This window comes from Carcharodon carcharias, chromosome 5 (assembly GCF_017639515.1).
Source record: "Carcharodon carcharias isolate sCarCar2 chromosome 5, sCarCar2.pri, whole genome shotgun sequence".
NCBI classification, from domain to species: domain Eukaryota; kingdom Metazoa; phylum Chordata; class Chondrichthyes; order Lamniformes; family Lamnidae; genus Carcharodon; species Carcharodon carcharias.
In genome coordinates, this window is record NC_054471.1 from 127,760,985 (window position 1) to 127,905,163 (window position 144,179).

Sequence of the window (144,179 nt, forward strand, 5' to 3'; positions counted from 1 at the left end):
GAGATCAAAGCTGGGAACTAAATATTCAGGGCTATGTGACTTTTTGAAAGGACAGGCAGGAAGGAAAGGGCGGTGGCGTAGCTTTGTTAGTACCTGGAGATAGAATAAGTGTGATAGCAAGAAAGGATCTTGAATCAGAAGATGTAGAGTCCATTTGGGTTGAGGTAAGAGATAACAAGGGGAAGAAGACACTGGTGGGAGTAGTCTACAGGCCTCCGGAGAGTAGCTATACTGTAGGACAGAGAATAAATCAGGAGATAATGATGGCATATAAAAAAGGCAGCACACTAATCATGGGTGACTTTAATCTTCATGAAGATTGGGAAAAGCAAATTGGCAGAGATATTCACGAGCAAGAATTCATAGTGTATTAGGGACAGTTTCATAGAACAATGCGTTGTGAATCCAACCAGGGATCAGGCTATTTTGGATCTGGTAATGTGCAATGAGGCAGGTTTAATAAATGATCTCGGAGTAAAGGATCCCCTAGGAAACAGTGGCCATAATATGGTAGAATTTAGCATTCAGTTTGAGACTGAGAAACTTAGGTCGGAAACAACTGTGCTAAGCTTTAATAAGGGTCATTACGACGGAATGAGGGCAGAGTTGGCTGGAGTAGACTGGGAAAGGAGTTTAGCAGAAAAAAACGGTTAATGAGCAATAGCAGACATTAAAGAAAACAGTTCATGGCTCTCAACAAAGGTGCACCCCAGGAAGAAAAATTCAAGGAAGGGGATAAACCAACCATGGTTAACCAAGGAAGTTAAGGGCAGCATCAAATTGAAAGAAAAAAACATACAATGTGGCAAAGATTAGTGGTAAGCCAGGGAAAGTTTTTAAAACCAACAAAAGGTGACGAAAAAAATAATAAACTTTGAGGGTAAACTAGCAAATAACATAAAAACAAACAGTAAGAGCTTATTTAAATATATAAAAAGGAAGAGAGAGGCCAAAGTGAACATAGGGCCCTTAGAGAATGAGGTTGGGGAAATAATAATGGGGAACCAGGAAATGGCAGAGGAGTTGAATAAATACTTTGCATCAGTCTTCACGGTAGAAGATACTAATAGCATTCCAAAAATACTAAATAATCAAGGGGAAAAAGTTAGGGGGAGGAAATAAATACAATAACTATCACTAAAGAAAAAGTGCTAGAGAAACTAATGGGGCTAAAGGCCGTTAAGTCCCCTGGACCTAATGGGTTGCATCCTAGGATATTAAAGGAAGTAGCTGCAGAAAAACTGAATGCACTGGTAGTAATCTTCCAAGAATCCTTAAATTCTATAATGGAGAAAGAGAATGAATGGTCTCACCTATGCTGCATCCATCCCATCACTCCAAACTCACACAGTCAAGCCCATCACACATTCACTGGCATCTCACTTGCTGCCAGCTCAAGAGACGTCACCACTCACTCTCTCACACACACCCTCACATCTCCATCTGGCCTCATCTCCTCTGGAGACTGCCTCCTCAGCCCTCACAATCTTGAGGCCACTTGCACAGATCAACATGTGCCCCACACACACCCAGGGATACTGCCCTTCCCCAGTACAGCCCTCACCCTGCAGCCTCTTCCCTTGCCTTAGGCCACTTCTCCCCCTTCCCCAAGTAAGCCCTAGTCCTGCAGCTGTTGAAAAGCCATCCCCACATTATGGCTGGTCTGGTGGGTAGGGACCTGCCTGTGAGTACCCCTGAAAGTGATGTGGTGTTGCCTGTGAAGCCTGATCCCCAATATGACTCCACCCAAGATCACCATTACTGAGATTAGTTTTGAATTCCAGATTTTATGAATTGAATTTAAATTCTGCATGCTAAAGTGGTGGGATTTGAATCCATGTCACCATAGCATTAGCCTCAGTTTCTGGATTACTAGCCCAGTGACATTACCACTATGCTACCATCACCCCCTTCCTAGCAGCCTCTTTATATGGATATCATTCCTTCCTTCATTACTGATGACTGTGAGTGTTGCCCGAAGCAAGTAGTCGAAGTAGTCAAACAGACCTTGAAGTCCCGAGCAAAGTGCGGGTGCATGTCGTTTATGTACAGTTGCAAAACATTTTGGCGTGCAATCACACTGACGTGCTTGGAAAATCCAGTGTGGGGGGATAATTCCGGCAAAACGGGTTTATAATGATATGCAGATCTATTACAATGAAGTTCCTGACGTCCGATGGCAGGAAACGCAGTCCGCCATTGACAACATGAAACCGATTTTTGGCCATCTGGCAATATTGTCTGCTCATGCCCAAGCATGCCCACTGCCAACAGGCATGAAATATTCTGCCCATTATCTATTTGGGAGACTGGAGAATTATCAAGATTGTGGTGCATACTCTGTGGAAGGAAGTGGCTTGGATACTAACTGCTAAATCTTTCAACTCAGAATTCATTTGCAATGTAGGAAATCTAACACCTCACCATAGCAGAAAATGTAAGCTACCTGCTTCTCCAGCTCTTCTTTTTCTTTATTCTTTCACAGGTAGGTATTTTTCCTGCAGCAGCCATAGCCTCCCCTGTGGCAATGCTGAGTACAAGAGCTGCTGGCCTCTGATCAGCTGGCAGCTCTCAGTAAGTGAGACTTCTGTCCCTCCAGGCGAAGGCCTGCTGCGGCCTCACCATGACAGTGGTTTGGCCTTCCCAAAAGGGAGGTAGTGGGGGTCTCTTCCTGGTTCTCCAGATGACAGGTGAGACCCCCAATATGATTCCACCCATGATCACCATTACTGAGATTAGCTTTGAATTCCAGATTTTATGAATTGAATTTAGATTCTACCTGCTAAAGTGGTGGGATTTGAACCCATGTCACCACAGCATTAGCCTCAGTTTCTGGATTACTAGCTCAGTGATATTATCACTATGCTCCCATCACCCCCTTCCTAGCTGCCTCTTTATATGGATATCATTCCTTCCTTCATTACCCTCCAAGTAAGATCTGATAACAGAAGGGGTCATGGCAAAGGCCCCTTTCTCAGTGCCAACACCTGAGAAAGCTTTTGATAAGGTGCATGGCTATCTAGGCTGAGTTTTGACACAATCTGCACCACCTAATAGAAAAACTTTCAGATCAGTTCGTGCATCCAGAGATTTGATTGCTGGAATTTAGGTCATCTGTTTGGAGACAAAGATGGCAGATTCCAAGAGCTCTGAGGCATCAGCTATCAGTCTTTGCAGGCTGCAACTGATATTTATAAAGCCTGGAATCATAGATGGGTTAAAGCATTGAAGGAAGTTGTCCAGCCTGTCAATACCTCACCAGTCCCCGATTGCTCCCTCTTCCCTACTAGTTCCCAATCTCTCCCTACCCCAAGTCCAATCATCTTTACCCCAACTCAAGGTCCTGAACTCTTCACCCCAAGGCCCCAATCAGAATCCTCACAAGAATTACCTACTCACCAGTGGCCCAAACTTGCAGTCCTTAACTCTGTGGCCTCCACCCGCAGTGCTTCTTCAGCCTAATGAAGCTCAAGGCTGAATATCCAGGCTTCCCAGACCTCACCATTTTGTTCGCAGGATAATTATCCAATGTGAGGTGGTGGAATGGGGACCAAAAATCAGCAGTCCTGAATTGTTCCCACTGTGAAAATTCAAGTTAAATTTTAGAAACATTCAGCTAATTTGCGTGGCATGCTGTCAAAATACCCTGAAAATTGGTAAGCACTCCAGATTAGTTACAGGCCTGAAAGATCCTGCTGCAACCCCCAACACTACCCCCCATCAGTGATCTATTGATGTGCCCCTACTAAGAGTTCCTTTGCTAATCCTCCAATCTGAAATTGTTGGCTGCAACCTTTAAGGCTCACTTAACTCCAGGTTAACTTTTCGGAGAACTGCCAGGTGAAAACTCAGGGAAACAATGCTTGAGGTATTGCTGCTTCAGCCCAAAGTCATTATCATATAATTAATATGCCTCTGACTGTTTTAGGCAAGACCCTTACCCTCTACAATAGAGAAGAGTAATTAGGTATAGTACCAAAAGTGACACTTTGTGATGAATTATAAGGCTATTTAAATATATAGAGATGCATTTATTTTCAAAGAGTAGGACGTACAGAAACATTTTACATTTTCCAACCAAAAATAGTGAGTATTACTCCAAAGGATTGAATCTCAACAGACCTGGGCCTCCTGGGGTGAAGTTCAACACCATAATACAAACAGCTTATACATAGCATGGCATTTTAATGAAAGCTTTTACATTATGTCAGAGTTACATTTTCACAGTTACCTTACATGAAAATATTGTATAACAATAGTTTACATTTCCCATAATTTCATGAAAATAACCCATTGTGCAAATTTAAATGTTCCAGGTACAGGAATTATATTAAATAGGCAGGTAAATGCTTGCAGCAAGCTGACCAGTACCATTTATCTACAACTAACAAGAGCAATATGACAGTAACCTTCTCGAGCTTGAGCAAGTAGTGAGGTAACTAACTTGCTGCTTTTGGGTATGGAACATTGCGAGCTACAGCGGTGAGGGTCCTTGTCACTGGTGCAGAATGGTTAAATGTAGTCCTCTACCCTTGTGAGTGAAAGCGATGGCCCCAGAAATCCTTCAGCCTGCTTTACCAGTATAAGTGTGGTGGTGAGGCTAAATCCGCCAGAGCATCTGGGGTGAGGAAGCATTATCTTATTTCTCTATTTTCAGACGGCTCCTGCAGCAGTATGGCTGCATTTTCTGCACCCATTGGAGGGAGAAAAGGGGGAGGAAACAATGCTGCCAAACTGCTTACAGGCCATGGCTGGTACCACTGTCTCAAAAATTTTTATTCAATACTCTCATTCAGTCTCCTTTATAAGGAGAATGATATGCCCAAGCACAATGGCATTATTCAGATAGAACTTACTTCTGCCACAATAACCTGAATACCTGGCTTTTCCTGGTTTTCAGATTGCTATTTGAAAACATGCTCACCCTGCCCTAGATCCTACCAGAAAGTCTTTCTGGCTCCTCTCAGAAGTGACTTAGTATTTCCAGGCTTTGTCCACTTCTCCCCCTGCTCCAATGTTGTCTTTCCCATTTCATCTTACTCCATCCTACTGCATGCCACCCCAGGACCTGAAGAAATTAGGACCAGTATCTTTTGGATTTAAATAGATATTTAGAAGGTAGTTTAAGAGTGAAAAAGAGAGGCTAAATGTGGTTCTGTGAAAGTGTAAATTGGAAGGTGTTATTGATGAAAGTTACATATCTAAAGTAACCAATACTTAAGGTGGAACTTTACAGGCACTTGCAGGTGGGTTTGCAGACGGGGGAGCTTGAAAAATTCCATAGGTCCTTTCCTGCTGCCTACCCACCACCCCCAACCAGGCCACAATTCAACAGGCTGCTGGCGAGGCCTCAGGCAGCCCACCAACCCTTGTGCCTATTGAGACCCTTTAGTGGACAATTAAGAGATACTTCTTGCTCGGTCACAATCTTTTGGCCAGCAAGTTGAAGTCAGCGATGGAGGGGAAGTCCAGCAGGTAAGTCTGCTTGGACCTCGGGGAGGAAAGTGGGGGCTGTCTCCTTCAGAGGCTCCCTTTTCCATTCGGAGGCATGCCCTGCAAGATCTGCTCCCCCCAACTCCAGATGTCCCCTCTTCATCAGCCTGTGCAACTCACCATCCTTGCGCCCTTACCCAAAGCCTCTATTCCTGGCCAAGAACTCTCCAATTTACCTGTCATCCGGCTCTTGGCTCTTCTTCTTTGGGACTGAATGTCCCAGAAGTGGCCGCCACTCCCAGTGTAGCTGCTGGGACTAGAGAGCTGCTAGCCAATCTGCATGACCGGCTCTTGGAGACAAATCTTCCTCCTCAGATGGGTGGGGGGGGGGGGGGTGGAAGGCCCATCTCAAATCATAAAGCCTTAAATGGCTGTGGGCCTATTGGAGCAGGAGTGAGTTTTATGTCAACATCTTCGGTGATGGGGAGGAACCTGTGCCACCTGTAAAAGCCTGCCCTTAGTGTTAAGTATATGCAGCATAGTTTTAACAAAGTACAAATGAATCACATAATGAGGGTAATTTTTGTGAAATTATGGTGCACACTAATACATGTAAATAAATTAACATAGTAACATAAAATTGGATTCAATGAGGTAAGTTATGCTAATTCCAATTTTTACATTTGTCTAGTGTATTTTGCATCTTTCTGCAGTTCATAAAATATATACAGCATGTATGAAAATGGTGCACACAATACTAGTAAAACTTGCAACATTATGTAAAATAGATATAAGTCATCAGTATCAGTTCCATGTCTTATTTGAATCTGAATTTTATAGTCTGAACAATATCATTGTCATGGAGAGGGAACAAAAATGGCACAGCTCCAAGAAACAATCACTCCTTAAAAAGGCATCACCTATAACTGTTACTTGAATAGAAAACATGAAAGATGGATTTTTTTTCAAACAGTAAAACAAATATTGGCAGAGTGAGCAGCAACCATATTATAGTTACCATAACAACAAGCTCCCAACTTTATTTTTATGGATCAGTAGTTAGCAAAAGATCAGAAAAATATTTTTAAAAGTGGCTGAAAGAAAAGAAAAATAAAACAGTGCAATTTTTTTTATTTCACTGAAGAAGGTTTTATTTGTGGTATTAAAACAATAACATTTTAACACTTTCCCATCAACAGGAGCCTTTTTCACTCAAGGGATCAATCAATGTGCATCAAAGGGATTTTTTTTTAAATAAGAGAATGAGTTAAGTAGTGGTGCATCTTGAAAAACATGATAATAAGCTTTGCCTGCTGCCTGTGTCAAAATTTGTATTTTACTTAATTATTTTAGATACAGAACCATCCCCCAGGACTTAAAGCAAAGCTGAGTTAATTAATGTACATCCCCTCTAAAGTCTCACATTTTTATGTAACTAGTCTTAATTTTTCCTTCAATGCATCATAGTTCAGAGGAAAAAAAATATAATTCATCTGAATTTTCCAGTTTTCAAACTTTAAAAGTGACTGCATGTTATAGAGGGCAAGTCTATTCAACACATTAAAGGTTTATGTATCTGCAAACTTTGCTTCAGTTATAAGCAATGTTTAAAGGGGGCCAACAGCCATTTAGTAAAAGAGGAATAAATGCAGTTAACGAAATACAGAATGTTATCTTTACTTTCCTTTTTCCCAATTTCATAACTTAAAGATAGAGGACATTGTTTTAAATGGGAAATTCAATTTCCATCAGCATAATAATAGGCATTATTTGAAATGTTTAAACTATACTTTGGATGCCAATGCATTGTGAATTTTTGGGATTCATATAAATATTTAAATTGATGCATAATAGACTTCTTGCTTGATCCCATTTTAAACTGCCATAGCACTATGAAAAACAAAATCTCTCATCCATGTCCCTCCATTAAATCAGGAGCTAGAAAGCTCCAGGGTTTAAAGAAATGGAAAGCTGTCCTCAAACAGAAGGCATACATTCAGTTTCAGTCCCTTGCTAACCTTTAGAAAGCACATAACCCATGCTTATTAAGAGCCTTATTTATATATAGTCGTGGTATTTCAGAGTTTAATTTTTATTATTGTACACAATATCAACACAAACTCATTGTCCCAGTGAATGAGAAAGGTCCTTTTGGTCCATCCAAAATAAAACAAACAGAAAAATGATGAATGGCTGATAATCTACTTTAAATGCAATTCAAATAGATGATGTATGCACTCTCATCACATTAAAAATATTTAGATAGTGCATTAAAGTCGACAAATTGGCAAAATGGACTATTTGGAGTGCAAGTGAGCATAATCTCAGAAAAATGGAATACACTCTTGCATAAAATAAATGTCTTTCAGTGCATACATATGACAGCTGAACCCATTTACTTTTAGGAAAGTACTTTGACAGATTGATTATGAATCTCATGAGGCATTTGAACTATATAAAATTACATTGAAAAATGAACACCAACACTGTGAGGAAATTGCAGCCACAGCTCAAACAGTCAAACTCCCAGCTTTCCCATTCCTAATGAACAATGTGATGTGTCCACTGGTTTTTATGTCGGCACAGCAAATTGAAAGGAGATTTCTGTACCTTCGCCTTAATTGAGGCACATTTCAAATAAAACCTGACACCTAGTGCTCCAAATGTTTAAAGTTTATTTCCAGGTCAGTGCCAGAGATCAGATATTAGTACAAATTAATGGGATAGAGGATGAATTGCTCCATAGCCCTCTACATGTATAAATCTGGAGCCCAAGGGCTCAATATAGCAGGTGTCAAATGCAGCCATTCTGTATTTTAAATTCACATATTGGTTAGGGCAGCTCAGTAGGCATCCAGGGCATGTACCTCTAACTTATATATTCCCATTCAAGGGGTAGGGTGAGGGGCCTAATGCCCAGTTTAGCCCCCTTTGCCAAACTGCACAGTGAATACTGCAGTCAGTTTCTGCAGATGCTCAGCAGCCAAACCAGCAGTCCAGAAAAGAAATGCTCAAGGCTACCATCCTAAAGGTAAGTTGAAATATTTCATTTACATTATCGTGGAACAAGGAGTGCTCCTCGTAACTTCATGCAAAAATGATGGGCCCATGCTGGCCACTGCTTTCCCTACCACCCCCAAACCCCCATCCCGACTGCCTCTTCCTCTGTACCTGCCACGGACACGCTTGAGAGCCTTGGCCGGTGACTGCGCTGGCTGATTTTACTGCTGCCACCCAAGTATGACTGCCAAGTTTCCTCTGGGCCAAAATGGCACCCGCAACTACCCTAATGGGGCCAATGAATTAATTCACCATGGTTACGTCGGCAGCCTAATCAGGCATGTGTAATGTGTGACACACTGGCATGATCCAAATTCTAGGCCAAGTCTTTCCAATTACTCCTACTTAATAATTTCAAAGTTCAGAAAAGTCATTAAGGAAGAATTATAGTCTACTGAACTGACAAAATTTTAGTTAGAAAAGATTGTATTATTCTAACTTGCTATTTTTAGTAAAAAGGTGTGATTAGGAAATATTAATTAATTTTAATGAATTAGTATACAAGAGTATAAATGAGTGGAGGAAAATATGCTCCAAAGTGAGTTTTCATGCTTAGTCTGTTTTTCCCTCATTTTTTACTGTTTTATCCCTGACATTATGTTAGAAGTAGCTTTGAAGTCTTTTCTAATGACCTTTTCATCACCTTTTCCTTCAACAGCACCTTCCAAGCCTGTGAGATCCACCACCTATGGGGACAAGGGCAGCAGATACATGCGAACACCATCAACTGCAAGTTCCCCTCCATCTTGACTTGGAAATATATCGTCGTTCCTTCACTGTCACTGGATCAAAATACTGGAACTCTTTTCCTAACAGCACTATGAGTGTATCTACAATACATAGACTGCGGCAGTTCAAGAAGGGGGCTCATCACCACCTTCTCAAGGGCAATTAGGGATGGGCAATAAATCTTGGCCTAGCCAGTGATGCTTCCATTCCATGAACAAACAAAAAAAAAATGAAGTGCCATTCTTTCTGATACCCCAAAAGAAGACAATGGACTGAAATTCTGAGCAGGGCATATTGCTCACTCCTCCAGAGGGAGTCTGACTAATATTTAGTCAAGGCCGCCCCGCAAGTCTGGCCCTCAAGAGCTGCCAGCCGATCAATGGTCCCAGGAGCACCAGAACTCAGTAGTGGGCACTGCTAGGACCGCAAGGAGGCCCTGGAATAAGGAGGGATGAGGAGGACATGGATCCTGGAGTGAGTTAAGTTGGGAGTAATGGATGGCAAAGGATCAGGGAAGCTAGGGACTGAGGTAAGGAGGTTGGGGGTGTGGGATCGAGTTAACATCTTGGCACAGAGCAACCTCCCTCCCCCCGACCCTGCAACCAAAGAACATATCTCTCTTCCTTTCCACCTTTCAAGCAGTTTCTTGAAAAAAATGGCAAAACCACCCCTGCCCTCTTGGTAACAAACTTAATTGCCTGTTAATTATTTATTTAAAAATGGCCGGCAGGCTGCCAATTCTGGCACCCACCCATCTACTAGATTATAGGGACTGGGTCAGGTGTGGGTGAGAATGTGGTGGGCTAGCTCTCCGCCATATTTAAATGCCCTTCTGTCGCAAACATGCTTGGCGCGGTTCTGTAAATTCCGGCTCAATAGATTCCTCATTCATATGTTACTAAACAGAATCTCATAGTAATATAAAAGTCAGAAAGGGAGGCCATGAAGGTTATCAAAATTCAGCCCTGTTAATGGACTGTAAGGGTGATCATTGATGGTCTTTTTCCAGGGACAACATGATAGGGGATTACTGCCATTCAGGAGTTCAGGACAGTAGGTTGGTGGCCAGAGTGAGAAGAAATGGGATGCGCACCAGTCTTCGGGGTGGGTGACACTCTCTCAAACTGGTACTCAGCTTTGGAGTATGCGAGGAGTGACGACATCTTGAAAGAGTGCAATTTAGCCCAAGGTACCAATGGACAAGGGAATGCACGGTGGGGAGCAGTGAAGATTAGAAATGCAGTCATTATAGAAGAATCTGTTGTCAGGGTAACGGACAGGTGTTTCTGCAAATGTCACTGTGAGTCTCGCACGTTGTGTTGCCTTCTTGGTGTCCGGGTAAAGGACATCACAGCAAGGGTATGAATATTCTGCTGGAGGGAGTAATGCAGAAATTGTGGTACGCATCGGTACCAACAGAATAGAGTTGCTAGGTATTGGGGTCCTATAGTCAGATTTTCATGAGCTAGGGAGGAAGTTAAAAAGTAGGACCTTGAAGGCAGTAATCTCTGCATTACTCCCAGCATCAAGTGCTAGTTAAAGTAGAAATCAGAAGATATTGCGGGCCATTGCATGGCTTGAAGCAATGGCGCAGGAGGGAGGGCTTCAGGTTCTCAGGGAATTTGGACGGGGTCTGTGGCAGGAGGTATCTATTCAAAAGGGATGTGTAGCACCTCAGCAGGACTGGGACCAATGTCCTCATGGCAAGGTTCACTGGTGCAGATGGGGAGCATTTAAATTAAAGTGACAGTGGGATGGGAACCAACATTTAGTAGAAAAAACGAATAAGATGCATAAAGGACTGAGAGTATTCAATAGTACTAGAGAAGCAGTAGTACCATGTTACTTAGGAGCAGGCAAAGAAGTGCTACAAAAAATACATAATGATAGTGCATTTACATGGTGAACAAAGTTGGTGAGCTATAAGTACAAGTGGACTTGTGCCACTTGTTATTGGTTAATTATATGATGTAGCAGCAATAATAGAATATGGCTTAAAAATAGTGAGAATAAGGCATTTAATATTCACGTATACAAAGTATAAAGAAAAGATAGGAAAGGGGAAGGAAAGGGTGGTCAGGTAGGAGGAGCACTGATTAGGGAGGACATTATAGTGTTGAAAAGAGAGGACATCCTGGGGGCAAAGACAGAATCCATTTAGTTAAAGAGTTGAGAAGCAAAAAGGGTATGATTGCACTATTGGGAGTATTCTATAGGCCTTCAAGTAATGTGAGTGAGAGATAGAGGAGCAAATCTGCAGAGTTGTGCAAGTGATGATAATATTAGAGTAAAACGTAAGGAGGGGGAAGAATGTCTGAAATTTGTTCTGGAGCATTCCTTGACCAGTATGTTCTTGGTCCAACTAGGAGGGAGGCATTGCTGGATGTGGTGCTGGGAATGAAGTGAACCAAGTGGACTAAGTGAATGTGGGGGGACACTTGGATAAAAGTGATCATTGGATCACAAGGTTTAGAATAGCAATGGAGAAGAGCAAGGAACAATCAAGAGTAGAGTCTTTAAATTGGAAAAGGGCTAAATTCAATGAGCTGAGAAGGGATCTAGCCAGGATAAAAAGAAAATAAAGGTTGACAGGAATGGAGCAATGGGTGATCCTTAAGGAGATGATATTTCAGGTAAAGGCTAGGTACATTTCAACAAGGGTGAAATGTAAGGGAACCAAAGCCTTGGATGATGAGTGAGAAAGAGAATATGATGCAACAAAAAAAAGAGGTGCACGTCAGATGAATTCTTCGAGTGAGAACATGCCAGATATAGTACAGGGGAAGTGAAGAGGAAAATACAAGTGGTAAAGAGAGTATAAGAATAGGATAGAAGTTCACATAAAATATCTTCTACCAAACATTTTATACCAGCATTTAAACAAAAAATGGGTAGTAAGAGGTGTGGTGGGGGTTATTAGCGACAAAGAGGGTGATATATGCTTGGAGGCACAGGGCAAGGCTCAATGAGTACTTTGTATCAGTGTTTACTAAGGAAGAGTTTGCTGACAAAATATCAATTGTAGTGGAGATTGTAGAGGTAATGGATAGGGTGAAAATTGATAAGAAGGAGGTGCTAGAAAAGCTGGCTATGCTTCGAGTGGATAATTCATCTGGTTTGAATAGCCTGCATCTCCGGTTGCTAAAGAAAGTGGGAGTGGAGATAGCAAAAGGGCTTGCTTTAATCTTCCAATCTTCCCGAGATATGGGGGAGGTCCAGAGGACTGGAGAGTGACAAATGTGACATCTTTATTCAAGAAAGGGTGCAAGGAAATTACTAGTAACTACAAGTCAGTCAGTTTAACATCAGTCGTGGATAGGGTTATGAGGGAGTTGGTAGCAACATGGTAATGTCACTGGGCTGGTATTCTGGAGAACCAGGCTAATACTCTGGGACATGGGTTCAAATCCCACTATGCCAGATTTTAATAAAATCTGGAATTGAAAGCTATAAGTAATGATGACCCTGAAACTATCATTGATTGTTGTAAAAACCACTCTGGTTCACTAATACCCTTTAAGGGAGCAAACAGCCATCCTTACCTTGTCTGGTCTACATGTGACTCCAGGCCCAGAGCAAAGTGATTGACTCCTAATTGCCCTCTGAAATGGCTTTGCAAGCCATTCAGTTTAAGGACAATTAGAGATGGGCAAAAAATGCTGACTTGCCAACAATGCCCACATCCCATGAAAGAATTTTTAAAAAATCAATAGATACTTGAAGAGATTTGAATTAATTAAGGAGAGTCCACACAAATTTGTAAAAGGCAAATTGTGATTTACTAATCTAATCTAATTGATGAAGTAATGGATAAGGTTTTTGGAGAGAAAACAATGGATTTTGTTTATATAAGTTTTAATAATGCTTTTGACAAAGTACCACATAAAAGTCTGGTTAAAAAAATGACACTCATGGAATAAAAGGATCAGCATCAACTTGGATAAGAAATTGGCTTAAAGAGAGAAAACAGTGAGATATGGTAAATGGTTGTTTTTCAGACTGGGGAATGGTAGACAGTGTTCCCCAAAGATCATTATGTTGAACCTGTATAAAGCTCTGGTTAGGCCACAACTAGAATATTGCACCCAATTCTGGTCACCACACTTTAGGAATGATATGAGGGTCCTTGAAAGGGTGCAGTGGAGATTTACCAGAATGGCTCCAGTTATGATGGATTTTTGCAAAAGGTTATGGTGGAGATGCTGGGATTGTTCCCCTTGGAACAAAGGAGATTGAGGAGAGATTTAAGAACCACTGTGTTTTTTGATATACAGAAATGACTTGGATATTGGAATACAAAGTTAAACTTCAAAATTTGCCAATGATCCCAAACTTGGAGTTGCAGATGACAGTCAGGATGATACCAATTGACTGCAAAAGGACATAAATAAGCTAGCAGAATGGGCAGACAAGTGGCAGATGGAAATTAATACAGAGAAGTGTGAGATATTGCATTTTAGCATAAGGAATGGAGAAAGGCAAAATAAGCTAAACAACACAGTTCTAAAAAGTGTGCAGCAGCAGAGGGACCTGGGGATTCATGTGCATAGCTCTTTGAAGGCAGCGGAATATATTGAGAGAGCAGTTTGCAAAGCATATGGGATCTTGGGCTTCATAAATAGAGACACTGAATGCAAAAGCAGGGACATTATGGTGAACCTATATAAAGCTCTGGTTAGGCCACAACTAGAATATTGCATCCAATTCTGGTCACCACACTTTAGGAATGATATGAGGGTTCTTGAAAGGGTGCAGTGGAGATTTACCAGAATGGCTGCAGGTATGATGAATTTTAGCCAAAGGTTATGGTGGAGATGCTGGAATTGTTCTCCTTGGAACAAAGGACATTGAGGAGAGATTTGATGGAGCTGTACAAGATTATGACAGTTTAGATAAGGTAGACTTAGAAAAGCTGATCCCATCAGCTGATGGTACAAGAACCAGGGGACATAGATTTCAGGTTTTGGGCAAAAGATGCAGGGGTGCATGAAAGGAAGAAAATTTTTACGCAGTAAATTTAAAGACCTGGAACTCACCTCCCATGAGGGTAGAGATAGCGGAGATGATGAATGATTATGTAAGGAAATTGGATTGGACATGAGAAAATTTACCTTACAGGGCTATGGGCATAGAACGGGGGAATGGGGCTGGTTTAATTGCTCTACAAAGTGTTGGCTTGGACTCGATGAGCTGAACAGCCTCCTCTGTGCCATAATGGCTCTATGACAATGCACTACTTTGATGAAGAAAAGGTTGTCTAATTTGACTTCACCTCAATGATTTTCTTCCTTGAAAAGAATGCTAGCTTCGGTGTCCATTTCAAAGGCTATACAGGGTATTTGCATATTATTTATATTGTGCCACATGTTACTGCTCAGCATCAAATAGCAATTGATTTTAAAAAGTATATTTTGAAGTGTAAGTGCAATCTCAGTACAAATAGTTGCTTGGCAGCACAAAACTTAAGTACTGCTGAAAAAGGAGTCATCCTGTCAAAGCTTTCTGTCTTGCACTCCTAAGACAGATGCAAGCATAGCAAATCTCAAAGGGAACAACAACTATACTGCATGAGAAGAGAGTGCTGATTGGTTGGTAAGTGGGTGAATCCATTTGATTTGACATCATGTCTCTTTTTTCAGAAAATCTCAGTACAGTGAATGCTGCTGGCATAATAAAATCCTGACATCAGTTTCATGTTGTTCCTCTAACTTTGTTTCTCCTAATATCCAATGTTCACAGTAATAATCGTGTACACAGTAAAATCCAGGGGATTGTAAGTGTCAAAGGTAGAACTGGGCAAAAATTTTAAAAACTCTAATAAGTAAAATATAGCAAATGTACACTATGGTTCTATCCTTTTACAAGATCTGTATTATCTGATATCTAACTCAACTGACAAATTATATGCATCTCATTGAAAGAGATTCAAACCATGTTTTCATTGCTTCAAATGCTACAATTACATTGTTAATTGTGGAAGAGAAAACACGTCTCTCATATGTTGAAAAATGTTCATAAATACAGGAAATGGGAATTCACAAAAAATGGAGAAACCTTTTGAGAATTGTACACTCTTTAGAAAATTCTAATATACTGCACCTCACATCAATAGTCCCCAAATTAACTCAACAGTTTTAGTGCAAATTAACCATGTTGGGAAATGTAAGAATACACCTTTCTGTAGTTTCTTTACTGATGTATACTTTCAGATTATTTTGTCTTACATGGCTTATATTGACATTATTTGGTAAATGTATACTATACTGATTAAAGAAAACTTATCTTTCATTAGCATGGTGAAAGTTGTCTAAATCAATAATGACATATAATTTTCCAAATAATACTGCAATAATAACTAACTATCGCTGAGGAGCAAAACGAAGCCCACAATTTTACCTGATAGCTTTTAGCTGCAGTTGATTATTTCAGTAACCTCATAGTTGCCATATTTCAAAAAAAGACACTTTTGTTTAAACTCAGTCAGGACTTCACATTCCAGTCATTGCATGAAGATGGCTTATGAACAAATTAGAACAGTGGAAGACAGAGGAACAAAGTTAATATAAAATCAACAGACCAATGGACATCCTTACTTTAAAATAAATGACAGCATGGAGAACACAATTTGCCATTACTTGTATGGCAATACATCAGGTTTTCAACCCACCTGAGGAACTGAACATACATCAAAGTTTTATCAGAAAGAGTTGAATTATACATGGAAAATGTGCATTTCAAGAGTTTGTTCATCAGCATAGCAATGTAATAAAACATATTTTAAGAAATGTGCAATAATTAAATAACATGGCCTGGCAGAAAACATTATAGGCTTCTGTAAAGAACATGCAACATTCAATAGTTTTGATAGAAATAATTAAATTTATCAAAACTATTTGTTGAATGTTATTTACTGACATTTTAAGCATTTAAATAAGGAATCTATTGGCTGGGACTTACAGCTTCAACAGGGCATAAAATAGGTGGTAGCCTATTGGCCAATTTACCCTGACAAATTTTCCTTTCCATTGAAGTCAAAGTTGAAAACTGTCCTGAAACACCCCCCTCTCCCTCCACCCATGGTGTTTCCTTCCATCAGTCTGGCTTAGCTTTGGCTTTGTATGCTATGTATCCCTAAACTGGATTGATAATTTTGTCTTAAATCTCAATCAGGTTTGTTTTTCCAAATTCAACAAAGCACCCTTGGAGCTAATTTCCTACAGGAAGTATACTGCAGTTTATATTTCCGTTGGTTCGGACATAGCAGATTCTACTAAATTGAAATGATCTATTCATATAATCAAATTCAAGAACAGAGTTTTCTAATTACATCTGTGCTCTGCCTGAGCTGTCTCTGCACATCACTTTGTGAACTACTGAAGTATCTATGAACTTTAATGAAAAACCCCTTTAGCATGTGTTCCTGGTGTTACTCTTCATTGCATGTTTCAGTTTATTCCTGCTCTTGGTGACAGTCTTAGTTACAAAATATGTTGGAAATGTAAAATTAAGAGCATAAACATAAACATTTATAGAATATTTATGCTTTTTATGTCAACCTTGGATCAATGATAACCGTCATTGAGTGTGAAAGTTATGTGTTCAAACCCTACTCCTGTCACTTGAGCACAGAATCCAGATTGTAATATTGAGGATTGATGTACAATCACAGATCCTGTATTTTGAATGAAACATTACATTGAAGCTGGGTTTGCCCTTTTCTTGTGGATATAAAAGATTCCATGGCAAGAACCACAGAGGAGATTTTGATGTCCTGGGCTAAATTTATCACTTAACTAACAACACTAAAACAGACTATCTGGACATTTATCTCATTGATTTTTATGGGACTTTGCTGTGTAAAAATTGGCTACCACACTAAGTTATTTACTGGCTGTGAAGGCCTTTGGGATGCTTTGAGGTCAGGAAATGCATTATATAAATGTCAAGTTCTTGCTCTTATGTCTTGTACTTGGTAAATGAGAATTGTATAATGTCTAGAACCCTCACAAAATACTAATGGGTGAGACACAATCTTAGCCACTATATCATCACTGACACCTACAATTAGTGTATAGTGGTAAATTCCCAATCACAAGTTTTACACTTATTCTAAAGTATGTCCTAATTCCTGTCACAATATTATATTCATCCTCTGTTCATCACAAGTTAAAAGCATAAAAGGAAAAAGAGACTTAATGGAAAATATTCTTAAATTGTTAGAACTGGAGTAGTCAGAGAAAAGACAATCAGAATCTTGGAATGTATTGCTTAAGGGGCAGAGCATAAATCTCAAGAAGAGATCATTTGCTTTTACAAAATACTAGTCTTTGAAAATTATGTACAGTTCTGCGCCCATGTGTAAGAGTGAGAACCTGATATAATAGGGAGTACAAAGAAAGACAACTAAGTTGAAAAACAGGATTAAATATGTGTTCTTTGAAGAAAGTCTTGAGATGTTTGCATTCAAAATAAGGGTGATCTAAGTGTGATTACATTTAAATATAAGAGAACCACAAAATAAATAAACTGGGATCTCAGGGCAATGCTCAATATTAACACAATCTCTAGGACAAGGGAACATAGACTGATGGAGAGTGTAGGGAACATAATTTAGATAAGAAAATGTGAACACAAATAAAATACAACTTATTCATATTGAAAATCAATATGTGAAAGGACCTACCTCGGGGTAGGCGGCGGGGGGGAAAATACAAGAGGTAAATAATAAACATTTAAGGAGATTGATGGATATATTTTTGTCAGACAGGACTATTGAAGGGAAAGAAAGAAAATGGATAGGAAGCTTGTGGTTTTTGAGATGAGCCAAATAGTTGGAAATTGTCTTCTTCCTCCAACTTTGGCATGTCCAAAACCGAAGGCCATAACAATCACTAATCAATCCAATAATAAATTTAGGAGTGAAAGTGGAATTCACTACCACATGGGAGTGGGTTGAAGTGATCAGTATAGATGTATTTAATATTTTTTTTTATGAGGGAAAAGGATAGATTGATTGGGTGAGATGAAACAAAATGGGAGGAGACTTAGGCAGACCATAAACACTGGCTTAGATCTGTTGGGCCGAATGGCCTTTTTCTGTGTTGTAAAAATGTACTTTTATGTAAAAGGGGATGTTATTATAATTGTAAGGCAGTGTAAATCTATTTCTTATATAATGCCATTACAATCAAAGTTGAAGAGACCCAAATCTTGGTCTGGATTCTCTTCCTGTCTATTATTTATCATGGAGAAACCTGTCTGCTTCTGAGGGCACTGTGTGCCAGAAAATAATGATTCTTGATGGAGTGCTTGAGGCATTCTCATTGTGATAAAGCGCTATACAAATGCACGTATTATTCTTATAGTGTTGCCCATAAAACAATCAAACCGACAAGAAATATTTAACCCTTTACTTGGGCAAAGCTACTTTTCTCCTACCAAAATATAACCTTTTTGAAGGAAAAGGCTGTTGGTGAGAGCAAAAGATTAAGCAGACAGCATTTAATACAGGCTGCACAACATGTAAACTTGGCTCAGAAAATATTTTTCACTGTTATTTTACATTGAACTCTGGCTAATCTTGTGGATTTTGAATACTTTCCAATGATGATAAGAAAAGGTATTTACAGTAAAGTTGGCACTTCCACTTTTCGAATACCGATATTTACCATCCGAACAGGCTGGCAAGGATGGATCTGCAAATATTACAGCCTATTTCTAATTTGTAATGTTCATACCAAGTGACATGTTACCATCGTAGTTTACACAGAATCTTCTGTGTTAAGTACACTACTCCTGAAGAAGTGCTTTTCTCTTTCATGAACAATGTGTGGCCTGGAATCTGTCAGTCCAGGGAAAGTAATGGTTGGGTATTCTCGTCATCTTTATCTATGTGTTTCAGAACTCCAGCTTCAACCACAGACTGAGACCTGCAAGTAAAATGAAAGTGTATTCAGCATGAGGACTAGGCCACAAATATGTTATGAGCTATGCTTTTATGATTTCATTTTTCCCAAAACCTGCCGTGCTTCAGCCAACATTCACTGTCTAGGCTCAAAAGATATAGAACAGTCACTTGGGCAAGGCACTGAAGGACAACTGGTTGTCATGGAACTGTACCCAGCATGAGTCAGCATCTTCCGGACAGCAAGGTAGAAAACTGGGAGGGAAAAAAAATCAAAACAAGCAGAATATTATGATCTCGCCTGGGAACAATTAACTTTTGAGTTGATTCTGCAATCAATAACTGCACAAAGCTTGTCAAATGTAATTAATGTTGAATGCCTAAGGCTCAGGCGGGTCAGATTCTCAGAATTTATCACAGTATCCTGTTTCTTTCTCTTTTCTTGCAAATGTAGAATTTTAAATTTTAAAAATGGACATGTAATTTCTGTTCTACTGTGCGCATAGTCTTTTCCTAAGATTTCAGGTAGGATTTTTCCCCCCATCAGGGGCGAAGTTGAAGGGCAGGCATGCTTCCGATCGGCGTCCCCAATCGGGGGCATGGTGCCATTTTACAAGGATGGGCCAATTAAAGCCTGCCCAGCGTGATGTCTGCACAGAAGCGCTGTGTGTTCCCTGTGCGGGCAGGGGGATTCCCAAAATCGAGAGTGCAGTCTTTCGCTCACGTGCACAAAAGAGCACACTCATCTCCCTGAGGCTAAGTGCAGCCTCAGGGAGATCAGCTATAAATGTAAAAAAGCTAAAAAGAGAAAAATAAAATATTCCTAACGTGTCCCCTCAAGTGACACTGTCGCATGAGTTGGGACATGTCCGTAATTTTTACAAAAACTTTATTAAAATTTTTTAAAACCTACATGAAACCTCATCCCGGCCGTGGATGAGGTTTCATGCTTTTTCTAATTCGCGCCAGGGCTCCTGGCCTGCCTGCCAACCTTAAGGTTGGACGGGCAGGTCCTTTAATTACTTAATTGACTCTCTCAATGACCTCAATTGGCCATTGACAGATTGGCGGGCACACAGCTGATTTTGCTGAGCCCCCGCCTACCGGAACATTTAAATGGGGCGCGGTGACATCGGGAGTTCTGCCCTGCCCCCGCCCCTGGCCCCTGCTCGCCAACGCATAAAATCCTGCCCTTCAAGTGTGAGGCAATTTTTTACTCCTATTTCACCATTGATGCTGCAGTAACCTTGATTCAATTATGAATATTTTGTCCTTCAAATGTCTCATAGTTTTGAAATCTACCAACAAGAATTGAGATTTCTACAGGCTGGGCAGAAATACAACTCCTGTCCATCTGTTTTGCATGTAAAAAATGGGTTGCGATCAGAAGAGCACCTTTGCCTAAGGGACAGAAAGCTGTGAGTAATGATGAAGTTTTTTTTCAGACTAGAAGGAAGTTGTTAGGAAGTCTTCAGGGGATGACATTAGGAGCACTGCACTTTTTAATATATATTACTGATCTGGACTTGGGTATACAGGACATAATTTCAAAGTATGCAGGTGACATGAAACTTAGAATTATACTGACTGTGAGGAGGATGTTGGAAGACTTCAGGAAAGCTTAGATTGATGAAATGGACAGACACACAAGGCAGATAAAATCTAATGCAGAGAAGTGTGAAATGTTACATTTTGGTATGAAGAACGAGGAGAAGCAATATGAACTAAATCAGGCTTCTCCAACCTTTTTGTGTTGGGTGGGGGCGGGGCACATTTCCATTTTTTTCTCACTCAAGGGACCGATGAGCAGATTTCAGAAAGATACATGAATTTCAAGAAAAAGTTGAGTATGAAGAAAGAAACAACTTACTGAGCATAAATAAATCAATCAAAGCAATAAATTATTTTTTTTAAAAGAGTAATTCATAAAAATGATCATTAGAGTGTACGAGGGTGTGTTTTTGTTTGTGTGTGTGTGTGTTTACAGCTCACTTCTAGTCTCAGAATTCTCACTCGCCCTCATCGGCTATGAAAGTGGATGAGAGAATGTGTTGGTGTGTGGGGATGAAACTGGGAGTAAGCCAGTCACACACACTCTCCCTCTCTAACACACACACACATATGCACACACTCACTCCCTCTCTCTCACACTCACACACATTGTCTTCCCCACTCTCTCACACACACCCCAGGCAATGAGTCTCTACCCCTTCCACACAGGCCCCGTGGCCTCTCTCTCCCCGGGACCCGCTGCGCCTTCTCTCCCCGGGACCCGCAGCACCTTCTCTCCCCGGGACCCGCAGCACTTTCTCTCTCCCGAGCCATGTAGCACCTTCTCTCCCCAGGACCCTCAACACCTTCTCTCCCTGGGATCCGCAGCACTCTCCCTCTTCTGGGCTGTGCAGCACCTTCTCTCCCCAGGCCCACAGCACCTTCTCTCTCTTCTTCTGCCTCTAAAACCCTCTCTCTCTCCTCAGCACACTTACTGCTCTTGGTGGACACTGCTCGTCCAGTCAGAGGTTGTTTCTCTACCACATGTGCTACTGATGATAAGCTCACTAGTGAGCCTTTCAGCAGCAAACGCAAGAGACAGAAGTCTTCACTTACTTGTCTGACAGGCATTTTGAACAGTATCTCCCAGGGCCACATAGAATGGCTTCAAGAGCCACAATCTGGCCTGCAGGCCATGGGTTGGACAAGCATAAATTAAGTAGTACAATTTTAAAGAGGGTATACGAGCAAGGATGCCTTGGGGTCTATGCATACAATATTTGAAGGTGTCAGCACAAGTTGAGAAGGATAATATAAAGGCATGTAGAGATCCTTGGCTTTATTAGTAGGGCATGGAGCATAAAAGCCAGGAATCTTTACAAAACATGGGGTTACATCTCATCTGGAACTTTGTATTCAATTTTACACAGAAAAGGAAGCAGAAGGGATTTAGTTAAATGATACTAGGGATGAGAGGTTTCACTTTTAGAGAAAGACTGGAGAAGCTGAGGATGTTCTCCTTAGGGCAGAGAAGGTTAAGAGGAGATTTGATACAGGTATTCAAAAGCATAGACAGTAATGATAGAGTAAAGAAGGAAAATTGCTTCCAGTGGTAAAAAGTATGGGTCACCAGATTTAAGACATTGGCAAAAGAATTATAGACAATGTGTCGAAGCATTTTTTTTTACATAAGTCTAACACAGTAATATGGGATGCACTGCAGGAAAGGAGGGTAGAAGCAGAGTCAATAGCAATATTCAAGAGGAGTTGGATATATATATTTTAAGGGGAAAAAATTGCAGGGCTATAGTGAAAAAGCAGGCATTGGGACTATTGGGTAGCTCTTTCAAAGAGCTGGCACAGGCACAATGGGTCACTGGGCTCCTTCAGTGCTGTATCCTCCTAGGAATCAATAATTCCAACTGAAAATGGTTTAGCAACTTGTGATAAAGGTCTAAACAGCAATGAGAATTAAATAGAATTAATAACTGCTTCTTGCAGCTTCATCCGTTTTGTGGCAAATAATCCCAACTGTCGGTATTTTATGATTTTAATGAACTTTACGAAGCAAAATTGCAGTTGGCTATGCAGCTATCAAATTGTTGATAACAAATTGCATGCTCCCAAGTACAGATTTAAATTTTGCATTGAAATTGTAATTAGGAAAACAAGCATGGTGCCCAACTATGGTTCCATTCCAGAAAAATCAGAGTACATCAATGATTGCAATATGAAATTTAACCAAGAATAGGCCTTTTTTTTTAATGTGCTCACTGCATTTGAACTTTCTCAGGTCTCTTCCTTTTTTTCCAATTTAAATTCATCCAATCTGTGCTTTATTTTAAATTCAGATTTGGGACCATGTACACTACATATTGATTTGATCAGAAAACAGGGAGTCCTTCTTGTTCATTCCAGAATTCAATCACAACCAACCCAAATAAATCAGGTATTTTAAGGTACAGGTACTACAACTAATTTTTAAATGTATTGTTGCTACTAAGTGTTTTTGTGTTGCACTGGCATTATGGGGTAGAAATTGGAATGCATTGTACCTGTTTTTCAGATGAAAATTGGCAAAATGCTGACCAATTTAGCTATGGGAAAGTTTGTGTCCAATTTGCACAGGCATTTGGCCTGCTACTAAATTTGTCAGACCCATTTTTTAGGCAGCAGCCTAAAGCAGGCATTAAGTCATTTGCATATGTTAAATCTTCCCTACAAGAGTCTTGTGCCAAATGGGGTTGCTCTGAGAGTGCAGACCTGAACAGCCTGTTCTGTTCAGGGTTTCCAGGCACCCATCTAGCTTAACAAAAGGCTGCAACAATAAGTAAAGCATTTTATATTATTATTAATGTTTACTATTAAGGTGGAGCCAGGAGGAGCTGCTGGCTACAATCAATCCCCTCCTGCTATAGTCTCCCCACCGCTACTCATGGGTAGCTTTAGAACAATGTCACAATCAGTCAATGGGGTGAAAGGCACAAATTAAAGAGTTGTTTGGCTTTAGGTTGGGTGCAGCATGAATTTGAGGCCTTCTCCTTTCCACCATACTTACCTTGAAGAAAACAAAGTCTATGGAGGTGCAGGCAAGGGGGTTGTGAGCTCCAGTGCAAGATCAATATTTGGTAATTGTCCTCATAAATGATAAGACAGTCAAATCATCAATACATTATTTCCTGCTCATAGCTATTTTTATTTTATCAAAGCAGCAAGATGTTTCTGGTTCCTTTTACATTTTTGAAATTTATAAGATATGAAAATGTTATTTTTAATGACTACATTTTGAGATTTATATTATTTTTTAATGAAAAATACTTTTAACTTTAAGACCTAAAGGCTGAATACTGTTCAGGCATGAACTGGGCACAAATCAAAAATTTAGCTGCAAAGGTCAGCAGCCTCCTCAGGTTTTTCCATCCAATAAATTAAATTAATGTGTGAAAAACTGCAGAATAATTTTCCATTTGCAGTTGTCTCCAAAAACAAAGCTTGTAATCCTTTCATAGCCAAGTGCCACAATTTCAAAAGAAAAGACACATTCCTAAGAGCTTTGAAGCTGTGTAATGTCTACTTTCTATCCAATCTATCAGTTTACTGTTTTCCTATTTGATGATGATGTTACCTTAACTATGTGTAAATGGTTTGATAAACAGAAGAATACAGACCTCTTCATGGACTTTGGAGAGAGGCTCTTTTCTACATCTTTGAAAGACATATTATAGGAATCACTGACATATTCATTGTCATCATCATACTCATGCTCCAGCAGAGTTCGTGCCCAGGTTCCCATATCATAAGGTGGCAGCATCCCTCCAAATTCTGAAGGCAGGATTTCCGGGTGTATAAGCTGGTGCAGACTGTTTAGGTTATTTCCATGCATAAATATCTAGAAAGATAATGCAGTAAACAGCACATAAACCTAGATACCAGAAACAATAAAACAGTAATATGTCTCAAACTATTTTCTCATTAAAATTAACAACAATGTTATCCAGCAGAATCCTATGTGATCCTTACTTTTTCACAGCAAGTTCTATATCACATCTTGTTTGGAACTAAATAGAGGTGGCTATAATTTCATGTTGGTTTCTTCTGATGAGTGGGACGTTGTGGGGATTTACAAGCAATGATTAACCTACAAAGAACAATTACTCTTTACGTACAAGTGAGCTTCCTGCAGATCTCAGGGCATGTCGACTTACACCTTGACTACACCTTGATGTGCAACTAAACTGCTGCATGAATATAAATGTTCAAATCATTGACTCTTTCTAAACTAAAGAAGATTAACAATTGACTTTTATAAATAAACCAAACACCTTAAGATAAAAACAAAAAAACTGCGGATGCTGGAAATCCAAAACAAAAACAGAATTACCTGGAAATCTGCTGAGTTTTTCCAGGTAATTCTGTTTTTGTTTCAAACACCTTAAGAGTTTTTTATAGCTTGTTTTCTTTTCTCAAAATATTATTGAGTATTGCTTAGGTGGTAGGATGTTGTGCCTCCATCTTGTAGGTTTGGAATTAATAATTTTCAGTGGCAATTAGACATGCAGCACAGGCCATGTTGTGTTTGTTGTTCCTGGTGTTGTAGAGTCATGCTTGATTTTGCTAATGTTGTGTCACTTACTGGTGCCATTGTAGATGTTGCACCCCTTGTTGTTGATGCTGTTGAGCTCATCTCACTAGTTAGTGATGTTATTGGTGTTTTGGTAATATTTCCTGCTTTTTCAGCTCAGGGGTACATTGAATACGGATTTTGTTCCTTCTCATTTTGTTCCTTCTCACCAGTTTTGGTCTCAATGATGTACGACCTTGGAGTCTCAACTTCACCAGCAACTTTTGCTGGGTTCCAGGTTTTCATGATTGGATCCTGTACCTGTACAGTTTATTCTTTTAACAGCTCAGGTGGGGATTGAGCATGTTTGTTGAAGAGCTGACTTCCTGTTACCTGCACATCTGTGAGTTGTTGACTTATTTCCTCCTGGTCACTTGGAAGGAGTATCTTCCTTGGCAGAGATACCTTATATTTTCTTCCATTCAACAATTTTGCAGCTGATTTCATGTCAACCTCAAGAGGTGTAGCTTGGAGTGATAATAAAGCTGAGGTTTGAGTCTTCCTTTCTCTTCTGGCATTTTGTGACGTTTCTCTTGACCACCTGGATGTGTCTTTCTATAAACCTTTGTTTGCTTGGGTAATGCGATGATGAGTGATGTTGAACCCATACTGTTCAAGGAATCCCTTAAATTTTCTGGAGGTGAATTAGGTTCGATTATCACATATCATTCTTTCAGGAATCCCTTGCTCAGCAAACGGAACTCATTCTGCTGAGATGATTGTTATAGCTCTCAAATCTTTCACCTTTCAGATAAAAGGGAACTTTGAATAGTAGTTTGTAACTATGAGATACCATTCTTGATTTTGTCTGAATAAATAAGCTCCCACAGTACGCCATGGTCTTGGTGGTACTTTAGTAGCTATCATCTCCTCTGTCTGCTGTGTATTCTGTACTTCTGGCATACATTGCACGTAGACACCATTCTTTCGATATCTTTTTAGGTGCCTATCCAGGACAGAGCTAAGCTGGCTCTGAGTTTACACTTCTCCATTCCTATGTGGCCTTCATGTACCTTCTGGAGAAGCTCTTCCTGCATTGTTTTGGGTATCAGGATTCTGGATCTGGCCATCAGAGCACCATCTTCTGGTGAGATGTCACCTCTGTTAGACCAGCACTGTTGTACTGCTGGCTCTGCTTGCTGTTTCTTATCAAGCTATCCCTGGATCATCTACTGAGAGAGCATCTGGAACTCTACATTTTTAATGGTCTCATCCCTAATTTGACTCAGTTTCGGTAGTATTATGTTTACTAGGTGATGGATCTTCATACCTAAATTTTTAATCTCATGATTCTCCTGTGGCAACAATGGATAGGGTATCTGCCAGCACCATGTCTCTTCCTGACTTGTATTTCAGGGTGAAATCTGAAGCTTCATACCTGGTCTCAGCTGATGTTAGAGCTTTGGATGCGAATGCTATCAGTTTTCCCTTTTGTACCAGGGCTGCCCCCAGTCCTTCTGTAGAATTATGTACTTGCAAAGTGACAGGTTTCTTTCTGTTTTACTATGACAGACTTGTTTCCTTACATATTACTTCTTTGAGTTTGTTGAATGTCCTCTTGTGTGACTCTGACCACTGATACTCAATATCTTCTTTCATCAGCTCTGATAGGTTTGCTGTCCATTATGACATGGGGGGTATGAAAGAACTCATGTACTGGATCAAGCCAAGGAAACTTCTCAACTCCTTGTCTCTCTGAGCTTCCATCTCAGAGACACCTGTGACATTTTCAGGACTCAGCTTGCGTCCATTGTGTACACCATTTTGAAGAACTGCCATTCTGTCACATTCACAATGCATTTGCCTGTGTTTAGGTTGATCCCAGCTTTCTAGATTCACTCCATGGCTTCATGTCTGTGGTGGTCATGATCTTTATCATCTGCACCACAGGTCTGGATATTTTCAGTTATGTCAACTGCCCTTCTGAATCCTCGCTATGCCTTGTATACATGCTGCTTGAAAACATCCTGGCTCAATTTAAGGCCAAAGGGTAGATGTGGGAATCTGTACCATCCAACAGCAAAGATTCCTCATCAAGCTTCATGTTCTAACAGTCATTTCTTGCACCAAGCTTGCTGAAAACTTTTGGCCCTGCCAGTGCTGGTGTGATCCTTCCCAGTGTTGGACAAGATAGCATTTCCTCTTTATTGTTTGATTAAGATCTTCTGGACCCAGGCAAATTCTTAATGGCCCATTTGGCTTCTCTCTCACTATAACAGAATTTATGCAATCTGTACGCTGTGTGTCTCTGGCGATCACCATCTTTCCTTCCATCTCTTGGAGCCCTCTCCCATGCTTTCCTTTCAGTTCTGGTGGTACTTTACGTAGGGGATGAATCACTGGTTTCATTGCTAGGCAAGTAGTGATGTGATACTCAAAGCCTTAAAAACATCCAATCATCTCATCAAAACACTCTGAGTACATTTGTGCTAGATCTCTTCTGCTTCTGATCAGAAGACGCTTTTCAATGAGTGTATGACCTTCAACACTCAACACCGCCTCCTTCAATTCATGGGCAGAATCATCCCAGATTTGCACTAAGTACGGTAACGGGTGGTTAAAACGATGTTTTGCCCACCAGCTACAAAGGCGGGTTTTCACACTATATTGTCCCAAACCCATCACAATAGTTATGCATTCCTGGGAAACATGCTGCTTCAATGGCAGGCAGGCTCTCATTCACCCGACATACCATCACCTCTCTGCTTCATCACGCCGGGCGCCATATTAAAAGTCCAGGTGTGTGCACACATCTCAGTGCTTCCAGCCCAGGACTACTGCAAGGAAGATGTCCATAAAAGGCAAGAAGACTGCAGCCCCCAGGTTTAGTGACACATTATTGGAATGTCTTTTAGACTCTGTGGAGGCCCACCATGATGTCCTCTGGCTGCAGGATAGGCAGTGGCATGCCCAGGCAAGCTTGGCAGGCAGTGGAAGTGGTGATCAGTGCCAATGCTGCACAGAAGAGGTTGGCCATCCACTGCAGATAAAGGATGAATAATCTCAACCGTGCAGCCAGGATATGGCAACCATCTCATCCCTCTAAACTCACATCCTCACAAGGCCATCACACATTCACTGGCATCTTACTCACTGCCAGCTGAAGAGACATCACCACCCATTCTCACACACAATACCCTCACATGTTCATCTGGCCTCATCTCCTCTGGAGACTGCCTCCTCAGCCTTCACCATCTTGAGGCCACTGGCACAGATCAACATGTGCCCCCACACACACCCTCGGATATCCTCCTTCTCCAATACAGCCCTCGTCCTGCAGACTCTTCCCTTGCCCGAGGCCACTTCTCCCCCTTCCTCAAGCAAGGCCTAGCCATTGAAGAGCCACCCACATATGGCTTTTCTGGTAGGTAGAGACCTGCCCATGTGCCCCCCTAAAAGTGATGTGGTGCTATCTGTGAAGCTTGGCGCTGATGACTGCGAGTGCTGACCGAAGTAAGATAGATAACCAAACTTTGAAGTCTTAAATAAAGTGCTGCCCTCCAGATGCAGGTCACTTATGTGTTGTTGTGAAACATGTCGGTGTGTTTTCTCACCGACATGGGTGCATGATCCATCGGAGGGGGATAATTCCGGTGGGCTGGCCTAATTTGATATGCAGATGTACTACAATAAAGTTCCCGACAGCCGATGGTGGGAAACACGGCCTGCCATCACCGGGCTGAGCGGATGATCGCAAACTGGTTTTGCGCCATCGTGAAACTGACTGCCATATTGTCCACCCACGCCACTGAACATGTCCGACGCTGGCGGGCACTGAAAATCCCAGCCATGGTTTACTGAATTAAACTGCAGCTCTTCGCAACTGCTCAACTCCATGATAGAAGGACCATCTGTTTCAGTGATGCAGAATGACATCTTTTCCTTTGTGTGTCCCTTTGATTCGGGTTGTTCCTAGCTGATGGATCTCAGTTCCTCTATACGCCCTTAGCATGATGTTGCATGGTTTCAGAGCATCTTTCCTTGAGTAACCATTTTCTTTTAAATTTTCATGAAGGATCTTCTGGTATAGTCTGAGTGGAGTGATGTTACTCTGTGATCTGGTCGCAAGCTTCAGCTTCAGAATTATGGTTATGGGCTTATTTCTCACCCTCTTCCTGATCTGAATAATTGTGTGAATTTATTTTTTCTGGGAACTGTCATGCCCAGCCATTTCCTGCAGTTGTTATGTTCCTATTCCTATTGCATCCCCAAACTCATTGTCACCTTCCAGAATATTGATGTTTCTTTTACTTCTCATTCACCCTGTTGCTCTGTCTCTGATACCTCATTCACCATCTTCTTTCCTTGTTCTCACAGACTTTCCCAGTCTTTGGGCTTTCTGCAAGTCCTGCAGTTTGATCTGTATATGGGACATTTCCTTCAGTTGTGAACTCATGTGGTCATCAACAGCTCTTACATATCTTTTTCTCTGTCTGGTGTGCATCCTTTAATTGTGGCTTCACTGCATCAAACCTGCTGCTTTTCTCTTGACTTAACTGAAAGCTAGTCAATTGGGTAGTCAGCATCTTAATCTGCCTACTTATGGCTTCATGTGCTCTGTCAGTGTCGACAGCCTGTGATATTGTGAGCTTGTCCTTTCCAATTAAATATTTTTGGACTTCAGGGTGTGCAGAGCCCCAAATGAGCTAATCTAGCAGCTTTTCATCTGTGCGGTTAACTTTACATTTTCTGGCTTCATTTTTCAATGTTGTTATGAAATTGTCAAAGGGCTCACCTGATTTCTGCCTCAGGCCTTGAAACTTATATTAGTAGATCCAATGATTTGACTTTGGCTGGGGAGGTATGTTGAATTTTTCAAAAGTTTTGTCTGGGTTTCTGCTGTTGTCTTCCTCATCTCCCAGCTATTAAACAAATTTAACCCTTTCTCTCCCACCCACACAAGGACCCTTTCCTCTTCGCTGGTGCTTTTTAGAAAGCAACCGAATGTCAGCCAGCACTTTTGTTTAAACTTCTCAAATGCCTTTATGACATTATCAGTCTCCCAAATCATCATGGGCAAGGGAGGCATGCATTTATTGCTGTGGCAGTGTCCATTTCATTTCCGCATTATTCACCTGATGTTTTTATCTCTCTCCATCATGATTTCAGGTTGTCTTTTCAATCTAATTCAGCACTGATTTAATTTAAAATGTTTGGGTTTTTACTCAGATAACTTGCTGCCACCATGTTAAGCCTTCTCATTCTCATAAGACTCCTTAGACTCAAAATGCTGGAAATTAATTGTTGTTTTCCTTGCTGTGGCTGGTAGACTGATAGACTGAAACATTGTTACAATGCAGCAGTAAAATGTGACACCCCAGATGTATAACCTCATAAGAATTTGTTCCAATTTTGTTACAAATAATATAACAATATAACAAATTATTTTTCATGTGTAGTAAGCTAAGGCACCAACTTATGCATTGCCTCTGTGGGAACTTTCAGGTTGCTGCGCAGTCTAGAGTAAACATTGGTAACATGCTCAAAGTCCTTATAGAACATGGGGAATTTTCTTGTTTTATAAGACCATAAGACATAGGAGCAGAAATTTAGAATATTGTGAGCAATTTTGGGCCCCGTACTTCAGGAAGGATGTTCTGTCCCTGGAGATGGTCCAGAGGAGGTTCACAACACTGATCCCAGGAATGAAAGGCTTAACATATGAGGAACATTTGAGGACTCTGGGTCTATACTCAATGGAGTTTAGAAGGATGAGGGGGGATCTGATTGAAACTTACAGAATCTTATCAGCCATTCAATCATGGCTGATAAGTTTCTCAACCCCATTCTCCCACCTTCTCCCCATAACCTTTGATCCACTTACCAATCAAGAACCTATCTATCTCAGTCTTAAATACACTCAATGACCTGGCCTCCACAGCCAATGGTGGCAATGAATTCCATAGATTCACCACTCTCTGGCTAAAGAAGTTTCTCCTCATCTCTGTTCTAAAAGGTCTTCACTTTACTCTGAGGCTGTGCCCTCGGGTCCTAGTCTCTCCTACTAATGGAAATATCTTCCCTACGTCCACTCTATCCAGGCCTTTCAGTATTCTGTAAGTTTCAATCAGATCTCCCCTCATCCTTCTAAACTCCATCGAGTATAGACCCAGAGTCCTCAAACGTTCCTCATATGTTAAGCCTTTCATTCCTGGGATCATTCTTGTGAACCTCCTCTGGACCATCTCCAGGGACAGAACATCCTTCCTGAAGTACGGGGCCCAAAATTGCTCACAATATTCTAAATGTGGTCTGACCAGAGCCTTATAAAGCCTCAGCAGCACATTCCTGATTTTATATTCTAGTCCTCTCAAAATAAATGCCAACATTGCATTTGCCTTCCTAACTACCAACTCAGCCTGCAAGGTAACCATAAGAGAATCCTGGACTAGGACTCCCAAGTTCCTTTGCACTCCAGATTTCTGAATTCTCTCCCCATTTAGAAAATAGTCCATGCCTCTATTCTTCCTTCCAAAGTGCATGACCTCACACTTCCCCACATTGTATTCCATCTGCCACTTCTTTGCCCATTCTCCTAACCTGTCCAAATCCTTCTGCAGCTTCCCCACCTCCTCAATACTACCTGTCCCTCCACCTATCTTTGTATCATCTGCAAACTTAGCCAGGATGCCCTCAATTCCTTCATCTAGATCATTAATGTATAAAGTGAAAAGTTGTGGTCCCAACACTGACCCCTGCAAAACTCCACTCTAGTCACCAGCCGCCATCCTGAGAAGGACCTCCTTATCCCCACCCTCTGCCTCCTGCCAGACAGCCAATCTTCTATCCATGCTAGTACCTTGCCTCTAACACCATGGGCTCTTATCTTACTGAGCAGCCTCCTGTGCGGCAACTTGGCAAAGGCCTTCTAGAAGTCCAAATAGATAACATCCATTGGCTCTCCTTTGTCTAACCTACTCATTACCTCCTCAAAGAATTCTAACAGATTTGTCAGGCATTACCTCCCCTTGATGAAACCATTCTGACTTTGCCCTATTTTATCATGCACTTCCAAGTATTCTGAAATCTCATCCTTAATAATGGACTCTAAAATCTTACCAACAACCAAGGTCAGGCTAATCGGCCTGTAATTTCCTGTCTTTTGCCTCACTCCCTTCTTAAACAGGGGGGTTACATTAGCAATTTTCCAGTCCTCTGGGACCCTCCCTGACTCCAGTGATTCCTGAAAGATCACCACTAGCGCCTCCACTATCTCTTCAGATCTCCTTCAGAACTCTGGGGTGTAATCCATCTGGTCCAGGTTATTTATCCACCTTCAGACCTTTCAGTTTTCCTAGCACCTTCTACTTGGTAATGGCCACCATACTCACCTCTGCCCCCTGACTCTCTTGAACTTTAGGGATGTTACTCGTGTCTTCCACCATGAAGACTGACACAAAGTACCTATTCAGTTCCTCTGCCATTTCTTTGTTCCCCACTACTACTTCTCCAACGTCATTTTCCAACAGCCCAATGTCCACTTTTGCCTCTCTCTTACCCTTTATTTATCTAAAAAAAACTCTTGCAATCTCCTTTTATATTACTGGCTAGTTTACCCTCATATTTAATCTTCTCCCTCCTTATTTCTTTTTTAGTTGTCCTCTGTTGGTCTTTGTAGGCTTCCCAATCCCCTGGTTTCCCACTGCTCTTCGCCGCATTGTATGCTTTCTCTTTAGCTTTTATGCTGTCCCTGACTTCCCTTGTCAGCCATGGTTGCCTTGTCCTCCCTTTAGTATGCTTCTTCTTCCTAGGAATAAGTTTTTGCTGTGTCTCCCAAATTACTTGCAGAAACTCCTGCCATTGCTGTTCCACTGTCTTTCCTGCTAGGCTCATCTCCCAGTCAATTCTAGCCAGCTCCTCCCTCTTGCCTCTGTAGTTGCCTTTATTCAACTGTAATACCGTTACATCTGATTCCAGCTTTTTCCTCTCAAATTGCAGGGTAAATTCTATCATATTATGGTCACTTCCTCCTAAGGGTTCCTTCACCTTAAGCTCCCTTATCAAAGCTGCCTCTTTACACATCACTAATTATTACCTTTTCAGTGATTTTTGTGTTCCTTAGGTTGTAAGATAGTTTTTTTCTAATTTCCAAAATATATTAAGCATTCCTAGATCAGGTCTATCATGGGGAGGTGCAAGGATCTCTCTCCTAAGCCTACACCTAAACCATAGAAGAGCATCGAGGAAAATCTATCTTAAATCTCAGCATCTTATTAGGAATCTAAAATGAGAACATCAGTTAAAATGGATCCAGTCTGGAAGAATGAAATACTTAGGGCTGAATTTAATGGGCAACCCTTGGGTGAGAAAACTGCTGGGTGAGTCTGTAAAGAAGGACTCTATGCTATTGGCAGCATGCTCACTGTCGGCCTGCCCACCCCTGTTGCTGCCACAATTTTAGGGGGAACCAGGAGGTTTTGGGTGGGCCGCCCAGCCGTGGCCCAATTGAGGCCCTTAAATGGACAATTAATGCCCACTTAAGGGCCTCATCCCACCACTGCTCTGATTTAAGAGTTGTAGGGAGAGGCCTACCTCCAACGCGTAGCCTGGCAGATTTAACCCTGCAGGCTGCTGGTCAATGAAAGGGGGGCCAGAGTGCTCCATTCCCTGGCCCCCCTGTGGATCCTTCCTACAGTTTTGCCTCTTCATGTCCACCCTCAAAGTCATAAACTCACCCTTAACAGCAGAGTGCCATGTCCACTGCCCAGCATGCCCACACACCTCCCCCGAATGGGACCTGCCAACCCGGTCCCGGCAAGATCCTGGATTTACCTGAGTTTGGGAATATCCATAGTTCCTCTTCCTCCTGGGCCCCTTGTAATACTGACAGTGATCCTGGTGTGTTGCAGAGCTGCTGGTCTCCAATTGGCCTGCAGCCCTATGAGGAGGGACTTCTTCCTGGAGACGGACAGAAATCCTGCCTCATTCTAATTAAAGGGCAATCACTTGAAAAATTAAAGCAGGCCGAGTTGGCCAAGCAGAAGCGGGCTCACCCCCAAAACTTACACTGGGATGCGGGGAACCTTCCCTCAGAGTATAGCCTTTCTTTAGTTTCCATGCTTATATCTAACTCCAATGCAGGCAATTATCTGTTAAAATTGCATAACCCCTAATGAATGTCTTTCAATGCTCCATATATATATATATATATATATATATTTATGTAAATATATACTTATAATATACTTATAGAACACAAAAGTGCGAAAAAGGTAATATTCAGTAATGCAATACTTCAATTTAAAGCTATGCTTTCTTGAAGGAAACATTGAAAATGATGAGTTTTCAACTTTGCTTTCCCCATGGTGAGTCTTGCCAGCTGAGAGCACATATTAGAAATGCAAGCATGTATTGTAATGTATACAGAACGCACAAGAGTTTCCAATGTGTGTTATCAGTGAATAAGGCTCCCTATTGAGACCGCAAAGTCATAAACTCATCCTTAACAGCAGAGTGTCATGTTAAACAAGCACCGTTGAACATGACAACTTGTTTGGCAAAGCCTTCTTTGTTTGCTTATGTGGCACAATGAAGTAAATCTGATCAAAATTCATTACAGTGTCTTGTGCATACAAGAAGTTAAATTAACTGATCCTGTACTCCCAGTGGGGAGCTGCACTTGAATAGAGTACAGTTTAGAAAAACTTCATAAAACAGTCCTCTTGAATGATTATAATTGCACCATTGCTGTGAATAACCTGTTACACTTTAGTGAACAGAGAAAATTGCTCATTTTCAGGTCTACAGCATAGATACTGTTAATGTAGGATGCTGATAACAGATTGGGTGTGGCTTTATGTCCCTTAAACATCAATATATTTGTCTTACCCTTTTTCTGGTCTTCTCTTTCAGGAATGGTCTAATGACAGTATAAAGAGCGTGAATGTACCAAGGCTGATTGACAAAATGAATTCCTCCAAAACGAGAGGGAAAGCTATCCTGAAATGAAAGGAATACACTTAGGAGGGAGTGAATCTTTCAACTGTTCCAAATCTGTATTTAATTCAATGGATTCAGTCGTTTACCCCCTTCACGCTACAACGCAACATATGGTGGCCGCTTCAGAGATCACGATCACAAAATTGCAAAGCTGTTGAGTTCAAAATAGAACACTTTATCAAATAACGTATTTAATTAGTCTCCCCACCAGGAACTGTGGCCTCAAATTGCTCTTGAATAGCAGAGGCCTTAATTGCAAAACATAAGAGCCTATAATTTGGTAATGTGATTCTACCAAAAATGGATGTCAGCTGTAATGAAAAATATCAATCAATCACAATGCATCCCAAACAACAATTCTTTTACACTTCTCAAACACCTTATAAGCCAAGTATGTCTAAATCTCACAAACTGGAGTGTGAAATTAAAGGAACAAATGGCTAATTGCCAGCAGAGAAAAGCTTATTTCAATAACAAAGGACTCCAAGCTCTGCTGGATATTATAATGAAGCATCAGGTTAACATATTTGGAGGGGCAAGGAAGGGTCAGAAATAAATAGAAAATGTAATAACAAATGCAGTTTGCAGATTAAACAATCCTGGGAGGAAAGGAGGGAAAAATTCCATTCAGTTTAGAGCATAAGGTTAAGGCAAATATTACTGTAAATCAGTAGGCCAGGAAAATAAGCACCCAAAAGAGGTTTTCTGGCTGAGAAATGTTAACAAGGATGGGACAAGTAAGATAATTATAGCCTAGAAATTGCTGCTGGCGATAGCAGCAGCAAACACTTAACACATGTGTATGATAATCTCTGCATGGTATCATAACACAGGCATTAACCCATTTAAAATAAATGAGTTAATATTTGCCACTGGGCAGATGTTCGTGTTTGGCCATTAATGTTATGAACAGTAAGCACAAACATTATTAAACATGTCATCATGGGAGAATGCAATGTGACTTTCCATGGCTGACATTATCTTTGTCTTCATTCCAATGGGCCTTCCCCATAAAAGGCAAAACAAGCAGGTAGCAAATGGTATGCTTTGCAAAAGGTGATTGCATGCACACAAGAAAGATCTTTAAACACTATCAGAGAAGGCTACAATTGATAAAAACAAAAAAACTGGGGATGCTGGAAATCCAAAACAAAAACAGAATTACCTGGAAAAACTCAGCAGGTCTGGCAGCATCGGCGGAGAAGAAAAGAGTTGACGTTTCGAGTCCTCATGACCCTTCGACCGAACTCGTTCGGTCGAAGGATCATGAGGACTCGAAACGTCAACTCTTTTCTTCTCCGCCGATGCTGCCAGACCTGCTGAGTTTGTGCAGGTAAGGCTACAATTGATTTGTTTAGCAGGGATAGAATGGAAGCTACAGAATCATTGGAGGTTAGTGTAAAATCTTTGGCTTTGCCATATTATTCAGATGTTCAATGGGCCCAGAATTTCTCAACATTGCTCCCCCAATATTATTGTAACTTTGCATGAAGTGGGGTGGATGCAGGTTGCTGCTGCATTGCTGCCCCAGTTACAGCGGTGGAGTGGGAGGAGCTGGAAGGAAATTCATTGTTTGTACTTCCATTGACATAGAGTGATTGTGCACAAGCACATAAGAGAGCATGCTATGTCAATGCATCATCCATTAAAAGAACTGTGCTTAGTTTTCATAAGAACTGATTCTATGATTAGACCAAAAAGTGTTTCTTGATCCTAGCACTCAGTTGCACCCATGCTGATTCTATAATTGACTTACTCTGCTGCATCCATAGGGCTAGCTAATTTGAATTCATTGCTTCAGCTTTCAACTAGTGACCAGTGATTGCTGAGTCATCTGGGCTGTGGATAGTGTAAACTGCAGCAGCTCTCAAAGGGCTGCTGCCCTTAAAGGTGTTCTGCACTGTTTCTTTGGAGACTGAATGTTGCACAAAGAAGATGGCACTGAGTGTGGAAGGAAGTGCCTCCTTCCCTGGGAACAGCCTGGCGGTTGTGCTTGAGGAGAGGAATCATTCAGAGAAGTAGCTATTTTTGGGGCAGGTGGCAAAACTACATTATAGCAGGCAACCGAATAGATGACAAACAGCATGGGCTGAATCTAATGCCAGTGGTGGTGGTCCAGGAAGCGTTCCAGAAAGTCAGTGGCAACCCAAATGTGGCTGTTTCCAGGAGCCCTGATGCAATTCTATGGCAATTATCTGCCTGCCGTCAGGACACCTGTCCTTTAAGAGCAAAAATCCCACCTCCAAGAGCTGCCGACTATGGAGCTTTGGAGGGTGGGGGGGAGGGGGGTCGTTGCTGAGATCAGTGCAAGCGTTTCAGGGGGGGAAGCCCTTGCCATCAGGGCTGGGGAAGGGGCCCTTCATGGGCCACAGAGTGCCCGATCAGGAAGGACCCCCTGCTCCCCCCCACCATGCCCCTCAGCCCCCACTCCAAGCCCGCCAGGAGGCTACCAGCTTTTACTGGGTAGCTTCCCCACTTGGCACAGGGCCACCCCCTACCACTTTCAGGATGCTTGTGACAGCATCAAGGGGTCCTTAATTTATCTCTGTCCCTGACTGGGTCACTGGGAGTTCAGAAGTTCCCTGCCAATTCTATGCTCCCCTGCAACTGACCTCCCAGCATGCTCCCGAAAGCCAGATTAAATTCTGTCCACGAAGTGCAGTCTCCCACATTTAAGTCTTATTTCAGCAACTGCACACAACAAACTTCAGGACTAAGGAACAGTGCTAAGAAAGACTTCAGCAAAGGATACCTATTGCAAGGAAGGGAAGGGGATGTTTTTAACGATGCTTTCACCAAGCATTCAGACTGCAACATGGTGCCACATCAGTGATACAGCCTGCAAAGCACTTTACATCCAACACCTGCTCTTCTGACAGAACTAAATCATTGTACCTGAGTTGTATCATTTATGTCCTGGGTCACCTTCAGTCAGACATCAAATATCTAAATTGCATGCACACCTGTCTTCATTCCCTCCACTGGATTTCCTCTTCCTCCTCTAAACCAGGGCAGCCACAGATTATAACTGAGTTCTGAGAAAGATTTACAGCCAAAACATTAATCTGCCATTTCCACTTACAGTGTGTTTCCAGCACTTTTTGACATTGCTTCAGGATTCCAGCACTTATGTTTTTGTTTTCATTAAAAAATAATGATGAAATTGGCACTAATGCTGTTCACTGTCTGATAATATCAATGAGTGGATTAGGCTCATGGGCAGGAATGTAGAATTAGTGTCAAGATTTCAAATATTACTGAACAACTCGAGTCTTCTACAGGTCTTGACTCCTATTTGTGAGTAATTATACTACCATATAATTGCCTCGTTTTTCTCTTTGATGAAATTTTCTCACAGGTCCTTCTGTCCTGAAGGCTTTGGTTGCCTTTCCGGGGTACAATCCCATGAGTTGGAATCACCTCCTGGTAAGCTATCCACTTAACGATTACTCATGTATACAGCTGAAAAGCTATTGTGCTTTGGAAGGTATCATGTTGAATAATGCCCATTCACATGTACTTTCATCAATGGTTGCTGAATATAATCAGGAAGGCGGGAGTCTTGGGAGGTTTTTGCTTCCCCCGTCCTTGGCTCTGTGGTCAACTTTAGCTCCCTTAATGCCACCCTGGCTGCAATATCTAAATCTGTCCAGAGTGGGCGTCAAATCTCGGGCATTCCTGAGTGTGGTTCAGAGATGGTAACCAGGATTTTCCTTTGAATTCACTAAATTGCATGAGAGTTTCAGAGGGACATGCTGACTGCCCAAGAATTTGGCACTTAGCCCAAAGAATTTCTCAGAGTCAGCTTGTTTAAAAATGTTTGATGGTTTTCTGGTAGAATTTCCATCTGTACTGGAGAAACTGCTGCAAAGATGGTGGCAGGAGGTAGGAGGTGGCAGGGATGGGGTCGGGATATCTACTGCAGCCCTCAGGGCTCTCCAACAGCAGAGCTGGGCTGGGTGCTTATGGGGCAGGATAAATGGCAACCATTTTTTCTTTCATAAAGTTGAATATTCCAAGTGGAAAGTAGTATATTGATCATCTGTGATGATTGATTCACTCCTTTAGGGAGGGAGGAATTTAAAATTTAAGGGGGCCTTCCCTTAGCAGCATTTGTTTGGCAGTAACATGATAGTTAATGTTTTGGATTGGTGGAGAGCAAATTTTAGTAAAACAAGGCAGGATCTGGCCAAGATAAGCTGGGAACAGCTACTTGTGGGGAAATCTACAGACGAGCAGTGGGGGGGCATTCAAAAAGGAAATGGGGAGGGTACAGGCTCAAAATGTTCCCTCTAGGGTGATAGGAAGGAGTAACAAACCCAGAGCACCATGAATGACCTGAGGTATCCAGGATACGATGAGAAGGAAAAGAGAGGCTTTTAGCAGGTACAAAGGGAACAAATCAGTGGAGGCATTAGTAGAGTACAGAAAGTGCAGGGTGGAGCTTAAGAAAGCAATTAAGAGGGCAAAGAGGGGATATGAGAGAGCTCTGGCTGGTAAAAGTAGGGAAAATCCCAAGATATTCTATAAGTATATCAATGGGAAAAGGATAACCAGGGAAAGAGTAGGGCCCATTAGGGATCATGGGGGAAAACGATGGGTGGAGCCAGAGGACATCGGTAGAGTGTTGAATGAATACTTCACATCCATCTTCACCCAGAGAGAGAGGATAAAGGTATCAAAATCGGAGAGAGAGACTGCGAGGTTCTTGAGCAAATTGATATAGGGAATGACAAGGTATTGGAGGTGTTGGCAGGCTTAAAAGTGGCTAAATCTCCCAGGTCTGGATGATTTGTGTCCCAGACTGCTGAGGGAGGCAAGGGAGTAGATCGCAGGGGCTCTGATCCAAATTTTAAATTCTGCTCTTGCCATGGGGGAGGTGCCAGAGGACTGTGTGGTTCTGCTATTTAAGAAGGGTTGTAGGGATAAGCCAGGGAACTACAGGCCAACGAGTCTCACGTTAGTGGTAGGGAAGCTATTGCAGAAAGTTCTGAAGGAGAGACTCTATCTCCACTTGGAGAGGCAAATTTTGATTATGGATAGTCAGCATGGCTTTGTCAGAGGGGGGTTATGCCTAACAAATTTGATTAAATTTTTTGAGGTGGTGACCAGGTGTGTAGATGAGGGTAGTGCAGTTGATGTAGTTTATATGGATTTCAGCAAAGCCTTTGACAAGGTCCCACGTGGCAGGCTTATAAAGAAGGCAAATTCACATGGGATACAGGGTAATTTAATAAGGTGGATTCAAAATTGGCTTAGTTGTAGGAGACAGAGGGTGATGACAGAAGGCTGCTTTAGTAACTGGAAGCCAGTGTCCAGTGGTGTACCACAGGGATCTGTATTGGGTCCCCTAATATTCATCATTTATATAAACGACATAGATGACTATGTGGGGGGTAGGATTAGTAAGTTTGCGGATGACACAAAGTTTGGCCGGGTGGTTAACAATGAGGTTGAGTGTCTTGGGCTAGAGGAAGATATAGATGGGATGGTCAAATGGGCAGATAAGCGGCAGATAGAGTTTAACCCTGAAAAGTGTGAAGTGATACGCTTTGGAAGGAGTAATTTGACAAGGAAGTATTCAATGAACGGCATGACATTCAGAAGTTTTGAGGAACAAAGGGACCTTGGTGTGTGTGTCCATAGATCTCTGAAGATGGAGGGGCAATGATAAAGGTATATGGGACACTTGCCTTTATCAATCGAGGCATAGATTAGAAAAGTAGGGAGGTCATGTTGGAGTTGTATAGAACCTTGATGAGGGCACAGCTGGAGTGCTGTGTGTTGTTCTGGTCGCCACATTATAGGAAGGATGTGATTGCACTGGAGGGGGTGCAGAGTAGATTCACCAGGATGTTGCCTAGGATGAAACATTTAAGTTATGAAGAGAGGTTGGATAGACTTGGGTTGTTTTCGTTGGAGCAGAGAAGACTGAGGGGCGACCTGATCGAGGTGTACAAGATTATGAGGGGCATGGACAGGGTGGATAGGGAGCAGCTGCTCCCCGTAGTTGAAGGGTCAGTCACGAGGGGACACAAGATCAAGGTGAGGGACAGGAGGTTTAGGGGGGATGTGAGGAAAAGCTTTTTTACCCAGAGAGTAGTGACAGTCTGGAATGGACTGCCTGGGAGCGTGGTGGAGGCACCTGGAAAAAGTACCTGGATGAGCACTTGGCACATCATTACATTCAAGCCTATGGGCCAAGTGCTGGTAAATGGGATTAGGTAGGTAGGTCAGGTGTTTCTCACGTGCTGGTGCAGACTCGATGGGCCAAAGGGCCTCTTCTGCACTGTGTGATTCTGTGATTCTGTGATAGCGTTAGTGATTTGCAGTGCTGGAGTCATATCTGACAGAATAACCTGGGCTTGGTGGCGATCAACTAGAAAACCTTGGAATAATTCCCTCTCTGATTTTTTTTTATCCTTTCCTGAGGATACTGAAAATCCTCTAAGCTAGCAGAAGAGTTGGAGGTTTTAAGCATTAAAATTAGCTGGAGCCTTTATGAACTGTTTGCTCCTTGCACTATAATTTAAGATTTTATGTCTCCAAATTTCTTAGCAACATCTATAAGGTTATAAGTAGGTTTTATCTTTGGGACTTAATGTATTAGTAATAGTAATTGTTAGCACTACATGAATGGTGGAACATTCAGTTTTATTTCAATGCACATCCATAACTAAAAACTGATAGGAGTAAAATAAAAAAAGAAATGTCTGCCCTCAAAGTTGATCCTATTATGAATTCATTATTCCACTGCTGGAAATGAATTCAAATCCTCACCTGTAATGCTTTTTTATATGATACCTGTAAATCAAAGTGGAATCACTTAAAATAAGTAAGCCTAAGTAAATTTTATTGGTTAGTTGACAAGTAACAGAAAATACTTCATCATAGCACTCACATGTGTCCATTAAACAAGAAGGCACATCATTTTTAATAGTAATTCATTTCAAGACATTTTATAAGACCATAGTCCTGGTATAGGGCAAATTGAGGGTATAGGCAGGTAGGTAGAACAGGCCTGTGACCTTACGCGGTTGCAGGGGGGTTTGGGGAGGGGTGACCTTTCATCATCAAAACTCTTATTCTCAAAAGGATAACCTTTTCTCTGTTCATCAGGATAAGTGTGGAAGACATTGTCGATATTGAGATCATGCCACCATGCAGAAAGTTTCCTCCTATTTTTCCCCCCACATCTATCCACACTCCATGTCCTCCTTTTCCCTGGGGCTACACCTGTTAAGCAGTATTCCAATGGGTGGATTATCAATTGATTCACCACCCATTTTAAGGCCATTTTTGAGTGCCAAACTCAGTAAATGGTTATTCGTTCAACTCGTCGGTAAAAGAATTGCACCTGAATTTTCTTCCAGAACAAGAACCCTCTGCATTGAACACCCAGAGGGAGCCCAACCCAGTACATCTGAATGAATTCAAGTGGGCATGACTAACATTCCATTTCCATTTTCCAAAAAATTCTATCCAAAGCTCGGCCTAGTTAATGTACAAGTGGCACTTTGAGAATAGTGGGATCCCTGAGGCCAGGCAAAACATTCGAGAGCTGAAGGATTGAATTTAATTTCGTTTGGTGCTCAGAAGGTCCCGCTGAGACTTTCATTGCCTTATTTAGTTAGCTCTGCAAAAAATACACTCGTGGACTGGGAACACAGATTTCCCACTGAGAATCCCTTTATTAGAATGTTTGAATAGGAAGTGATAGAAGAAGATTGATTAGAAGATTTTTGATTGTGGTGCCCATTCCCTACACACAGACACCTAATCAACAAATTCTACAATACAAGATGTTTCTTAACATCAGTGCCTTGGGCTATGTTTCCTAGCAGAGTCCAGGGCAGAAATATGTCAGCTGCTGACTGATTATCTGCTCCCGACTTCCACCAGGGGAACAATAGTGTGTGTACCAGTCAAAGTCAGCATCACCTTGAATATTTTCTTTGCAACATCTGGTGACCTATGCCACATTGGATAGGCAGCAACTCGACACTACATGAAGAAGATGACTGATTTTTTTCTTCAGGTATGCCGCACACATCACTTCCTTCTCAATGGAACTAGAAAAAACAGATGGAGAGGGCTAAACTATTCTACAGGTTGGCAGGGTTCCCAGAAGTGCAAGGAGGAAGTGACAGACTGCATGTGATGCTCAAAGTTTTTAAACTCCCTCAATTTCATGGACATGAAAGGCTTTTATTGCATTGATATATAGTTAGTGGGTGATGCCAATCTCTTCCAATGCTGAGACAAGTAGTAATGATACTTTCACCATGAACTAAATTGCCGTTCCAACACTGTCGCTGGGTTAATATCCTGGAACTCCCTTCCTAACTGCACTGTGAGTGTATCTACACCACATGGACTGCGGCGGTTCAAGAAGGGGGCTTGCCACCATCTTCTCAAGGGCAATTAGGGATGGGCAATAAATGCTGGCCTTGCCAGCGACACCCAAATCCCATGAAAGAATAGAAGTGTGACATAACCAGCCATGATGACTTAAAACTATGTATTCTGTTGGTTGATTTGTTGGTGTTCAAGGCTATCTCCTGTAGTCATGGCTTACACTTCCAGTAACTAGACTTAGACTGATCTAGACTGGGGGTGACAATAGGTATAATGAGCCCATACCAGGATGACTTATTTGATACAGCAGTTGAATGTACATGCTAAAGTCTCATTTTTTATGAGTGGATAAATCTAGCAGAGCTTATAGTCCACTCAGTGACAGACTACAGAATCATAAATCATATTATCATCAAATTAGATCATATTACAATGAAGAAATGTTAGTCATTTCCAGAGCTGAAGATGGGTGGGATAAAGGGGAAAACCTTCATGTCAACTGCATAGGGAGGCTGTCTAGGAAGGAGAGAACATGGAACAGGAGAGTTAGAAAACAGAGAAAGGAGGAACATGAACACAAGAAAAAGGAGCAGGAGTAGAGCCTGTTGAGTCTGCTCTGTCATTCAGTATGATCACGGCTGATCTTGGGCTTCAACTCTACTTCCCCACCCACTCCCTATATTCCTTGATTCCCTGAGAAACCAAAAATCTGTTTATCCAGCCTTAAATGTATTCACTGATGGAGCATCCTCTCGGGTGCAGAATTTCAAAGATTCACAACCTTTGATCGAAGTAATTTCTCTTCATCTCAGTCCTAAATGACCAGCTCTTACCCTGAGACTGTGCTGCCATGTTTAAGATTCCTTGACCAGCAGAAACAAACTCTCAGCATCTGCACACATACATACTTAGGTACATAATTTTGAACAGGAGGAGGTCATTTGGCCCCTTGAGCCTGCTCCACAATTTGAAAAGACCATGCCCGATTTGATTGTGGCCTCAACTCCATTTTCCTGTCTTCTCCCTATACCCTTTGACTAGCTGGTCAATCAAGAACATATCTAACTCAGCCTTAAAAAATCTCAATGACCCTGCTTCTACTGTTCCCTGGGAAAGAGGATTCCATAGATTAATGATTAATAAAACTCCTTATTTTTAAACTGTGTGCCCCTATTCTAGTTTCTCCAATAAGAGGAAACATCAGCCAGGGTTTTCCGTGCCTGTTGGCATCAGGCATGTTCGGTGGCGTGAGCTGGCAATATGGTGTGATCAGTTTCACAACGACGTGGAATCAGTTTGTGATCGTCCGCTCAGCCTGCCAATAGTGGACCACAGAGCCCACCATCGGACGTCAGGAACCTCATTGCAATTCATCAGCATTTCATTATAAGGCCAGCCCGCTGGACCCATACCTCCCACCCTCCTTACTGGATCGTACGCTTTCCCGCCGATGTGTCTCACAACAGCACATAAGTGACATGCACTGCACTAGGGACTTCAAGGTTTGTTTGCCTACTTTGCTTCAGGCAGCACTCACAGTCATCAGCGCCAGACTTCACAGACAGCACCACATCAATTTTAAGGAGGCTCATGCGCAGGTCTCTACCTACCAGATCAGCCATATGTGGATGGCTTTTCAATGGCTGCAGGGCTAGGGGTTGCTTGGGGAAGGGGGAGAAGCAGCCTCAGGCAAGGGAAGAGGCTGCAGGATGAGAGCTGTTCTGGGGAAGAAGGTTATCCCAGGGTCTGTGTGGAGCACACATTGACCTGTGCAAGTGGCCTCAAGATGGTGAGGGCTGAGGAAGCAGTGCCCAGAGGAGATGAGGCCAGATGGAGATGTGAGTGTATATGTGTGAGAATGGATGGTGATGTCTCTTGAGATGCCAGTGAATGTGTGGTGAGCTTGAGTGTGTGACTTTAGAATGTTGAGGCGGTTGCCATACTCTGGCTGCATCGATAAGATCACTCACCCTCTATCTGTATTGGATGGCCAACCTCTTCTGTGCAGCATTAGCGCTGACCACCACCTGCAATACTGGATTGGTGATGCTTCTGCCCGTCCTAAGGTCAGAGCTGGGGTAAAGGACATCACAGCGGGCCTCCACAGCATCCAAATGGCATTCCAGTGATGCATCAATAAACCTGGGGGCTACAGTCCGTTTGCCTTTCGTGGGCATTTTCCCTGCAATAGTCCTGGAATGGAAGCACTGCGATGTTTGCGCGTGGCTGGACTTTAAATATGGCGTGATGAAGCGGTGAGATGATGGTATGGTGGGCGAATGAGAGCCCGCTCGCCATGGAGATGGCCTGTTTCCTGGGATTGCATAAGTAATATGGCGGATTTGGGATGATATGACCGAAGATGATGGTTTTGAACTGCCCAATATTTATTTGGAGAATTGCTGAAAAAAGACATGTCTAAGCTTTTCGTCCTGCACTCATCAGGACACTTACAAGAATAAGGGGGAAAACAACAATTTATACTCTATGTGAAGAAAGTGCTGATTGGTTATCAAGTGGCATTGCCATGGAGAATGTACCACTGATGGTGACTGTCAGTTAACTGCCAAACATTGTTTGCAATTTAGACCAGGCAGCTGGGACCTGATTGGTCAAGGCATTGCCCTGAGGGATGAACCAGTGAATGGCTGTCACTTATTTTGTTTTGCTGAAACAGGCACAATGTGTGTACATGTTCTTTCTGTTTGCAAAGAACAGAGTCCTGTGTATTAATATATGCAGCTTCCAGTACATGCAAATGCACCACACTGCGAACCCAAATGACAATATTAAATTTGTTGTCAGCGGAATTCTTGAGGATTATTTAAGAAATGTTGTCCAATTGCAGAATCACATCTAATGTTGGACACTATGTTTTCAGTTTTGCAAGCAAAGGCTGGTTGGGTACGGTCTGTTCCTTGCCTATTGCGAACTGCGACTGGGACTTGCTGTTTGATAAAATTGACCAGCCTTTGGGATGTACAGCCTACATACCTAGCGTCACACTGGCACTGAACCAACCACTGAGCCAACGATTAATTCCTGGGGTCACCAGAAGTTAATGGGTGGGTATCCAAGGAGCAGCCATTGTGTGTCATTCTCTGGCTATGATTAGATAGTTAAGAATAGAACCAGGTGTATACAATCCTACCTAGCTGGACAGGGGTGGAGGAGAGTTGGAGGAGAATAACGTGGTCAACACTGTCAAAGACTCCAGCCAAGTCTGGAAAAATAACAAGGGATGGTATGCTTCTGTCACAGTGCTTTAGGATATCATTTGTGACTTTGGTAAGAACTGCTTGGAGGGCAGAAACCTAATTGGAGGGTTTTAAACATTGAAACATGGGAAAGATAGGTGTATGGTTTTGGGAGGTAACAACAAATTCATGGTCTTCGAAATTGAAGATAACAGCATCTATGACCACTCCTTGCAGTTGACTGCCACAAAAGTAAAGTGTTGTTGCAAACCAAATAATCTTATCGGGACCATGGAAGGACTGTGTAAGTGTAACATTCAGCCTAACCCTTAAAATATTGTTAAAATACGTGGAAGCCACCACTGTCCTTAGTACCTCTTCTTTATGCTTTGTTGCTGCAGAAACCTCTTAGGCTATCACTTTCTCCAAGGTGCTCTGCAATTCCTGAGAAACTTCCTGCAATGACTGGAACCATCCCAGATTTGCACTAAGTGCAGCAGCAGGCGGGAAAAATGACAGTTTACCCGCCGATCACAATGGCAGTTTTTCGTACTGTATCATTACAATCCTGCCACATTAATTATGCATTCCCTGGAAACATACTATTTCGATGGTGGGTGGGCCGTCATTCACCTGCCACGTCATCACCTCACTGCTTCATCACCCCGGGTGCCATATTTAAAATGCAGCCAAACACACACCTCTCAATGTATCCAGCCCAGGACTGCTGCAAAGAAGACATGGTCCCTAAAGGAAAGAAGACTGCAGCCCCCATGTTTAAAGACTCGTCTCTTGAGCGCCTTTTGGATGCCATGGAGGCCCACCCTGATGTCCTCTACCATCACTCTGGTCTCAGGATGGGCAGCAACCTCAATAATCTGGCTTGAGAAATGGTGGCAGTGATGGTCAGTGCCAACATACTACAAAAGAGGACAGCCACCCAGTGCTGCAAGAGAATGAACTGGCCCCTCCATTCTGCCAGAGTAAGTCACTCTTCTCATCACTCTCAACTCACAAACCGTCACACATCCACAGGGATCTCTCACTAACAGTTCAAGGGACACACACCTTCATTGTCCTCATCCTATCCATGGGACCACTCACCACCCACACATACCAGGCATACTTATCAACTAGCCTGCTTGCAAACTCTCCAGCTCTATTCATGCAGGACAAACTGGCACACAAGAGGGAGAGGTTGCAGACTGGTGGAGGAATGCCTGAAATCATGGTCCTCACGAATTTTGAAAACACAGCCATCTAGCTGGCCAGCGAGGATCTGGACCGGTCCTGTGCTGATGATGAGGTCGGTGCTGCTCTACCAATTGAGGATCCAGAAACGCAACATGCGTCAGACAGCTATGCCATGTGTGATGTGTCCTGTTTTGGAGGCCACTGCCATGCACTAATTATCTCTCCTTGCTTTCACAGGCACATCTGCCAAACAGTTGATGGAGTCCACGACTCAGGGTCTCTAATCAACCCCAAAGAAACGTCTGAAGAGGAATCTGAAGGCACCATCCTTGAAGTCCCTTCACAGCGCTCACCCACACCCTCTACCAGCACAGAGACACACACTTCGGTGGGACCTAGCTTTCGAGTAGCCTCGGGATCACCCATTGAGCAGATAACACTGTCTGATCTACAGCAGACAGCAGCAGGGACTTCCCAGGTCCCCTGCACTCGGAGGACTGCTGGAGGCAAGAAATCTGCTGAGTCCAAGTCAGGTGATGAGTCTCTGGACTCAGTCATACCTCAGCTGCTGGAGCTGCAAAGGCAAGCTCGGGAACATCCGGAAGGGATGTCCACTGCACTCCTCAGATTGCAAGGCACAATGGAGGAATCCGTCTGCCTAAACCAGCTCCCAAAAAGGGAGCCAAGAAAGCCTTAATGAAACCGACAACAAAGGGCAGCAAGAAGCGGTGAAGGTCAAGGAAGGAGAGTTACTCCATCTATATCTACAAAGTAATGAAGCAGGTTCACCCCGACACCAGCATCTCCTCCATGGCCATGAGCATCATGAACTCATTCGTGAACGGTATTTTCAAGCGCATCATGGATGAGGCTTCCCGCCTGGCCCATTAAAACAAGCACAGCACCATCAGCTCCTGGGAGATGCAGGCCACCATGCACCTGCTGCTGCCCAGGGAACTGGCCAAGCATGCCATTTCAGAAGGGACAAATGTGGTGACTAAGTACACCAGCTCCAAGTAAAACTCTGCAATGGGTTGAAAAAAACATTCAGGCTGAAGTGATAGTGCTGGCATGCCAACACACCGAGGCTGACACTGGCAGGATGGCAGCCGCCATGGAGATCTTGGTCTAGGACATCGATCCTACACTGATCCGTGGGCTGAACTCCATTGCAGACGCCAGAGTTGGCCTCCAACAATGTGTACACGAGAGAGGTGCGGGGCAACTCGATCTCACTCCAGCTTCTCCTTCTCCTCAAGGAGTCAGCCAGAGGACATCGAGCATCCATAGGGAGGAGGATCAGCAGCTCGTGCTTCGGGAGTATGTGGCCCACCTTCTACCTGTGACCCAAGCAGCTCCAGCTCTACAGGCCGAGGAGGGTGCCACTTCCACATAGCAGGACCCTGAAAGCAGGCTGGGGCCCTCCAGGCCTCGGCCCTCTGGAGGACGTCTGCCAAGGTCATCACAGGTAGGGTGTAACAATCAGCAGGCTGCCTCCACCTCTGCTGTGGATGTCCTTGGAGTAGGGTTAGGAATGTTAAGAAAACGTAGTTGCACAGCCTGGGCAGGGGTGTTAATCACTTGTACATAATGTTCACTATCGTGAATAAACTCCCAAGAATTTCTCCCTGTTTATGGCTCCTTGTTCTGATGAGTGTTCATGTCACTCAGATGGGAAACCTTTCTGCACAAGATAAAGGCAGGTGTCTCAGTCAAAGGCCTCTACCCTGTGCTTTGTGCAGCCTTCAGACCAAAGTGATGGTCTGGCCTCACCCTTCCTGGAAACATTACTGATGCCTGCACCTCGACGGTGCTGGTCATTGCTGCCAGAATGTCGTGGGCAGTTGTCACAGAGTTCCGTCATTCTCTCTGTGTTCTCTCAGGACCTTTAACCTGTGACCAGTGACAGGTTAGGTGCTGAAGGTGGACAAAGGAACAGATGCTTTTTAAGTTTCATGGCTGCATTTCCAAATGATCCTGATTACAGAGCGCAAGCGAGCTGCCCTTGGCCAGACAGGAGTCAGACATTCTCAAAGGCTGTGTGAAGATCTATGGAGTGTCCTCACTACATGTCGTCATCATCCTCCTGCAATCGAGTGACTATTAGAGCCTTTGCTGTGTCTCCATGACAGGAGCATTATCACAAAGGGTATGGGCACTGCCTTAAGCCAGATTGGAATCAAACATTCACAGATGCAATGTGAGGATCTATGGTGTCTCCTCACTGACTGTACTTATTTTCATTCATGAATCTAGCAGCTATGAGAGCCCTCCTGAGCGCACCTGCCTCATCTGGCCAGTGCGATGACATCATCGCCATCATCGTCACCTTTGAGCACCTCCTCATCTTCATCCCTGTTGATGCCCTTCTCATCGGAGGAGACCTCCAGCTCCTCCATCTCCTCCTCAGCCAGTTCCTCTCCCTGTTACATCCTGGCACTGCAAAGAGCGCAGCAGGCAATGATAATACGTGACACCCTCTGTGGGCTACATTGCAGGACTCCATCTGACCGGTCCAGACACCAAAACCTCATTTTCAGCATCCCGATGCTTTGCTCCACCAAGGTGTAAGTTGCAGCATGAGCCTCATTGTAGCGTCACCCTGCTGCAGCCGGAGGCTGCCTCATGGGTGTCATGAGCCACAGCCTCTGCAGGTAGTGCAAAAGAGCCAACCCTGCAGCCTCTGTGGATCCTGAAAGATGTCATGGATCTGTGACTGACTGAGAATGTAGGAGTCATGGACACTCCCTGGTACCCGAGCGCAGACCTGCAGTATGTGCTTGCGGTGGTCGCACACCAGCTGCACATTCAATGAATGAAATCCCTTACGGTTGACATAGTTGACCATGTGCTGTGAAGGAGACCTGAGCATCATGTGAGTGCAGTCTATGGCACCCAGCATCTATGGGAAACCTGAGATCTGGGCAAATCCAAATTGCTCTTACATCCTGGCTGTCCTGGTCCCCGGCAAAATGCACAAAGTCGTGAAGATGGCACCCGTGAACTCATGGATGCATTAGTGGGTGGAGGCTTGTGATATCCCACAGAGGTCACCTGTGGAGCCCTGAAAGGAGCCATTGGCATAAAAATTCACCACTGTCATTTTCATGGCCACAGGCAGTGGATGCCCTCCATGTCCCTGTGGTGCCAAATCCTGCGTCAGCTGGCAGATGTGAGCGACCAGTTCCCTAGATATGCGCAGTCTTCGACGACACTTGTTCTCAGTTATCTGCAGGAATGAAAGGTGGCATCAACAGGCCCTGGGTGTCGCTAGGTGCTGACCAGCAAAGGCTCGCTGTGGCTCTTTAACAGCATGTGTGGGAGCCCCAGCTGCCCGTTCTTCCAGAGGGTGCTGCTCCTCCCTCTGTGTAGCCAGTCGCCTCAGGCACTATCTTCTCTGTCATCTCTGCTCACTGTACACTGTACACCATAAGGCATACAGCTAGGTCACCAGGCTCCATGCTCCTGATGTATTCCTTCTGTATGGTGAAACAGAGAGATGCATAGGTTAGCATGGGTGTTCTAAGAACCTTTCTTGGTTAAGTCTGAAGGCCCCTTATTGCATCCCAAGAGTGCTGGTCACCACTTGGATGACAAGAGTTTAGTGCGCTGCATGACTGCCCAAAACCCCACTCACCCCATGTGACCGATTGGCTGCAGCTTTGCCTACTGGACTGCATGCTGTGCTCTCAGTTCAGGCACAGGCATTCTCCTACCCACACTGCAAGGCTGCGCTGTTAGCTTGAACCATGGGGGAGACTGGTCCAAACCGGGATGCTGACATTGAAAGGGGCTGTGAGTGCCTCCGGTAGCGACTGCTCCATGGCAAGTTTTAGCAAGAAGACTGTACAACGTGGCCAGTCATCCAATTGTTCTACAGTCCACTAAAACGCTCATTAGTTTGCAGTCTGTGCCCGAGAGTGAAAAGCTCTGGAGAACTTGGTGGCAATTTCATGTCTCTGCATTGCTTGAGTGGGCAGATAAGCTGGAGACTCCAAGAATGTTAATGTCGCTGCATCTGAACTGCCTCAGCTGCAGAGGAATGGTCACTTTATACAAGGTTTCCCTGATGATTCGCCACTTCGTTCCCCCCAGCCCGGATGTGCTTGTGCACTACCATCAACTGCAGGGGAGCCCTTGTTCCCCAGGCCCCCAAACTCGCAACAGCTGCTTGGCAGCCCTTGCAGCCTCCCTGCCCCCCACAACTCGCCTCAACCACAGAGCAGCTCTTATCCCCCTCCCAACTTACTTCAGCCATAGGGCAGCCACCCCAACCCCACCCCCCCAAATTGCCTCAACATTGAAATTCAACAGGTAACCCTCATGAGCGCTATGCAACATTACTGTGCACTCACTCCGAGTTTCCCTCAAAATGTAGCCAGCCAAGTGCACACTTTATATGCACAGTTGTGAAACACGTTGGCATACAATCACACCGACGTACTCAGACAATCCAGCGTGGGGAGTGTTTCCGGTGGTCTGGCCTTATAACGATATGCAGGTGTATTATGATGAGGTTCCTGACGTCCGACAGTGGGAAATCCGGCCCGCCATTGACGAGCAGAACGAACGACCACAAACTGGCTACACGACGTTGTGAAACCGATTTTTGACCTCCTCACCATATTTTCCACTCCCGCCTCCGAACATGCCTGACACCAGCGGGCACAGAAAATTCTGCCCCAAGTGTTCATCATCTCAACTTTATATATAGAAAACATCACCACAGCTTGTATGGAACATCAATGTTCCTTAATCCCAGTTCTCTGGAGAAAAGGCATGAATGGTTATTTTTAGCTTTGCGCATCATTTTTCTGGACCATGGATCATCATGCAGAAAGTGGCACAGTTCATCCAGGACTTTCCTAGTGAACAGGAGTTAAAGATATCACTCCTCATGCAAATCCTCATAAGATTTTCAGGACCTGGTGATGCATTGCAGGGAATTCTAGCAGGTTGGCTTCATTATCTATTGTTGCTGGCTCATTTTCCTTTGTCCTTTTCTGTCCCATCTTCCATGAATTTGTAAATAGGAAGAATTCCCATAGGAAAAACTAAATTGCTCTAAGGTATCACTTGTGTAAGGCAAAAAATGTGCTACTGGACATTCCTGAATTTGCATATTTAAACATCAAGTCTGTAATTCCCAAAAGCTCATGTTACACCAAAAGAAAGGATATTGAGTGAAGGGCAGGAGAACAGAACCATTATCAGCATCTGCTGTCTGAAAAAAAATGGGGAGCGGAAGTAATGTTCAGATATCTAGACCCTTCTTTTGTTTCTATATTTGTTCCATTACTATCATCATTTTTATCATTTAATCACTTCAGCATTCCACCCTCTCACAGACCTTCCCATTATTTGTTCCCTGCACCCTTTCCCTGCCTCTGTACTTCCTTGAAAACTTACATCCCTACCTTTCCCTAGTTCTGACAAAAGGCCACAGTCTTGAAATGTTAACTCTGTTTCTCTCGCCACAGCTGTTGCTTGATCTGCTGAGTATGTCCAGCATTTTCTGTTTTTATTTCAGGTTTTCAGCATCTGCAGCATTTTGCTTCTGTTTCAGTATTCAGCCATCTTCACGTTCCAACCCTGAGCTGTTGTTATCTTTAGCCAGCACTCCTTTTTCCATCCTGCCCATTCCCAGGCAGTTTTGATCATCTTATTCCAAAATTTTTGAGCCTCGTGCAAACACTCCCCCATGCTTACAGATCCCTCATGTATCACACTCACCTCCATGTCCTGAGCATTTTAAATGCTGCTTGCTGAGGTTTGCTTTCAGTTGTCCATCTGAGCTGACCTGCATTTCCGCCCACTCACTGATCACACTCTCATGCAGTACCTAATCTCACCCAACACGATTCTCATTTCATTTTCAATTTGGACAGCATGGTCTGGATTCAGTTTTTCATGTGCTGCCCCATCTTTTCCCCTCCCCCAGTCACCCATTTCCTTATTACAATTTCCCATTACAATATTATTGCAACTAGATAATTATCCAGCTGATACCTCCAGGGTTCAATAATAGATTAAGGGCTAGGAACTTCATCCAGCAATTGGTTTTCCATGCACTCCCATTCTGAAATTCGCACAGAATTCATACATGCACTGTCTTAATGCATACTTAATGGTTTTTCACAGTCACTGAGAGAATGGTGCATCAAATATTAGCAGCCAATTAATTTTAACTGAAGACACAAGTCCATGGCCCTTTATTTTCCACCAGTTAGCTTTTTATTGTTAATTAAGGGAAGCCAGCACGGACTTGTTAAGGGCAAATCATGTTTAAGTAACTTGCTGCAATTATTTTTTGTGAAATACCAGAGAAGGTTGATGAGGTGTACTTAGACTTCCAAAAGCATTTGTTAAAAGTGTTGCACAACAGGGTTGTGAGCAAAATTATAGCTCAAGGAATTAAAGGAACAGTAGCAACATGGATACAAAATAACCTGAGTGACAGGAAACAGAGAGTAGTGGTTAATGGGTGTTTATGATGGTCGAGGGGGTGGGAGAGGCAGGTCTAGGATTGACTGGGGGAGGAAGAGGTGTCGGGGGGGTGAGATTGGGAGTGGGGAAATGAAGGTGTCAGGGGGTGATGTTCGGAGGGGCGGAGGGAATAGAGAGGGAGGAGCGGGTAACAGGGTAGAATATGGCAGCTGGGGAGGTAAGTGTACGGGGGTACGGAAGGTGTAAAGGAAGGAGTTCAGTGGGGGGAAGGAGTGCGGAGAGGGGAAGGAGTCTGGGGGGAGGAATATGTGTGGAGATGGGAAGGAGTCCAGAGGGAGGAAGGAGTCCAGAGGTGAGAAGGGGTTCCTGGGGGAAGGGGTCCAGAGGGTGGGATGTCCAGGTGAATGTGTGAGGGAGGGGTCTGATGAGTCCGTGACTGCCTGCAGAGGAGCAAACTGAGGGTGGGTGTGGTATGAGGGAATGGTAAGAATGACCAAGGACAGAGTGAGAGACTAGGGTGGGAGGGCAAGTGTTTGATGGTAGCAGTAGAAAGAATAGAGAGTGTGATTGGTGGGGACTTGAAGGCAGACATGGACTGTGGGGGTGGGGTGGAGGACGTCAGGGGGGTTAATATGGATCTGGGTGCAATTTACGGGAAGGGAGAGAATGTGCACGTTCACCTTGACAAACCCGAAGGGAAAGGGCTGTGGCTGGGATGTCACGGAGGAGAGGTAGAAGGTGATGCCAAGGGGGTCAACTGTGATGGGGAAAAGGAAATGGGTGATTGGGGGAGGAGAAAAGACAGAGGAAGCACACGAAAAAGTGAATCAAGACCATGCTGTCCAAATTGAAAGTTAAACGAGAGTTGTGGTGGGTGAGATCAGGTGCTGCATGGGAGTATGATCATTGTGTGGGCGGAGATGCAGGTCAGCTCAGATGGACAACTGAAACCCCAGCAGGCAAAATGCTCAGGACAATGAGGTGAGTGTGATACATGAAGGATCCATGTGCGTGGAAGAGTATTTGTGTGAGGCTTGGAAAAGTTCTGCCACACTTCTCCCTCTAGAACCATTCGTTGGCCAGCTGCTCCCTCTGCAATGACAGGGAATGAGGTTAAGGGGCTTAGAGGAAGTAGACAGCCTCTGAGATTCCTGAGTAGATGACACAGGGTGTCCAGCTGCCGCTCCTCCCCCCTTCGGGTGCCTGGGTGCCCCGGCCTGACTCCATGAGGGGAAGGAAACCTGGAAGGATGTAGAGGTGCCCCGCTTCCCTCTTGTGTTGCTATTGCAGGAATTCTCCCAGGGCCTCTGCGATGGAGTGCAGGTCTGCACACATATCCACATTCTGCTGGACCCTGATCTCCATGGCATCCACCATCCTCTCCATGGAAACCTCCATACTCGCACATGTGGGCACCACTTCATCAGAGAGCAGGCAGATGCACTCCTCTGACTCACATACCACTCTGTTGAGGGCTTCCAACAGCTTTGCATGATGTTCCCACACTTTCTGCTAATTCTCCAGGATGAACTTGAAGGCCAAATCTAGAGGCTCATCACCTGACCTGGACCTCACAGATGCCTCTAACCCAGCAGTGCTCCAAACACCAGGGAGCTCAGCTGAACTTGCCTCCTCCTGCAGTGGACATGCATCCGTGCGGTAACCACCAGGTTGTGAACCCGAGCCTGCTCTTGGTCTAGGTCCCACTGAGGTGTGTATCTCTGTGCTGGTGCAGGGTGTGGGTAAGCGTTGTGATGGGTCTTCCAGGCTGCTTATTTCCAGCTCTTCAATGGAGGAGATGTCCTCTTAGTTGGGAATGAGGAACTGGATGGAGCTGAGGGACTGGCTGGCTGAGGGTATCGATCATTTGGCAGGGCTCCCTGTGAACCGAAGTAGAGATAGATAGTGCATGGCAGCACAGTCAAAAACAGGAGAGAGAGAACTTAGAGTTGCATTGAGAGAGGGATGATGTGGTGCAGGATCCTCACCAGGGTGTTCGTGACTGACCCCCATCATCACTGCAGGCACAGTCCACATCCTCACCAGTCAGTGCAATGGCACAATCCTCAAAGTGAGTGGGGGGCCTAATGTGGGTCACTCCACCCCCCCATCTGGGACCTCTCCCTGCTGATGTGAGCAGGCTTCTCCTGAATGAAAACAGATGGAGAGAGTGTGAGCAGGACACATGGCACTGCATAGAATGTTTGTGTGGCAAGTGGAGACATGGACAAGATGAGGATGTGAGCTCCAGAGGATATGAGCCTGATGGAGATGTGAGGGCGTGTGTGAGAGTTAGTGTTGTTATCCCATGAGGTGTGAGATCCCTATGGATGTGTGATGGGTTTGTAAGTATGAGAGTTGAGAGTGATGAGAAGAGTGAATTACCTTGGCAGAATGGATGAGACCATTCATCCTGTAGTGGTACTGGGTGGCTGTCCTGTTTTGCAGGGCATTAGCGCTGACCACTGCTGCCACCACCTCCCAAGCTGGATTAGTGATGTTGCTGCCATCCTACGGCTAGAGCCAGGGTAGAGGGTATCATGGTGGGCCTCCACTGCATCCAAAAGGCACTGGAGCATTGAACCCGGGGGCTGCAGTTATTTTGCCTTTCAGGGCCATCCTGTCTTTTTTGCAGCAGTCGTGGGTTGGAAGCGCTGAGAGGTGTGCCCGCAGCTGGACTTTAAATATGGTGTCCAGCATGATGAAGCAGTGAAGTGACTGCATGGTGGGTGAATGAGAGCCCGTCTGCCATGGAAACGGCATGTTTCCCAAGAATGCATAATTAATGTGGTGGGTTTAGGATGATATGGCCTGAAAAGCTGCCATTACGACTGACGGGTAAAACATCATTTTACATGCCCGCTACCACACTTAGCGCAAATCTGGGACAATTCCACCCAATATAAAATAAAGGGAACAACTCTAAACAGGAAGGGGGGGTGGTGGTTAAGGAGCTGAGGAACCTGGGTGTATGCTGTTTTGAGAAAATCAATAATCAGTAAGATAAATTAACAATTAAAAGGTGTGACAGCCCCTAATGCGGCACTGTTACAAAAATAAAACTTTGAAAGGAAACTTAACTTATTAAATTAAAATGATGTTCCCAAAGCTATCCCCTATTTATATTCTTTTTAAGTGAAACAAAAATCAATAAATTAAACTTACAATCAAGAAATCAAAAGGGGTGACAGCCCACTGTAACAAAAACGTGAAAGGAAACTTACAACATCAAATCAAAATGTCATTCTCGGGGGTGGAACTTGGGTGTATACATACATAAGTCATTAAGGTGGCAGGACAGGTTGAGAGAGCAGTTAATAAAGCATACAGGATCCTAAGCTTTACTAACAGTGGCATAGAGTATAAAAATAAGGAAGTTATGTTAAACTTGTACAGAAGGCTGGTTCGGCCTTTGATGGAGCATTGTGTCCAGCTCTGGAAGTCACGCATTAGGAAACATGTGATGGCATTAGAGAGGGTGCAGAAGATTCACAAGAATGTTCTCAGGGATGAGGAACTTCAGTTATGTGGATAGATTGGAGAAGCTCAGACTGTTTCCCCTGAAGAAGGTTGAAAGGAGGTTTAATAGAGGTATTCAAAATCATGAAGGGTCTGGACAGATTAGATAGGGACAAATTATTCCCAATGGTGGAAGGATAGAAAACAAGAGGGCACAGATTTAAGATAACTATTTTTATGCTAGTGGAACCCTTTTTTAACTAGAAGTCCTTCCATACAAACATACGAATTAGGAACAGGAGTAGATCATTCAGCCCCTTGAGCGTACTCTGCTATTTAATAAGGTCATGGCTGATTTGATTTGACTGTAGCTTCTACTCCACTTTCCCGCCTACCCCTAGTAAGCTTTGACTCTCTTGTTTATCAAGAACTATTTATCTCTGCCTTAAAAATATTCAATGACCCTGCTTCCACCCCTTATGGGAGTGAGAGTTCCAAAGACTCACGACCCTCAGAGAAAATATTTCCCCTCATCCCTGTCTTAAATGGGAGACTCCTTATTTTTAAACTGTGTCCCCTAGTTCTAGTCTCTCCCACAAGGGGAAACATCCTTTCAGCATCCACCTTGCCAAGTCCCCTCAAGATCTTATGTTTCAATAAGATCACCTCTCATTCTTCTAAACTCCAATAGATACAGGCTCAGCCTGTGCAACCTTTCCTCCTAAGGTAATCCCCTTAACCCAAGTATCAATTGTGTGAGCCTTCCTTTGGCAGATTTGGTATGTCTTCCTATCTACATTCTCTGATGGGTCAGGAAACCTGGATGCGGAATGTTAATGCCATGGCTGAGACAAACAGCCATGGCAAAGCCTGCTTCAATTACGAACAAACCACTAATCACCTCCTCAGTGCATGAGGGCCTGTTTAGATAAAACTCAGCCCTACGTCTTTGATGTTTCCACGGTTTTCTATTACTTTCCATCAGCTCAAAGAGATGGAGAGCATAATTCATGCTTCTATTGCCATTGACTCAGGCAGATTGCGATATTAGTGCTGCCTTATTATTACTATGGGAAAAATATTCCCCCCATTGGGGGGAAGTGCGGGAGCGAGGATGGGCTGGCGCACCTCCAGTCTGTGCCCCTGATCAGGGGCGTGCCACCATTTTACGTGGGCGGGCCAAGTGTGATGTGCGCCAGGAAGCGCTAGGCACTACCTGTGTGGGTGGGGGGGATTCCCTCATCCAGGAGTGCGCTCCTTTGCACGTGCTTTTGAAATAGTGCACAGATTTCCCTGAGGCTAAATGCTGCCTCAGGGAGAGTGGCTCTGATTTAAAATTTGTAATACAAATGATAAAAAAATTTCCCTGGCATGTCCCCTCATGTGGCACTGTCACATGAGCTGGGACATACTTTTATTGAAACCTTTAATAAAAATTTAAATACCCTCATGAAACCTCATCCCGCCCATGGCTGAGGTTTCATACTTTTTCCAAAGCCCACCAGGGCTCTTAGCCTGCCCACCAACCTTAAGATTGGAAGGGCAGGTCCATTGATGGCCTTAATTAGTTTTTCAATGGCCTCAATAGACTGTTGACAGGTCAACGGGCACACAGCTAAATTGAAATGATGCCAGGAGTTCCACCTGATGTAATCCCGTGTCATTTTACGCGTCGGCGAGCAGGCCCCGCCCCTGCTCACCAACCGGAAGATCCTGCCCTATGAGTCAGGCATGCAGCCAGCACTACCTATGCACACCTTGATTGCACACCATGGGGGGGTGGGAGGGTTGATATCAGCTGTTTATAGTGCCACATAAAGGCAACCAGTACCCTTAAAGGTGAAGTACCTTCTGGTGGAAACAGTTTTGAAGGAGAGATTTGTCTGAAGCAGGTAATAATATAACACTAGAGTCTACCAATGCTGCCGTGGAGGTCCTGGTACAGATAGTAGACAGCAGGGGGTCATTCTCCTCCTCTGAGGGGACAAGATGCCTTCCAAGTATCAATTCAGCTGTCAACGGGAAGTGATTGCAGGATATATAAATACTAGGAGCCCAGCACTCAGGGCATAGTTGCAATGCAGAAAAAAAATTAGTGATCTTACTAGAGTTGTTAGGGTAAGAATACTCTCCTATCAGTCTCTGCCTACAGCTGCACCACTTCCATTTTCAATAGCTACAGGATTCACAACGCTCATGAGGCTGTCCTCTCAACATCCCTTCGCTCTCCAACAATCACTGTACCACACCATCTCTCTCCCAGCATACTTGCCCATTCACTACTATTACAACCCTTACTTCCTGATGACTCACATCTTAAGCACAGACTATCAGCTATTCTACAACTACATCCCACTAAAATGAAACAGATTAACTTCTCGTTAATTACACGGTCATTCAGAAAAAACTGGAGAACAGGAAAGAAAAAGAGAGAGTTGCAGAGAGAAATAATTGCATTTTTTCACATGGGAATATTTCAAAGTGTTTTACATGCAATTCATTATGTGTGAAATCCAATATCTACTATTACAAACATGTCAGCAAATATAGCAACCATTTTCTTTCAGACATGAAAATTTATCATATTTCAGATCTCCAGGCCTCTCAAAAACATGTATTAAGTATAATACTAGAGTAGACCATTTAATGGTGCCAAATACCATCTAACTAATTTGACTGACCCAACAGGCATGCTAAAATAACTCCTAAGACATTCCATCAAAGAATTGTACATGTCTAACGGCACTGTAAACTATGCTCAGTAATCCTCCAACTAAAGATATACTCTGCAAATATTACAAATTATGGTGATTTTCACTAAGCAGAGGTTATAACTGCCTGGGTGAGATGTGTACCTCAAGATGGTGAGGTCCATTATCGAAAATCAATCTATCACAGAGAAGCCTCATCAACTTGATGCCAATAGCTGCACATTCTATTGTTCTACAACAAGCAGATGCTGCCTGAACAGATGTTGCCTTAAATTAGTTTTCTGGTTTCTAAACATAGATTGCCAATATAGGTGTTCTTTAAGATTTTAATTGATGTCATGGGAGGAAAAGGGTTTCCTTTGAGGATATAACACTGATTTATATAGACCTTTTATTGTCCTTTGACACATGCAGGCAGTAACAATTATTCAGCTAAGGTAAAGGAGGTTGGAAAGATGGTCACTTCTGGGAGCTGGGCTCTCTGAAACCAAACTAATGGAACTGAAAGTTTTTCCTTTGAAGTTAGCTTGAAACAATCTCAAGCTAGTTCTGAGTCTGTGTGGGATCACAGCATTAACCTGCCCATAATTGGTTCTAATTAGCTTTGATCTCTAGAGAAGAAGACTTACATCATTAAATAGTGAAGCAATATTCTAAGTTTTAATATGAGTTATGCTTTGCATGACAATATTGGAAAGTGAAGAAACAGATTTGCAAACTACATTCATACAAAAATAATACCTCTTTGCATTGTAGAATCATCCACATAAGCCACAAATGGCTCAAATGGGAAATCAAAAAGTTTTAGACTGAGACAGTAAAGGGCTACTCTTCCAATGTTGTGATATTAATCAAACGGTACCTAACAACTCTATTCTAGATCTAATTGGTACAAATCCAGATTAGGAGGTTCACTTCATTAATAGTGAATACAGAAAATATCAGAGCATTTCATTTTCCAGCATACATCAAGTTACATTGGATATACAGCACAGATACAGGTCATTCAGTCCAATTAGTCCATGCAGGTGTTAATGCTCGACGAGCTTGGTTTGCTTTTTTTTGATGGCTTGCTAACTTTCCATGCTGTTGTGGCCCAGTGGTAGTGTCCCTCCCTCTGGGATAGAAGCTCTGGGTTCAACTCCCACTTCAGGAACTGATAGCCACAAAAGGTGCATTCATAACAGGGCCATAACATGAATTCATAACAGGTTGATTATCAGCCTGCAAGTTCTTCCATTACACCTGATGGCAGGTGGTAAGAATGGGAGTTTCCTGGTCAGCCATACTGCAGAAGGCAATGGCAAACCACTGCAGTACTTTGCCCAGCATAATCATGGATCAATCCAATGGAGGTCCATGGTCATGGGACATGGTACCTGAGAAAGAACCTATAGCACAACTTTTAGTGATTGGTGTATTTGTACTCTGAGATCCCTTTGTTCCTCTACCCACCTAGACTTTCACCTTCCAAGTAATAACAGACATCCCTAACCCTCCGATCAAAATGAACTATGTTACATTTATCTGTGTTTAACCTCAATTGACAATTATTTGCCAATCTGAACGTTTATTAACATCCTCCTGTAATTTGTTGCGGTCATTCTCAGTAATTTCTATTAGCGCCACCTTGCCCCCCGATTTTGTGTCATCTGCAAACTTAGGAATTGTGTTTTTGATTCCAAAGTCCAAATCGTTAATGTAAATTATGAACAGCAGTGGTCCCAGCACTGATCCTTGTGCAACACCACTTTCTACCTTCTGCCACTTTGAATAACTTCCCCCTACTCCCAATTTCTGTTTGAAGCTGGCTAGCAATCCATTCTACATTATGCTTGATATTAGCCTCCTCCCTACCTATTACATCTAATCCTTTTAGCATAATCTTCTATTATTTTTCCCCTTGCATTTTTACCTGATTCTCTTCAAATGCATCTATGCAACTTGCCTCAACTTTTATTTATTTGTTAATGGTATGTGGCCATTGCTGGCTAGGTCAGCATTTATTGCCCATCCCTAATTGCTCTTGAGAAGGTGATGGTGAGCCATTGCTTGAACTCCTGCAGTCCATGTGGTATAGGTGCACCCACACTGCTGTTAGGAAGGGAGTTCCAGGATTTTGACCCAATGACAGTGAAGCAACGGCAAAATAGTTCCATGTCAGGAAAGTGTGTTTCTTGGAGGAGAAATTGCAGGTGATGGCATTGGCATGCATCTGCTTCCCTTTGAGATGGTAAAAGTCACAGATTTGGAAGGTGTTGTCGAAGGAGCCTTGGTGTGTAGCTGCAGTACACCTTGTAGATAGTACACAATGCTGCCACTGTGCACTGGTGAAGGGAGTGAATGTTGAAAGTGGTGGATGGGGTGTCAATCAAGTGGGCTGCTTTGTCCTAGGTTATGTTGAACTTCTTGAGAGTTGCTGGAGCTGCATTCATCCAGGCAAGTGGAAATTATTCCATCACACTCCTGACTTGTGGCTTGTAGATGGTGGAGAGGCTTTGGGGAGCTAGAAAGTGAGTTACTTGCCACAGAATTCCCAATCTCTGACGTGTTCTTGTACCATTGTATTTATATGGCTTGTCCAGTTCAGTTTCTGGTCAATGGCAACTCCCAGGATGTTGCTTGTGGGGGATTTAGCAATGGTAATGCCATTGAATGTCAAGGGGAGATGGTTAGATTTTCTCTTGTTGGCGGTGATCATTGCCTGGCACTTGTGTGGTGCAAATGTTACTTGCCATTTATCAGCCCAAGTATGAATGTTGTTCAGGTCTTGCTACATATGGACATGGACTGCTTCAGTATCTGAGGAGTCGCCAATGGTGGTGAATTATTCCCTATAGTGGTGCATTCCATACTTCCACATTCATAACATTGCTATGATTTGTTTACAGAAATTAGTCAAAGGGTAAGTATGGCTATTGTTTGAAAACCAATAAGCAGATCTTAATTATGACAGAAAGCATGCATATATGTGATTGAGACCACCACGGTAATAAACAAAAGCAGTTCTTTGTAAATAAGGAAGTCGAAAAGCAGCATCAGCATAATTTTTCAGTCTGACAGTCCTAGTCCCTTATCTTAAGGGGCTGTCCTACAAAATTATAATATATGTCCATACAGCCCCATTGCTTACATTAAATATGTTGTTGTTAAAGTGGTTTTCTCACTGTATGTGGTGGACTATAAAATGAATTGTGCTTCTCAAATGACCCTGTTTCACCAGTAAACAAGGTAAACCAAATGTGTATAAGGGCTCACAAATGTATTTAGACTGCAGTTTTTAACAAAGTCGAAAACAATAACTTATTTCATAATAAGAGTATATAATCTAATTGTACAGCTTGAACCACAGTGGTCCTACTTGTCTCCAGTAAAGAACTCTGTAAAATAATGGTCTTTTTCCACCATTCTGAGCATGTCCAAGTCTGGCTCTATATCAAGATCCATAATACACAGCACTGTTAAATCCAGTGTGAATGTTGTGTTGCCAAAATCATGTCACCATTTTTGTCCCGGTCCTAGGCTTTCTTGTTGTCATTGCACCAACTCCTCTCCTGTGTCATGGGTCTCAGTTTCAGAAGAAGGGTTGTGGTTGATCCGTTTATGATTGTACAAATATACTCATTCAGAGAAAATACCCACAGCCCTCAAGGTAGTCCCATTTGCACTGTAAACCATAGGCAAGTGGTGAACTCAGCAATAATCATGGGGAATTTAGTTCTACATATAGACTGGAAAAATCACATGGGCAAAGTTGGTGTAAATGAGGAGATCATAGAATGTTTTCGGGATAGTTTCTTAGAACACCGCGTTCTGGATCCAACCAGCCAGCAGGCTTATCTAGACCTGGTATTGAGCAATGAAATAGGATTATACCATAAGACCATAAGAAATAGCCCATTTGGCGCATTGAGTCAGCTCTGCCATTCAATGAGATCATGGCTGATCTGATAATCCTCAGCTCCAGTTTCCTGCTTTTTCCCCATAGCCCTTGATTCCCTTACTGATTAAAAATTAATTGATAACCTCCAAGTGAAGGCACACCTAGGTAGCAGCGATCATAATATGATTGAATTTTGCATTCATTTTGAGGGAGAAACAAGTGCATCCAAGACTGGTATTTTAAACTTAAATAAGGGCAATTATAAGGGTATGAAAGTAGAGCTAACTAAAGTGAACTGGCAAATGAGGTTAAGGGATATGTCAATAGAAGTTCAGTTGCAGACATTTAAAGGGATATTTCAGGATACGCAGAATATATACATTCCAATGAGAAGGAACAATTTGAAGGGGAAGGCCCACCATCCATGGTTAACTAAAAAAAAGACAGTATCAAACAATGAAAAAGCATAAAATTATGCTAAGATGGGTGGCTGGTCAGAAGATGGAAAGAATATAAAGAACAGAAAAGAATGACAAAAAGATTAGCAAGGAGGAAAAATTAGAGAATGAGAGAAAGCTAGCTAGTGATAGAAGAGTTTCCATAGATATTTAAATAAAAAGAGTTAACAAAGTGAGCATTGGTCCTATAGAGAATGCGTCTGGGAATTTATAATGAAAAGTAGAGAGATCACAGATGAGTTCAAAGGTATTTTGCTTTAGTCTTCACTAAAGACAACACAAATAATATTCCAAAAATAGCTTAAATTAGGAAATGGAAGGGAGGGAGGAACTCAGGATAATTACAATCACCAAGGAAGTGGTATTGAGCAAATTGTTGGGGCTGTGGGCTGAAAAATCTCCAGGTCTGGATGGACTTCACCCTAAGGTCTTGAAAGAAGTGGCTAGAGAGATAGTTGATGCACTGGTTTTAATTTTCCAAAATTCCCTAGATTCAGGGAGGGTTCTATTAGATTGGAAAACAAAAAGGGAGGGAGACAGAATGCAGGAAACTATAGGCCAGTTAGCCTAACACCTGTCATAGGGAAATGTTAGAAGTTATTATTAAAGATGTTATAGCAGGACACTTAGGCAGGAAAATTTCCATTGTCGAGCAGAGGTGGGGCCCGCTTACCGACGCGTAAAATGACTGAGAATGACATCAGACGGAACTCCCGATGTCATCCTGCGTCATTTGCATTTTCAGGTAGATGGGGGCACGGCCGAGTCAGCTGTGCACCTGCTGACCTGTCAATGGGCTATTTAGGCCATTCAAAAAACAATTAAGTTCATTAGTGGACCTGCCCGTCCAACCTTAAGGTTGGCTGGCAGGTCAGGAGCACTGGCGGTCTTATGAAAAAGCATGAAAAGCACGGGTGGGATGAGGTTTCATTGCTCAATAAAAAAATTAAGAGACACTTTTAATTAATGTTACGTCCATGCCCCAACTCATGTGACATTGTCACATGAGGGGGCATGGATGGTGAATGAAATTTTCACTGCAGTAACTTTTTTATTTTGGGAACATATCTCCCTGAGGCAGCTCTTAGTCTCAGGGAGATCGGAGCGCTCCTTCGTGCACATACACGAAGAAACACACTTCCGATTTTAGGAATCCCCACCCCCCCCCCACCCCACCACCACCCCCCCACCACACCCCCCCCACCGCCCCCCACCCACCTGCACAAGAAGTGCATGAGGCTTCCCTGCAGACATCACACTGGGCAGGCCAATTAAGGCCCGCCCACTAAAAATGGTGGCACCCACTCAATCGGGGAACTGATCGGAGGGCCGCCTGCCCACACCTGCCCTCGCACTTCCCCCCCAACGCGGGGATAACTTTGCCCTTAGAAAAATTCAAGACAATCACGCAGAGTCAACATGGTTTTGTAAAAGGGAAATCATGTTCAACCAATTTATTGGAGTTCTTTGAAGGAGTCACATGTGCTGTGGGTAAAGGGGAATCAGTGGATGTACTGTACTTAGATTTCCAGAAGGCATTTGATAAAGTGCCACATCAAAGGTTATTGCACAAAATGAAAGCTCATAGTGTATGGCATAACATATTGGCATGGATAGAAGATTGGCTAGCTAATAGGAAGCAGAGATTTGGAATGAATCGGTCTCTTTCTGGTTGGCAGGATGTGACGAGTGGTGTACCACAGGGATTAGTGCTCGGGCCTCAACATTTTACAATTTATATAAATGACTTGGATGAAGGGATTAAATTTGCAGACAACATAAAGATGGGTAGGAAATTAAATTGTGAAGAGGACATAAGGAGGCTACAAAGTGACCTAGGTAGGCTGTGAGTGGGCAAAAATCTGCAAATGGAGTATAATGTGAGTAAATGTGAATAAAAAAGAAGCTTATTATCTAAATAGTGAGAGATTGCAGAGCTCTGAGATTCAGAAGGATCTTTGTGTCCTAGTACGTGAATCACAAAAGGTTAGTGTGCAGGTACAAGAGATAATTAGGAAGGCTAATAGAATGTTATCATTTATTCTGAGGGGAATTAATTACAAAAATAGGGAGATTATGCTTCAGTTGTACAGGGCATTGGTGAGACCACATCTGGAGTATTATGTACAGTACTAGTCTCCCTGTTTAAAGATGTAATTGCGTTAGAAGCAGTTCAGAGAACATTTACTAGACTAATACCAGGAATGGGCGGGTTGTCTTATGAGGAAATTCTGGACAGGTTAGGCTTGTATCCACTGGAATTCAGAAGAGTAAGAGACGACTTAATTGATGCACTTAAGTGGTCTTGACAGGGTGAATATGGAGAGGATGTTTCCTCTTGTGGGAGAATCTAGAACTAGTGGTCACTATTTAAAAATAAGGGTCACTCATTTAAAACAGAGATGAGAATTTTTTTCTCTCAGAGTGTTGAATCTTTGGAATTCTTTTCCTCAAAAGATGGTGGCAGCAGTGCCTTTGAATATTTTAAAGGCAGAACTAGATTGATTCTTGTTTAACAAGAGGGTGAAAGGTTAACAGGGGTAGGCAGGAATGTAGGGTTGAGGTTATGATCAGATCAACCATGGTCTTATTGAATGGCAGAGCATGCTCGAGGAGCCAAGTGGCCTACTCTTGCTCCTAATTTGTATGTTTGTATGTTCACCATGCTGTGACATCAGCGCTTCCTTGCTCCACGTGTCATATCTAAACTGCAGCCACACACACAGTTCTCAATGCTCGCAGCCCAAGACTGCTCCTGTGAAGACATGGTCCCAAAAGCCAAGAAGAGTTCAGCAAGCCATCCTTGGAATGCCTTTTGGAGGCCCGTCATGATGTCCTCCACTTCCTGTTCTGGCCGCAGGAGGTCCGGCAATCTCGCCCTTCCAGCTTGAGACGCAGTAGCAGTGGTGGTCAGAGTCAACGCTGCACAGAAGAGGTTGGCCAGCCAGTGCAGGAAGTAGATGAATGATCGCATCCATGCCAGGTAGGGCAACCATCTCATCATTTTAAACTCATACACTCAGTAAAGCAATGGAAGGAATCATCAACAGTGTTATCAAACGGCATATGCTTAGCAATAGCCTGGTCACTGATGCTCAGTTTATATTCCATGCTGAAAGGATATTATTGAACCAAATGGGTTTTTATGACAATCGACAATGGTTTCATGGTCACCATTAGACTAGCTTTTAATTCCAGATTTTTTAATTGATTTTAAATTCCATCAGCTTATGTGGTAGGATTTGAAAACGTTTCCCCAGAGCATTAGCCTAGGCCTCTGGATTACCAGTCCAGTGACATAAGAAATAAGAGCAGGAATAGGCCATTCGGCCCTTCAAGCTTGCCCAGCCATTCAATAAGATCATGGCTGATCTGCCCCAGGCCTCAAATATGAACATAAGAACATTACCACTACATCACCACCTCCCTATCGTTATCTGAATATCAACTGGGGTCATCATAATGTAAAGGGCAGAAAGGAGCAAGAATTCCTAGAATGTGTTCCAGAGAATTTTCTGCAAGTTATGTTTCCAGCCCAATGAAAAAGAAGGCACTGCTAGTCCTGATTCATGGGAATGAAGTGGGCCAAGTTGGTCATGTGTCAGTAGGGGTACCTTTAGGGTACAGTGATCATTGGGGGGAGGTGATGGTGTAGTGTTATTGTCACTGGACTAGTAATCTAGAGACTCAGGGTGATGTTTTGGAGACCTGGGTTCAAATCCCACCACGGCAGATGGTGGAATCTGAGTTCAATAACAAATCTAATGATGAACATGAAACCATTGTTATAAAAACCCATCTAGTTCACTGATGTCCTTTACAGAAGGAAATCTGTCGTCTTTACCTGGCCTAGTCTAGATGTAACTCATAAGTGATCTTTGAAATGCCCTAGCAAGCCACTCAGTTAGTAACAAAAAGGAATGAAACCAGACAGACCACTTGGCATCAACCTGGGCACCAGAAATGACCCAACAATCACAGCCCTGTCAACCCTGCAAACACCTGGGGGCTAGTGCCAAAATTGGGAGAGCTGTCTCACAGACAAGACAAGCAACAGCCTGACAACGTCAACCTCATGGAATCATACCTTACAGATAATGTCCCAGACATCACCATCACCATCCCTGGGTATGTCCTGTCCCACTGGCAGGACAGACTAGCAGAGGTGGCAGCACAGTGGTATATAGTCAGGAGGGAGATGCCCTGGGAGTCCTCAACATCGACTCCAGACCCCTTGAAGTCTCATGATATCAGGTCAAACATGGGCAAGGAAATCTCCTGCTGATTACCACGTACCACCCTCCCTCAGCTGATGAATCAGTGTTCCTCCATGTTGAACATCACTTGGAGGAAGCACTGAGGGTGGTAAGGGCCCAGAATGTATTCTGGGTGGGGTCTTCAATGTCTATCACCAAGGGTGGCTCAGTACTGACCGAGCTGGCCGAGTCCTAAATGGCATAGCTGCTAGACTGGGTCTGTGGTGGTGAAGGAACCAACAAAAGGGAAAAACATACTTGACATCATCCTCACCAACCTGCCTGCCGCAGATGCACCTGTCCACAGCAATATTGGAAGGAGTGAACGCGCATAGTCATTGTGGAGATAAAGTCCCGCCTTCACATTGAGGATACTCTCCATCATGTTGTGTGGCACTACCACTGTACTAAGTGGGATAGATTTCAAATAGATCTAGCAACTCAAGACTGGGCATCCATGAGGCACTGTGGGCCATCAGCAGCAGCAGAATTGTACTCAAACACAATCTTTAACCTCATGGCTCAGCCGTGAATGGTGGTGGACAATTAAACAACTCACTGGAGGAGGAGGCTCCACAAACATCCCCATCCTCAATGATGGAGGAGCCCAGCACAGCTGTGCAAAAGAAAAGGTTGAAGCATTCGCAACAATCTTCAGCCAGAAGTGCTGAGTGGATGATCCATCTCGGCCTCCTCCAGAGGTCCCCAGCATCACGGATGCTAATCTTCAACCAAGTCGATTCACTCCAATGATATCAAGAAAGGGCTGAAGGCACTGGATACTGAAAAGTCTATGGGGCCCCTGACAATATTCCGGCACTAATACTGAAGACTTGTGCTCCAGAACTTGCTGTGCCCCTAGCCAAGCTGCTCAAGTACAGACACAACACTGGCACCTACCCGGCTATATGGAAAATTGCCCAGGCATGTCATGTACACAAAAAGCAGGGCAAATCCAACCTGGCAATGACCGCCCATCAGTCTACTCTTGATCATCAGTAAATTAATGGAAGGGGTCATCAACAGTGCTATCAAGCAGCACTTGCTTAGCAATAACCTGCTCACTGATGCCCAGTTTGGGTTCCACCAGGGCCACTCAGGTCCTGACCTCATACAGCCTTGGTTCAAACATGGACAAAAGAGCTGAACTCCTGAAGTGAGGTGAGAGTGACTGCCCTTGACAGCAAGGCAGCATTTGACCAAGTGTGGTATTAAGGAGCCCTAGCAAAACTGAAGTCAATGGGAATCAGGGGGAAAACTCTCCGCTGGTTAGAGTCATCCCTAGCACAAAGGAAGATGGTTGTGCTTGTTGGAGGTCAGTCAGCTGAGCTCCAGGACATCACTGCAGGAGTTCCTCAGCGTAGTGTCCTAGGCCAAACCATCTTCAGCTGCTTCATCAATGACCTTCCTACCATCCGAAGGTCAGAAGTGCGGATATTCGCTGATGATTGCACAATGTTCAGCATCATTCGCGACTCCTCAGATACCGAAACAGTCATGTCCAAATGCAACAAAGGTCTTATATCTAGGGCAATATCCAGCTTGGGCTGACAAATGGCAAGTAACATTCACGCAACACAAGTGTCTGGCAATGACCATTTCCAACAAGAGAGAATCCAACCATTGCCCCTTGATGTTCAATGGCATTACCATCACTGAATCCCCACTATCAACATCCTGGGGGTTACCATTGACCAGAAACTGAACTGGACTAGCCATATAAATAATGTGGCTACGAAAGCAGATCAGAGGCTAGGAATTGTGCAATGAGTAACCCACCTCCTGACTCCCCAAAGCCTGTTCACCATCTACACAGCACAATTCAGGAGTGTAATAGAATACTTCCCACTTGCCTAGATGAGTGCAGCTCCCACAAAGCTGAAGAAGCTACCCAGCACAAAGCAGTCCGCTTGATTAGCACCACATCCACAAACATTCACTCCCTCCACCACTAACACACAGTAGCAGCAGTGTGCACCATCTACAAGATGCACTGCAGGAGTTCACCAAGGGTTCTTAGGCAGCACCTTCCAAACCCATGACCACTACCACCTAGGACAAGGGCAGCTTATAGATGGGAACCACCACCACCTGGAAGCTCCCCTCCAAGTCACTCACCAACCTGACTTGGAAATATATCGCCCATGCTTCACTATCATTGGGTCAAAATCCTGGAAGTCTCTTCCTAACAACACTATGGCTGTACCTACACCACATGGACTGCAGCAGTTCAAGAAGGCAGCTCACCACCACCTTCTCGAGGGCAACTAGGGATGGGCAATAGATGCTGCCCAGCCAGTGATGCCCACATCCTGTCAATTAATAAGAAAAACTAGTAAAAGGGTGGTAACGGGAGTAGAAGGTCCGATTAAGGACCAAAAAGGGGAATTACGCATGGATGCAGCGGGCATAGCTGAGCTATTAAATGAATATTTTGCATCTATCTGTACCAAGGGGGATGATGCTGTGCAGATCATAGTGAAAGAGGAGGTAGTTCAGACACTTCAAGGATTTAAAACTGATAAGGATGAGATATTGGATAGGCTGCCTGTACTTAAAGTTGGTAAGGCACCAGGATTATATGAGATGCATCTATGGATAGTGAGGGAAGTGAGACTAAAAATTGCAGTGCCACTGGACATAATTTTTCAGTATTTCTTAGTTAAGCCAGCAACTACAGGCCAGTCAGTTTAATCTCAGTGATGGGGAAGCTTCTGGAAATGATAATTATGACAAAATTAATAATCATCTGGGCAAATGCGGGTTAATTAAGTAAAGCCAGCATGGATTTGTTAAGTGCAAATTATTTTAAATTAACTTGCTTCAGTTTTTTGATGACATAACAGAGAGGATTGATGAGGGAAATGCTGTTCATGTGGTGTACGTGGATTTCCAAAAGGCAAGTGCTGCATAACAGTCTTGTAAACAGATTTAGAGTTTGTGCAACAAAACAGACAGGAGACACATAGATACAAAATTGGCTGAGTGACAGTGAACAGAGAGTAGTGGTTAATGGATGTTTTTCAAACTGGAGGAAGTTTTATTGTGGATTTCCACATGGATTGGTGTTAAGACCCCTGTTCTTCCTGGTATATATTAATGATCTAGACCTTGGTGTATAGGGCACAATTTCAAAATTTGCAGGCGATACAAAACTTAGAAGTATTGTGAACTATGTGGGGGATATTGTAGAACTTCAAAAGGACATAAACAGGCTGGTGGAATAAGCAAACAAGTGGTAGATGAAATTTAAAGCAGAAGTGTGAAGTGATTCATTTTGGTAGGAAGAATGCAGAGAGACAATATAAAATAAAGGGTGCAATTCTAAAGGGGGAGTGCAGGAGAAGAGGGACTTAGGTATATATGTATAAATCATTGAATATGGCAGGACAGGATGAGAGCATGGTTAATAAAGTATACAGCATCCTAGGCTTTATTATTATTTATTATTATTGAGTATAAAAGCAAGGAGGTTTTGTTAAACTTGTTTAAAACACAGGTTTGGCCTCATTTGGAGTCTGTGTCCTGTTGTGGCCACCACTCTTTAGGAAGGATGTGAAGGCATTATTGAGAGAGTGCAGAAACGATTCACAAGAACGGTACCAAGAATGAGGAATTTCAGTTATGAAGAAAGACTGGAGAAATTGGGACTGTTTTCCTTGGAGAGGAGAAGATTGAGAGGAGACTTGATAGAAGTATTCAAAATCATGAGGGATCTGGACAGAGTAGATAGGGAGATATTGTTCCCATTGGTGGAAGATTCGAGAACCAGAGGACATGGATTTAAGGTAAAAGCAAAATGCTGCATATGCTGGAAATCTGAAATAAAGGGTGGAATTTCCCATGCCCGCTGGCGTCAGGCGTGTTCACTGGCATGAATGGACAATATGGCGAGAAGGCCAGAAATCAGTTTCATAACATCATGAAATCAGTTTGCGATCGGTCCCTCAGCCCATTGATGGTGGGTCACGTTTTCCATTGTAGGACATCAGGAACCTCATTGTAATATATCTGCATATCATTATAAGGCCAGCCCCCCAGAATTATACCCCTCACGGCTGGATCCTCCACTCGCGGTGTTGTTGCACACTGGTGCAGAACACCTCTTAACAAGTGCCACGTGCAGAAATCGGGTCTTACCACCAGGGCGTTGCTCACATCGTGGACACCTGAGAAGGAGAAGATGCTGGAACCCAACAGCAACACTGGAGGAATGTCCATGGCATGCTGGGTGGATTCTCATGGACGTGGCTCTGCTGTGAAGCAGCTCACGGAAGTTGGAAAGTCACCACTGAGGGTCTGCTCACAACGGATGATGGTTGAAGGGGTGGAGAGGAAGGTCCAGCTGTGTTTGGGAGAGGAACACGTACAGGAGGTGGGAGAGGAAAGACCAGAAGTAACTAGGTGACGGAGAGCTGTTGGGGTGGAGGGTGGTGAAGTTGGGGGGAGTGGAACAAAGTTGTCAGTGAGGTGAGGTTGAGATGGGGGGAAATGACGGTGTTGGGGGGTTAACTTGGTAGGGGGCAGTAAAGGTGTCAGGGGATAAGGTTACGGGGAGGAAGAAGGTGTCGGGGGCGTAAGGCCGGGAGGTGGGAACAAAGGTGTTGGGGGTGGTGAGGTTGGGAGGAGGAGAGTGAAAGTGCTTGGGGGGAGTATGGGGGAGGAGGCAGTAACAGAGAAGAAGAAGGCAGCTGGGGAGGTAGGTGTAAGAGAGGTGTGGAAGGTATAAGTGAAGAGCTCAGAGTGGGGAAGGAATGTGGAGAGAGGAGTCCGGGGGAGTAAAGGTGGAGGAAGAAGTAGGGATGGAGGAAGAAGTAAGGGTGTCTGAAGGAGTCAGGAAGGGGGAAGGACAGAGCAGGGGTGGGGGGTGGACTAAGGGGAGGGAGCCTGAGGAGGTAGTAGAGGTCCCAAAGGGGGAAGGGGTCTGGAGGGGGGGTATCCAGGTGAACGTACAAAGGAAGGCTTTGATGAGTCCCTGTCTGCCTCCTGCGGAGCGAACAGAGGGTGGATATGGTATGAGGGAATGGTGAGAATGACCGAAGGCACAGTGAGGCGGTAGGCTGGGAGGGCAAGGGTTAAAAGGTTGCGGCAGAAGGGATGGTGAGAGTGGTTGGTGGGGACTCGGGGACAGACACGGACCCTGGGGGTGGGAAGCAGAAGGCCGGGGAGGTGAATGTGGATGGGGGTGGGATTTTCGGGAATGAAGGGAATATGCACATTCACCTGGGCATCCCCGAAGGAAAGGTGTTGTGGCTGGTAGGTCACGGAGGGGAGGTGGAAGGTGACGCCGGGGCCAGGGAGGGGTGCTCAATACTTATGAGCGAAAGGAAATAGGTGACTTGGGGAGGGGAAAGGATGGGGGATTGAATGAAAACCTGAATCACCACCACGCTGTCTAAATCGAAAGTGAAATGAGAGTTGTGGGGGGCACGATCAGGTGCTGCATGGGAGTGTGGTCAGTGGGTGGGTGGAGATGCAGGTCAGCTCAGACAGACACTGAAAGTGAACCCCAGCAGGCAGCATTGAAAATGCTCAGGACATTGAGGTGTGTGGTATGTGAAGGGTCCATGTGCATGGCAGAGCTTGCACAAGCCTCTGAAAGGCCCACACACAGAGTTCCACACACAGACATACACGGTTTTCCCTCCAGAATCACTCATTGTACAGCTGCTCCCTCTGTGGTGATAGAGGACGAGGTTGAGGGGGTCACAGGCAAATGGGACTCAGAGGAAGAGGACAGCCTCTGAGATTACTGAGATGGCCCAGAAGTGTCCAGCTGCTGCTCCTCCTCCCTTCGAGTGCCTGGGGCCCTGGCCTGAGGGGAAGCAGCATCTGGAAGGACATCAAGGTGCCGTTTCCCTCTCGCGTTGCCACTGCAGGAACACCCACAATGCAGTGCAGGTCTGCACACACCTCCGCATTCTGCTGGACCAGGGTCTCTCTGACATCGCCCATCATCCCCATGGAGATCTCCATACGTGAACATGTGGGTACCATTTCATTGACGAGCAGGAGGACACACTCCTCCAACTCGCGAGCCACCCATTTGAGGGTTTCCAACAGCTCTATGTGATGTTCCCATGCCTTCTGCTGACTCTCCAGCATGAGTTGAAAGGCCAAATCGGGAGGTTCGTCATCTAACTTGGACTTCACAGATGCCTCTAATCCAGCAGTCCTCCAAGCGCCGGGGAGCTCAGCTGAACCTGCCTCCTCCTGCTGTGGACATGTGTCTGTGAGTGACCACCAGGTTGTGAAACTGAGCCTGCTCTAGGTCTAGGTCCCACCGAGATGTGTGTCTCTGCACTGGTGTGGGTAAGTGCTTGACTGGCCTTCCAGCCTGCTTATTTCCAGCTCTTCAATGGAGTAGATGTCCTCTTGGCTAGAGATGAGAACCTGAATGGAGTTGAGAGACTAGCTAGCTGAGAGTGTTGGTCGCTTGGCAAAGATCCCTGTGAACCAAAGTAGAGACAATTATTGCATGTCAGAAGAGTCAAAAGCAGGAGAAAGAGCACTCACAGTTGCATTAAGAGATGGAAGATGTGGTGCAGGATCCTCATCAGGGTGGTTGCCACTGACTTCACCATCACCACAGGCACGGTCCATGTCCTCACCAGTCAGCGCAATGGCACATTCCTCGAAGTGAGTGAGGGGCCTAATGTGGGCCATTCCATTCCTGGTCTGGGACCTCTCCCTGCTGGTGTGAGCAGGCTTCCTCTGCATGGAGATGGAGAGACTGTGAGCAGGACACATAGCACTGCATGGAATGTTTGTGTGGTGAACAGAGCCTTGGACAGGATGAGGACATGAGCTCTAGAGGGTATGAGCCTGATGGAGCTGTGAGGTTGTGTGTGAGAGTTAGTGGTGTTGTCCCTTGAGGTGTGAGATTCCTGTGGATGTGTGATGGGTTTGAGAGTGTGTGAGTTGAGAGTGATGAGAATAGTGACTTACCCTGGCAGAGTGGATGAGATCATTCATCCTGTAGTGGAACTGGTGGCTGTCCTCTTTTGCAGGGCATTGGCCCTGACTACCACTGCCGCTGCCTCCCATGCTGGATAGGTGATGCTCCTGCCCCACATGAGGCCAGAGTGGGTAGAGGGCATCATTGTGGACCTCCACAACATCCAAAAAGTCGGGGACCACGGTCATTTTCCCTTACGGGGCCATCTTGTCTTCAGTGCAACAGTCCTGGGTTGGGAGCACTAAGAGGTGTGTGCGCGGCTGTACTTTAAATGTGGCAACCGACAGGATAAAGTGGCGAGATGACGTGGCGGGTGAATGAGATCCTGCCCACCGAAATGAAGTAATTATTGCGGCGGGTTTGGGACGATGCAGTGTGAGAAGCTGCCATTGCCGTTGGCAGGTAAGACATTTTCCCCACCCTCTTCTGCAATTTGTGCAAATCTGGGACCATTCCACTCAAAAACAGAGAATTCTGGAAAGGCTCAGTAGGTCTGGCAGCATCTTTCGAGAGAGTGACCTGCTGAGCTTTTCCAGAATTTTTCTTTGTTACTGATTTAAGGTAAAAGAAACAATGGTGACATGAGGAAAAACCTTTTCATTCATTGCGTGGTTATTACCTGAAATACACTGCCTGAGATTGTGGTGGAGGCAGGGTCAATCGAGGCATTCAAGAGGGAATTGGATTACTATCTGAAAAGAAAGAATGTGCAAGACAATGGGGAGAAGGCAGGGAAGTAGCACCAGGTGAATTGCTCCTTCAGAGAGCCAGCACAGGCATGATGGGCCAAATGCAGTTATGAGAAAAATATGATTCTTACCTATTGCATTTCTATACGCTTTTCCAATCATTTGTGGGAATGAGAAATTGGGAAGCAAGCATGCTCCACCTCTTCACTTTTGAACTGATGCATTCTGAGGGAAATTCAATTTGTCCTGCCCTTCTTTGGGCAAACTACTGGCGATAGAATTGTTTTATTGATCAGATAATTATGGTTGAAGGATATGGTTTGCAACTCAATAACTGCATAAAACACAAGAGAGTATTAACAGAGCAAGGGCCAGATTTTCCCTAATGAGGTAGGTAGATCGAATTGGAAAATTTCCTGACTCATCAGACCCACTTTGGTAAAAAGTTCCCATTGACTCTTGAAACTGATTGAAGGTGAAGGTGGGTCATGATGATGTGGAAGGTGGAACATACCTCAGACCTGATCTTACTCGCCACCTGGGCACTGTTCTTGCGGTGAGTGAGGAAGCTGGAGGACTCTCACAGGTTCTCGGGAGGTGACATCTGTCAGCAGTCAGCTTAGTAAGAACTGTAATTGCTGGCCAACTAGTTAATTACACTGGAAGAGTTGGCCAATCATGGGCCTTCCATTGCAAAGTATAGATTTTAAAGCTGACTATTGACCTTGTTTAATGAAGAACCACACAGCCATAACTTAATGCTGGCAAGGTTTCACAAGATCCAGCCATGGAAGTGGCTGCATCCTGGCAACTTCAATGGGTCTCGACACTCTCGCATTCACTAAGATTATCATAATGCTCCAAGGGTTGATTTTTACATGCTGAACATTTGCCCTGCCACTTGCCCATTCACCATCCATCTATCAGGGTGTGTGAGCCCAAATGTACCTTGTCCTTTACCCTCACAGTGGCACACTGTCATCGCAGATTAGTGTGATTCAGAGGGAGCAGGTCAGCAGAGGTACGTGTGCTCAGGAACACACCATGTTGGCATGAAGACAACTAATTCCAGGCTGCCCAGCATGCATGTTACCCCCACCCCAGCAACATCAGTCTGTGCTCAACTAGAGAATAAGGTCCCTGCATGTGAACAGGCACAAGTTTTGTGTTGCACTCCACAAAGCGAGAAACCTTTCTTATTCATGAGCCTTCTTCATTTGTGATAACTGACTGTCACAGAGGAGGACTGCTCCAAAATTTCAAGGGGGGATGGCACCCCAATATTGCGACCAAAACCTTGGGCTTCTGTTCCAGGAGGTGCAAACCCAGGGGGAATTTCTCTATCCAAGAGGAAGGAGCAATGCTCCTACCATCTCCAAGTGAGCATAGCGAGAGATAGCAGCCACAATAAGTGCAACAGAGGAATACCATTGATCATGGATCCAGTGTCGTAAGCAGCTCCAGTTACAACCTGTTGCACTATGGCAAGGTGAATTGTTTGGCAGAAGCACACAGGTGTCCCTGTGATGATGCACCAAGCTGGGGCACACTTGACACATAGCTTTCCTATAACATGGACAAATGTATGGCCAAGGCACTCTTGTAGGCCCAAGGAGTTATGGGGTGATATGTGAACGCCTACTGTGATCCACTGCTACATTTCTGAGCTTCATCCCTGGATGCAGGATAGAATGGACTCACATCACTCTGTATTTTGTGCTTGCAGGAAAAGAGGACTCACAATGCCAGAGGGATGACCCAGGCTTGGGGTGGATTAACATGGCTGAGGGTGATTTGTTCAGTTGAGGAGTAGATGACGAAGATTGCGATTGCGCCCTCTGAGCTCAGTATCAGAGATGGTGAGTCACCCATAACAGATGCCAAAGTTGGTTTTAAAGGCATATTTGAACATTGGCCAGAATTTTCGTGCCTGACCTGAATGGGTGTGAAATCGTGCAAGATGACTTTGGGCGAGCATCCTGACTTCATTGCGCACTCACGTGATATTTCATTCAGCGGGCAAAAGTTGGAACAGGCAATTAAGCCCATTAATGGCCCAATTGTCAGCGATTTTTCATGGCCCATCCAACCTTATGGTTGTTGAACAGGCCAATCGGCCAGGTTGGCTTTACATTTCTGATGAAACGTCATCCAAGGGCGGGATGAAATCTCTCTTGGGATTTAAAATAAAAATACATATCCGGGGACTGTTTTATTTATGAGGTATGCTTTCAGCTGCTTGATTGTGCTGCATGGACATTTTATGCAGCATTTTTGGGCTTCCTTTTATTTTTTGGAGGCCTGCAGCTCCCTGAGGCATCTGACTGGAAGTGCTCACCAGCACCCACGGTGATGTCAGCACCCGCCCTCTTCCCACTCCCAACGGCAGTGCTGAGCCTTTCTCTGGGCATGTTTCACGCTGTCTGGCCATTAATTGGCCAGCCAGTGTAAGATTGCGGTCGGGAGTCGATTGTAGACGGAAGCGCATTTCGCATCTGCTTCTGGGTCCGCCGATCGCAGGCGCCCGACAAGGCCCATGGTGTCAATGGTAGAGGCAATGGTTTTAGTTCACAAAACAGGTTTCTGGTTCATGGGGGAATACAGAGCATGGCTTGTGGGCTAAGTGTTCCGCTAAGAGGAAGGCACTGACCTAAAGCCACCCACGCTCTCAAAGGGTCTAAGGCTTATTCTAATTATTTTTGTTTGCACACAGATTCCATCGCCGATCGGTCACTCCAACATGCAGGTTCATTCCTCAAACATCAGGAATAAAAAATGTCCAAGAAAGCACTGTTACATCTGAGCAACTCACACCCTGGCAACACAGATACTAGCACATAGGAGGGATGTTAGGTGCTTTTAGAATCAGTAGTACATGGTGAAGGGCACTGCTCCAGAGTGCAGAAAGAGGTGTATGTGCCAGAGACAACTCCAGACAGTCTCCCTTGGAGGACTATGGGCAGTCATGATAATTCTCCAGTAGGTATGAGGTAGGGCCTCAGGAGTCATAGTAGTTGAAGCAGCAGATGTGTGGACACCTTGCAGAGTTCCCTGAGGCAACGCAAGCTCATGCACTTCAAATGGAGGAGTTTATCATGGTGATGAATTCGACTATGTTGTGGGGGCTCAATTGCATGAGCTTCATCCATGAAAGAATAGTCGATCTCTTGGGAAGCCATGCACAGCATCAATTCAAGTGCATGCAATAGCAGTGTGATGTCCTGCAAAGATACCACAGCTCACTCAGTAGCCTGGAGCAGGCTGTTCAGAGTATGAGTGCCCCCTATCAGTGGCTACACTGTAGGACAGAGTCTAAACCTAGATATAATAGGGACTGCTAAGAATGGTACTGAATAATCATGGGAGATTTTAAACTTCCTATAGATTGGGTTAATCAAATTGGCAAAGGTAGCCTAGAGGATGGGTTCATAGGGTGTATTCGGGATAGCTTTTTGGAACAATATGTTCTGGAACCAATCAGGGAACAGATTATTTTAGACCTGGTAATGTGCGTAATGAGACAAGATTAATTAATTACCTCATAGTGAAGGATCTCTAGGTAAGAGATCATTATGACACGATAGTTTGAGGGTGAGAAATTTGGGTATGAAACTAATGACCCAGATCTTTCATTACCCAGAGGGTTGTGCCCAGAGGTAACCTGGAAGATGCACTGGGGGGCTACCCCCACCCCACAATTGTGCAGGCAGTGAAGCCAAACCCCTTTTTACGGCATTAGTTTCCATAAAAGAGTAAGTTTAAAGCTCCCAGGGACTTTGGCAGGAGAGAAGTTAAGTGTGTAAGGTAAGTGGATGAGGAGCTTGGGGAGATTGGGAGGGTAGCTGGTGGGCGGGGTAGGGAGGTGATCATGGGGGTTCATAAGTACTTGGGTGGGTGTGGGGATTGGGAAGGTAGTCAGTGGTGGGGGTAGCCGAGAGCGTAGCTGGGGCAGGGCATGTCAGGGAGTGCGGGGCTAGATGGGGGTAGGGGGAATCAGGAGTAGTGGGGTGGTGGGGGGTAGACAGAGGTGGAGGACGGTTAGCTGGGACTAGTTTGGGGGTAGCTGGGGATTGGGGAGGATTGGGAAGTTGTCAGGGTGGGGAGGGTGGGGGTAGTTAGGGGTCAGGGGGTGGGTGGGGTAGTTGGGGAGTGGGTGGTCAGATTGTAGTGGGTTAGTCAGGGGATCAGGGGATGGTTGGGGTGTTAGTGTGGGATGGGGGTAGAGGGTGTGGTGGGGGTAGTCAGGGTTGGGAGTCTCAGGAGGTAATCAAGTGGTCAGAAGTGGCGTTTAGTTAGGGGATCGGGGTAGTCAGGGGGTGGGGGAAGGTCAGGGTTGGGGGAGTTAGTCAGGAGTCCGGGGGGATGATATTTGGGGGCTTAGTCAGGGGCCCAGGGAGTAGTCAGGGGGTTGGGGCATATTCCGGGGGTAGTGGTGTATTCAGGTGTTGGGGTTGTCAGGAAATGGGGACTTAGGCAGGATGGGTGGGTGGGGGGCATTCAAGGGTTTGGGGTGTAGCCATACATTGGGGGGGATGGTTGGGTGGTCAGGAGCGATAGTCAGGAGATCCAGTGGGGGTTCAGGGAGGGGGGAGGGTCAGTAGTATAATTACTCAGGAGTTAGAAGTGGTTTTGATCTTTCTAACCTTTCCTGGATAACTATTATGCTAAGAGAGTTGGCCATCAAAATCTCCAACTTAAAATCAGAGATTCCAGGTGCTGACCAATTTCCCAACAGAAGTTGAGTCTTCCCGTGCAGTTCCCATGCAGTCCTGTGTGGGGACTTTGGAGAAGTGGGGGTCACCGAAGTCCCCACACCTCCAATAAAGTCCTTCAGCAGCAGCTACATTGCATATTTCTCAGCAGGCCCAGGTCAGACGCTGGGGCTAGAAATATGCAGCTCCAGGCCATGGTAAGTAAAAAGGAGTGGAGTGGCAATCAGACAGTGATTGCCACTTCCTAGAAGATTCAGCCCAATATCTTAAACTTAAATAAAGCCAATTACAAAGGTACAAAGACAGAATTGGCTAAAGTGTAATGGGAAAATAAGTTAAAAGGTAAGAGAGTAGAGAAACAATGGTAGAAGATATTTCAATATGATCAACAAAGATATATTCCATTGAGAAAGAAAGACTCTATGAGAAGGATCCATCATCCATGGCTAACTAAGGAAGTTAAGAATGGTATCAAATTGAAAGAAAAGATGTACAATGCTGCAAAGATTAATGGTAGTGCAGAAGATTGGGAAAAATGTTGAAACAGCAACGGGTGACTAAAAAATTAAAGAAGGAGAAACTGGAGTGTGAGAGAAACCTAGCAAGAAGTGTAAAAACTTCAAAAAGCTTCTAAAAGTATATAAAAAGGAAAAGAGTAGCTAAAGTAAGCATTGGTCCCTTAGAGGTTGCGCCTGGGGAATTAATAACAGGATACGAGGGAAAGGCAGAGACTTTGAACAAGTATTTTGTATCTGTCTTCACAGCAGAAAACACAGAAACTATCCCAAGAACAGTAAAACATCAAGAGTCAAAAGGGAGGGAGGAACTTAAAACAATCACAACCACTAGAGAAAAAGTACAAGGAAAACTAATGGGACTAAAGGCTGATAAGTCTTGGGATCTGATGGCCTACATCCTAGTGCCTTAAAGGAAGTGGCTGAAGAGATAATGATGCATTTGTTGTAATCTTCCAAAATCCTCTAGATTCTGGAAAGGCCAGTGGATTGGAAAACTGCAAATGTAACATCATTATTCAAGAAAGGAGAGAGACAGATAGCAGGAAATATAGGCCAGTTAGCCCAACATCTGTCATTGGGAAAATGCTAGAATCCATTATTAAGGAGATTTTAAAAATCATAAGACAATCAGGCAAGAGTTCTTTAAGGGTGTAACAATCAAGGACAAAGGGGAACAGGTAAGTGCAATGCATTTGGATTTCCAAATGCGCCACATAAAACGTTACTGCACATGATTGGAGCTCATGATGTTAGGGGAGGCATATTAGCATGGATAAAGGATTGGCTATCTAACAGGAAACAGAGTTGAAATAAATGGGTCATTTTCAGGCTGGCAAACTGTAATTAGTGGAGCGCTGAAGGGATCAGTGCTGGTGCCTCAGCTATTTATGATCTATATAAATGACCTGGATGAAGGAACAAACGTATTGCAGCCAAATTTGCTGATGATACAAAGACAGGTAGGAAAGCCAGTTGTGAGGAGGATACAAAGAGTCTGCAAAGGGATTATAGATAGATTAAGTGAGAGGGAAAAAAATAGCAGGTAGAGTATAACATGGGAAAATGTGAGGTTGTCTAATTTGTCAGGAAGAGTAGAAAAGCAGAATATTATTTAAAAAGAGAGAGGCCACAGAATGCTGCTGTACAGAGGAATCTATATGTCTTTGTACATGAATCATAAGAAGTTAACATACAGATATAGCAATTACTTATGAAGGCAAATGAAATGTTGGCCTTTATAGAAAGGGGGATGGATTATAAAAGTAGGGAAATCTTGCAGACAGATTTTGTCTCCTTAAGGAGGGATATACTTACTTTGGAAGCAATTCAGAGAAGGTTCACCAGCCTGATTCCTAGGATGAAGAGGTTGTCTTATGAGGAAAGGCTGAGCAGGTTGGGCCTGTACTCATTGGAGTTCAGAGGAATGAGGGGTGATCTTATTGAAACATATAGGATTCTGAGGGGGCTTGACAGGATAGATGTTGGGAGGATGCTTCCGCTCATGGGGGAATCTAGAACTAGGGGTACAGTTTAAAAATAAGGGGTCTCCCTTTTAATATGGAGATGAGGAGGCATTTCCTTTCTCAGGGGGTCATTAGTTTTTGGAATTCTCTTCCACAGGGAGCAGTGGAGGCTGGTTCATTGAATATATTCAAGGCTGATTTACACAGAGTTTTGATTGACAAGGGAGTCAAGGGTTATGGGGGACAGGCAGGAAAGGGGAGTTAGGCCACAATCAGATCAGCCATGATTTTATTGAATGGCAGAGCAGGCTTGAGGAATGAAATACTACACCTGCTCCTATTTCTTATTTCTCACCTCACAGTGCATACCTCTTGACATGGTGGACAGCCTTTAGCTAGATACAAGGGAAAGTTGTCTCCAGTTAATTGCAAGGCTCTAACATATAATTGGAGACCCAGCTTTAAAAGGCATCTCAAGGAAAGTCTGCACACAATGGTGAACCCAAGGGTGATGATGGTATTCGATTCAACCATCTGATGGCATTGAATCTCAAGGGTTGCTGTTGGCATTCTGTCTTGTTGATTACTGGCATCATTGGAGGATGTGCAGTGCCAATGTCAGTGGTCACTTATGTGGCAACAGCTCATCAAGGACTTGCTGCTGGATTTGCAGTTAAATCCTCAAGGCTGCTAAGGTGACTCTCCTCTGTATGAAAAGGTTCCTGGCAACAATGGTGTCCTGACCAGATCCGATTATGGGTACCCGGGCCTGCCTTCAGGGAGCCTTACATTGTTGCCCTCCTATTCAGTGGCATCTCTTGGAATTGACAGGCCCACCTTGCCCTCCTCGGATGGTGTAGCTCTTTCACCAAACTCAGGCCCCTTGACGTTAATGCTCCTCTGCTGCACCATATTATGGAACATGCAGCAAACCACCACTATCCTTGACACCCTTGCAGGCGAGTACTGAACTGAACTGCATCTACAGGCCCATAGCCTGCTCGATGATGGTGCTCATCTGTAAGGGCTGACATTTCCCCCATCGGGGAGGGGGGTTGTGCAGGGGCGGGTGGGAGCGAATACGAATTCAACTGGCGCCCTCGATCGGGTGTGTGCCGCCATTTTACGTGGGTGGGCCAATTAAGGCCCGCCCAGCGTGATGCACATCCGGAAGCACTGTGCATTCTCTATGATGGCAGAGGGGATTCCCTGAGCCCGGGGCCTGCGCTCTTTCACACGCAATCTCCCTGATGCACGGACGTGCTTCAGGGAGATTAGTTTAAGTTCTGAAAAATTAAATAAAGGGAAAAAAAAAATTAAGGACATGTCCCCTCATGTGAAACTGTCACATGAGCTGGGACATGTCCACTAATATTTTCAAAAAATTTTATTTAATTAATAAACCCTTCATGAAACCTCATCCCGCCTGTGGATGAGGTTTCTTGAAAAATGTGGAGGCCGCCTGGGCTCCTCGCCTGCCCTCCAACCTTAAGGTTAGATGGGCAGCATTCTTAACAACTTTAATTACTTTCTTAATGGTCTTAATAGACCTTTGACGGATCGGTAGGCGCGCAACAGCATCGGCTGCAAACCCGCCAAACTGACAATCTAAATGATGCACGCTGATGTTGGGACACCCACCCAACGTCACCTTGCATCATTTTATGTGACAGGGAGTGGGCCCCGCCCCTGCTTGCCGACTGGAAAATTCTTCCCCCAAGTGTCTGTTGCTTTAGCGACGTTGGGACCCCATCTCTGGTTGCCACCTCTTTAACAAGTAGCCTTTGTCTCCCAGAAGCCAACCATGGATCTGGTTGAGCTGGAAAAGTTGAATGCCTCAAGATAAATGAGCCATGGCAGCTGCTAGGGAAATGTGCACATATATGCAGGATGGCCTTTCTTGTGGTCGTACACAACCTCAATATTGATAACTATTTCCTCTTCACAAATGTTTCCAGTTGCTGCATTGATGGCCTAATAGGAATGTGGGTAGTCTGTCACTCCCTGAACTTGTGGGAAGCCAGCTATGGAGACAAAACCTCTTGCGCCCAGCATCTTTGATCCCACATCCTTGGGGCAATTGATATGTTCCTCCACCTGAGCAACTACTGAATTGGTGATCATGGTGCTGCACTGGTGGGTGACTGATTGAGAGATAACATGGAGGTCAGCAGTAGGTCCCCTAGAAGGGGCCAACCACATGGAAATTGGGATAGTTGTGACCTTGGGTGCAATAGGCAAGGCATGGGGTCATTGATCATGGCGTGAGATCTTTCTCCACAATAGTTTAGGCATCTCTAAACATATCTTTTGAAATTTAGAACCTTCTCCTGTAATGCCTCTTAGTCATGTCAAAGAAACTTCTTTGGAAGTTTGGTACACTCAGGGTAATATCTCCTTGTCCTCCTCCTTCCTGATGCTCTCTTTGCTGGCTCTGCCACCTCCTGCCTGAGTACCCTTGCTCAGGCTGCACATTGCTGCTGCTGCTCTTCCTCAATCACTCACATATGGGAAGGTGCCAAACCCATTTTTTTCAGCTTCCTTTCTCACAACACACTTCCTCAACCAATGAGCCTGGCAGTCTGTCTGGTTGCCTACCTGGCTGCCCAAAGACCTGCCCTCCCTCTTTCACAACTATCACCCCTCACCCCCAACCCTTTGGTGGCCTGCCCCCCACCTCGATCTCTGAAGTAAGGTTTTTGTGTTTACAATGTTATTTTTCAAATCTCTGTACATGGGATACACATGTAGCCTTTTATGAGGCCTCCAGAAGCATTTATGCCTTCACTATAAATTTGTGACTTCCACACTGCCGATTAAGATGTTTGAGCAGCAAAAATTGTGACTGCTTCAACTCACAAACATCTCCAAATGGCCCGGCAGAGTCCTGTTTCATGCCTGTGCGATTCACATCACACTCCCTTTCCCCTACCAGAAAGAGTGGTATTGGCTGGAAATGAAGGTAGCACTTCTGCATCCGGATCCCGCTCACCATTTTTAAAAGTCTCCGGAGTCTTCACAACCCAGAAAAATTCCTGCCCTAAGACACAAAATTAAAACTGTGGAAAACACATAGGGGATGATTTTTCCCTCGTCAGGCAGGCTCAGGAAGCCTACAGCCATCTGCGATCAAGGCTGGAAGACAATTTCACACTGGCGAGCCAATTAAGGCCCACCCAGTGTCAAATGCTGTGACAGGGCTCAGCACTGCCTGTGTTTGGGGGGGCAGTGGTGGAGGAGGACAAGAATGCAAGTTCTCGCATGCTCGTGGGCGTGCATTGGAAAAGCTCCCTGAGCACAGAGCTGCCTCAGGGAGATGAAGAGTTTTGAACATTAAAAATAAAGATTCTTAAAATGTTATAAAACACGTCCCCTTCCCCCCCGCACAATGTGACTGTCACATGAGCAGGGACATGTTATTAATGAAATATTAAAATTTATATTTTATTTTCATTTGCTGTTGGAAACCTCATCCCGCCTGTGGATGAGGTTTCGTAAAAAATGTAAAGGCCTCTTGGCCTTTTCACCTGCCCGCCATCTGTAAGGCTCACCAACTGAAATATTGCGCGAGTGTGTGATGACGTCGGGACATTCACCCGGTGTCATCGCGCATCATTTTACACTCGGTCAAGTCGGGCGCATGCCTGCCTGATGAGCGTTATATTTTGGCCATAGTACAAATCTAAAACCAGCTCCATTATAGCAATTAGGATTACTTCCTTGGCATATTTAAATTTAGCTTGGAATTTCCCATCTTAAACGTTTTTTAAGTAATTCACATTATAAAACATGTTGGATACTGTAGATAAAATGGGATAATGGAATTGAAACTGCGATATACACTTTTGAAAACATTGCACGAGGATCATGTTTATGGTGGTCTTTTTAATTTTTCCTTTTATTAAACTTATTACCCCTTACAATTTTATTTTTCATACCTTCCTCTTTAATTTCTTTTGTTCATTCTCATGTCTTACCCTTCTTTATCTAGAGTTATTTAATTATTTGATATTATAGTTTCTTTTTTCCCCTATCTGGAAGGTTTAGAATGAGCCCAAGGTTACTATAGCTGGCAGAATTGCTTCATAACAAAGCTAAATAAAGGACTAGGTTGGGGGATGGAGGGGGTAACTGCAGAAACTAACAATGATTCTAATACTGGGAGAAGCAGAATGAGTAGAGATAAGGGGGGAAGAAGAGACAATGCAGATGCAAAAATTAGCAGTGAAGAAACTAATAAGAAAGTGCCTTAATTATTGTTCTCCATGTTTCTATCCTTGTTGTTTTGCTGTCAGGTAGATTTACAAAGTAGTGTTCCTGAGGCTGAGCCTCAAGGATGGAGGTCAGTGCAGACTGCTTGATTTTCTGTCTATTCCTTTTCTTTATAGTTATTTTCCCTCTACCCATCTGTCTGGTTCTATTATCCCTGTTTTTTTTTACACTTTCTTTCTTCCTCTTTCTGCACTGTTTTGATTCTTCTCTTTGTTTTTGGTAATTCTGTACATCACTATCATTTCCTTCCTATTTTTTCACCTTGCTAATCCTCCTCCCTGCTGCACTCTAACTGACAGACTGACATAAGTGAAAGATGCATCTCTTGCACCATGTGAGAAATAGCAACACCCTGAATTTCTCAGCTTGCATGCTTTATGACTGAGCAGTCTGCAATCATAATGCGGTCACCATGTCTGTGCCTAACTATGTCAACATTACACTCCTTGTAATAATCAGAAGGTTTGACCTTAAGTGATAGCTCAATACCTATGAGATACTGTCAGAACCTTCCAAAATTACATGCAGCATGTCCATAACATCACACTAATGTTAAAGCAAACAGAATGGATTAGTTTTTGTAATTTGTAAGAACTAAAAATTACATTAACCATTTACAACTGAAATATATTGTGAATAAAAATTCACATCACCACCCTCCCTCATGCCATGCCATAATATTATGGCATCCTACACATGCTGCTGTTGTGAAATTAAGGTTTTGATCCCATTTGCCACCATGTAATCATAATCAAATTGATGCTGGCACATGACACAGTATTGTTCTTGCAGAGCACACATCAGCAATAGCAAAAAGTCTTGATTTTATGCCCCTTGCTTCAAATGGACTGTCTGCCCAGTTTTCAGCAACCTTGCAAACAATCATCGCTACAAACAATAAGGCAATCTGATGCAAAGATTGCAGATCAGCAAAGCTAACTGAACATCACAAGATATATAGCAAAACACTTCTATTATTGAAAACATTTTCCTGCATTTCATTAACCAGCAAAAGTGGGAAAACAAAATACGTGACAGAAGAAAAGAAATATAGAAAGCTCCAGAATCATGTCTGTGTGCCATATTTAAAAAGTCAGGCAGTTCTCAAAGTGGGAGGGTGAAATTTCATGTGGGCATTCCAGGAACAGCATAACAACTGTCTGCATGACTGATTATCAACGTTGCATTAAATCCTCTACAGCCATTCAACATATCAACTAAATGAAAATGAATATAATAAATACTATAGATACAGCCAATGGACAGAATTTTATGGCGTGCGCCTGATCCAATGTACGTAAAATCGCATGAGATGATGTCGGGCGAGCTTCCCAATGTCTTCGCGCACTCGCACGATATTTCACTCCACGGGCGCATGCAAAAGTCGGAAAGGCGTCTGCCGACAACTAAGCGGGCAATTAAGTTCATTAACGGCCCAATTATAAGCGATTTTTTGTGGCCCATCCAACCTTACAGTTGGCAGATGGGCAAATCAGCCAGGCGGGCTGTACATTTTTCACGAAAACTCATCCAAGGGCATGGTGAAATCTCTATTAGGATTTAAGATTAAAATAAGTATCCGGGCCAGGATTTTCCGGTCATTGGGCAGGCTCGGCGGGCTGACCTGGGAATGGTTGGGAAGCTGACTGCCACCCATGCTCGGGCCCCGACCACGATTATGTGCTGGATGGTCAATTAATGGGCAGCCAGCGTGAATCATGCGCTGCAGCGCTCAACGCTGCCGGGGTGCGGGCGGGAGGAGGGCAAGAGCTGCCTTAAGGAGCTGACAATTTTTATAATAAAAAATAAAGTTATTAAAAATAATGAAAACATGTCCCCTCATGTGACTTTGTCACATGAGGGGACATGTTTTCATTATTTTTAATAACTTTATTTTTTATTGTAAAATTTGTCAGCTCCTTAAGGCAGCTCTTGCCTTTGTCACATGAGCAGGGACATGTTAAACATGAGTGTTGAAAGGTTTTTTTTTTAATCAATGGTCGAAACCTCATTGTGCTCATGGATGAAGTTTCTCAAAAAATACAAAGGTTTTTGCCCGCCCGCCAACCAAACGTTTGGACAGGCAGTGAAAAAATTCTAGTCAATTAATTGATTAAGGGCCTTAATTTGCCACTTAATTGTTGGCGCCTGTGCTGCCAACTCCCATATGTGCCTGCCGACTGAAATATAGCTTGAGCCCACGATGACGTTGGGACGCTTGCCCAACGTCTTCGCATGTCACTTTACGTTCGCCCGACGAGAGAAAAATTCTGCCCCTGGGGACTGTTTTTTATTATGAAGTATGCTTTCAGGTGCTTGATTGCGATTGGACATTTTTGCAGCACTTTTGAGCTTTCTTTTATTATTTGGAGTTCTGCTGCCCCCTGAGGCATCTGTCTGCCTTCAGGAAACTCAGTGGAAGTGCTCACCACAGTGACATTAGCGTTTGCCCTCTTCCCCTCCCCAGCAGCAGCGCTGAGCCTTCCTCAGGGCACATTTCACTGTTAATTGGCCAGCCAGTGTGAAATTGCAGTCAGGGGCCAATGGCGTTTGGGGGATGGTTTCCTGTCCGCTCCCAGGCCCACTGGTTGTGCACGCCCGACAAGTGCAAAATTCAGGCTAGTGGGATAGATTTTTCTGTTCCTAGACCTGATTGAATTGGATGCAATGCACAGAGGAAAACTTGGGATTGCACATCCTTAAAAGACTCACATAATGGTTCCCTATGTGTTGTGACCAGATAATTCAGTAGATCCAGGTGCAGGGACAAAAAAATAGTCTTGTTGAGACATAGGCAAACAGTCCAATCGTTAGAAAATGTTAATTAGGATAAATAGCATTTAGGCTGAAAGCCTATTCATGACACCCTTTTTTCAGCACTTTCAATTAAAGACAACATAGGTTTATTTCTAATGCGGGTAATAGATAGGAGAATATTTAATGCAGTCCATTTCATTATTCTGTGTCCTATTTTGACAAAGGTCAAAATACTGGCACCCTATGAACAAGTTAAGTGTTTGGCCACTAGTAATGCAAACAGTAATTTCCAAATTTTTGCAATTTATCCGAGATATTTCTCCCTACCATAATTTTGAAGCATTTTTCTTTGTCTTTTGGTGGCTGTTCCTCTGTCTGGTGATGCCACTGGAGCTCTGCCTACCTTCATCAGCTGGCTCCCCACTGGAAGTGAAAACTCAGAATTCCCCAACCTTAATGATGATATCAGCATCAATGTTACCACTTGATATGTTTGCAGCCGTGATTTTATGCTGTGGAATATGATTCTTTCCCCTATGCTTAAAATAACAAATGAATTTCAAGATAGGTAAGTGTGAGGTGGTTAATTTTTGCTGGAGGTATAAGGAGGCTACACACACATTGGAAAATAAGAATGGGGTAGAGGAGCCAAGAGATTTAGGGATACAGATACAAAAATCACTAAAAGCAGTAGCACAGGTTAACAAGATCATAAAAATGCAAACAAAATACTGGGATTCATTTCTAGAGGAATAGAATTGAAAAGCAGAGAAGGTATGTTAAACTTCTATGGAACATTGGTTAGACCATACTTGGACTATTGTAAACAGTTCTGGTCTCCACATTATAAAGATGCTAATAAATTACCAGGATGGTACCAGGACTGTGGGCTTGTAACTATCAGAAAAGATCAAAGAGGCTGGAGCTCTTTTTTCTAAAAAAAAAGAGAAGACAGAGAGGTGACCTAATAGAACACTTTAAAAATATAAAAGATTTGATAGAATATGATGCAGAGAAAATATTTTCACTTCTGGAGGCAGTTCAAAACTGGGGTTCATAAATATAAGACAGGCAATAATAAAACCAATAAAGCATTCAAAATAAACTTATTTTCCTAGAGTGGTTAGATTATGGAACATCAGGCTGGATTTTCACCGAGTCAGGATGATGGGAGCCCTTTAACAATGATGGGTGGGTCCTGATTCCAGGATTACTGACCCCATTCCTAGGGTTTCCGATTTTCAGGGGTGCCTTTTAAGGGTGCTTACTGGTTCAGGTCACAAGCCTGCACCCTGTACTCTTGATCTAGCAGGCTCCATTGCAGGGATAGGCATTTTCTAGTCCTCTGCAATTTCTTGGAGTCAAGCTAGCTTTTCAAGGACTCATGGTTCATGGCACCTCAGAGAACCACAGTCTGCATGAGGGAATATTTTGAAAGTTAAGTTGAAAAGGTCCTCCACATGCCCCACATTTCAAGGTATGCCCCCAACCAACCCTATAGTCTCATGCCAAAGTATGCCCTCCAAACATTCCCATGGCCCCTCATGCCCCCATGCCAAGGTATGACACTTCCATGACCATTCACCCAATATACACTGATAGAACCAATGAATCCTATAGTGACAATAGTATGTATAAAAAACTTTTTTAAAAAACTGTCATTCATTGATAATTTTCCACTTTCTTAAAAAAAACTCCTTGTTACTGCAGGCCAATAATCCAGACTCTTTAAAATATCAATAGCAGAAACTGTAAGCACTTGAAGCCTCTTGTGTAAATAAACATTCTGAAACTGACAGCAGAGTTCAGAGAGCCACAGCTGTCAATCAAGTAGTGTTTTCTCTGGGGCTCAGGTGTTTCAACAGGCTAATGGATTTGTAGGCTCCCAGCCAAGCCTCATTATGTATTCTTGGCTGAGGGCCCAGATATCCACTGGCGTGCTAAACCACCTGAACCCCAGGAAAAAGATTGCTGGATTGACAGTTTTTAATGTTGTTAATTGCACCATTTTAGTTACACAAGATGATGAGGTTTCAAGTGCTTGCCCTTTCTGACATTTATTTTAAAGGATGATTGACACTTTTATTGAGCTAGAATAAAAGTAGGATTTTTAAATAAAGTGGAAAGTCATCAATGAATGACTTTCTTTAAAAAGGCTGTTAGACCATAAGACCATAAGACATAGGAGCAGAAGTAGGCCATTCAGCCCATTGAGTCTGCTCTACTACTCACTGAGATCATGGCTTATCTGATAATCCTCAATTCCATTTTCCTTGATTCCCTTACTGATTGAAAATCTGTCTGCCTTGAATATACTTAACGACACAGCTTTTACAGCCCACTGTGGTAAGGAATTCCATAGATTCACTTCTCTCTGAGAGAAGAAATTCCTCCTCATCTCTGTTTTAAAAGGGCAATCCCTTACTCTGAGAGACTCTCCCACAAGGGGAAACAACCTCGCAGCGTCTACCCTGTCAAGCCCTCTAAGGCTCTTATATGTTTCAAAAAGGTTGCCTCTCATTCTCCTAAACTCCAATGAGTACAGGCCCAACCTACTCAACTTCTCCTCATAAGAAAATCCCTCCATACCCAGGATCAACCTAGTGAACCTTCTCTGGACCGCCTCCAATGCCAGCATATCTTTTCTTAGGTAAGGGGAACAAAATTGTTCACAGTGCTCTAGGTGTGGTCTAACTAGTGCCTTGTATAGTTTAAACTATAGCTAAAGCAAGACTTCCCTATTTTTATACTCTATTCCCTTTGAAATAAAGGCCAACATTCCATTTGCCTTCCCTATTACCTGCTGATCTTGTATGTTAGCTTTTTGGGATTCATGCTCAAGGACTCCCAAATCCCTCTGTGCTGCAGCCTTCTGCAGTCTTTCTCCATTTAAATAGTATTCAGCTCCTCTATTCTTCCTGCCAAAGTGCGTGACCTCACATTTTCCCGTATTTTATTCCATCTGCCAAGATTTTGCTCACTCACTTAACCTGTCTATATCCCTCTGTAGACTCCTTGTGTCACCCCCACCACTTGCCTTCTCACCTATTTTTGTATCATCTGCAAATTTGGTGATAGTAAATTCACTTCCCTCATCTAAGTCAGTAATATATATTGTAAATAATTGAGGCCCCAGCATTGATCCCTGTGGCACTCCACCAGTTACAGGTTGCCATCCCAAAAACACCCCCTTATCCCAACTTTCTGTCTTCTATTGGTTAGCCAATCCTCTATTCATGCTAATATACTACCATCAGCACCATGGGCTCTTATCTTATTAAGTAGCCTTACAGGTGGTGCCTTATCGAACGCCTTTTGGAAATCCAAATATATTACATCTACTATTTCCCCTTTATCTATCCTGCTTGTTACCTCCTCAAAGAATTCTAATGGCATGAACTTTTCAGGTGGTGGGCAGGCTTGGCCGGAGGGAGTGAGGGTGGTCAGAGAGCTAGTCACCACTCATGATCGACTCCACACTGCCATTTTACGCAGGTGGGCCAATTAAGGCCTGCCCAGCGTAAGATGTGAGAGGTAGCACTCAGTGCTACCTGGGCAGGTAGGGGGAGGAGGGAGAGTTGGGGCCAAAAGAGCGCTTCAATCTCCCTGAGGCAGCTCCGTGCCTCAAGGAGATTGAAGGGCTTTTCAAATTATTAAATAAAACATATAAACATTTATTTAAACATGTCCCCTTGTGTGACTGTGTCACATGAGATGGAACATGTTTTTATATTTATGAATTTTTTTTTATTTAGTTGATAAAAGCTTCAGGAAACCTCATCCCGCTCATGGATGGAGTTTCCTAAAAAACACGAAAGCCACCTGGGCTTTTCACCTGCCCGCCAACCTTAAGGTTGGATGGGCAGTGTTAACAATTACAATAATTACTTTGTTAATGCCTTAATAGGCCATTTACATTTCGGCGGGTGCACAGCCGTCTCCGGCTGCGCGCCCACCGAATGAGATATCGCGGGACTGCGTAATGGCCTCGAGCAGCACACCCGATGTCACCGCATGTCATTTTATGTGTCGGCATGTCGGGCCCGCCCCCACATGTCGACTGAAAAATCTTGCCTAATAAATTTGTTAGGCATAATTTCCCCTTCATGAAGCCATGCTGATTCTGCTTGATTAAATTATGTATTTCTACATGCTCTGCTATAACATCCTTTCTAATAGGCTGTAACATTTTCCCAATGACAGATGTTAAGCTAACTGGTCTATAGTTACCTGTTTTTTGTCTCCTTCTCATTTTGAGTTAGCGTCTTACATTGGCAGTTTTCCAATTCTCTGGGACTTTTTCAGAATCTAAGGGGAGAATTTTCTCCCGGTCATGCAGGCTGGGTTGGAGCGGGTGGGGGCGGGGGCAGGCGCAGTGCCAATCGCCGCATGCGATCGGCTGCGTACCACCATTTTGTGTAGGTGGGCCAATTAAGGCCCACCCAGTGTGACATGCGCCCAGAAGCGCTCAGCGCTACCTGTGCAGGCGGAGGGAGGAGAGAGAGTTGGGGCCTGCGATCTTTCACACATGCATACGAAAGAGCGTGGAAAGTCATAAAAAATTGATAAATAAAAAATAAAAGATTACTGCCAGTGCATCCACTATCTCTGTAGCTACTTCCTTTAATATCCTAGGATGCAACCCACCAGGCCCAGGGGGCTTATTGTCCTTTAGCCCCATTAATACTTTTTCTCTAGTGATAGTTATTGTATTTATTTCCTCCCCCTCTTTTGCCCCTTGATTATTTAGTATTTTTGGAATGCTATTAATGTCTTCTACCGTGAAGACTGAAGGAAAGTATTTATTCAACTCCTCTGCCATTTCCTGGTTCCACATTATTATTTCGTCAGCCTCATTCTCTAATGGGCCTATGTTCACTTTGGTCTCTCTCCTTTTTATATATTTAAATAAGCTCTTACTGTCCGTTTTTATATTACTTGCTAGTTTACCCTCAAAGTTTGTTTTCTCCCTCTTTTTTTTTTGGTCATCTTTTGTTGCTTTTCAAAACTTTCCCAATCCACTGGCTTACCACTAGGCTTTGCCACATTGTATGTCTTTTCTTTTAATTTGATACTATCATTAACTTCCTTGGTTAACCATGGTTGGTTTATCCCCTTCCTTGAATCATTCTTCCTCACTTGGATAAATCTTTGTTGTGAGTTTTCTTAAACATCTTTCATTGTTAATCAACCATTTTTTCTGCTAAAATCCTATCCCAGTCCACTCCAGCCAACTTTGTTATCATTCCTTTGTAATTACCCTTATTTAAGTTTGGTACAGTTGTTTCTGACCTAAGTTTTTCGCTCTCAAACTGAAAACTAATTTCTACCATATTATGGTCACTGTTTCCTAGGTTTTCTTTTACTCTGAGATAATTTATTAAACCTGCCTCATTACACATTACCAGATCCAAAATAGCCTGATCCCTGGTTGATTGCAAAATTTTCTAGGAAACTTTCCCAAATATACTCTATGAATTCTTGTTCATGGCTACCTCTGCCAATTTGATTTTTTACACATCCTATTGTCATGACAGAGTTCATTGGTTCTGTACCTTGTATTATGGGTGAAAGGGCATGAAACCACCATACTTTGGCATGAGGAGCATGAGTGGCCATACGTGATTGGGAGACTTACGTTGGAATAGGGTATATGAGGGGCAATAGGGGAAGGGTAGGTGGGGAATACCTTGGCATGGGGGAATAAGGAGCCATTGAGGTGGGGTGCAGTGCATGAGGTGGCATGGATGGGACATGAGGAGTATATGGGGTGGTGGTGGCGGCGGGGGCCGGTTGGTGGGGGGGGGGGGGGGGGGGGGGGGGTGGGGGGGGAGGGGGGAGGGGTTGCTGTGCGCTGAGGGCCGTGGGCCTTTCTGTTTTTATCATAACTGGGGCAAAAGCCCACAGCACCAAAATGAACCATGCACCTTTTAAACAACCCTCCTCTGCAACCGGCAGCCCCTGCGGCTGGTTCCAATCTTTTTCCCACGTCAGCTGGCCCAATTCTAGCTCCCACCCACCTCTCCACAATGAAAAACCCAGTCCTTGCTGAGACTTTCTCCTGAGGTGGGTGAAGTCAAGAATTTTTCCAACTCCAGCTGCCTACCTTGAGGATGAAATTCCAACCCATGATGTCATATAGAGTAGTTGAGATGAATAGCAAAGATGCTTTTAAGGAGGAGCTAAATTACATGGAAGAGAAAGGAATAAAAAAGGTAATGCTGACAGAGTGAGATAAAGTAAGATGGGAGGAGACTTATGCCCTAATCATCAGCATACTCAAGTTGGTCAAGTGGCCTGTTTTGTGCTTATGTTAGTCTATGAACTGATTGATAGCGAAAAAAAGTGGACAGGATTTAAAATAATTGGGCCTTACATTTGATTGTGTTTGATGGGCAGCAGTCAAATGATGGATGCTTTAATTTTTACTTTGGCTGACTTCATTCAAAACAAATGCAAAAAAACAGAAATGACAGAAAATCAGCCAGTTATGAAGCTGCTATTGTTCATTTCACACATCTCCAGTAGCATGATTGAAATATTAATGTCATAAACAGTGAATGTCGGATTATTCATCTGTGGAATGACCAAAGCTTAATGAAAAGTGCCAAATAAAGATTTTTTAAAGCCAGAATAACAGACTTGATACATTGAGTGATTGCAATACCCTGACCTGAACTGACTCTTACTGACAGCTCTGACTCTACCTGATTCTGCTGGTAATTTTAAAATGAACAGAATCTTGCTGACAGGCCACATACTCAAACAAGTTAACAAGCTTACAATTCATAAAGCCAACTACTCTTAATATGAACAGAATAACATAAGTGGTGATTGATTTCTGACTCATTTTTAAAAAAATAAATGAAACCAACCGTATAATTTCACATGTTCATTTATTTCTGTGTATATGACAGAGAAGGAGATCGTTTGGCTATTGTATCTATAACAACTCGGTGCAAAGAGCTTTAAGGACATAAAAATATAAGAACAGAGCAGTAGTAGGCCATCTTGCACCTCAAGCCTCATCTGTCGCCATTCAGTGAGATCATGATTTATCTTCTACATCAACTCCACTTTCCAGTCCTATCACCATAACCCTTAGTCGCATATCTCAACCTATTTTATTTTATTTTTCTAATATAGTAAAAGCTATTTTGTTCTCTGGTATAACACGCTATGATTTAACAACCCACTGCATAAAACAATCCAACTAAGCTTTTCTTTCATTCTTCAAATGATGATCTTAAACATATCCCTGCCTCCCAGTTATGTAGTCACTGACTAGCAGAAATAATTTTGCTCTATATATGTTATCAAAACAACACAATTATCACCTCTATCATGTCTCTCCTTAATCTTTCCTACTGTAGTGAAAAGAGCCACAGTTCCTTCAGCTTCTCCTTCCAACAAAAAACTTTCATTCCAGGTATCAATTTTTTACAATTGCTGTACCCATTTTTCAGTGGTTGCAAAATTTGACAATGAAAGGAAGACAGGAGCTGCCATCTCCGTAAGGTATAAGCACATTTTACAGAATTCCTATGTGCTCCAGAGGAGCAGAAGCGCTCTCCTGTGGTCCATGAAAGAAGCCTTCAGCTTCCTCTCCACTGATATGACTGTTCCCACCTCAGCAAGGCCTCTCCCCACTCCACGACCCCCCTCCAAAATTAATTTGGTTTTATATTCTCTGTCTGTATTTACAAACCCAATTAGCACATATTTTTTTATTACAATCCCAACTTGCCCTGTCACCTTCAAGGATTAGTGTATATGGAGATGGCTGCACTTGCTTATCTACATTTTTCAAAATCATGCCATTGTATCCTGTCTTTACAAGTTAGCCCTCCAAAATGCATCACTTTTTGCTTCTGCATCATGATCTCCATTCTTTTAGTCCATTTAACCAAAAGTTAGAAAATTTTAGAACTGTACTTCATGGAATAAAAAGGTCATCCTAATGTGAACAACTGTCCTCATCACTGCCAAGTTTTGTATCATCTGTGAATTTCATAATGTTGCTCCATACACTGTTAGGAAAGTAAGCCATATGTGTATTTGTGTTTGTTAGGAATAAGCTGTAGCTTTGTGTTTAAGTTTAGCTTATCTGCTTTATTTGTGGGTTAAAATGGTGGAACCTGAGTCTAGTTTCATTCAGAGTTTTTTGCTGGGAGAATATTGTCTGCAAGCTGGTGGGTTTGTTTGTTTTTCTGAAATTTAATGAGTTTTTACACCCCTTGAAGTGGTTAGGGAAGTTAAAACAAAGTTGGGAACACATTGCTGTTGCAAGCGACAGGAAACCCACAGAGACAGTGAGAAACAGAAAAGCAGTTTGATTTCAGTTGGTGATTATGCTGTAAGGTAAAGGGAGAAGTTTAAGTCTCTCTCTAGGTGGACATGCTACAGTGAATGTCGAATGAGTTCTGGATCTCAAGAGAGATACCAAGTTGTCAGCCATCTGCTGGGAGATGGAAGTGCAGGGAGCAGGTCCTAAAAGCAAAGGAGAAAGATTCCAAGAAAACCTTTAAGTTAAATCAAAGGAACAAGGACAGGGAATCTGGAACAGATCCTGTTCAATGGAATGGAAAGTAAGGAGCAGAGAAAAAGGCTCTGAATTGAAGAAAGAAAGCTGCAGAATCAAGGGAAAGTGAGCTTGTGAGAAGCCAGATGATCCAAGGAGACAGCCAAGGGTTGATGACCTCTTACTATGGGCATGTGAAGGTGTGGTGTTCTGTTGGCAGGGCTGAGTACCTGGAAGAGTGTGCGTGGAAGGTGAAGCTTGAATGTAATGTCAATTCAGGGGAGAGGAACATCAGAAGGAAAGATTGAAACCCTGGAGGTGCACCCTTGTAGAAGGCATTCAAGAGAAAGCATCATTTGGGAGAAGATTCCAAAACCAGTTCTTTGAGAGTGGGTATTAGAAACCCTCGTGTGAAAGATGGAGTTCAGTGAGACTGGTTGGCTCACGGTGTGACAAGCATCTGGGGGAAGTTGAGGAGAGATCCATAGCATCTGTTTGGGGTGACACCTGTCACTTGGTTTCAGAGTGTGGTGTGTCTGACCACAAGTCGCCAATTGACTTACATGGACGTCGTACTTACTGTGAACACTAGAGTATCAGATAGCTTTTGTAACTTGTGTTATTCTTACAAATCTGTATATATCTGTAAAGGTATAGTTGTGGGTGAAGGAGTAATGTAATATAGTTCATCTTTTCTTGTTTAATAAATGTTTTATCCTTTTGTTAAAAGTTCATCAGCTGACTGTTCAGTAGCCGCCCTCCACATTTCTAAACAAAAAAATAAAATTTAGGATTTATCAATCTGGGTTCCATCCTGGGATCTGACTTGTCCAGTAGCAACATCTGTTGTGACACTAACACAGTCTAGATAGTTTGTAAAAATTGAAAAGAGCCATGAACCCAAAACTGAACCTAGAAAAAGCTCCCAGTCTGAAAAACATCCATCCATCACCACCCTCTGCTTCTTGACACTGAGCCAGTGGTGCATCCATATTGCCATTTTCCCCTCAGATCTATGGGCTTCCATCTTCTAAACAAGCCTCCTGAGAACAATTCCTTCTGAAAGTCTAGATAGACATCTACTCCACCAGGTTGATCAAACTTCTCAGCTACCTCATCAAAGTTAGTCAGACGTGACCTCCCTTTAACAATCCATACTGACTTGCTTTGACTAACCCGTGCTTTTCCAAATAAAAGTATTTTACCCTCATAATGGTTTCAGATAACTTGCCCACCATCATATTTAGGCTGACTGGCTTTAGTCTGATTTACGCATCTCCTTTTGGCCCCGTCCACTGATCTGGAACTGGAGGCAACTCCAACTTGACTGGTCCTGGGAAGCCAGACTGCACTTTACATACGTCAGACGGTGAACTGCCTGCAGTAGGAACTTCTGTCACTTTAAGAAATGAGGTCCTGTCACCAAGAGTTTCTGGCCAATCGGACAGCCAGCAGCTCTTCAGTCCCAATTACACCACGGTGAGCTGTGTCCGATGCTAGAACTGATGCTAACTAGGGCCAGCCACATAGAGGATGCCGTAGAATGAAGGTAAATTGGGTCAGACTTGCCTATCAGGCAGGCCCCTGGTGGGAGGGGGATGATGGTGATGGCATTTTTGTGCAGGAGGGAGCCTTCCAGCAGGGATTGCTTTTGCCACAAGGGTAGGTCTCCATGGGTCACAGGGTTCCCAATCAGGAAGGACCCCCTATGTTGAGCCCACAAAGAGTATATACTGGCAAAATACCAGCAGCGGTGGTAACAGTCCCTTATCTGATGGGGAACCTCGTCAGTTCTCTGGGGGTGCCTGACAGAATCAAGTGCCCTTCAGGGACTTCCCCATCACTGCTGGTATTTTACCAGCGCTTCTCCGACCGTTGAGCGCTACCCCAGTTAGCATGACAGAATCCTGGCCATGCCACCACCTACAAGATCCCTTCCAAGCTACAAACCACCATAACTTGGAACTATGTCGCCATTCCTTCACTGTCACTGAGTCAAAATCCTGAAACTCATTTCTAACAGGACTGTGGATGCAGCAGTTCAAAAAGGCTAATCATTACCATCTTCTCAAGGGCAAATAGTGATGGGCAATAAATGCTGGCCTTGCCAGTGTTGCTCACATCCACAAAATAATTTTTAACAAGCACACAGATTTATATCTATCATTCTAAAACTAAATGGGAACCAACTGAACGACAGTGGAAAACATACAATTGAAATTAACAAACTAAAACTAACTAATACCCATCAATCTGCTCCCTTCATAGCACTGGTGTCACTTTTGAATTTCTTTCTGAGCATTCCATGATCAGCTCACATTCTGTGAGTTTCCAGGGAGCATTTTTACTGAGTCTCTGTTATCAATTCTCCCACACTCACTGACGCTCTGGTGCCAGTTCTCCTGCTCTCTTCACTCTCACTGAATCTCTGATGTCAGTTGTCCCACTCTCTGCTCTCACTAGCTCTCTGCCACCAGTTCTCCCAGTTTTATCTGTTGGCATCTCACCCTGAATCCCCTCAGAATAGGTCTCTCCACTTTCCAATCTTAGTTGCTAATTTTTCTTTCTAGTGCATCTTTTTTATCTCATGGCTGACAGCCAGTTTGATAACTGTTGTGAAGGATGCATGAAAATTTGCACCAGTTAGAAAACTATACAGTGAATGAACAAAAAGAATCAAATAAATCAAAATCTGGCTCCTATTCAAGTGTTTTGCTGTTAAAATAAAATAAAAGGACTTAAACATCTGGTCAGGACTGGAGAGGAACTTACAGTGGGAACTAAACAATCCAGTTGCCGTGGTTAGCATAGGTACCAACGACATAGGTAGAACTAGGAAAGAGGTTCTGTGTAAAGAGCATGGGGAGGTAGGCACTAAATTGAAAAGCAGAACCTCAAAGGTAATAATCTGTGGGTTATTACCTGAGCCATGTGCAAATTGGCAAATGGCAAATAAGATTAGAGAAGTGAATGCATGGCTCAAAGACTGGTGTGGGAGAAGTGTCCGGTTAGTGGGGAACTGTCAACGGTGTTGCAGAAAATGGGTCCTGTGCCACTGGAATATTCTATGGCTGAACCATTCAGGGACTGGTGCTCTAGTGAGCCACATAATTAATCAAGTAGAGAGGGTTTTAAATTAAACAATGGGGGCAAGGGATCAAATTTGGGAATATGTGATGAACCAAAGAGTCATTACAAGGCAGTAGAGAAAGTTACTAATATGGGAAATGATAAGCAGAATGTGACAGGAAGGGATAGAGAATACAAATCTAAGAGTAAAATAGCAGTTAAGACTAGAGGTTACAAAAATAATAAAAGGGCAAAACTAAAGGCTCCATTTCTGAATGCATGTGGCATTCAAAACAAAATAGATGAACTGATAGCACAAATAGAAATAAATAAGAACAACCTGATAGCCATTACAGAGATATGGTTGCAGAATGACATAAATTGGGACCTGAATATTGAAGGGTACATGACTTTTAGGAAGGACAGGAAGCTAGGAAAAAGTGGAGGGGTGGCTCTGCTAATGAATGATGGCATTAGTGGAATAGGGAGGGATGACCTAAGTTCAGGAAACCAAGATGTAGAAGTGATGTGGGTTGAGATTAGAAAAGATAAAGGAATTACTTGTAGAAGTGATGTACTTGTAACTACATGGTAGGACAGAGTATAAAGGAAAAGATAATGGGAGCTTATCAGAAAGGTACAGCGATGATCATGGAGGATTTTAATCTACATATACACTGGGAAAATCAGAAGGGCAGAGGTACCCTTGGTAAGGAGTTCATATTTTGTTTTTGGGATAGTTTCTTTGAACAGCACACTCTGGACCCAACCAGAGAGCAGGCCATACTAGGCCTGATATTGTACAACAAGATAGGATAAATTGAAAACCTCATAGTGAAGGCGCCCCTGGGTAGCAGTGATCATAATTTGATTGAATTTTACATTTAGTTTGAAGGAGAGAAGAGTGAGTCCAAGACTAGCATCTTAAACTTATGTAAGGGCAGTTATGTGGGAATGAAAACAGAGCTAGCTAAAGTGAACTGGCAAATGAGGTTAAGGGATAGGTCAATGGAGATGTAGTGACAGACATTTAAAGGGATATTTCAGAATACACAGAACAGATACATTCCAATGAGAAAGAAAAATCTCAAGATGAGGAACTACCATCTGTGGTTAACTAAAAAAGTTAAAGACAGTGTCAAACTTAAATAAAAAGCATTTAATGTAGCAAAGACAGGTGGCAAGTCAGAATATTGGACAGAATATAAAGAATGGCAAAGAATGGCAAAAAGATTATGAAGGAGGGAAAAATTCAAGCACGAAAGAAAGCTAGCTTGGAAGAAAAAGATGGGATAGTAAGTGTTTCTATAAATACTTAAATCAGAAAAAAGTTAACAAAGTGAGTGCTGGTCCAATAGAAAGTGAGCCTGGGGAGTTAATAATAGAAAATAAGGAGAATTTTGCATCAGTCTTCACTATCGAGGATACAAATAACATTCCCAGGAATCGCTGTTATTCAGGAATTGGAAGCGGGGAGGAACTCAGAAAACTACAATCACCAAGGAAGTGGAACTTAGCAAATTGTTGGAGCTCCGGGCTGACAAATCCTTGGGTCCTGATAGACTTTATCCAAAGTCTTAAAAGAAGTGGCTAGTGAGATAGTAGACGTGTTGGCTTTAATTTTCAAAATTTTCTGGATTTGGAGAAGGTGTCATTTGATTGGAAAACAGCAAATACAATTCTTTTATTCAAAAGGGAGGGAGACAGAAAGCAGGAAACTACAGGCCAGTTAACTTAACATCTGTCATAGGGAAAATTTTGGAAGCTATTATTAAAGATTTTATTGCAAAGCACTTGGAAAAATTCAAGCCAATTGGCAGAGTCAATATAGTTTTGTGAAAGGGTAATCACGTTTAACCAATTTATTGCAACTCTTTGTGCTCTGGAGAAAGGGGAACAGTTGGGTGCGCTGTACTTGCATTTCCAGAAGGCATTTGATAACGTGCCGCATCAAAGTTTATTGCAGAAAATAGAAACTGCAGTGGGTAACATATTGGCATGGATAGATGATTGGCTATCTAACAGGAAACAAAAGTAGCCATAAAGGGGTCTTTTTCTGGTAGGTGGGATGTAAAGAGTGGTATACCACAGGGATCAGTGCTGGGGCCTCAACTTTTTACAATTTATATAAATGACTTGGATGAAGGGACAGAAGGTATGGTTGCTAAATTTACGGATGATACAAAAATAGGTAGAAAAGTAAGCTGAGAAGAGGGCATAAGGAGTCTACAGGGAGACAGAGATAGGTTAAGCGAGTGAGCAAAGATCTGGCAAATGGAATACAATGTGGGACATGTGAAATTGTCCATTTTGGGCAGGAAGATAAAAAAGAAGCATATTATCTAAATTCTGGCAGTTTGCAGAGCTCTGAATTGCAGGGGAATCTGGGTATCCTAGTGTATGAATCACAAAAGGCTAATATGCAGGTGCAGCAAATAATTAGGAAAGCCAATAGAATGTTATTGTTTATTGTGAGGGGAATTAATTACAAAAGTAGGGAGTATATGCTTCAGTTGTGCAGGACACTGGTAAGACCATATCTGGAGTACTGTGTGCACTATTGGTCTCCTTATTTAAGGAAGGATGTAAATGCATTAGAAGCAGTTCAGAAAAGTTTACTAGACTAATACCAGGAATGGGTGGGTTGTCTTCTGAGGAAAGATTGAATAAGCTAGGCTTGTATCTGCTAGAGTTTAGAAGAGTAAGAGGCGACTTGGTTGAAACATATAAGATCTTGAGGGGCCTTGACAGGGTGGAGGTGGAGAGGATGTTTCCTCTTATGGGATAATGTAGAACTAGAGGTCACTGTTTTAAAATAAGGGGTCGCCCATTTAAGACAGAGATGAGAAGAAATGTTTTCTCTCAGAGGGTAGTGAATTATTGGACCCGCCTTCCTGAAAAAGCAGTGGAAGCAGAGTCTTTGATTGTTAGCAAGGCAGAGGCAGATAGGTTATTGGCAAACAAGGGGTGAAGGGTTATTGGCGGGAGGTGTGAGGTTACAGTCAGATCAGTGTTATGATTCCAGTTGATGTTAGCATTGCACAAGTCAGATCCCAGGGTAGAACCCGATTTGAAAGATCCTAACTTTTTTTTTGTTTAGAAATGTGGAGGGCAGCTTCTGAACAGAGTCACAAGAGTCAGCTGATGAACTTTAAAACATTTATTAAAGAAGAAAAGATGAGCTACATTACAATACTCCTTCACCCATGCCTAAACCTTTACAAATATATTCAGATTCATAAGGATAACACAGCTACAAAAGATACCCTATACTCTAAGGTTCACAGTGACTACACAGTCCATGTACACCAATAGGTGACCTATGGTTAGACATACCACACTTTGAAACCAAGTGACAGATGCCACCCCAGACAGATGCTATGGATCTCTCATCAATTCTCCCCAGACGCTTGTCACACCATGAGCCAACTGGTCTCACTGAACTCCATCATTCACATGAGGGTTTCCAATCTCCACTCTTGAAGAACTGGTTTTGGAATCTTCTCCCAAATGACAATTTCTCTTGGACACCTTCCACAAGGATCCATCTCCAAGGCTTTGAACTCTCCTTCCGATGTTCCTCTTCCCTGGATCTCCACATACTTTAAAGCTTCACCTTCCATGCACTCTCTCTCAGGTACTCAGCTATGCCAACAGAACATCATTGCTTCACCAATCTTTGGTTGTCTCCATTATCTTCTAGCTTCTCACAAGCCTATTTTGCTTTAAGTCTGCATCCTGCAGCTTTCTCTCTTTAAACCTGGAGCCTTCCTCTGCTCCTCACTCTTAACTTCAGTTCACAGAACCTTTTCCAGATTCCTGTTCTTTTCCTTTGACTAGAAGGTCCTCTTGGGACATGCTTTCTTCTGTTCTTTGGGGAAGTCTGCTTCCTGCCGCTTCCTCCTGTCCAGCTTCTCCTAGCTCCTTCTTCCAACTGAACTGAAACTATTTTCTTTACCTTAGAGCATAATCACCAACTGAACCCAAACTGCCTTCTGTTTTTCTGTTTCTGTGGACTCATTGTTGCTAGGCAACAGCATAGTTTTTTCCTACTTCAAGATTCATAAAACCTCATCAGAATGTAGGTGTACAAACAAACACATGGGCTTGCAGGCAACATTCTTTAAAGTGAAACTAGATCCACAAATAAAAGCTATAGCTTGCATAAACTTAAAGCTAAAACTTAAACTTAAACTATAGCTTATTCCTAAAACCCACAAATACAAATACAACTTACTTAAACTATATCTAGTTCCTAACATCAGCCATGATCTTAATGAATGGCAGAGCAGGCCTGAAGGGCCAAGTGGCCTACTCCTGCTCCTAACCCATATATTTGTATGTTCATATGAGTATGAAAGGTCAAACAGCCAGAGGGTTCTTTTTGTAGTGTAAGAAAGGATTCTCACCAGTATTGTCCCTAGTGGCCAGTCAAGTCAATCAAACCAGGGATTGTTCTCGTTTAAAGACAAGTCAATCCTAGAATCTGAGCTTATGATTTCTCACTGGGAACCTGTCAGGGCTCCTATAAGACCATCTGAAATAATAGGGGATTTCCTGAAGTACTGCATTTTATTTTATCACTACGTTGTCATGTCAGTGAAAAAAAAAATGTATATCAGCAGTGGTAAACACCAAGGATTAATTTTTCACACATACGGATTATTTGTGGATTATATTAATCTAAAAATTAGTTAACAAGAAGTGAAAGAAAAAGTAAATTTATACTTATTAAGATCTCCCTATTACTATCTACCCCTCTTCAAAAATCTCCTCAAAATTGATCTCTCTGGGCACCTCCCCTAACTATTCTATTTCTTTGCCATGATTTGCGTGGGGTGGCTTCTACATTAAAAGTGTTATATAAATTGTTGTTAAAGGCTAAAATAATTGCATAGAATTACATAATTACAAAAGGTTAAAATTTAAATCCAAATTTTAGTTAGTGATCCTACGAAAGGTTAAGGTATGAAGTATCACCACAGCAATGGGTAGTTCTGAAGAATATAGTGCATAGGTTCAATGGCCATTTCTAAGTAACTCCGAATGCATCAAATGGGTGGCCCAGAAATACATCAGCAATTTGATACTACAGATTACTACTGACAATTCTTATGCTACTATTGACCACCACAGTACAAACCCTTATCTTACCAGATGGAAGGCTGCCACCGGTCGATGAATACACAACCAACTATTGAATTGCAAGGGAGTCAAAAAGCCTACTTTCTTCATCAACAACAAATCCTGATGAACCTAGATCAGTACCAAATGTCTCCTTTACTGCCATTGCTATGGGATCATTGCTTTCAAAGCTACTGCCTATGTCCCATGAACAGGGCTTCAACAATTTGACAAAACTGGTACTGACAGTAATCACCACACATGGAACTGTTGTAAGATATTGCCTCACAATGTCTACTGGGTTGTGAGAACAAGGAATACTGGGCATTTATGAAGTCTGAGAAACACTCCATTGTAGCTCCTTATAACCATTCCCTAAGTGAACTGAAATTGGCCGTGACAAATCTTGAACCAGCTGTTCCTTCAGAAACCATACCATATAGCTGCTACTGGTGTTGTCACATGCTCCATTGCAGATGGCAGAAAGCAGTTGGTTTAGCCTAGCCATATTTTCTTCTTATACAATGTTTCTAGAGGCAAAGACTGCCTAATACAGGCTTGGGGTGTAAATAAAACTGGAGGTTAGCAGATTGACCACGCATTATACTCCACACGCAAAAGGAAAATAATCTGTGATGTATAATGAGCAGCTGATCCAATACCACCAGTTTTAATCCCCATAAAGTCACAAGTTCCACTCCTAACGTTAAAAATAAAAAGAGACACAACTTGATCCACATCTGCCTTCAAACTGTCGATTCTCTGGTATTAATGGAGCCACAACAGCAGGTCAGGTGATTAACCTGCTCTCAGGAGGCAGATCAGTCACTAAAGTATTTTAAGGAGACTACATGCCGCCATTTTAAGTAAAGTGTTATTTTTAGGTTCCATGTGTCAGCGGCTGAGAGGGAGTAAATGCTTTTGCAGCACTGTTTGGGGGCTGGGAGAACCATTAGGACCAGGAGTATTTCTTGTCAACCCACCCCTCGCCACCCCCACTGCCGCCCCTCACATTGCACTCTTTTATCATTCACATTTACACTCTATGTACACTATGTAACATCTTCTGGAATTTCTGTCAGGTTATCTGAGTAACTGGCACTCCATTTACTCTCTCAGTAGCATATTTCCACACTTATTGTCTCTTTAGCACATTGGAGTTGCCTTCTCCCATTGAAAAATCTGTTTGCAACAGTCCATTACAGAGTTTACCAACACAACCAAGGCTTGATTAGAAAACTGAGCTTTCGTAATTTTTACTGAGTGGTTCTCCACATATATTATTTTAATTCTTTCATGGGATGTAGGTGTCAATGGCTAGGCCAACATTTGTTGCCATATTAGACAATCCTCAACTGCAATCATGAACTTTTCAACATTGGCATAGTTTAAATGGCCTAATAGCTGATTGAGAAGCATTGAAGGTGCACGTATATCATAAATCCCTGCTCTTTTCATTATCATCCAATTCCCAACAAACCCCATTCTCAGCAATCACCCATTTCAAAAAGGACCCAATTTTTGGGTCATTAATTCAGGTGAAAATGGGAATTTCTCCTGTTTTTCAAAAACAAAGGAGAATTATTTGCTATTGTCAATAAAACATTGATTGGGAGCTATGCATAAATAAATTCTGTTAAAAAACTGGTTTATCTGACTTATTGGTTTATTGGAACATGCTTAAGGATGATCCTGCTGGCTATAGCTGATTATTGTGGTGCTAATGGTTTCATTCAAAGGCAATTTTGTTTCATTTTATAATGTTTAGATGTTCAGGGAAATGTATCAAGGCAGCTAAATTCCCAGCTTCAAAGAATGGTCTATGCCAAGAAAAACTAAGCAGTACATTTTGGTTCCCCATCCTAGAGCAATGTTTTTCAGTGCAAGTGGTTTTATTTTAAATTAATCTATGCACAACTATATTTGGTGAGCTAGTTTAGCATAATGGGATATTCATAGTGACAGATGGATACATTCTTAGAGTAGATAAAAACATAGGAAGTATGAAAATAATTTGATTAGTACTTCAGTATGTTCATTCCATAAAATCGCTTCAACCTGAATTATTTCTTTCTGCAAATGCAATGTCCTTCACATACAGAGTGCCACATGTATGTCCTAGGGAATATCCAATTATACATATGAAGTATTTTGCTCTCAAAGTATAATTATAACATACAAAAGAAATGAAAAGCTTGGACAATATTATATTTTCTATAAAATGCGGTGACTTGATTCACTTATTTGAATCAAACTCTTACACTGCAAATCTTTGTATGTTAATTGAACAGATAGAAAACATTTTTACCTGCAGACCCTCAATAGCCAGTCGAAGCATACTCGGGGTTAGTTTAGAGGCTTGCTTGAAAGTGAAGTTGCTCCAGTCTATGATCAAAATAAATCCATTCACTTGAAGTTCTGGGTCTTCAATCATTGCTTCCAATGATAGCAGTATGGCACGCAAAATATCTATTAATGTGTACCTGTAAACAGAGACTGTCATTAACAATGTGAACTTTTTTAAGCAATGAGCAGCAAAGGTTTCAATCTGTTGGTCAAAGAATTGTGACAATTTTGTTAACTCTAGCATTTGGAGCTAATCTAATTCAACATTATCAACTATCATATTCTCTGAGCAACTGAAATACCTGTTCAGCTAAAATAGTATAAAGAAAACTTTTTTGGTATACCAATTGGTTTATTTAGCTAACAACAACTTAAATTTGAAAGTGTGGTTATTGTATTGGACCAGTAATCCAGAAGTCTGGACTAACAATCACAGATCCCACACTGGCAGTTTGTGGGCTTCAATTTAGCTTGAAATGAAATGCTAATATCAATAATGTTGATGATGGTGACCATGAAACTATTGGATTAAAGACCCAATGGGTTCACCAATGTTCTTCAGTGAAGGAAACCTGTGTCCTTACCTGGTCTGGCCTATATGTGAGTCCAGACCCACAGCAATGTTTTTGACTCTTTACTGCCTTCTGAAACAACACTCAATTGCATGAAACTGATACAAAAATAGTATAAGAATAAAACTGGGCATACTGTCCCCAGCTGTAGCCTAGGGATCAGATCCAATGCAGCAAAAGCACATCTAGTCCTGTTGCAAAATCCTTCTCAATTACAGCAGGGATTTGTGCCAATGTTAGGGGAGCTGTGCCATAGACTAGGCAAGCCTGGCATAGTCATATTAACAGAATCATAGTTTTCAGCCAATGTCCCATTCTCCTCCATTACCATCCATAGGTATGTCTTGTCCCACCGGTGGGACAAGTCCACCAGAGGTGGTATACAATCAGGATGGAGTGGCCCTGAGAATCCTCAATATTGACTCTGGACCCCATGGAGTCTCATGGCATCAGATCAAACATAATCAAGGAAACCTCCTGCTGATTACCACCTACTGCCTTTGGACCATCCCTCAGCTGATGACTTAGTGCTCCTCCACATTGAGCAAGATTTGGAAGGTGGAAATGTGTTCTGCTGAGGTCCTACACCAAGAGTGGCTCAATAGTACCACTGTTGACTGAGTCCTGAAGACATAGCTGTCAGATTGATCTTGTAGAAGTTGATGCGAGAATCAATATAAGGTAAAAACCTACTTGACCTCACCTTTGCCAATCTACCTGTCACAGATGCACTGGTCCATGACAGTATTAGTTGAAGTAACTAGTGCACAGTCCTTGTGGAACCAGAGTCCCATCTTCATATTGAGGCCACCCTCCATCATCTTGTTTGGCAATGTGATTGTGTTACATGGGAAAGATTCAGCAGCTAAAAACAGGATAGCCATGAAACATTTTGGGTCCTGAGGAGCAGAATTCTATTCCATCACAACATGACCTAGCATATCCCTAATTCTACCATTACCATCAAACCAGGAATTTAATCTTCAATAAGGAATGTCAAAGAGCATGCTATGAGCAATGCCCTTTGGGTAAATAGGTTTTTCCTGAATTTCCTGTTGAATTTATTGATAGTTATTGATAGCTAGTAATGCCCCCTAGTATTACTTTCCCCCTTTATGTGGAAATATTATCTTTAAACTACCCTAGTAAACCCCTTCTTAATTTTAAAGATCTCTATCAGGTCTATAGAGTGGGGGGTGGGGGGGGGGGGGGGGGTGGTGGGGAGGGCCGGTTCTGTCATTTCTGATAAATATATCCCTCAGTTCTGATATCATTCTTGTGAGTCTTTTCTTACACATTCTCCAATACCTCTATATCTTTTTACAATATGGACCAGAATTGTGCACAGTTCTAAATGTGGCCTAACCAAGTTTTGATGCAAGTGTAACTTAAGTTCCCTGCTTTATAACTTACTAGGTGTAAATAAATAAGTAGGCCAAATATAGGCTGATAGATTTGGGCTGAGAAAGCAAATGTGATTTGATGAGGTCAAATGCAAGATGATGAGACTGTGAGAAGCAAAAAAATCAAGGAAACATAAGACAAATGTAATTTAGGAGAGTAACCTAAAGATGCTGATGGGTATTCATTGGTAGCTTCAGCAAAGAGTGCCATATTAAAGAAGCAAATAAGGTGTTAGGATGTGCAACCAGAGGAATAAAACTTAAGGCCTTGAAGATGACGGGAAGTTTGTATAAAACAATGTTTTTTTTTCCTTAACTGGAGTAGTTAACACAATTTTTGTTACTAAGAATGAAAAAGAGTAAGGCATTTTAATTTACCTGCATAACATAGAAGGTAGCAAATGCATAGAACAAATAGCCTGGGATACAATGGAGGAAAATAGTAACAAATTCAAAACAAAATTGGATGTTTTTTAAGTGGCAGAAGAAATTGAATATTATGTAAGAAATATAGTAATGTATAATTTTTTTTTTGATCTTTGGTGCCAGTCAGGTGACCTGCAACAATTGCTCCAAGTTCAGTGGTGTTTCAATGTCCCTATATACATTGTGTATTTATCTTGTATCCAGATTGTATACATCATCCATTCTTAATAAACTTTACCTTTCAAATGAGATTACAATGCTGTAGAAATTTTCAAGTTCAAACATGGGCCTGCAAGCTATGGTGCTGTAACTGGCATAAATGCGCTTTTTACAGCAGTCAAGATGGATAGAGATTGTTCATACCCTACAGTACTTGTTTGTTGATTTGCAAATGTTAATAAATTAAAGATTACAAAAGTTTCCAAATCCTGTTAAAGACACCTATATCATCAATGCATGGCTCCATTCCAGTATCATGGCAGCATTGAATTGTATGGTCTCACATACAAAATTATTAAACTGCAAAAAAAATTTTATTTAAAAAAAATCAAGTGACAAACACTGGGTACATTAAGACGGCTTTTATATATTTAAGTGTCGAATGAATATCTATGTAAGTATGTTTCACTTACAGCCTGAGAAATAACACCCTTCTGAAAATGTAGTCGTCGTTCTGTTACATTGATGTAATGCAGCTGGATAATGTTGCTATTAAAGGTAGTTTGTGAAATATGCCAACAGCCAAGTTCCATGGCAGATGATGGAATAGGGGAGGCAAGAGACAGATGACTACAAGTCTCCTGATGTTTCTGCTCTGATTAATATTACATTTTTAACATATCACCAACAACCTCCTATCCTGCTCAATAACATATATTGTGTATTATTGTATATATCTGATTGATGCTCACTATAAATTGCTGTAAAGACCTGTAATCAAATAATATGAATTTTAAAAGCTTTGGTCTTTTTCACTTCAAAATTAAAATGTGTAAGTGACCATTCAAATGAGGCAAATATTTTCAATGTTTCCCCATTAGACACTGAACTGTTACCAGCTAAAATGTCGTCAAGAAATGTTTGGCTCCTCATTGTTTTGGGGGAAGTCATCATTGGGATCCTTTCACTGGTTCTCTCCCCCCACCCCCCATCCCCCAAACACACCCCTCCCCCCCCCAACCCCACCACTACCACTCAGGTGTGAAACAAAATCTTGAACTTTGGCTTACAGGAAAATACATCAGCATCAGTATTCATTTGATAACGTTTAACTCCGCTAGCACACGGTCACCGGGCAAATATTCAATGTATGGTAATGGTGAAGATTGGCACTGGCTTGATGATGTCATGTCACAAAGGCATCTGATTATTTCGTGTCTTTGATTTTAAAATCAATCAATAACATTCGCCTTGACAAACCTCTGCTGTGTTGTGTTTACCACCACATTAAAGCACTCTGTCATTAATCGGTTGGGTTCAGGAATACATTTAGTTTATTTTTTATATAATTGCGATCTCTGGGCTTTAAACTAAGGATTTTTCAGGTTGTCTTGTTTTTATACAGCACTATTTCAAGGATGGTCACATCCATTTGATGCTCCGTTTTGCCTTATGCAATTCGATGGGATATAGGCCAGATGTAGCCGGGATACATGCTTATACGAAAATCTAACATTAGGGGAAAAATGTTTTTTATTTGTCATTCAAGCTAAATTCGAAATGGGTCAGACACAACAATGCTCATTTGAGGCTGATCAGATGCGTTTATTCAGCCTTGTACCTGCTCTGGTCCCAGTTGGAAGCGAAGAGGACCAAGATTTTTCTGCCATAATGATCCAGGTTAGAAAGCACTCCAGGGAAGCCATCCTTCAGCGCCTGTTTGATCCCTGGGTCGGTGGCTTTGAAGTTCTTGAACATGTCCAGGTTCTGCTGACGATACTCAAAATACTGAGCCAGCAGGCGGAAAGCCTCGAAATGGTTAAACTTTCGGGCTCTTAGAAACCTTAAGATGAAAGCATCGTCAGTCCGTAGGAAGCCGATGTCGGGCCGGGTGATAATCATATCTCTTACTTCCTGGATGTCTTGATGTAAGGTGTCTGGATTTTCATTCAGCTCCAGTTTAGCTTTCTCCAGAGTTTCTGGAGACAGCCCCGCTTGCAAATGAGTCATTGTTCTCCTATTGCCTTTGTATTGTGGACAGGGTGTATCTTTACTGATCCGGGCAGCGAACGGGGACCAAGTCTGCCTTTTAGCTTCCGATGATCATTCTGGCTGCCGTTTTGTTTTAGAAACGTGTGAATCCAGTAATTCAATCGAAATGTCAAAAGCGTCCTGGGTTCGATAGTAGTCGCGTTAACCCAAGGTTAAAAACCTCAGGCGCAATCCCACGCATATGGTGTATTATATACTGTATGTATCTCAGATCAATACAACAGCCACCAAATTGCAGAATACGGTTCCTACCATGGTCCAGGCAATGCGGCACCCTGCAGCAAGAGTCATCTCAATTCTCAGCAACTATTTTATCACAAGCTGTTCACACGGTGGCTTTTAAAGCTTTACGTCGACTTTCAGCAGTTCCACTCGGACTGTACATCTCTTTCACCCGTGTGCATGTGTGTGAGTGTGTGTGTGTGTTGGAGGGGAGGGGGGTGGGGGGTGTTGTTTTGTTTCAATGACTCGGCGCCCTGCTGCTGCGTCCTATCAGGTTTACGTCAGTCCTGGAGGTGGTGGTGAAAGTGACTCGATGAAATTTCACGGAGAGCTGGGCGTACAATGGCTGGAGAGAGCGAAAGCGAGCTGGATCAGATGCTCACCACCTGCTCTGGTCGCCACCAGCCCGTTGCTTATCTCATTTATTATTTAAAGCAAAAGGGCTCCTCTCGTCCTCTTATTGTCTCTCCAGTATATTCAGGGCAAGAAGAAACGATGAACTCCCAATTCATATTGGAAAATGCATCTGCGGTTTAATGACAGGGTGACCTTTCGTGGGTAGTAAAGCCTTTAATATTATTTATATCGATTAGTTTGTTAGTGCATACTGATCTGTGCTCAAAAATTAGGTCTCACTGCTCCCCCTCCCCTTCACTTAAATACCTGGTTTCTCTTAAAGAACATGGGAAATGTATCGGTTATTTTAGGGATCATTTTCAAACGTTTTATATAGATTTTAAGGACTCTGTTCATATTGTTACGAGAGAAATGTCGCGCTCTAATGAACATATTATTTCCATTCAGACCTATATATCTTACAAAGAACAGGTGCCCCTCCCGATAAATGAAGCAGAAATACACCTCCAGCAGCATTTCGTGTTATCGCGTGCTTTTCGTATTAACATTGCGGATGTTTTGCCTGTAATTAGCAATGGAACTCGTCACAATTCGAATAAAACCAAGGGAATGAAATTGGAGTTGGAACATTCCCAACAGTTGATTCCTGCTGATAAAAAGAGCCTCCAGTCAGTGCGGGTACCCGAGCTAGTATTGGGCTGCACCACAAGGGACTGAGTGAAGCCGCTGTCGTGAACTTGCAGCTGGATCACCTCAACTCCATTTACATTAAGCCAACATATAAAATACTCCTATAATCCTCATTTGAACACAAATCAATATGAGATAACATTGAGCTCCGACTACTCACTGCTACACCTATCAGAAACTGAGTGTGATTTTGGTACAGTGGCTTCCATTTCTCATGACGGTGATAAAGCAATTAACTAGGCTGCTCTTCGAAAGGGCCTGCGTAGACTCGATGGGCTGAATGGTCTCCTGTGCTGTACTACACAATGATTCTCTGAAATATTCAACATTACAAAACAGTTATGGATGAGAAAGGGCCAATCACCTGGTCTCTCTTCATCCACAGATCCAGATAGTTCTCCATTTCAGCATCGAATTATTTCTTTAAAAGGTTTCAGGCTGCACAACTCTACTACTCTGTCTGGATGTTATTTCCAAGTGTTGGTTACCCTTTGTGAAAAGAAAACATTCCTGACATTTAAGTTCCCTTTTCCAAGTGTATATATATATGGCCCCTTGTCCAACTTTCACTGCTTAACTCCACATTTACTTTTTCTATTGTTTTATGTATCTTACAATCCTTTTGAGAATCACCTTTAAGATGCCTCTTTTCTAGGCTGAACAACCAAAGCTTCCCCAACCGTGTGGCTCTTCTCCTCAGAAATTAAACAGTACAACATACACAGCAAAGCCTGTCCACCAACGACAAGTTAGGAGTATGATGGAATACTCCCTACTTGCTTGGTTGAGTGCAGCTCCCACAACACTCAAGAAGCTTGACACCATCCAGGATAAAGCAGATCATTTGACTGGAACCACATACACATACATTTGCTCTCTCCACCACCAACACACAGTAGCAGCAGTGTGTACCAGCTACAAGATGCACTGCAGGAATTCACCAAGGCTCCTTAAACAGCACCTTCCAAACCCGCGACCACTATCATCTAGAAGGACAAGGGCAGCAGATAGATGGGAACATCACCACCTGGAAGATCCCCTCCAAGTCACTCACCATCCTGACTTGGAAATATATTGTCATTCCCTCATTGTCGCTGGTTCAAAATCCTGGAACTCCCTTCTTAACAATACTGTACCTACACCATATAGACTGCCGTGGTTCAAGAGGTCAGCTCACAACCATCTTCTCAAGGGCAATTAGGGCAAAAAATTGCTGGCCCAGCCAGTGAAGCCCACATCCTGTGAATAAATTTTTAAAAATACACAGCAGAGCAAAGATTAGTACCAACAACAGTTATAAGTATGGCTAATTGAAACAAGCATTGCAGACAACTGTGGTATTATTGAGACCATTTTTTACGTGATATGAAGTACCAGAGAGTTTTCAAAGAGTATGCCAAGCCATTAAAATGTGCTCAAGAACAGGTCAGAAAGGACTCTCGTGGTATGGCAGAGACACTAAATGAAGATGATGTGCAACTGACAGCATAAAGTGTTGCTGTTAATAATGTTGTTAACATTAAAATAAATGAAGGTATTATTTTATAAAGAACACAGAACCTTAAAATACATTTGGATGTATATCCAATGATATCCACCTAAGGGTCCTTAAGGAATGGGGACAGATTGCATGTGAGTTCCTTGTCCATATCTTTAATGGTTTACTGGCATTGAGAATTGTTCCCTAAGGCTGGAGGCTGATGTAGTTCCAATTTTTAAAAAGAGGGATAAAGCAGAACAAGATATCTATAGGCCCATTAGTTCAACATCAGCAATAGGTGAGATGCTAGAGAGAATTATAAAGGATGTATCATAAAAGCTTTTAGCAGAGTTCTTTTCAGATACCCAGTTTGGTTTCCACAAAAGAAGGTAATGTATTACTAATTTGTGAATCTTTTGAAGAAGTCATTAGGCTAGTGAAAGAAGATAACTTGGAAAATGCTGTGTACCGGGACTTTCAGAAAGCTTTTAATAAGGTATGGCGTACTGAGTAAAATCTTGTGGGATTAGTGGTAATCTGCTGCAGTAGATTGACAATTAGCTGAATACCAATAGACTGAAATTGGTAGTTATTAGCTTAGGATCTACATGGAGACTAGTTACCAGTTGATCAAGCTTGGCCTAAATAGCCAAGTGGTTATGGTACTGGGCTTGTACCCTAAGATCAACAGTTCAAATCTCACAATGGGAAACAATGTAACTTCATCTGAAACAGATAGAAACGTGTTTGTACTCAAAAGAGTTTCTGCACTTCCAATTTAACATCAGGGGCGCACAGCGCAGGTTCCAGAACTTCTCGGTCCTCAGGGATGGGAAGTATGCGTTGTGCTTCCTGCAAGAAACCCATACTGTTCCGCGACATGAAGCCACGTGGCTCCTGGAGTGGCGAGGGGGGGTCTACATGAGTCACCTAGCCTCCAATTTGGGCGGGGTGGCTATCTTGTTGGCCCCGCATTTTCAGCCGGAGATCTTGGGGGTCAAGGAGCCAGTGCCAGGCCGGTTGCTGCACCTGACTGTGCGTCTGGGGGGGGCGGTGCTTCACTTTGTAAATGTGTACGCTCCCCTGGGCACGCAGCAGCAAGCGAGCTTCTTTGAAGAAGTGTCCACTCATCTCGGCTCCATCGACGCTGGTGAGTGCATCGTCCTCGGGGGGGATTTCAATTGCACCCTCGGGGTCCGGGACCATCACGGTACCCCGCACTGCACGCGAGGTGTGAGTAAGTTGCGGGACCTGGTCAGGTCCTTCGACTTAGTGGACGTCTGGTGAAATCTCCATCCTGACTCCAGCGTGGTCACCTGGAGTCGGAGCGTCCAGACTCAACCGCCTTTACGTTTTGAAGGCGTACGTGTCCTGCGTTCCGGCTGCTTCTATACAGCAGGTTCCATGCATGGACCACTGTCTGGTGTGGGTGGAGCTCACTTCGTTCTGCGCTCGGACGGGGTCCGCGTACTGGCATTTTAATAACCTGTTGTTGGAAGACCAGCGGTTCTTGGACTCGTTCCGTCGCTTCTGGGCCGGCTGGAGAAGGAAGCGGGGAGGCTTCCCCTCCTTGAGGCTATGGTGGGACATGGGCAAGACTCACGTCCGAGTTTTCTGTCAAGAGTACGTGAAGGGGTCGACAAAGAGACGCAAATCCAGGGTCGAGGAGTTGGAGAAGGAGGTGCTCGACCTGGAGGCACGTCTCCGTCAGCCCGACGCGGACCCGGCCCTGCAGTCGGTGTACGATGAGAAGAAGGGCGCGCTGCGGGACCTGCAACTGGTCGGGTCTCGGGGCGCGTTCGTGAGGTCGCGGATCCGGTTCCTCAAGGAGATGGACCGCGGCTCTCCCTTCTTCTACTCACTGGAAAAAAGGCACGGGGTCCGTAAGCAGCTCTTTACGCTGCTGGCCGACGACGGATCCCTTGTCTCGGATCCGGAGGGCATCAGGGCCATTGCCCGAGATTACTACACTGCCCTGTTCTCTCCGGATCCGTCCAGTGAGGAGGCTTGCAGAGTTTTGTGGGAGGACCTGCCGCAGGTCGGCCCGGAGTGCGCCGGAAAGCTCGACTCCCCTATAAGTCTGGGGGAGCTGACTGGCGTACTCGACGGTCTTTCTAGGGGCAAAACCCCAGGACTAGACGGGCTGACCGTGGAGTTCTTCAGGGCGTTCTGGGACGTCTTGGGGAGCGACTTCGTGGGGGTCCTGGGGGAGAGCATTGCTACTGGGGAGATGCCCCTTTCGTGGCGCAGGGCGGTGATTGCCCTGCTGCCAAAGAAGGGGGATCTCCGCCTTCTTAAAAACTGGCGCCCGGTCTCCCTCCTCAGCACGGAGTACAAAATCTTTGCCCGAGCAATGTCTTCTCGGCTCGGCACCGTGCTGGACCACATGATCCACCCTGACCAGTCCTACACCGTCCCGGACCGAACCATTTATGATAACATCCATCTGGTCCGGGACATCATCCAGCATTCCCAGAGGGCTAGTCTGTCAAGCGCCTTCCTGTCTCTCGATCAGGAAAAGGCGTTCGACAGGGTGGATCACGAATTCTTACTCGGAACTCTGCGAGCTTTCGGGTTCGGGACGCATTTTGTCGCCCGGATCCGACTTCTGTACACTGCCGCGGAGTGTCTAGTGAAGGTTAACGGGTCCCTGACGGCGCCCCTTCGCTTTGGGAGAGGGTTACGTCAGGGCTGCCCCCTGTCTGGCCAGTTGTATTCTATTTGCGTGGAGCCTTTCCTGTGCCTCTTGCGGAGGAGGTTGTCGGGATTGGTTCTGCGCGGGCCTGGCATCGGGGTGGTCCTTTCGGCTTACGCCGATGACGTGCTCCTAATGTTTAGTGACCCGGCTGACCTGCGGAGGATGCGCGTGTGCCAGGAGGTCTACTCTGCCGCTTCTTCTGCCAGGATCAACTGGGTTAAATGTTCTGGACTCCTGGTCGGTCAGTGGCAGATGGATCCCCTACCCGAGGAGCTCAGGCCTTTCACCTGGAGCAGGACCAACCTCCTCTACCTGGGGGTCTCTCTCTGCCCCGCTGAGGAATCCTGGCCGGCAAACTGGCAGGAACTGGAGACGAAAGTCACCGCTCGCCTGCGGCGCTGGACAGGACTACTCCAAGTGCTATCTTACCGAGGTCGAGTTCTGGTCATAAACCAGCTGATCGCCGCCATGTAGTGGTATCGGCTGGTCACTTTGACCCCTCCCCCGGACTTTGTCACAAGAATCCAGAGATTGTTAGTCGACTTCTTCTGGGACAAAAGATTGCACTGGGTCGCTGCCGAGGTTCTGAGTCTCCCGCTTAGGGAGGGTGGTCAGGCGCTAGTGTGCCTACGCACACAGGTGGCGACTTTCCACCTTCAGACCCTGCAGCGATACCTCTACGTCGAGCCTCCTCCTAGATGGTGTGCCCTGACGACGTATTTCTTCCGTCAGGTGCACGGCCTGAATTATGACGTGCAGCTCCTGTTTATAGAACAGCTGGGCCTCGGTGGCTCCTTGCAGGCGTTGCCCGTCTTTTACCAGGACCTGATCAAAGTCTGGAAAGTGGTCGACTCGCGACGCAGCTCTCTCCCGTCAGGAGTAGTGGCTATCATCAGAGAGCCGCTGCTCAGGAATCCACTCCTCCGTCCTTTTCAGTGGTTGGTGGAGAGGAGGGCTGTGGCCGCAGGGGTGACCAGGATCGGGGACGTGCTGGGTGGCGGAGGACTGGGCTGGATGCTCCTGCAGGAGTTGGCACGACACGCGTCTGTGAGTGTCCAGGTCACAGCCGATGCCATCCAAGACCTGAGAACAGTCGTGCTCGGACCCAATGTTATTTTGGGTCTTGAGGTGGCCCAGGTGCGCGGTGGTCTTCCGTCTGAACGTTCCCTGTTCGGACGGAATTCCACATTGGCCCCAAGCCCCGAACCCTCCCTCGGGTGCTGGTGCCCCGCAATATGAGCCGCCTCGGGGACATGCCCTCCGTGCCCTTGTCCGTCGACCGGACACGCCCTGGTATGCCTTGTTGCCGTCTGGTGGCGGAGGCCCCCGATGGGAGGCCCTCTACGGAGGTGTCCTCCCCCTTTCTATCGGGGACCTGGGTTGGAGGGTGTTGCATGCAGCAGTCCCTTATAATAAGAGGATGCATAGGTTCACGGACTCTCAGGACACGTGCCCTTTTTGCGGTCTTGTGGAGTCCGTGGACCATGTATACATACGGTGTTGTAGGCTGCACTCCCTTTTTAGTTATTTGAAAAACCTTTTATTGATGTTTTATTTGCACTTCAGCCCCACGCTCCTGATCTATGGGCACCCGGTGCGGAAGGGGGTCAGGAAGGAGGAGGACCTCCTTGTGAATCTGCTCCTGGGCCTGGCCAAGTTGGTCATTAACAGGTCCAGGCAACGGGCGATCGACGGGGGAGTCCCGCCCGATTGTTTGTCCCTCTTCCGTGGCTACGTTCGCTGCCGGATGTCCCTGGAGAAGGAGCACGCGGTGTCTGCTGGCACTCTCGAGGCCTTCCGTGCTCAGTGGGCACCGCGGGGACTGGGGTGTTTTGTTGACCCCTTTAATCACATTTTGATTTAAAGTTTGTAAGGTTCCTTTAAATTTTTGTCCTTGGTTTTACAGCTGACCTGAATTAGGGGCTGTGTCTGATTTATCCCAATTTTGTTTATTTGGTTTTCATTTAAAAGATTATCAAGTGTTCAAATCTCACAATGGCAAACTATGAAACAATGTAACTTCATCTGAATAGGAACAGATGGAAAACATGTTTGTACTCGAAAGAGTTACCAGTAGATCACAGAGTGATAAGTACTCGGGTACTTTGCTTCTGTCTTTATCAAGGAAAAATATGCTGCCAAAAACATAGTGAAAGAGGAGGTGGTTGAGATACCAGATGAGCGAAAAGTGGAGGTATAAAAAGGAATGTCTACTTAAAGTTGATAAGCCACAATGACCAGATGGATGCATCCAAGGCAATTAAGGGTGGAAATTACGGAGGCATTGGCTGTAATTTTCTGATCCTGCTTAGATATGGGATAGGGTTGGGGGGGTGGTGCTTGGTGCCAGAGGCCTGGAGAACCATACATCTTACACCCATGATCAAAAATGAGTGTAAGGATAAACCCAGCAGCTACAAGTCAGCCAGTGGTGGGAAATCTTTCAGTGATGCTAATCTGGGACAAAGTGAATAATCACTTAGACAAGTGTGGATTGTGAAACATCAGCACAGATTTTCTAAAGGAAAATTATGTCTAACTTGATTGAGTTTTTGATGAGATAACAGAGAGAGTTGATGAGACTAATGTAACTCTTTCAAGTACAAACCCATTTCCATCTGTTTCAGATGAAGTTACATTGTTTCATAGTTTTGCCATTGTGAGAGTTGAACTCTTGAATCTTGGGGTTACAAACCCAGTACCATAACCACTTGGCTATTTAGGCCAAGCAAATTACTCTGTCCTTCAAGCCAGAATTGAACCAGCGACCTAAGGATTTCTTGAGCTTAATCTCTACAGTCCTCTGCTCTACCAACTGAGCTATCGAAGGAACTTGAGACTAATGTAGGTGAAGTGATATTCAGAGACTTTCAAAAGGCATTTAATAAAATGACATAATAGGCTTGGCAGCAAAGTTGAAGCACATGGAATAAAATGAGGGATGGGGCAGTATGGGTATGAAGTTGGTTGAATGCAAGGAAACAGAAAATATCGGTGGTGTTGACCAGGGGTTGATAATAGGACCATTGCTTTTCTCGAGATATATTAATAACCTAGACTTGGATGTACAGGGCATGATTTCAAAATTTGCAGATGACATAAATTTTGCAAGCACTGTGAACCATAAGGAGGATAGTGAAAGACTTCAAGAGGACATAGACAGCCTGGTGGAATGGGTGGACAAGTGGCAGATGAAATTTAAGGCAGAGAAGTGCAAAGTGATAGATTTTGGTAGGAAGAAAAATGAGGTGAGGCAATGTTAAACAAAGGAGGTGCAGGAACTGAGAGATCTGAGGGTATACATGCACAAACCATTTTAGCTGGCAGGCCAGGTTGAGAAAGGCACTGAGGATCCTGGGTTTTATAGATAGATGCATAGAGTACAAAAGCAAGGAAATTACATTGAGCCTTTCTTAAACACTTTTTCAGCCTCAACTGGAGTATCCTGTACAGTACTGGGCACCACAATTTAGAAAGGATGTGAGGGGTTTAGAGAAGGTGCAGTAAAGATTTACAAGAATGGCTCCATGTTAAGCTATGTGGATAGATTGGAGAAGCTGGAGCTGTTCAACAGAAGGTAGAGACGAGATTTGATAGAGATGTTCAAAATCATGAGAGGTCTCGAAAGAGTAGATGGAGAGAACTTATTCCTAGTTGCAGAAGGGTCAAGAATCAGAGGACACAGTTAAAGTGATTGGCTAAAGAACCAGACTGCCACGTGAGGAAACAAATTTTTATGTAGCATGTGGATAGGATCTGGATTGTAGTGTATGAGAGTGTAATGGAGTTAGATTCAGTTGTGGCTTTCAAAGTGAAATCGAGTAATTATCTGAAGATAAAAGATTTGCAGGGCATCAGGGAAAAGGCAAGTGAATCAAATTAACTGAGCTGCTCTGCAAGAGACAGCATGGACACGATGGGTCAAATGGTTTCTATCTGTGCTATAACCATCTATGATTTTATGTCAATATGCTTTGCCTGGATGGTGTCAAGCACCTTGAATGTTGTTGGAGCTGCACTCATCCAGGGAAGTGAAAAGTACTCAATTGTCCTGTGCCTTGTAGATGGTGGAAAGTCTTTGAGAATTTAGGTGGTGAATCACTCATCACAAAATTCTTAGCCTCTAAGCTGGCTTTGTAGCCAAAACAGTTGGTCTACAGTTAAGCTACTGATCAATGATGATTCCTCGTATGTTGAGAATGGAAATGCCATTGAATGTCAAAAAGATGTGGCTATTGCCTGGAACATGCATAACCCAATTGATAATTTCCACTTTTTGACCAAAGTCTGAATGTTACCTAGGTTTTGCTGCCCCTGGACACAGTCAGCTTCATTATCTGAGGCAGTGTGAATTGAACTGAGCACTGTTCAATCTTCAGTGAACAAATCCATTTCTGATCTTATGATGGATGAAAGGCCAATGATGAAGCAGCTGAAGGTAGTTGTGCCTAGGACACTGACCCTAAGGGACTCCAGCACCGATGTTTTGGTTTGAGCTGATTGGCTTCCAACAACTACAACCATCTTTCTTTGTGCTAGGTGTGTGGAGTGTTTTCTCCTGATTCAAATTAAATTCAGTTTTACGAGGGCGCCTTGTTTGGTCAAATGCTGCCTTGATGTTAAGGGCAGTCATGTTCAACTCATCTCTGGGATTCTGTTCTTTTGTCCATGTTTGGACCAAGGCTATAATGTGGTCAGGAACTGAGCGATTTTGGTGGAATCCAAACTGAGCGTTGAGAGCAGGCTATTGCTGAGTAAGTGCCACTGTCAACTACACCTTCTATCACTTTGCTGTGATTGAGAGTAAACTGATGGGGCAGTAACTGGTTGGGTTGGATAAGTCTTGCCCATTGTGGACAGGACATATCTGGGCAATTTTCCATGTGGTCAATTAGAAGATCAAATACTCACTAAACTGAACATTTAAAATGACACTTTGGGCAGAATTTTCCCAAATTTGCACTAAATGCAGTAACAGGCGGGCAAAATGGTGCCCTACCCACTGATGGCGATGACGGGTTTTCATGCCACATGGTCCCATTATTTATGCATTCTCGGGAAACACAACGTTTCAATGATGGACAGGCTCTCATTGCTCCTCCCATCATTGCCCTGCTGTTCTATCATGCCAGCCACCATGTTTAAAAGGCAGCTGACAGCACACTGCTCCTCGCTACCAGCTCACTGCCACTGCACGGGAGACATGGCCAGCAAAGGAAAAAAGGCAACAGATCCCTGCTTCAAGGATGGGTCCCTCAGTTGACTGGATGCCATTGAGGCTCACCGGGAGGTCCTATACCCCTGCTCTGGCTGCAGGGTGGGCAGCAATGTGACCAATCCAGCTTGGGAGGTGGTGGCAGCGGTGGTCAGCGCCAATGCCCTACAAAAGGGGACCGCCATCCAGTGCAGCAAGAGAATGAATTACCTTCTTCATTCCACCAGGATAAGTCACTCTTCTCATCACACTCAACTCACACACTCACAAACTGAGCACACAATCACAGGGCCCTCACTCACTGCCAGGTCAAGGGACACCACCATTCATTCTTTTACGCACACCTTCATTGTCCTCAGCCAGTCCATGGGACTGCTTACCACCTGCACAGGCTAGGCATACTTATCATCTGGCCTGGTGGACATCCTGCTTACACTTTCTCCCTCTCTATCCATGCAGGACAATCTGGCACACAAGAGGGAGAGGTTGCAGGCCGATGGCAAAATCAAGGTCCTCACGGACTGTGAAAACAGAGCCATCCAGCTGGCTGGTGAAGATATGGACCAGTCCTGTGCTGATGGTGAGGTTGGCGCTGCTCCACCAAGTGAGGATCCAGCAGTGCAACATCCATCAGACAACCATGCTGTGAGTGATGTGTCCTCTTTCACAGGCCACTGCCATGCACTAGTTATCTCCTCTTGGTTTCGTAGGCACATCCACCAAACAGCCAACAGAGACCATGACCCAGAGCCTCCAATCAATCCCGGAAGAAACCCCTGAAGAGGAATCTGAAGGCACCCTCCTCGAAGTCCCATCACAGCACCCACCCACAACCCTGTCCAGCACAGAGACACACACCTCGGTGGGACCTAGCTTTAGAATAGCCTCGGGATCACAACCTGGTGAGCACATTGTACTGTCTGATCCACAGCAGGCAGAGGCTGGGACTTCCCAGGTCCCTAGCATTCGGAGGACTGCATGAGGCCAGAAATTTGCTGAGTCCGAATCAGATGACGAGCCTCTGGAGTCCGTCCGCCTTCAGGCTGAGGTGATAGTGCCAGCATGCCAATGCACCGAGGTCAACACTGGTAGGATGGTGGCTGCCATGGATACCTTGGTTCAGGGCATTGTTCCTGCACTACTTCATGGGCTCAACTCCACCTCTGATGCCATAGTTGGCCTACATCAGGGTATATGCGAGAGTGGTGCTGGGCAGCTTGGTCTCACTCCAGCTACCCCTTCCCATCAAGGAGTCAGCCAGGGGCCCGGGGACACCCATAGGGGGGAGGATCAGCAGGTGCACACCCTAGAGTCATCCATCCAGATGACTCCGGGAGTGACTGGTCCATCCAAATCCTGTCTTCCTGTAATCTCGGCAGCTCCAGTTTCACAGGCCAAGAAGGGTGTCACTGCCAAACAGCAGGACCTCAGAAGCAGTCCATGGTCCTCCAAGTCTCAGTCCTCCCAAGGACACCTGCCAAGTCATCACAGACAGGGTGTTGCAGTCAGCAGGCTGTCTCCACCTCTGCTATGGGTGTCGGGGAGCACCAAGACAGAGCGGCAGGTTTAGGAAAGTGAAGAAGAATTAACTCTTTTGGGAGTCAACCAATTAAACTAAATTAACAAAATGAGGGACAAAATAAACACTGTTCCTAAATTTAGGAAGATTGAAACCCAAAGACAAAATTTAAAATTTAATGTTTGTTAAACAAACAATAAACCAAAATGTGATTAAGAGGGTCAATAAAACACCCCAGTCTCTGCGGTGCCAACTGGGCACAGAAGGCCTCGATGGTGCCAGCAGACACTGCGTGCTCCCTCTCCAGGGACACCCGGCTGCGAATGTAGCCGCGGAAGAGGGGCAGACAGTCGGGTCAGATGACCTTCTCGCTCACCCGCTGCCTGGATCTGTTAATGACTAACTTGGCCAGGCCCAGGAACAGGTTCCCGAGGAGGTCCTGCTCCCTCCCTGCCCCCTCCGCACTGGGTGGCTGTAGATCAGGAGCATGGGACTGAAATGCAAACAAAAAATCAATAAAAGGTTCTTTAAATAACTGAAAAGGGAGTGCAGCCTACAACATCCTATATACACATGGTCCACGGACTCCACAAGGCCGCAAAAGGTGCAGGTATTTGGGAATCCATGAACTGACACATCCTTTCGTTATACGGGACTGCTGCATGCAACATCCTCCACCCCAGATCTCCGATAGAAAGTGGAAGGACACTTCCATAAAGGGCCTCCCAATGGGGACCTCCGCCTCCTCCTTTGTCAACAAGGCACACAAGCGTGTGTCCAGGCGGTGAACGAGGTCAAGGAAGTGAAGGGTGTGTAGCAGCAGCCGATACAGGAAACCCCCCGCACCGTGCTAGGGCACAAAGGGCATTTCCATTAGGCGACTCATGTTGCAGGGCACCAGCTCCCAAGGGAGGGTTCGGGGCTTGGGGCCAATGTGGAATTCTGTCCGAAAAGGGGTACACTCGGATAGAAGACCACCGCGCAACTGCACCACCTCGAGTCCCAGAATGATGTTGGGGCTGAGCATGACCGTCCTAAGGTCTTGAATGGCATTGACCACGAGCCGGACATCTGCGGACGCACAACACGTCGGTTCCTGTGGAAGCATCCAGCCCACTCCTCCACCACCCAGCACATCCCCGGTTCTGGTCACCCCAGCAGCCACTGAAACGAATGGAAGGGCAGATTCTTGAGCAGTGGCTCTCTGATGAGAGCTGCTACTCCTGACGGCGGAGAGCTGTGTCACGAGGTGACCATGGTCCAGACTTTAATCAGGTCCTGGTAAAAGATGGGCAACGCCTGCAAGGAGCCACGAAGGCGCCTCAGGTCTACAAACAGGAGCTGCACATCATAATTCAGGCTGTGCACCTGGTGAAAGAAATACGTCGCCAGGGCACACCATCTCGGAGGGGGCTTGACGTAAAGGTATCACTGCAGGGCCTGAAGGTGGAAGGTCGCGACCTGGGTGCGTAGGCACACCAACGCCTGACCGCCTCCCTAAGCGCGAGACTCAGAACGTCAGCAATGACCTAGTGCAGTCTTTTGTCCCAGAAGAAGTCGACGAGCATTCTCTGGATTTTTGTGACAAAGTTCAGGGGAGGAGTCAAAGCGACCAGCAGGAACATGGCAGCAATCAGCTGGTTTATGACCAGAACTCGACCCCGGTAAGACAGTACTCAGAGCAGTCCTGTCTAGTGCCGCAGGTGACTGGTGAATTTGGTATCCAGCTCCTCCCAGTTCGCCAGCCAGGATTCCTCAGCAGGGCAGAGGTGGACCCCAAGTGATTATTAGGGCCTCCACTGCATGACAGGAGCATTCTCACAGAGGGTCTTCATGCTGCCAGAAGCCAAACTGGAGTCAAACATTCACAAATGCGCTGTGATGATTTATGGGATCACCTCACTGCGTGTTGTCATCATCCTCCACAAATCTAGCAGCCACAAGGGCCTCCTGAGCATGCCTACCTCATCTAGCCAGTACGAGGGCCTCATCTCCATCATCATCGCCTCCAAGGGCCTCCACACCCTCACCCTTATTGGTGTCTTCCTCATCGGAGGAGACATGCAGCTCCTCCATCTCCTCCTCAGCCAGATCATCTACCCGTTAGAGTGCCAGGTTGTAAGGGGCGCAGCAGATGACAACAATGCGTGACACCCTCTGTGGACTGTATTTCAGGGCTCCACCAGACCAGTGCAAGCACTGGAACCTCGTCTTTAGCATGCGGACCCTGGAAGACTCCAAGGATCTGTGACCCATTGAGGATGTAGGTGTCGTGTACACTCCCTGGAAACCATGCGCACACCTGCAGGATGCATTTCTGGTGGTCGCATACCAGCCACACATTCAGTGACTGGAAGCTCTAGCGGTTGATTAAGTCCACTGAGTGTAGCAATGGAGACCTGAGCGCCACATGAGTGCAGTCAATCACACCCTGCACCTATGGGAATCCCGAGGTCCGGATGAATACAATGGCCCTCGCGAACTGGCTGTCCCCTTCCTGGGCAAACTGCGCAAAATTGTGTGCCATGGAGAAGATAACATCCGTGACCTCATGGATAATTTTGTGAGTGGCGGATTGTGAGATCCCACAGAGGACACCTGTGGAGCCCTGAAAGGAGCCACTGGAATAGAAATTGAGTGCCGCAGACACTTTCACAGCCACTGGCAGTGGATGCCCTCCATGTTCCCTTGCGCCAAATCCTGCAGCAAGTGGCCGATGTGAGCGAAAAGGTCCTGAGACATGCGCAGTCATTGCTGATAGTGGTTCTCGGTCATCAGAGGGAATGGCAGGCGGCGTCTACAGACCCTGGGTGTCACCAAGCGTTGTCACTCCTGGGCAGCGTGTGCAGGACCCCCAGCAGCCCGTTCTGCCTGAGTTTGCTGCCTCTGCCTTTGTGTGGCCAGAAGCATCAGTTGCTCTCTCCCCCGCCTTCTCAGCGCTCTGTAGGCCATCAAGCAAACAGCTAGGTCACCAGGCTCCATGCTTCTGATGTGGTCCTCCTGCGGCATGAAAGGGAGAGAGAGAGATGAGGTTAGCATGGGCATACTTAGTACCTTTCCTGGTCTGTGTGACGGTCCCTTAACACTTAACACTTCCTGGAGAGTGCTGGCCACTCCTCGGATGGCCACAGATGAGTGTGCTGCATGACTGCCCTTTCAGCCTGCGACATGGGGGATGCAGCTACTATTCAAGATGCTGAGATTGCAAGGGACTGTGTGCGCCTCCAGCAGTGACTGCTACATGGCCAGCGTTGTCGAGGAGATTGTACAACATGTGCATTCCAACTGCTCTGCGGTCCAATAAATTGGTCGCAGACTTGCAGTCTGTGCTGGTGGGTATTGAGGGACGTTGGAGGGTAAGGTCTGAAGTGCTTGGTGTTACTCTAGTGCCTCTGTGTTGCTTGCATGGGTGGGCAGGCTAGGAGCCCAACTCCAATCATATCACTGTGGCTGCGCCTGATCTGTCTCAGTTGCAGAGGCATGGTCAGTTTATACAGGTGTCCCTACTGTGTGGCCACTTCCCTCACCTACCCTGCCCTCCCACCTCAATTTCTTGTGCATGGGATCCAACGCCAGGGCAGCAGTTGCCACCACCCCCCACACCCCCCACCCCAACAACAGCAACAGTCGCTTCCGAGGCTGGGCAGCAGTTGCCGCACCCCCCCCAAGCGCCTGGCGGGATGGCCTTTTAATGAGAGACTGATGTATTACAATGAGCTCCCCGATGACTGCTGGCAGGAAACCCGGTCCACCGTTGGCGGGCTGAGCGGAAGATCACGACCTGCCTTCCCACCAACATGAAAACAATTACGCCGTATTTTCCATGCACACCACCTATTATGCCCACAGCCTGCAGGCACAGAAAATTCCATCCAAATTATCATCTGTCCCAACAGAAATACAACATTAACTAGGAACACTGCCACCACTGTAATTTCTAGTCTTTAGAGCACAGAATCACAGAACCACAGGATTGTAACTGCACAGAAAAGACCGTTCAGTCCATCCTGTCTTCAACGGCTCTCTGAATAAGCAATTCACAATGCCATACTCCAGCCCTCTCCACATAACCCTGCAAATTCTTTCTTTTTGGATAACAGTCTAATTTCCTTTTGAATGCATCGGTTGAACCTGCATCCACCACATCCTCAGGCAGTGCATTCCAGACCCCGACCACTCACGCTTGAAAAAGTTTTTCCTCATGTCCCTTTTGTTTGTTTTGCCAATTACTTGAAATCTGTGCCCCTTGTTCTTGGTTTTTTCACAAGTGGGAACAGTTTTTCCCCATCCCCTCTCTCCAGAACCCACATGATTTTGAATACCTCTGTCAAATCTCCTCTCAGCCTTCAGTTCTCCAAGAAAAACCATCCTAACTTCTCCACTCTGTCTCCATAACTGAAGCTCCTCATCCCTGGAACCATTCTCATGAATCTTTTCTGCACTCTCTCCAATGCGTTCACATCGTTCCTAAAGTACGGTGCCCAGAACTGGATGCAATGCTCTAGCTGAGGTTGAATGAATGCCTTATACAAGTTCAACATAACCTTCATTCTCTTGTACTCTATGCCCGTATTAATAAAGACTCGGTTACTGTATCCTTTATTAACTGCTCTCTCAATGTCCTGCCAATGACTCATGCACATATGCATCCAGGTCCCTCTGCTCCTTTACAGTTGTGCCCTTTATTTTGTCTTGTGTCTCCATGTTCTTCCTACCAAAAAAATCACTTCACAATTCTCTGCATTTCCACCTGTCTGCTCATTCTACCAACTTGTCCATGTCCTTTTGAAGTTCTACATTATGCTCCTACCGTTCACAATAATTCCAAGTTTCGTAGCATCTGCAAACTTTGAAATTGTGCCTTGTACACCATAGTCTAAGGCATTAATATATATCATGAAAATCAAGAGTCCCAACACTGGCCCCTGGAGAAGTCCACTACAAACCTTCCTCCAGCCCAAAAAAAATCCATTAATCACTACTCTTTGTTTACTGTCATTCAGCGAATTCTGTATCCATGTTGCTAAGGTCCCATTTATTCCATGATCTATAACTTTGCTCACAAGCCTGTTGTGCAGCATTGTGTCAAAGGCCTTTTGGAAGTCCATGTACACTTCACCAGCAGTATTGCCCTCATCAACCCTCTCTGTTACCTCTTCAAAAAACTCCAGCAAGTCGGTTAAACATGATTTTTCCTTAAGAAATCCATGCTGTCTCTCCTTAATCAACCCACATTTGTCCATGTGACTATTGATTTTGTGCCAAATTATTTTTTCCAGATGTTTCCCACCACTGAAGTTAAACTAACTGCCTTGTAGTTGCTGGGCTTATCTTTGCACGCTTATTTTCAACAAGGGTGTAATGGTTGCAATTCTCCAGTCCTCCGGCACCACCCCCAAGTCTAAGGAAGACTGAAAAATTATGGCGAGTGCTTCAGCAATTTCCACTCTCATATCCAAAGATACTGAAGGAAGTATCTCATCTGGTCCTGGTGCCCTATCCATCTTAAATACGGACAGACTATCCAATACCCACTCATTATCAATTTTAAACACTTCTAATATCTGGATTATCATTTTTTTTACCATGGGTTGGGTAGCATTTTTTTTCATGGTAAAGTATTCATTTAATACTTCAGCTATGCCTCTGCCTCCATGGATGAATCCACTTTTTGGTTCATCATTGGTCCAACTCCTCCTTCTACCACCCTTTTACTATTTATATGTCTACAGGAGACTTTTGGGTTTCATTTTATGTTGGCTGCTTGTCTCTTTCTATAGTCCCTCTTTGCTTCTCCTATTTGCTTTTTCGCTTCCCCTCTGAACCTTCTGTATTCATCCTGGTCCCCAAATGTATTTTCTATCTGACATTCGTTATAAGCACACTTTTTCTTCTTTACTCAATTTCTAACTATTTTGTCTTCTATGGGGCTCTGGCTTTGTTTGCCCTACCTTTCCCTTTCAAGGGAATATACCTTGATTGTGCTTCAACTATCTCTTCTTTGAAGGTAGGCCGTTGAGCAGCTATCAATATCAATTTGGCTCCAGTTTATTCAGCCTAGATTTATTCTCACCTCATTAAAGTTGGCTTTCACCCAGTTAATTATTCTGAACCTGGATTGTTCTTTGTCCTTTTCCATAGTCATCCTAAACCTTATGATACAATGATCACTGTCCCTTAAACGTTCTCCTATTGACACTTGGTCCACTTGATCTATCTCATTCCCAAGAACCAGATCTAGCAGTGCCTCTCTTCTCATTGGACTGGAAACATACTGCTGTGGAAAATTTTCCTGAATACAACCCAGGAATCCTTGTCCCTCACTGCCATTTACACTACTACTACCCCAGTCTATATTGGGATAATTAAAGTCCCTCATTATAACTACTCTATAATTTTTGCACCTCACTGTAATTTTCTTGCAAATTTGTTCTTCTACATCCTTTCCACTAGTTTGTGGTCTATAGCTGACACTGAGCAACCTTTTTGTTCCTGAGCACTGAGCTATTCCCCCTTTCTTTCACCATTGACTTAATTCCAGAATTGGGTAAGATGTCATTCAATTGTGAGGCTTGAAATTAAAACAAATGACAATACCAAGCTGCACTAAATCCATGAACTAAATTAGCCCAAAGATATAAATCAACACAAACTATTACACATATGCACAATACCTAACATCTGCTGTATCCCATTTCCAGACCATTTAATGCCACTGGCAATGCTCACAAATAGCCAGGACTCACTCAATCCTCTGAACAGTCCCCATCCTTTCAAAGAATGAACACTTACAAACCTTTACACACAAACAAAAAGTTAACTGAAAGCCTAGACTTTTTAAAAAAATGTTCACAAACTCATCAATTTGTCAAAGGCTTCCACATTTACTGATTGTCTGTTCATTATGTTCTATTACTTTTTCTTATCACTTCTTGTGCCTAATCTCTAACTCCTATGTGTTATCCCAGTGAGGCTGATGTCCTTATAGAGACTTCTTCTGTATCATATCACTTGTGTTGTCTATACGTCAATGACCCAGGCCACTAAATCTCTTTTGTACTGGCAACAAGAGGATCTAGATAATGCAGCCACAAGTGGTAATGTCTATTCTTGGAGCCCACTTACAGCATGGGTTCATTTGAACTAATGATCTGAATGAAAGTAGTTTCAAGGAAATCCTGAAAGTTCTGAGTTAGGGAGCTTTAAGGGAATCTAAGCAAGCTCTTCGAAGCTGTAGTTATGCTTAGAATGACTTCTGACATCTTGCTGCCACTTTCACCACAGTGTTCTACATGCCATGATGTACCTCTTTCATTGTGTTTGCCATGCCTCGGAAAGGAAGTCGTATTTCTAACTTTCAGGATATAGACTTCAGTCAATGCAGGCTTTTGAAAATTGTCTTAAAAGGTCGTCAAAATGCTTCCCAAAAATGGCCGCCTTGAGTGGGGTGACTACTGTTCGTATTTTCTGTACAGACAAAAAATTATCTCATATCTGAACATGCTTTTGGAAAGTTCTCAAATGCAAGTATGTTTTCAGGTGCAAATTAACCACCCAACTTAACAGAAGAGATTTAACAGATAATGACTACCAGATTTGTTGGGATCGGGAGTATGGAATATCAAATAAAGTCTTCCAGTGAGCTAATTATATCTGGAAATTGATCGGTTATCAATCATTCCCCCATTGCATATCAATCATCCTGGCTCTATCCCAGTGGACAATGAGAGGCAATAAAACTTGCCATCACATTATTGAAACTAGCTGGAGGGGAGTCGATATCTTATTACTCCACAAGAAAATCCAGCAAAGCAGTCTGAAACCAACAGGACAAGAGTGACAATTCCCCCAGCCAGGAGAACAGAACTCTACCTAAAGATCATTCAACCCAGGCATTGTGAGGGGGAATAATTCATTTGCACCTGCAAAGTTTCACCTCTACAGAAATTTGGCCATAGCCTTGTCTGGAAACCCAAAGATTTCCAACTCCTGTTCATCACCATGAGAAAGAACCCATCCAGGCTGATATGTGTGCTTCCTAGAGCACATGATTTATTTCTTGTAGTTTTTTTGCTAGTAAACTACATGCAACCTTTGTCTCTAGAATCCAACTTTACTTGTGTGACTGTCTGTGTGCGTAAGGGAGTGAATATGTTTCATTACATGTACATTTTGTGTGATTAAACATTATCCTTTCTTTTGATTTAAGCTTACCCAAAAGCCTGCATGTTTATTACTGAAAATCAGAACACTCAAAATGTTTAAAACACTCCCTCTAAAACACATCTGTTGCAGAACTGAGAGATGACAAAAAAAGGGGAAAAGGTATTTAATCACCTCTCTCTGTCCATAACATGTTGCAGATGGTAGGACCTTCTATCAACTTATTAATTTTCTGCACCCTATAACAACAGACAACCTTCACTACCTGAACATGAGTTCTATGTTCCAAAACCATACTTCTTTTGAAGACTGGGTCCCACATTCAATCCATACTGCAAATGTATCTCAGGCCCCCAGGAAAAATGGAGCTGGACGCTAGTAGAGTTCCAATAAACTAGGAACCTCAGGCCTAACGGTTGTTCTCAGCATCAATTCTAGTATTTGTGTTTGTAGATGCTTCTCTGTTGTGTTCATGATGAGAATTGACTCCAGTGTTATAGATGGGCCTCTTTAAAGCCCTATATAGACTCAGCATAATGGCCTGTTCCACTGACCTTTACCCCAATCGTCTGTCGGTAAAAGCAGCTGCCATCTTGGAATATAGGTTTAAATAAAATATTGTTTAGCTATTCTCAGGATGAACAGTGGCTATCCAGGCTTAGTGGGCTGCACTCAGACAATAATAATATGTATTATTTCAGATTGGCTTATCTGGTTTCGACATGCATCTTCAATACCCATAACCTGTGGCTGTCTTTAATCCTATGCGAATGCAGTTTCCCAAATCCTTTCATGAAGATATAAATAGATTAAAAGTCTTGAAATCAGTCATTAATTTCAATGTTGATTGTGGGACCTTGCAATATGCTGAAAGGCTGCCACATTTATCTACATTACAACAGTGAGTACATTTCAAAAGTAATTGATTAGGTATGAAATACATTAGTCGCCCTAATATAAATGCAGATCCTTTCTTTGAATAAATATGTCCTCTATTTTTCTCCCAATTAGCAAGAATTATGAGTATTGAATTTCATCTGTCCATTTATAACTATTGTTTTGGGTCTTATGCAATTCTTTAGTTGCATTATCCAATGATTGTTCTCTTAGTTTCTGATCATTTGTGAATTTGACCAATTTGTTTTGCATATTTGAACCCAAGATATTAGAGATTGGAAACAACTGAAGTTCAGCACTGATCTCTGGGACAGTCCAGTCAACACATCTGCCCATCCTGGAATCTCTTCTCTAACAAGTTAATCTATTCCTTCTTCTAGTTCAGCTAATTGTCTATTCGCCACCAATTTTAACCAACACTATTCACTCCATCAACCTTATATGGCTACATTTTATATGGAACATATTTTGGAAGGTATTACCTATAAGAGGGATCTCCAATGTCATCACAATGACCCAAAAATTGCTGCTAAAATAACATGACTGTTAATATTTACAAATGATACAGTAACTTCAGGCGAAGGCAGAGTGATTAAATTTGAAAGTCAAGAAGTTGCTGTCAGGGTAAGGGGGACACAGAGGTGTAATGGTCTAGTAATCCACTGAACTAGCAACCCAGAGGCCGAGGCTAATGCTATGGGGACATGGGTTCAAATCTTTGGAATTAAAAGTTAGTCTCATGGAGATAATCGACAATGGTCGATTGTCGTAAAAACCCATCTGGTTCGCTAATGCCCTTGAGGGAAGAAAATCTGCCATCCTTACCTGGTCTGACCTACATGTGACTCCAGATCCACAGCGATGTGGCTGATTCTTGACAGCCCAAACCACTCAGTTGTATCAAACTTTGAAATCTAAAAGGAATGAAACTGTGTGGACCACCTGGCATCAACCTAGGCACCAGAAATAACAATGGCAGCCCAGCCTTGTCAACCCTGCAAAGACCACCTTACTAACATCCGGGGGCTCATATTGGGAAAGCTGTCCCAAAATCTAGTCAAGCAACAGCCTGACATAGTCATACTCACTGAATCATGCCTTACAGGTAATGTCTCAGATACCACCATCACCATCCCTGGGGATGCCTTATCCCACTGACAGTACAGACCCAGCAGAGGTGGAGGCACAGTGGTATACATTCAGGCAGGAGTTGTCTTGGGAGTCTTAAGCATTGATTATAGACCCATGAAGTCTCAAGGCATCAGGCCAAACATGGGCAAGGAAACTCCTGCAGTCTACTACTGTCACCCCTCAGCTGATGAATCCTCCATTTTGAACACCACTTGGAGGAAGCGCTGAGGGTGGCAAGGGTGCAGAATGTACTGTAGGTGGAGGACTTCAAAGTTCATCAGCAAATGTGACATGGAACCACAACTGACTGAACTGGCCAAGTCCTAAAAGATATAACTGTTAGACAGGGCTTAGGCAAATGGTGAGGGAACCAACAATTAGGAAAAAACTATTTCACCTCATCCTCACCAATCTACCTGTCGCAGGTGCATCTGTCCATCACAGTATTAGTAGGAGTGACCACCACACAGTCCGTGTTGAAAAAAGTTCCCTCTTTAAATTGAGGATATCTGCAATGTGTTTGTGGTACTACCACCATGATAAATGGGACAGATTACAAACAGATCTAGCAATTCAAAACTGGGCACCCATGAGGTGTTATGGGTCATCAGCAGCTGCAGAACAGTACTCAACCACAATCAGTGACCTCATGGCCTGGCACATCCCCCACTCTACCATTACCATCAGGAGATCAACACTGGTTCAATGAAGAGTGCAGGAGGGCATGCCAGGAGCAGTTCCAGGCATACTTAAAAATGAGGTATTAACCTCATGAAGCTACAACAGAACTACCTGCATGCCAAGCAACAGAAGCAGCATGTGATAGACACAGTTAAATGATCCCACAATGAACAGAACAGATCTAAGCTCTGCAGTCCTGCGACATCCAGTCGTGAATGGTGGTGGACAATGAAACAACTAACTGGAGGAGGAGGCTCCACAAATATCCCCATCCTCAATGATGGAAGAGCCCAGAACATCAATGCAAAAGATAAAGCTGAAGCCTTTGCAGCCATCTTTAGCTAGAGGTTCCAAGTGGATGATCCATCTCAACTTGCTTTAGAGGTCCTCAGCATCACAGATGCCAGTCTTCAGCCAATTCGACTCACTTCACGTGATATCAAGAAACAGCTGAAGGCACTGGATACTGCAAAGGCTATGGGCCCTGATGAGATTCCGGCAATAGTACTGAAGACCTGTGCTCCAGAACTTGCTGCCTCCCTAGCCAAGCTGTTCTAGTGTAGCCAAAACACTGGCATCTACCCAGCAATGTGAAAAATTGCCCAGGTATGACATGTCCACAAAAAGCAGGACAAATCTAACCCAGCAAATTACTGCCCCGTCAGTCTACTGATGATCATCAGCAAAGTGATGGAAAGTGTCATTGACAGTGCTATCATGGAGCATTTAAACTGAGCATCAATGAGGAGGTTATTGAGCAGGTTATTGCTGATTAAGTTTTGTCAGGGTCACTCAGATCCTGATCTCATTACAGCCTTGGTTCAAACATGGACAAAAGAGCTGAACTCCAGAGGTGTGGTGAGACTGAATGTCCTTGACATCAAGGCCACATTTGATCGAGTGTGACATCAAGGAGCCCTAGCAAAACTGGAGTCAATGGGAATTGGGGGGAAAATCTCCGCTGGTTGGAGTCATACCTAGCACAAAGGAAGATGGTTGTGGTGGGTGAAGGTCAATCATCTCAGTCCTTGGGTACCATTTGCAAGAGTTCCTCAGGGTAGTGTCCTAAGCCCAATCATTTTCAGCCGCTTCATCAATGAAATCTCTTCCATCATAAGGTCAGAAGTGGGGATGTTCGCTGATGATTTCACAATGTTCAGCATCACTTGTGACTCCTCAGATACTGAAGGAGCTTATGTCCACATGCAGCAAGACATGGACAATATTCAGGCTTAGGCTTGTAAGTGGAAAGTAACATTTGCACCACGCAGGTGCCAGGCCATTTCCATCTCCAAACAAGAGAGAATCTAAATATTTCCGCTTGATATTCAATGGCATTACCATTGTTGAAACCCCCACTATCGACATCCTGGGGTTTACCATTGACCAGAAACTGAACTGGACCAGCAATATTAATACTGTGGCTACAAGAGCAAATCAGAGGCTGGGAATTCTGTGGAGAATAAATCACTTTTTCATTCTCCAAAGCTGGTCCACCATCTACAAGGCACAAGTCAGGAGTGTGATGGAATACTCTCCACTTGCCTGGATGAGTGCAGCTCCAAGAACACTCAAGAAGCTGGACACTGTCCAGGACAAATCAACCCACTTGATTGGCACCCCATCCACCACCTTTAATATTCACTTAGTGATACACAGTGAAAGAAGTGTATACCATCAACAAGATACGCTGCAGCAACTCACCAAGGCTCCTTGCACAGCACTTTCCAAACCCATAATCTCCACCATCTAGATGGACAGTGAAGCAAGTGCTTTGGGTTTCTCCTCCAAGTTACACACCATCCTAACTTGAAACTATATTACCGTTCCTTCATAGTCATTGTCTCAAAAATCTGGAACTCACTTTCTAACATCACTGTGGGTGTTCTTACAACACATGAACTCCAGCGGTTCAAGAAGAATTAGGGATGGGCAATAATTGCTGGTCTAGCCAGCAAAGCCCACATCCCATGAATGAATTTTTAAAAAAACATACACCACTCCCTTTTTCGCTTTCTGGAAACTCCTGGCTCCTTATCTAAATTCATTAAATAGTTTGAATTTCCTTTATATGCACTGTACTTAAGAAGCTCCACACCATCCTGTAAAAAGCAGCCCACTTGATTGGCACTAGTTAAATTTTGAGATGCATCTTAAAGGGGGTGGGGGGAAGGGTGAACAGACTTAAGGGGGAATTTCAAAGCTCAGGGTTTTAGAAGCCAAAGATGGAGCTGCCGTAGTTGGAGCAATTAAAATTGGAGGTGCACAAATGGCAGGATTAGAGGATCTCGTTGCATTGCATGTCTGGAAGAGATTACAGAGTTAGGGAGGGGCAATGCAATGGAGAGATTTGAAAACAAGCATTAGAATTTTATAATAAGAATCTGACTACTTAAGGAGTTACAACATTGTTTGCCCTGTTAACTCAGTTCTCACCCTCTTATAGAGGGTGCCATGCTTCCAGCAATATGACACACAAAATATGGACATTAAATGGGAAAGGGCAAGGCTAATTGACAGTGGGTACTGTGTGCCGATTGGTTACAGGAACCTTTAGACTATTAGCTTGAACCAAAGGCTGAATAGGTTAGATCATCATTTTCTTTCTTTACTGCAATCATTGACAGCAGGTTTGACCAATTCCTGCTTTCTTAATATAAGGGTTCTGAAAGTAACCAATGTTATAAAAATTGTCTGATGTGCCCATTTGAAAGTGATTGATAATCATAGTACAAATGTAACAATATTGCCATGTACTGCATTGCCGAACATAGACTTAGTTCCTCTGGTCCCATATGGGACAACGCCAGCAATACTCTATCACTGACCCTGGTCCATTGCTACCTCTTTCATTCCAGTCCATGCAGTGTCCTGCTCTTGGAAGTCCTCCTTAAATGTACTTTGCCAGGTCTTCTTTGGCTTACTCCATCTTCTTCTTCTTCTGCCTAGTGGTACTCATTCTACTGCCGCTCTGGTAGCTCTTTTCCTCTTGGTTATTGATTTCATCATGACAAAGGCAATGGCGAGCGCAGACTTTGGCATCCCAAGGCAACATCATTGGTTGAAAGACCTGGATTTCACTGACAAAATTGCCTACTGGAGGCAAAGGACATGTCCTGCTAGCCTCAATCGCTTCTCCATCACAATGTCCTGCAGGCACCTCTGACCAGTCCTCTGTAGCACCTCCTCATTGGTGATGCTATTTCTCCATGTGATTCACAGGATCTTACGTGGGCAGCACTGGTAACAGACATGCAACTTGCATGACATCTTTGCTGTTCTTTCCCATATCTCGCTGGCATAGATTGTGGCTGGTACTGCTACAGACATGTTGAGTTTAATGGCTGTATTGATGGTGTTAGATGGCCAGACATGTGGAGCCATTGGAAGACCGATACTGCTTTGCCAATTCTTGTGTGGCCATTGATCTTTGCATCACCCTCCCTGGAGATGTTGCTTCCTAGATAGGGGACATGATCAATGTTTAGGTGTTCTGTTGTCCAATGATAATGGGGGATGCCTTGTTGCTCTTCGGTCACCATTGTCTTGCTCTTCATGCGATTGATGGCTAGGCCAACCTTGGTGTCACTACTCTCCAGACTGGTGGTCATGTCTTGGAGCATGTGTGATTCTCCAGTAGGCAATTTGTCAGTGAAATCCAAGTTGTCAACCAATGATCTTGCCTTGGGATGCCAAAGTCTGCGCTCACCATTGCCTTCCTCATGATGAAATCAATAACCAAGAAGAAAAGAAGTGGGGAGAATATGCAACCTTGCCATAGTCTTGTAATGATGTTGCAGGAGCCTGTGGTGTTCTTCCTGGTCATGACACAACAACTGGAGTCATGGTACAAATATTTGAAGATGTTAGTATACCGCTCTGAATGCTGTACTGTCTTGCAATGTACTAGAGTCACTGTTGACATAGAGGAGTTCAGGATTTGCTCTCTGAGCCTCAGGGATCATAGACCTTCATTTACACAGTGAGTTGAATAGTTCCTGCTGACCTTGTACAGTGGTACTTTCTCATTGATTTATCGTTATCTTCCTACAAAATAGACAACTAGAGTGGTTTGTTCATAGTCAAAGTAGGAAATGCTGGAAATACCCAGCAGGTCAAGCAGCATTTGTGGTAAGAGAAGCAGGGTTAAGAGCCAGAATTTTACCAGCATGCAGTGTGTCCTGCAGCTGAGACCAAATGCAGGTCCCGTGGGTAAATGGCTGGGACCGAGGAGGGGATTTTACTGGCAGCTGACAATTGAAAGGCCACTATCAGGACTGCCATCCAATGAAGGATGATGGTTTGTCTCTCCAAGCTGCCAGTCCTCAGAAGCACCACAAAGAGAGGTTGTTGCTGAGGCTGCAAGGAGAAGGAGAGGGTGCCTCCTTGTTGTGGCATCCTAGAAGAGCTGGTAAGAAATGTTTTGATGTGCCAGGGACAGGCAGGCAGGCCCCGATGATAAAAGGCATGGATCTTTTATTCGTGTTGCGACTTTGGAAAGGAAGACCCCCCTACTAGGAAGCTGCCACTCTGGCCTTTTGTAATACCATGGCGGAGGGGGCAGGTTGGACTTCCCTCCTGAAGCCTCCCCCAGCATTCGGTAAAATTCCAGCCGATGTTTCAGACCTAAAACATTAATGCTGCTTCTCAATTCATAGATGCTGTCTGACCTGCTGAGTATTTCCAGCATTTTCTGTTTTTATTTTAGATTTCTAGCATCAGCAGTATTTCACTTCTGTATTGTTGTGGAGTGGCTTATTCCATTGTGATGAGTTTTAAAGCATTTTTGATATTGATAAGAATAACTCCAACATGGTCTAAATATTACCAGAGGTTAACATCAGAATTTGTCATTGAAAGTCACAAGGGAGTAATTTGCTTGCCATTTTGCAGCTTATTACCACCTCAATTAGTTCTTTATTATATTGGCATTGAATACTACCATTAGCCGGTAGCGGTAAGTACAATTTTTGAAAGATAGTAAATACTAGCTTTATCACTGAAAAAATGTTTCCACTGATATTAAATTTCACTAATTGCTAGTGCCTTTCATAGCTACAGGCAGAGCTGTCCAGGCTGCTAATCTTTCCTGCAGGTCTCATTGCAGCAGTTGGCATAGTTATTATTGCCTTTTTGGTGAAGCTTCAGCTGTACAAAGCCCTGGTTAGATCACATCTGGAGTGTTGTGAGCATTTCCAATGCACCACATCTTAGGAAGGATACATTGGCCTGGAGAGAGTGCAACAGAGATTTAAAATGATACCTGAACTCTAAGGATTAAATTACAAGGAAAGATTACAGATAGTGGGGTTATATTCCTAGGAATTTAGAAGAGTAAGAGGTGATTTGATCAAAGTTTTCACGATATTAAGGGGAACAGATATAGAGGAAATGTTCCACTGGTTGGAGAATTTATGACTGTTTAGTTTGAAAACTAGATCCAGACCTTTCATGAGTGAAATTAGAAAACACATCTTCATACAAAAGGTGGCAGAAATTTAGAATTCCCTTCCTCAAATGGCAATTAATGCTAGATCATTTGTTAATTTTAAAACTGACTGATAGATTTTTCTTCATCAAGGGTATTAAGGAATATGCCAGAGGAGGATTCGTGGAGTTAGGTCACAAACATCATTGAATGGTGGAACAGGTTAGAGTTTCTAAACAGCCTGCTGCTGTTCCTATGGGCTAGATTTTATGCTCCCCAACCGGGAGTTTTGAAGCCAAGGTGACACACAAAATTTAGAGGGTGGCCTGTCCTCTGCCTACCCACCCTCCCCTGCCCTCAACGCAATTTTACTGGTGGCTGGGGAGGTGGCAGGAGGTATGCCTGCCAGTGGGCCAATTGAGGTCCTGAAATGGGCAATTAATGCACACTTAAGGGTTTCATTCCACTTCCAACAGGATTAACTGACTTTGGGAGAGGCCCACATCAAACAGGTTTCCCTGTGCTGGCTGGTGGCAGCAAGGGGGCCCCTCCTTAATGTGCCCTTTAGGTTCATCAGAGGGCTCTCCCCAAGGTGTTACCTGCACCCCTCTCACCCCTGAGTTCCCCTCCACCCATGGATGGCCTCTCAAACCATAGCCCCCCACGATACCAGCCCACCAGCCACCCCCCACACCACCCCCCCGCCCCCCAAACAGGACCTGCCAGATTTGCACCTACCGAGATCACCAAACATTGACTAAGTCATGATCCAGCGCAGCTCGCCTGCTCAAGCCTTGAGTGAAGTACCGGCAGCAGCCACTGCTCTTGATGGCACTGCTGGTACTGGACAGCTGCTGGCTTCTGATTGAGTGGCAGTTCTCTGAGGTGGGTCTTCCTGTCCCTGAGGGCAACCTAGTGTCTTCTTATTGACCAATGGAGGTCTTTGCGAAGGCTACAGATGGTGGTGGGAACCAGGATGTCATTACAAGGCAAAAACATGGCAGAAGTTGCTCATACCTCAGAGTTCATCTCAGAAAATGTTCTGCTTTTCTTAATGTTTAGATTCTTGGTTATTTTCCTGGGCGACTATGTAGTGATTTATTGAACTCGCAATTGAAACAAATCAAAAATTGCGGTGCTGAAGTGCTGTATGATGCAGAGAATCTTACTCTTTTATAAATGGAGAATATTTTAGAGCCTCAGAATAGCGGACACCATGAATGTTGTCCATATATCTAGCTATTACTATTGGTATAGGGATTTAAACTGACAGTAATTCAGTACTATAACAGCAGGAAATACTGAAGTATAATGTAGCACACATTATCTGGTCAGCCTCAGTAGCATTCAATATTACTGGCTATGGATGGGGAATTCAGTGTTCAAAAGCACATATCAAGGATAATTCGAACTTATAGATCCAATCAAAATCAATATTAAATCAGCAGTCTATTTTACACCTCTCCTGATTTGTTTCCATCTGCCTTTGTGATGAAATCTGTGTCCAAAGCTTGTAA

General features: G+C 43.8%; 1 protein-coding gene and 1 non-coding gene across 2 annotated transcripts; both read right to left on the reverse strand.

Moving 5' to 3' along the window:
- Positions 1-18,965: 18,965 nt before the first annotated feature.
- Positions 18,966-114,139, reverse strand: clvs2 (clavesin 2). The gene is made up of 5 exons (XM_041188649.1): positions 113,751-114,139; positions 109,532-109,706; positions 35,067-35,177; positions 24,286-24,506; positions 18,966-19,151 (listed from the first exon to the last, which is right to left on the reverse strand). Exons 1-5 carry the CDS (start codon positions 114,137-114,139, stop codon positions 19,067-19,069), a joined length of 981 nt encoding a protein of 326 aa, XP_041044583.1. The 3' UTR covers positions 18,966-19,066.
- An 8,230-nt stretch (positions 114,140-122,369) lies between these two features.
- On the reverse strand, positions 122,370-122,458 carry trnay-gua. Its single transcript is given in 2 exon segments — positions 122,370-122,405; positions 122,422-122,458. It is a non-coding gene; the product is annotated as a tRNA-Tyr (tRNA).
- Positions 122,459-144,179: the final 21,721 nt, after the last annotated feature.

What these genes read in the sequence shown, in the direction of transcription:
- clvs2 (XM_041188649.1), bottom strand. Translation starts at nt 114,139, where the DNA reads ATGACTCATTTGCAAGCGGGGCTGTCTCCAGAAACTCTGGAGAAAGCT. An exon ending in TCCAACTGGGACCAGAGCAG is followed by an intron (nt 109,707 to 113,750) that starts GTACAAGGCTGA and finishes CTCTGTTTACAG; the next exon opens with GTACACATTAATAGATATTT. An exon ending in TCTCCAAAGTCCATGAAGAG is followed by an intron (nt 19,152 to 24,285) that starts GTCTGTATTCTT and finishes TTTTACTTGCAG; the next exon opens with GTCTCAGTCTGTGGTTGAAG.